At 53.7% G+C, this 124,570-nt stretch overlaps 4 protein-coding genes, 1 long non-coding RNA gene and 2 other non-coding genes across 8 annotated transcripts; 4 read left to right on the forward strand and 3 right to left on the reverse strand.

Annotated features, from left to right (window-relative positions):
* Window positions 1-11,311: 11,311 nt before the first annotated feature.
* Window positions 11,312-31,466, forward strand: LOC132248251 (C-type lectin domain family 4 member F-like). Its single transcript, XM_059721276.1, has 8 exons — window positions 11,312-11,652; window positions 21,356-21,484; window positions 23,862-23,966; window positions 26,868-26,975; window positions 28,760-28,846; window positions 29,574-29,725; window positions 29,864-29,970; window positions 31,315-31,466. The coding sequence occupies exons 1-8, from the start codon at window positions 11,631-11,633 to the stop codon at window positions 31,463-31,465; spliced, it is 861 nt and encodes a 286-aa protein (XP_059577259.1). The 5' UTR covers window positions 11,312-11,630; the 3' UTR covers window position 31,466.
* On the forward strand, window positions 16,113-18,306 carry LOC132248260 (uncharacterized). The gene is made up of 2 exons (XR_009459451.1): window positions 16,113-16,806; window positions 18,059-18,306. It is a non-coding gene; the product is annotated as an uncharacterized LOC132248260 (long non-coding RNA).
* Window positions 31,467-51,148: 19,682 nt separating the features above from the next.
* LOC102573734 (zinc finger protein 345) lies at window positions 51,149-69,821 on the reverse strand. Of its 2 annotated transcripts, XM_059721208.1 has the most exons (7): window positions 69,636-69,821; window positions 69,382-69,556; window positions 64,493-64,665; window positions 63,882-64,008; window positions 63,529-63,645; window positions 59,135-59,319; window positions 51,149-58,642 (listed from the first exon to the last, which is right to left on the reverse strand). In XM_059721208.1, the coding sequence occupies exons 2-7, from the start codon at window positions 69,512-69,514 to the stop codon at window positions 57,029-57,031; spliced, it is 2,349 nt and encodes a 782-aa protein (XP_059577191.1). In that variant the 5' UTR covers window positions 69,515-69,556; window positions 69,636-69,821; the 3' UTR covers window positions 51,149-57,028. The 2 variants fall into 2 exon arrangements, with proteins under 2 accessions (XP_059577191.1, XP_059577190.1); XM_059721207.1 differs by having other exon boundaries at window positions 69,382-69,821.
* Window positions 69,822-72,219: 2,398 nt separating this feature from the next.
* Window positions 72,220-72,293, forward strand: TRNAT-UGU (transfer RNA threonine (anticodon UGU)). The gene has a single exon. It is a non-coding gene; the product is annotated as a tRNA-Thr (tRNA).
* Window positions 72,294-79,989: 7,696 nt separating this feature from the next.
* LOC102559537 (zinc finger protein 850) lies at window positions 79,990-120,704 on the reverse strand. Its single transcript, XM_059721285.1, is given in 7 exon segments — window positions 79,990-86,460; window positions 110,751-112,322; window positions 112,812-112,996; window positions 116,531-116,647; window positions 118,931-119,057; window positions 119,534-119,706; window positions 120,529-120,704. Coding segments are annotated over 7 exon segments (3,981 nt in total). The 5' UTR covers window positions 120,605-120,704; the 3' UTR covers window positions 79,990-84,729.
* On the reverse strand, window positions 91,807-95,252 carry LOC132248254 (zinc finger protein 671-like). Its single transcript, XM_059721284.1, has 3 exons — window positions 95,042-95,252; window positions 94,070-94,242; window positions 91,807-93,591 (listed from the first exon to the last, which is right to left on the reverse strand). The coding sequence occupies exons 1-3, from the start codon at window positions 95,082-95,084 to the stop codon at window positions 93,427-93,429; spliced, it is 381 nt and encodes a 126-aa protein (XP_059577267.1). The 5' UTR covers window positions 95,085-95,252; the 3' UTR covers window positions 91,807-93,426.
* A 1,451-nt stretch (window positions 120,705-122,155) lies between the features above and the next one.
* On the forward strand, window positions 122,156-122,229 carry TRNAT-UGU (transfer RNA threonine (anticodon UGU)). The gene has a single exon. It is a non-coding gene; the product is annotated as a tRNA-Thr (tRNA).
* The last annotated feature ends 2,341 nt before the right edge of the window (window positions 122,230-124,570 follow it).

The following is a 124,570-nucleotide window of genomic DNA, read 5'->3' on the forward strand; positions in this document are numbered from 1 at the left end:
TAGCCGTATAAGAGGCTTGAGCGGTTTCTGCCCAAGTTGGAGAACTCCAAGGAGAACCCCGCAAGGGAGGACTCCACAACCATCTGGAGGAGAAGGAGGACTTCATGTCTCATGAAGAACTGTAAGAGCTGCGGAGCCCATCGAACCCAGCGTGTACCTTAAGAAGGCTATAGGGGTCTGATCAACCTCTGGCCTCTCCCCGTCGCCGAACGATCCCTCGCCGAACCCCTTCCCTGCGCGCAAGTTCCACGGAGCCTAGCAAACTTCGTGTGAGTGTATCCAGAGCTCTTCTCTGAGTTGTTTTCTTCGGTTGACACGACGGGCTCGTGTTTTTAGAGCCTTCAGCCGGATTGGGCTAGAGTTTGCGAGTTTAGAACTCTTGTCCGCTCTTCTTTCCTGTCTGTAACTGCAACTCAAGCAAGTTTTCCTGCCTGCACCGCGACCATCTTCGGTGTAAGTAAAATAATCTTTAATCAACCGCTAAGCGTCCGTGCCTAATTCTAGTCCACCGGCCTGCATTCCCCGACCCGTGTGCCAGGGCTGCTGGCCACAGCCTGCAGGGTGTGCCCCCGAGGGCCTCGGACCGCTCCCGGCCCGCACACAAGGCAGTAGGTATGCTGGACATTTTTCCTCCCTAGGTGCAGCACTTTGCATTTCTCCTTGTTGAACTGCATCCTGTTGTTTTCTGCCCACTTGTCCAACCTGTCCAGGTCTGCTCGTAGCTGTTCCCTGCCCTCTGGCGTGTCCACTTCTCCCCACAGTTTTGTGTCATCCCCAAACTTGGACAGAGTACACTTCACTCCCTCGTCCAAGTCGCTGATGAAGACGTTGAAGAGTATCGGTCCAAGGACCGAGCCCTGCGGGACCCCACTGCCCACACCCTTCCAGGTCGATACCAACCCATCCACTATGACACTCTGGGTGCGACCCTCCAGCCAATTCGCCACCCACCGGACTGTGTAGTCATCCAAGTCACAGCCTCTTAACTTGTTCACCAGTATGGGGTGGGATACCGTATCGAAGGCCTTCCTGAAGTCTAAGTATATGACGTCAACCCCTACTCCTCAGACCAGGCTGAGTTTTGACGTTCTGAGATCAGGCTGTGTTTTGTGATCAGAGGGACATTTTTTCTTCTTCTTCTTTTCTCTCTATTACAGCTGAAGTTAGTTAAGATGGCTACATTGGGGCATATAGAAGAATTTGATGTGGGCCAGTCTGCTTCTTGGGACTCATGCTGAGAGGCTATCCTATTACCTGGAAGCCAACAAAGTGGAAAACCCAGCACAGAAGTGTGCGATCCTCCTGACAGTCCATGGTGCCAAAACATTTGCCATTGCTTGTTCCCTCACAGCACCTGCCTTACCAAACACTAAGTCTTATGCTGAACTAATTGCCCTACTCAAGGCACAGTTTTGCTCAAGGCCATCTCTTACCCTGCAGAGATGTCATTTTTTAAAATGGGACCAAAAGGCCACCGAAGGCATAGCGGATTACCTGGCTGAGCTCCATCACCCTGCTGAATTTGGTGAGTTCAGTGATCTTCTGGATGGCCTGTTTCACATCCATCTTATCTGTGGGGTTTGAGATGAAGCAATCCAACATTGCCTTCTCTCTGAACCAAATTTGACCTTGTCTACTGCACAACAAGAAGCCTTGGCAGCTGAAGCAGCATCCCAAAATGTGAGAGAAATTCACCAGGCATTCTCCAGCAATGTCCACTTACTCCAAAGAGATCAAGAATCAGATCGTCACCAGCAAATTCAGCAGATTACACCCTCACCAACAGCACCACATAAGCCAATTAATCCACAGGCATGTTTTGAGTTGTGGTGGCCAACACAGATGAAGGGAGTGCAGGGTTAGGAGTGGGGAGTGTCATGCCTGCAAGAAGAAGGGCCACGTAGAGAGGGTTTGCCACTCAAAGGCCAGTTCTGGGAGACAAAAAAACTGCGGCAAATGTATTCAGTCCCAAACCACTCACAGCTTAGAGTCCTCCCCAGAATGGGAGGTACAAAAACTATATTTGATTTAAAATGTTGGTGTTGTTGAAACTCATGGTTCTGAGATGATTGCAACTGCAGTAATCAATGGAAAGAAGTGCAAAATGGAAGTGGACTCGGGCTCAGGAGTATCCCTCATAGATGAAAGCACATTCTTCCAGTTGTTTCGGCACCCTCTCCCCACGTTAGTGAAACCTGAGTGTTGCCTGCGTGACTACAATGGACAGTGTGGAAACTTTGGGTAGCTGCAGTATCGATGTCCAGTATGGATCTGTTAGACAGCATCTACCCCTCATTGTCACTGAGGCTTCCCGCAAAAGTCTTCTGGGAAGAAATCTGTTCTCACCATTGGGAAGCGGTATTCAAGGCGTACACAGTCTCTGCACAGAAAGTCTGGAAAGGCTTGAAAGGGAGTTATCCCAGGTATTCTCCGAGAAGTCAGGAACTTACTCTGGTCCACCTGTGCTGTTCCAAATGGATCAACCAGTTCCTGTCTGTTCTTGCAGGAGGGAAGGTTTTTGCCAAACTTGACCTTGCTCAAGCCTATCAGCAATTGATAGTGGATGACAAGGCTGCTGAGGCCCAAACAATAATTACGCACCGGGGAGCGCTCCATGTCAAGCACCTCCAGTTTGGGATTTCTGTGGCACCAGGAATTTTCCAGCGGTTCATGGAGAAAATGCTAGCAGGAATTCCCAGGGTTGTTCCATACTTTGATGGTGTGTTGATCATAGGGCCATCTAGAGAGAAACTCACTGAGAGACTCAGAGAAGTTTTACAGAGATTTGATAAAGCAGGTATCAGAGTAAAAAGAGAAAAATGGCAACTGGGAGTTCGCAGTATCAACTTTCTGGGATATCAAATTGATCCTTCTGGCATTCACCCAGTTGAAGACAAGGTACAAGCAATACATGATGCCCCTCTACCAAAATGCAGACAGGATCTTCAAGCATTCTTAAGACTAATCGACTTTTATCACATCTTCTTGAAAGACAAAGCCACCGTAGCAAAGCCCCTTCATCACTTACAACAGAGGAGCGCAGTGGAAGTGGACTTGCCGGCACAATGAAGCCTTCCAGGGTGTCAAGAAGCTGCTGATATCAGACTCCGTCCTTGTTCACTATGATGAGCAGAAGCCACTGTCCATTACGTGTGATGCCTTGCTGTTTGGTATTGGCACTGTCCTCACTCACCCATTGCCTGATGGTGCGGATGCATCCATCGCTTTTTACTCAATAACAATAACTTCAATCAAGAGCAACTACACACAGATTGATAAAGAAGCACTGGCAATCACTGCAGGAGTTAAAACAAAATCACAATTACGTTTATGACCACAAATTCAAAATACGTATGGACCACAAACCCCATCTTGGAATTTTTATTATGGACAAACCAACTCCTCCTATTTTGTCTCCCCGTATGCAATGCTGGAGTGTCATGCTAAATGCATATGACTATACACTCGTGTACAAACCTGGGAAAACGACTGCAAGTGCATCGAGCTGCCTACCACTACAAATACCTGATTGTGCTACTCCCCCTGCCAGCGGAAGTCCTCACGCTGGAATCCCTGCCAGGAACCCCTCTGCAGGCTGATCAGCAGGGATCCGGGTTTCCCTTTTCCCACAGAAAAATGGAGAAAACCACTGATTCCCTATTTTTATCAGAGAAAATGCAGATTTCTCTTTTTAGCAGAGAAATCCGCAGATTCTCCGCTTTTGCAGAGAGCTCTTGCAGGCCGGCACGGCACGGCACGGCACGGCACGGCACGGCACGGCACGGCTCCAGCCTGCAAGAGCTGATTTGCAAAAAGGGTGGGAAGCCCCCAGCCCTGGCCGGAGAGGGGGATGGCGGGGCTTGAGCCTCTGAGGCAGCCAAGGCCAGGCTCAGGCTCAGACTCACACTTGCCCTTTGCCCCCGGAGCATGGAGGTAAGTGGGGCTTAGGGCAGGGCTGGGGAAGATGGTTGGGGCTGAGGGAGCGGGGGTGCTGCCGGCCCCAGGCGGCACATCGCCGCTGGGAGCAGGGCCAGGGGGTGAGGGCAGGGGTGCCCCTCTGCGGGGGGCTTTGCGGGCAAGTGATGCTGGGTGCAGTGTGGTGGTGCCCGGCCGGCTGCCCGGGGGGAGGCTGGCATCAGCCGGAGCATAGCTCCGAGCACGGCTCTGCGGCCGCAGCGGGAGGTTGTGGAGGCAGTGGCCGTTAGCACCATCACGGCCCTCCAGGTAAGTGACAGCTCTAAGGACCCACTAAAAACATCCAGCAGTTGACAGCTGACCGCTGCCAGGGACAGGACGGGACCATTGGTCTGTTCAGCTACAGCTGTTTCCGAGTTCTTGGAGTCACGAGATAAGCAGTTACAACTGGAGCCATAGCATTAACATGTGACTGTAAAACTACCTACTGGGTAATTATATGGTAATGAATGTCTCGTGCACCAAACGGTGGAACTTGTGTAGCAGCAAGGAGTCCTGAGGGGACAGCGAGGCCTCTCCCCGGTTGCTAGTGTCTGTAACGACTGTGCTCTCCCTCTGCGAGGGGCAATGGCCTGCAGATCTGTGTCCCTTTTAAATCCACGTTCCAGGATCGAACACTGCAGTGACACTTGTGCGGTTGCACCGATGCTGGCTATCTGGCATTCTTCCAGCTGCCCTTCCACACTGCCTCGTTCCCTGTCTGGCCTGGCCTGTGCATGTCCTCTGTTGCTCTGGGGTCACTAGGATGTCTCCTCCTTTTGGCCTCCCTCCAGGTTCAGTCCACTTACACGTTATGCTCCAGGCATCCACACACCTGGCAGTTTGTTCTAGCCCTGTGCTCCTCCCCCATATCATGCATACACCCATGCATCCTTGCCAAGGGCCAAGTTCAAAGACACCACCTTTACTTACATGTTTTCTGCAGTTCTGCTCTTCTAAAATCTTTGCGTGCTAGGGTATTCCCTTCACCTCGCCAGCTCCACGAACCAGGAATGGCATCGCCCCATGACAAGCACAGTGACTCCAAGGGGACCTCATTAACTCCCTGCCCTGCCCAGCTAGCACCACTCCACAGCCCAAGATGCCACGATGTGTATATGTACCAGTCCACACAGGCCGTCACAGGAATTTTCCAGCTGAATGGTTTTTCACTGGAGAATATCAGTTTGTTAAGAGAAACAGCAAACTGAAGAAGGAGCTTGTCTCCCGAGTCCCTGTCTGGTTCCCCAAGCCCGTTCCTCATCCCTTCTCTCCATGGGTAAGTTTAAAAGAACTCTGACCCTATGGGTATTTTTTCACCCTTTTTAATTAGAGATGAGCCCACACCACATTATTTTTTCTCTTCAAAAAATAATTTTGCTGCTGGAAGCAACGTTCCTGCCGTGGGATGGCTGGAGGTGGGGAAGGGAGCCAAGCAGAGCCCTTTTCCAATCTAGTACAGAAAATGATTGGAGAATTAAAATGAAAACATCCCAAATGACTGGATAGCAGGAAAAAAAATGTCCGTCGGCAACACCCCCCGCTCCTTCGCCCCCCCAACCATCTTCCCCAGCTGTGCCCCACAACCCCCAAGCCCCACTTACCTCTGGGATCCAGGGGTGAAGGGCATGGCTCTGCAGTGGGGGTGCTTGCCTGCAAAGCCCCCACGACCTGCATGCAGCTGCTTCCACCCTGCGCTTCCGCGGAGCCGTGCAGCTGGTTGCAGGGCATGCCGCTGCATGCAAGCAACCCGTTTCATGCCCCCGGCCGGGCGGCACATATGTGGCCTGCACACGGTGGCTGCCACTGCTCTGCTGCTGCCACGCCCTGCGCCACTTGCCCACAAAGCCGTGCAGGTGGCCGTGGGATGGTAGCGCAGGGCACAGTGGCAGAGTTGCGGTGGCGGCCTCCGTGTGCGAACCTCCTGTCAGGCTGGCCAGCATGTATGTGGCCCGCAGAGTGGCACCGCTGCCCTCACCCCCCAGCCCTGCTCCTGGGAGTGGGCACAGGGGCACACTCCCCCCCTTCTTGATCTACCCCCCAGCACCTTCCCTTTCCCCTGCCCTGCCCCACCTCTTCCCCCCACACACACTTACTTGCTGGGGTGGGTGTCAGTGTCTGTGGGTCTGGGGGGCTGTTGCAAGGAGCATCAGGAGGGCTGTTGAGACTGGGGGGGGGAGGGGGAGGGCAGGGCACCAGTAGCACTGGGAGGAGCTGTAGGGGGCCTTTAATTTTTATCATGGATTTTGGGTTTTTAACCAGAGAATTTGCAATTTTTAATCAGAGAAAACCAGGATCCCTGCTGATCAGATAGCAAGGATGACTGCAAAAGACCCTATCCTTGCCCCTGTCCTCAACTGGGTGTGGAGGGGCTGGCCTGCAGACAAATTGCCTGAGCAATTCAAGCCATTTTCATCATGTCATCATGAGCTGTGCGCCCACAAGTTTTGCCTCTTGTGGGGAAATCGTATCGTAATTCCAGAAGCAGGATGCCAAATTGTACTGACAATGCTGCACGCAGCACACCCAGGCATTGCGAGGATGAAAGCACTGGCTAGAAGTGACGTGTGCTGGCCAGGTATGGACAATGAGATAGAAAGGGTTGTAAGGGAGTGCAGCATTTGTCACGCAACCCATCATAACCCACTGACGGCACCAGTATTCGCATAGGAAATGACAAAGAAACCCTGGCCATGCATCCACATTGATTTTGATGGCCCTTTTCAAGGTAAGAACTTCTTAATTGTTATTGACTCAGACGCAAGATGGCTTGAAGTGATTACTGTCTCAACTCTTACATCAACTACCACTATAACAGCTCTCTGTCAGCTGTTTGCAACCCATGGCGTGTCCGACACTATCATTTCTGATAATGGCAGTGCATTCTCCTCGGCAGATCTCCAAGACTTTGCAGCTGCAACCTCATTCGAGCTGTTACCATTGCACCTCGCAGGCCACAGGCCAATGGGCAAGCTGAGCGAATGGTGCAGACTACAAAAGATGCACTGAAAAGGATTGTTGTAGGAGACTGGCTGACCAGACTGGCCAGATTTCTGTTTGCTCAACATGTACTTCCTTGCCCTACAACAGGGTCCAGCCCAGCAGAGCTTCTTATGGGTCATTGTCTCAAGACATGCCTTGACCGTGTTAACCCAGACCTTGTGAGAGACATGCAGCTGCGGAAAGAAAAGGAGTTGGACTCCGCATTGGCATCTGGTTCCTTATGTAGCAGGCTTGTGTCGTGGAAACACAGGCAGCACACTTTTGGGTCAGGTCAGCAGAAGCTTTTATTTAAATGAAACTACAGCTGTAGGGGGGACTCCAAAGTGACATGGATTGCTCAAGCACTTGGAAGGGGTTCCCCCCCAAGAGCAAAATCAGGAGGCTTATATATTTTTTAACAGTCACTACAACTTACATGATCATATAGTGGAGTTTGCTAGAAAAAAGCAGCTACAAACACTAGTTCATACTGCTTTGCTGTTATCAGGATGGGAACTATGAGGGAGACAAAACGAGAACTAACACCCCCTTCTTGCACCTGGAAATCAGAGTTGTACATACTTTTTTTCGGCTATCTTCAAGGCCGCGATGAACGAAGCAGTTGCAGAGGAGTTACAAAGAACAAACACTTTCCCTTATCTTCTCTACTATGCAGAGCCAGCAATTTCCCACAAAGCGGTTATGTCATTTTATAACTTGTATGATCAAAGTTTAAGGCATTTATTTTTTTTCTGATTCCACAGTCCCCCTTTTGAGACTATTTAGTCTCACTTTAGCCTTAAACTTTTATTTTCATGAGTATTTCTATTTCATTATGCAGCCTTTTATGTTTTCTTTTAATTTGCTCACACTTTTGTAACACCATTATTTTAGACTCTGCCGTGTGTTTTCTTGCCTTGCTAAAGCTTTTCCTGCTGGCTTTCACGCAGCAGAGGATCAGTTGCACTAAGACATAAAACATTGTTAGAACTATTAAGACAAACAATATTCTATATTGGATTTTTTTGTCAAGGGCCTCGAAATCTGGGAGCCAGGAGGTTAACCAAGACTACATTTTTTTAGACCCTAGTTGGTATTTTTTGAGGCTACTTGATGTAGGATCTTTAACTGATTTTGAATTTTGCGAATGTTGGTTTTTATTTGCATGTTCTGATTGACATAGACACAACAGGTGGAGTTTACTAAGGCACATATTTTTCCTTGGGATATTAATAGATAATTTAGGGCTATGCGGTTTTGTATAGTTACTTGTGAAATCTGGGAGATTTCTTTTTGCAGAGCCTGAATTGCATCCGCAGTGGCATTTCCCATAGCTTCCATTGTGGCTGAAATGTTAATTATGGCTAGTTCGAATTTTCTTACTTTAAGCCACGGTATGAAGGTTCTCACAAATCGATGGAACCCTGTGTTTCTGGTAGCTAAGGGGTTAACCGCCCTTTTCATGTGATGGTTGAAATTTTTTACTTGTTCCAGATATATTGCATTACGCATTTCGAAACCAGGGATAACACATGTAAGAGTGTATGCCCCCACTCAATTCTAGGGCAAGATTTTATGAGCCTTGTTTTTGCAGAGCCAGTAAAGGCTTGGGGCAGAAAGGGTACTCAAATCTGGACAGGTGTTTTGCCTTATCTGGCACTTTTGGTTGACATGCATCATATAGGACGGACCATGTTTGGCTGCTATTCTGCTGGACCGAGATATATTACAAGAAGTAAAATTGGAGTGAATGTAAAATTTCGATCTGTTTGCAATGAGAGCAACATGAGGTTTACTAGAGAAGTTGTAGACCATGAATCCTGTACAATTGAGAGAGGGTACGTTACCCAACAGGATTTTACTTGTGCTATTAGGGCTATAATCTAGAGTAGTTAGGCAATGAGGGTAGTGTCCTACAGGTGTGGCTTTATTATAAGCTTTGGTGTTGTTGGATCTGTAACAGAAAGGCGCCTCTACTCTTGGGGAGATTATTCAGTTAGTAGGGGCGGCCCTCCATTCCTTAGGAGCGGACTGATGGGCAGCTAATGAGTAGGGTTTAACGAAGCCGCTGTTTATTTTTTTTCATTGCTGGAGGGATATTGGTACTCTGATCATTGGGATTTCTTGGTGCAGGTGTGCTGGGCTGTGGGGGTATATCCAGCAGTTACTTTTATTTTTAGCTTGAGCTACCATAAGGGAGATTTGCAAGAACAATTTTTTTTTTTCACTTCCCTTGGGTGATACTGAGATACCCAAGTGTGATATATAAGGATATTAGTGCCATTTTAGAGACAGGAGGGACAAAAAATGTCAACAACAAACATAACCAGCACCAGTAAGAAAAAGAACACTACCAGCCAAACCCAGGATGGCAGCCAAAGTCTTTCTTCGTCCTCTGGGCTCAGGTTACCTAAAGGACTGATAACGTCGGCTCTTGGTCTTGATCGAGGTGGTGATCTTCTGAATGGGAGCATTCACTTTCTTCTAGGCCGAAGATGATATCTTCATTCTTCAACTGATGAATCTGGCTGGGCTGAGGTGTTGGGTGCAGGGAAGAGGTTACTAGCACTTGCACTCTGATGCTTCTCACTTGCCTGAGTGAGGTCCTGAGGGTCTTTGTCCTTGGCCTCAGGGAAAGATCCCAACCTTGGTTGGAATTCAGCTGCTTCGGGGTCCAATGGAGGTGATACTGTTTTGCAGTGCGAGGCGTGAGTCTACATTTGGTGACTTTGGCAACGAACAGCAGAATTAGTGGTCAGAAGTACCTGGAAAGGTCCTTTCCATCTGGGTTGAAGTGCATTTTTCCGTTGATAGACCTTTACGTAGATCCAATCCCCTGGTTCGAGGTTGTGACAGGGAACATCTGGTGGTTGAGGTAAGGCTTCTTGGACCTGTGAATGAACAGACCTGGCATACTTCATTAATGCCTTGCAATAATTTAGTACAGTTTCATCAGTTAATTGTAGGTCTGTTTGGTGAGGGGCAACAGGTGGTGTAGCTGGCATCCTCATGGGTCGTGCCATGAGTATTTCATAAGGGGTTAGGCCATGTTTTCTGTTAACAGTGTTTCTAATGTGCATAAGAGCAATGGGCAGTGCATCAGGCCATTTGAGGCCTGTTTCAGCACAAATTGTTGAAATGCGCATTTTCAAATCAGAGTTTTTATGTTCTGCAGCACCACTCGATTGTGGATGATAACTACAGTGTAGGTATTGCTGTATGTTGAGTGCTTGGCAGATGTTTTTTACTATCTGTCCTGTGAAATGGGTGCCTCTATCGCTATCTATTGTGAGGGGCAATCCAAATCTAGGGATGAATTCTTTGAGCAATTTCAGTGAATGTGGTGATGGAATCAGCACGTACGCATGGGTAGGCTTCCACCCATCCAGAGAACACATCAATAATAACAAGCATGTACTCATAAGAACAGCACTTAGGTAGCTGCACGAAATTAATTTGCAGATTCACAAATGGTCCCCATGGAGGGGGATGGGCTGCGGGTGTCGTTTTTACCCGTTGCCCAATGTTGTGAGCTAAGCAGATGGGACAGGAGCTACAGTACTGTTGTGCCATGGAAGAAAAATTTGGGGCAAACCAATCTCTTTATACTGTAGCAACCATGCCCCCCTTGCTCGTATGGGCCACAGAGTGGGTTAAACGAGCAAGATAGGGCAAAAGCTCTCTAGACGCCACCAGGCGGTCGTCTGGGGAGTGCCAGAGAGAGTTGAGGTGCAGTGCACACCCTGCACGCAGCCAGTCAGCCTTTTCCTTTTTTGGGGCCTGATTTTGAAGAAGGGCCAGACTTGAAAGGCTAGCCAAAGGAGACTGGTCTGCTGAAAAACAAACAAGAACAGAGTCAGGAGCCTGTGGGCCAGAAAGGGCCGCGTTTCTGGCAGAACGGTCTGCCAGATTATTTTTTTGTGTGACGTTATTAAAAGGTTTTCATGAGTTTTACATTTAACAATAGTAATGGTAGAAGGCAGTTGAACAGCTTCTAAAAGCTCATTAACATAACAACTATGACTGATTTGGGTCCCTGATGAAGTGAGGAACCCTCTTTGTTTCCAGATTTGTTCAAAATCATGAACAACACCAAAAGCATACTTAGAGTCAGTATAAATGGTTCTGGTTTGATTTTTCGCAAGAATGCAGGCACGTGTTAAAGCAATGAGTTCAGCAACTTGAGCAGAGTGAGCTTGGGGTAAAGAATAGGCTTCCAAAACAGCATACTGAGTGCATACTGCATATCCCGCAACTAATTTGCCTGCATCATTTCTAAGACAGGAACCATCAACAAACAAAACAAGGTCAGAGTTCGGGATAGGAATGTCCTTGAGATCAGTTTGAGGGGTTAAGAATTGAGCTGTGATAGACAGGCAATCATGAGGCTCACCATCAGAGGCGATTGGCAGAAGTGACGCAGGATTCAGAATTGAACAGCGATTTAAGGTTACATTTGCAGCTGACAGTAGAAGTTTTTTATATTTCATAAGACGGGAATTGGAAATGTGCTGAGTTTTGCCCATGAGGAGAAGGGCCATCACAGCATGTGGAACTGCAACGGTTAAAGAGTGTCTCAAAACTAGAGAATCTGCCTTTTCAGCCAACAAGGCAGCAGCTGCAACTGAACGGAGGCAAGGAGGAAGTCCCGCAGCTATGGGATCAAGGGCAGAGCTGTAATACGCAATTGGGCGATGCTTTTCACCATGCAGCTGAGTGAGTACTCCTAAAACGATTCCTTCCCATTCATGACAAAACAAGGTAAAGGGTTTTTTATAGTTAGGGAGTTCAAGAGCGGGAGCAAGAGTGAGGGCTTGCTTAAGGGCCACAAATGCTTGTTTGGCTTCAGGAGTCCAAGGGAGGGGTTCCGGGGTGGTATCATGAATGAATGCTTGCAAGGGTTTTGCAAAAGCAGCATAACCCAGGATCCACTGTCTACAATAACCCGTTGCACCCAAGAATCCCCATATCTGTTTTCTAGTCATAGGTTTGGGAATGTTGAGGATAGCTTCAACTCTACTAGGGGAAAGGTGTCGTTTTTCTGCCGAGATATTACGCCCTAAATAGTGTACCTTAGACTTGCAGAGCTGCAATTTAGATTTTGAGGCCTTGTGGCCTTTCTGAGCTAAAGCTGTGAGGAGTGTTAAAGTATCTTGCTTACAGGTTTTTAAAGTGGGTGAGGCTAACAACAGATTATTAGTATACTGAGCAAGGGTGGACCCCCCTTTGAATGTGATAGGATTCAAATTTTTCTTCAGGATCTGGGAAAACAGGGTGGGGGACTCTGTGTATCCCTGAGGGAGTCTTGTCCAGGTATATTGAAATCCCTGATAAGTAAATGCAAACAGATACTGGCTATCCTTATGGATGGGGATAGAGAAAAAAGCAGAACAAAGATCCACTACTGTGAAATATGTAGCATCTGAAGGGATACAGGAAAGAATAGTGGAGGGGTTAGGGACCACGGGGAAAGCGGGTAAAACAGCAGCATTTACAGCTCAAAGGTCTTGTACAAAGTGATAAGTATCTTTACCAGGTTTCTTGACAGGTAGGATAGGTGTGTTACAAGGGGAGTATGCTGGGACAATGATCCCTTGTTCAAGGAGTGAGGAAATGACAGGCTTGATCCCTTCCTCAGCTTCCTTTGAGATGGGGTACTGTGGGACATGAGGAAGTGGCTTGGAAGGGTTCAGGATGATACGCACTGGTTCAGCACTCAGCATGTGCCCCACTTCATTCGCATGGGTGGACCACAGTTGTGGAGGTACTCGTGCCAACAGTTCCTCTTGCAAGTAGGAAGTGTCAGGATCAGAGTACTCCTGGGTTAGCAAAGCCACAAGCTCGGTTTCCCTCTGTTCCGGTACCTCAAGGTAAACACCATCTGGGCTACAATAAATCACACATCCCAGTTTACACAGCAAATCCTTTCCAAGAAGGTTGACAGGTGCACAGGGGCTAAGAAGAAAGGCATGATTTTCAGACAAAGGGCCAATAGAGATGGAGACAGGTTCAGAGACGGGATGTGGGATAGGTTGTCTGCCTATACCGACAGCATTTACAGTTTCAGGACAATGAGGTAGGAAAGGAAATTCAGTAGCCTTTAGCGTGGAGCGGGAAGCTTCGGTATTAACAAGACAGGAGACAGGTTTATCAGAAATAAGGCATTCAACAAACGGACCAGATTGGTCAGTAGCAAGCAAAGGAGCGATGATGTCACTGTCCCTTAGGCTGTCCTATTCAACACTGGGGATATTGACAGGAAGAGGAGGTGGGGGTTGGGGGTTGGGTCTTTGGCCGGGGCGGTTGGGGCATTCTGATTTCCAATGTCCTTCTTGCTTGCAATAATGACATTGGTTCCCATAGCCTGGGCTTTGTGGGCCCGAGGATCTATCTCTTCCCCTGAATCTACCCGGTCCTCCCCTTCCCCATCCTTGTCCCCTTCCTCTACCTGGACCCTGCAACTGAGAAATCTGTAAGGCCATTAACTTAAACTCGGCATTGTCTTTGGACCATTCCAATTTGTTATGAAAATGGTTGGCTGCAGCAAGGACTACAGTCAAATCTTTAGTTTCCCAGCCAATAATTACTGTTTGAATTTTCTCAGCAATTTTAGGGTTAAGTCCCTGGACGAATGCTGCCGCTATTGCTTGTTTAGCATTTCTGACCGGGTCATCCATTCCTGAATATCATTCAAATGCCTATTTGAGGCGTTCCAAATAGTCACTGGGGTGTTCATTTTTGTTTTGTTTACAGGTATTTATTTTGGTCCAGTCTGCCTTTTTCGGGTAAATTGTGAGAACTGCCCGAACCAAAGCATTTCTCTTGTCAACAAAGTCGTGGCCAATCCCTGGGTTTTGATCTGGCCAAGTACAGGCAGTGTACAGACGCAGCATAGTTTCCTTGGGCAAAATGGATTACATGAGCTGATTAATGTCAGCCCATGTTGGATTATAACAATTTATAACAGTCTGCAATTTTTTCTGAAATTTTTTTGGGTCTTCCCTGATCTTTGGGAATTTTTGAGTTAAATTGTAGCGATCATCTAGAGTCCAGGGTGCATGCACGGTTACTATATTTTGTCCATTGGTGCCAATGCCCAGCATTTGTCTTAGAGGGTAAACTTGTGCAGCTCGGAATCTAAGATTGATGGAAGATATTTCCGTGCCTATTTCCATTCTTCTAAATACACCTGTGGTGGGTTGTGACCCAGGGGTAAATTGCCACACTGGTGATGATTGAGTGGCAGGGATGGTGCATGAGTCTGGACTATTAAGCTCTGTGGATGGATTTACTGAAGGAGCTTCAGCTAATGGGTCTCCAGCCTGGGCTGCAGCCTGTTGCTGAACCGGTTGTTGTTGATGTGGGAGTCCCAGGAAAGCAGGGTTTGAATGAAAGTCAAGGATATCCTCTGCTGGCTCTGGCAGTGGGGGCACCCTAGGCAATGCTGGATACATTGGAGCGGTGGCTGGTGTGTAATTTGGGGGAGCAGCCAATTTCTCCCGAACAGCTTTTAACTGCTGTTTTAATTTTTCTTGAGAGTCTTTTAGACTTCTAGTTTGAGATTCTGTCCGCCTTTTGGACATCTTATTATACCAATAAAAGAATGCATCCCACTGGTTTTGTGGTGTTTTGGATCCACGGGACTCTAAAGCCCCTCTTAAGTGCACTATTTTATCCTGATCAAATGTTCCTTCCTGTGGAAATTGCTTCATGGGATCATCCCTAGTATACCAGTTCCACTTATCCAGGTACTTGCAAGCCTCGGGAGAATAGTGTGTGTACATATTCCAGAGTTCCCTTAGGGGGGACTGGAATTTGTTTTGACAGACCTGTTCCCTGTTTTCAGTCACACGGGGAGACGTAGGATAGGCTTATTTAGGATGTCCAGGCCACTCAGTGCCTTGCCCTGCGGTTTTTTCACTGCCCAGACAAAAGGCTTCTGACCTGACACTGGCTCATAAAATGGAAATGGGGAGGGAAACACAAAAGGGATCCTTTCACTTCTGTTTTGGCAGAAGCTACTGGGACAAGGGGTTTGGAAAAGACAAAATCACTCTAAAGCCCTGTCCACTGGGTCACGAGGTTCCAGTTGGGCCCCCTTGCTTTCAAAACTGCCCTGTCAGGCAGAATTGGGGCGGCTGAACCCAACCGTAGTCCGAGACCTGGTCTGTGGCTCATATTTCTAAATACACACACACACACATGCATTCAGTCAGCCAGACTCCCTCCCACATTGCCTCAGTTAACTAACTGCAAGCCCAATGTGCTGTTGGATGGAGGTGATTCAGACAGATTCTCCCTGAACAGAACGGACGTTACCAGACAGGATTACCAGACAGAAAATTTTAGCCGGCAGTAAGGTTCAGAATGACCTTTTTTAACAAGGTTCAGATCCAGTTATCACGGCCAAGTTGGAAGCCTATGGGCAGTCCTCCTCCGAAACCCCAATAGAGATTTTGAATTAGGTCTCTTACCTCTCAAGTTTGACGCCTCGGGGTTCGGGGGGCAGAGGGGGAAGGCAGTCCGCGGTCCTCCTTCCTCAACACATGTTCTGGATCCGAGTCACGGCGCCAGGAATTGTCGTGGAAAGACACACAGCATACTTTTGGGTCAGGTCAGCAGAAGCTTTTATTCAAATGAAACTACAGCTGTAGGGGGGACTCCAAAGTGACATGGATTTCTCAAGCACTTGGAAGGAGTTCCCCCCCAAGAGCAAAATCAGGAGGCTTATATACTTTTTAACAGTCACTACAACTCATGTGATCATATAGTGAGTGGAGTTTGCTAGAAAAAAGCAGCTACAAACACTACCTCATACTGCCTTGCTGTTATCAGGATGGGAACTATGGGGGAGACAAAACGAGAACTAACACCCCCTTCTTGAACCTGGAACTCAGAGTTGTACATACTTTTTTTTCTGCTATCTTCAAGGCCGTGGTGAGCGAAGCAGTTGCAGAGGAGTTACAAAGAACAAACACTTTCCCTTATCTGTTCTACTGTACAGAGCCAGCAATTCTCCACAAAGCAGTTATGTCATCTTATAACTCGTATGATCAAAGTTTAAGGCATTTTTTTTTTTTTCTGATTCCACACTTGGTTTTTGGAGCTTGGGTTGAGTCCCAGGCTTGAAATCTTGCTGTTTTGATTGGTGGAGTTCATCCCCCAATCAGGAGGCAGCAAGAGGAGTTCAGTCACGCCCCTTTCCTGAGGGGAGGGGGAGGAGTTCCCCCCCCCCCTCCAGACCTGATTGAAGACTGCAACACTCAGGTCGGGAAGACTTCATGGATGGAGCCCAGGAGAGTATAAAAGGAGCTGCGTGCCCATCATGAGGGAACACCTCTGGGACAGAGAAGAGCAGTGGCTTAGAAGAGTAGAGGAGAGCTGCTCAGCAGGGCGAAGCAGTAGCCCAGAAGTGCCCCTGAAGACTTCTATCAGCGGAGAACAGCAGACAGCTCCAGCAGCTCGGCTCTTGGTGTGCAGCATGGCGCATGGCGTCCAGACCCTGGGAGCTGCGTGAGGCAGCTCAGGTCTGCAACCTCTGGTGTGCGGCCAGAGACACAGTGCACAGGCCGGTGCATGGAGTAGGACCTTTGGAGCACTTGGGCAGCTCAGGTCCTCAACCTCTGGAATGAGGCTGGGAGCTCGGTGCAGGATGTGCTGCACGGAGGGTCCAGGAGTGAACCGAGCCTGGTGCTGCATGAGGCAGCGCAGGCCTCCGACCCATAGCAAAAGGTTGAGTCCAGAGAGCCAGATGGTGATCGGGCTACTGAGCCAGCCGACAGGGCCGAGCCAGAGGCCCCAGAAGCCCTGCATAGAGGAGCCCTGTTCCAGGGGACAGCGACCCCCCCCACCCCCTGAAGCCCACTGCAGGTGAGAGAGCAGCCTGGCACAGAGGATGAGGGCCACTCTCCAGGCCTGGAAGCTGTGAGTTGCAGGGGAAGGAGGATTCCCACAGGGGAGGGGAGTCCCCCCCGGTTAGTAAAGGGCTCCTGAAAGGGGAGGTCCCACAGAGAGGGCCCCCCTGAAGTTACCAGCTTCTTTGTAGGGCTTGGGAAAAGCCCAAGGGCATTGGGGTTTCCCCTCAGGATTGAGTTTATCTTTGGGGTTTATCTGTTTCAGATCAGATACTTACCTATGACTTACCTATATTTGGAGCACTGGTATAAGGTTTTATGTCATTTACCCAGAGGGTATATTTATGTTATTTGTTTAGATATCCTCTCTCTATCTTTCTATCTCTGTCTCTCTGTCTCTGTCTCTCTCTTTTTCTGTGTCTCTCTGTCTGTCTGTCTGTCTGTCTATCTGTCTGTCTGCCTGTGTGTCTCTCTCTCTGTGTCTGTCTGTCTGTCTCTGTCTCTCTCTGTCTGTGTCTCTGTCTGTCTGTCTGTCGGTCTGTCTGTCTGTCTCTGTCTGTCTCCTGTCTCTGTCTGTCTGTCACATATGTTTATATCCATGTTTCTTTTCCTTGTGAAAAGTTAATGTGAATAAATTAGTATATAGTTCAGCCCCTGACTGTCCTGGCCTGGTTCTATAGGGGCAGAGGGAAACTGAGCCGTCTGCAGTTCCCACCCCACAGCACACCTGCCAGCTAACAATCCCCTTCAATTGGAGAAGGGGAGTATATTCCCAAGTTACCTGGGCTACACTTACATCTTTTTGTTCCACAAGAGTCTGTGTTTGCTCGGAGCTACAGGACAGACCCACAGTGGGTTCAATCTAAAATTGTAAGCGCCACAGGACCCATATCATATACAGTCCAGACTGATGATGGACAGGTTTGGAGACGTCATGTGGACCAACTGCATGGGTGTTCTCCTACTGATAACCCTACAGCTGAGCAATCTCCAAGCACCAATCCACCACCGACAGACATGGAGTCATTGGGGAAGTGCCTATCTGTTCCCACCCATGCAAACCCTTTGCCATCGCTGTCAGAAGGAAGCGTCGCTGTTGAGTCTCCAGATAGGCTGACAGACCGTCATCTGCTGAACCCCTCACTGAGTCCGGTTCTGTGGGAAGACCTCAGCAGAAGCAGGGTCCTCCCAAATGGTTGTCTGGCTATTCTGTCTAAGAGTAAGGGGTGTTGTGTCTTACTGTGTTTTCCTTTCACTGTCCCTTGAAGGCCAAATCCTCCTGTTCAGCACTGCAGGGTTCAGTTGCTGGTGGCAGTTTCGCAGCTCTGGGGACTCCGTGTTCTCTGCCACGAGGAGCCAGGGGCATCCGTGGTTCCTCTCCCTGCACAGGACTGGATGGAGTCAGGTCAGAGGCAGAGCAGGTTTAAGCTCTGCATACATATACTGAGGGCAATGGTTAAGATCCACCGTGGATACAATTCCGGAGAGTTATAATAATAAATGACTGATAGTTCAACACAGCAGTGTCCAGAGTTTTGTTGCTGAACTCACAATTTATCAAAAGGAAAGCCAAATTGAAATAGAAGGAGCCGCATCCCACACCTGGAGCCAGGGATGGAGGGGAACAAGGCTGGGTCAAGAGATTTGCTTTTCTGTTGCCTTTTCTGCACAGAGGCTCAGTGCCCGGAGAAGAGGGCGCCCGGCACTGCACCAGGGACCAGCTCACATTGTCCAAGGCCGATCTGCAAGTGCTGCAGCCATGGCCATCCCTGCCCGCAGGGAGTGCACAGCATCTGCCCTGCATGCTGCCCCTGCACTGGGCCAGACCGCTGCAGCCAGCACCACTCGCATGCGCCCGTGTCTCCCCCTGCCTCGTGCGCGTTTGGGCCGAATCCTGGGGCCGACCGCACACCCGACACAAAGGCACGTCCGCCCTGGCTGGCCAGCGCCTTTCACTCCTGCAGAGCCTGGAAAAATTCATGCTCCCATGACAGCTGTTCCCAGATGGCAGGACATGCAACCGTGAGTTTGAAATGCAGCAGAACAGATTGCGATGAAATCTCAGGGCAAAAGCCTTTTTTAATATCAGAGCAGCAGGGTAACGGGACCAGCTGCTCCAGGGAGCTACAGACCCTGTGTCCCTGGAGGTTTGCAAGCAGAGGCTGGACGGGGTCTGTGTGCGGTGGGTTAGGAAGAGTGTCCTGCTGCCTCCATGCAGGGGCCTGGATTTGATGCTTTACGTCTCTCCAACCCAGTAATGTCACAGTGTGGTGGATAACAGTGCCACCTGCCGAGTCCTGCTGCAACATGCAGGAGAACCCAGGACTTTTTTGTAATCCCTTTTCTTGAGCCAGCTGGTAGTTGGTTGGGACAGGAAGCAAGCTCTTGGGCACAAAGACCTGCGCTCTTAGCCTGAGAACCCAGCTAACCCAGTGCAGTTGTTGCAGGCAAAGTCAACAGACTCCAGGGTTGTCTGGACAGGAAAGTCCCTGCCAAGGGCAGGGCGGTGGTTCTCTTGCTCCATCCTGCACTGGAGACTGCCCAGGTCTGCGCCCCACACTGCCAGGAGGACGTGGACAGATTGGGAAGAGCCCAGTGCAGAGCAACCAAAATGATCAGGGCCTGGGAGGCAAGATTCATAGATTCATAGATTCATAGATGCTAGGGTCGGAAGGGACCTCAATAGATCATCGAGTCCGACCCCCTGCATAAGCAGGAAAGAGTGCTGGGTCTTGATGACCCCAGCTAGATACTCATCTAACCTCCTCTTGAAGACCCCCAGGGTAGGGGAGAGCACCACCTCCCTTGGGAGCCCGTTCCAGACCTTGGCCACTCGAACTGTGAAGAAGTTCCTCCTAATGTCCAATCTAAATCTGCTCTCTGCTAGCTTGTGGCCATTGTTTCTTGTAACCCCCGGGGGCGCCTTGCTGAATAAATACTCACCAATTCCCTTCTGCCCCCGTGATGAACTTATAGGCAGCCAGGTTGTCACCTCTCAACCTTCTCTTGCGGAGGCTGAAGAGGTCCAGGTGCCCCAGTCTCTCCTCGTAGGGCTTGGTCTGCAGGCCCTTAACCATACGAGTGGCCCTTCTCTGGACCCTCTCCAGGTTATCCGCATCCCTCTTGAAGTGCGGCGCCCAGAATTGCACGCAGTACTCCAACTGCGGTCTGACCAACGCCCTATAGAGGGGAAGTATCACCTCCTTGGTACTGTTCGTCATGCATCTGCTGATGCACGATAAAGTGCCATTGGCTTTTCTGATGGCTTCGTCACACTGCCGGCTCATGTTCATCTTGGAGTCCACTAGGACTCCAAGATGAACACCTTGGAGTCCACTCCAAGACTGCTGAGCACAGATGGAAGAGCTGGGGGGATTGAGTCTAGAGAGGAGAAAACGGAGTGGGTATTTGACCAGTCTGCAGATCCCTGCAGGGCGATGCAGAGAGGCTGGAGATGGGCTGTTCTCTGTGGGCACAGGGGACCGGACGGGAGCAATGGTCCCGAGCTGCAGCACGGCAAGCGGAGGCTGGAGCAGAGCAGGAACACTGTGACGCCGAGCAGGGCCAAGCACGGGAACAGGCCCCAATAGACGTGGGGAGGATCCATCCCTGGCAGGTCCCAGGAGCAGGTCGCACAGACGTGGCTGGGGTGGTGTAGCGAGGGCTGGTCCCGCCTGGAGCTGGGGCTGGGCTAGATGACCATGTGAGGGCCCTTCCAGTCTGACTTTCCAATAGTCCTTTGACCCTGAGTACCTGGGTGGTCTCTCAGTCCCCGATTAACCAGCATGTGCAGATGAGGGAGCACAGCACCAGGAGGAGATGACAATCTAGTCTGGTCTCCATCCCAGCGGGGCTGGGAAAGGTCACCTTGGCTTCTGGCATGGAGGCCAGGGCTATATGAAGTGGACATCGAGACACTGCCCTGCACCGGTGTGGAGAACATCCATCTGTAGCACCTAGCACCAGCCCCATCGCACTTGTCCAGCTCTGCCCACGATGCTGCCTCGGCCGTGTCCTGCCCCAGATCCATCCTGGTTCCTGTGCCCTTCCCCGGCTCAGACTCCCTGCCCTGTGGGGCTCCAGCCATGCGGGGCTGCAGCAAGGGGGGAGCCGGGTCATCGGGCATGTCTGCCCCATGGCCTGGGCTGCCCTCTCTCCCTTTCCCACGGCCTCTCCCCTCCAGGCTCAGCCTGCCCTTCCTCTCCTGGGGCTGGGCAGAAACCCCTGATCTCCATCCAGCCTGGGCCACTCGCAACCAGACCCCACATCCCTTCCCCCGGCGACACAGGCTGAGCTGAGCATTGCCTGCAGCTGCCCCAGCCCCCTGAAGGGAACCGCCACCCTGTGAGGCGATAACACCTCCATCCGACTCGTGTCACAGGCAGTGAGTGTGGTTAACACTTAATGTTGGTGCTGTCGGGGGAGTGCAGCTGGGTGTGGTGTGGGGCTTGTTTTCTCTGTCTCACTTGACGGATGTAGCATTTTTTACTTGGTGGTCAGAGGCCTTTGGTTTCACTTGGTCAGAGGATTTGCAGTGCTTAGTCCCTACATTTTTGTGCGTGAAGGATACTCTCACCGAGCAGTTGGGAGGAGACGGCGGCTGGGTTCTCCGTGCACGATGAAAGCAGCAGCAGAAGAGCCTGTGTATGAGACCATGGTCATGTCAGACGTTCCTCGCCAGTCTTGTGGGAAGGGTAAGACTCTCCTGTTCTCTGCTTTGTGCCTTCTTCTTCCTAAAAGGCTTCTTGCTTGTGAGCAGCAGTGTCCTGGGGACAGGGCACAACGCCGCTGTGCAACACACACAAACAATGCGGGCTCCCACGCCCCTCACCTGGTCTCCCATGGGACCATGGGGGCTTAAACCAGTTTAAGAATGAAAAGGCTCCCTCAGACTGGGGCCGGGGGGTGTGTGCTTACTGTGCCCGACCCCTTTAGCCTTTTGCTGCTGGTTGCAAATGATGCTAGAAACCAAATGTTGCCGGTTGCAGATGGTGCTAGGACCGCAAAGGGAGGCGTCCAGCACTGCGTACTTCCATTCATCCTGGCAGACCCGGTCCCAGGAGTGCCACGGTCCCTCCCCATGTGCGTTTCCAGTGGGGTCCTGGGAGGGGGCATAAAGGGCGAGCCTTGTGCTCACTGTTTCCCATGGGTTAGCTGTAGGCATGTGTCTGCTCAGTGCCTGGGCACTTCACCCTCCCTGCCAAACCACCAAACAGGAAATGATTTTGCTTCTGAGAATGATCTCTATCTGGCCCTAGGCACCATCTGGGGAAGAGAGATGTGCTGAGAGCAGGGATTTGGGTCCAGCAGAGAAAGGCCCAGTGACTGGGTGCTGAAAGCTGGAGAATGAGGATCACAGAATCACAGACAACGAGGGCTGGAAGGGACCTCAGCAGGTCACATCTAGTCCAACCCCCTGCTCCAACCAGAACCAGCCCCAACTACATCATCCCAGCCAAGGCTTTGTCTAGCTGGGTCTTGAAAAACCTCCAAGGATGGAGATTGCACCGCCTCTCTGGGGAGCCTGTTCCAGTGGCTTACTAGCCTTTTAGTGAGAAAATTCTTCCTAATTTCTAACTAAACTTCCCTTGCTGCAACTTGAAATTCAGAGCAGCAAGAAGGTCCAATGTGTAAGAGTCCAGGCAAGAACCCTTAGCACAGCTTACCGAGGCCGAAAGGGGGATGCTCCCTTACTGGAAATAGTTTCATAGTTTCATAGCTGGTAGGGTCAGAAGGGACCTGAGCAGATTATCAAGTCTGACCCCCTGCCATGGCAGGAAAAAGTGCTGGGGTCAAAGAACCCCAGCGAGGTGTTCATCCAGCCTCCTCTTAAAGACCCCCAAGGTAGGAGCCAGCACCACTTCTCTTGGAGGTTGGTTCCAGATCCTAGCCGCCCCGACAGTGAAGTAGTGCCTCCTGATGTCTATCCTAAATCTATGCTCTGATGTCTAGTCTGAATCTACCCTCCTCAGCTTGTGACTGTTATTTCTAGTCACTCCCGGGAGTGCTCGGGGGAACAGGGACTCCCCCAATGCCTGTTGGTCCCTTCTGACTAGTTTGCAAATGGCCACCAAGTTCCTTCTTGGCCTTCTCTTGTGGAGGCTGAACAAGTTCAGGTCCTGTAGCCTCTCCTCATAGGGCCTGCCCTGCTGCCCCCGATCATGCGAGTGGCCTCCTCTGGACCCTCTCCATGCTGTCCACATCCCTCCTGAAGTGCGGCGCCCAGAACTGGACGCAGTACTCCAGCTGTGGCCTGACCAGTGTCGCATAGAGGGGAAGGATCACCTCCTTGGACCTGCTCATGATGCATCTGTGGATGCACGACAAGGTGCGGTTGGCCTTACTGTCCGTGTCCTGACATTGGCGGCCCATGTTCATCTTGGAATCAATAATGACTCCAAGATCCTTTTCTGCCTCTGCGCTGACGAGAAGGGAGTTCCCCAGCCTGTAGGTCTGCTGCTGGTTCTTCCTCCCTAGGTGCAGCACCTTGCACTTGTCAGTGTTGAAACCCATCCTGTTTTCATCCGCCCACCCCTGTAACCCATCTTGGTCTGATTGCAGCCTGTTCATTCCTACTAGTGTACCCACTTCCCCCCATATCTTAGTGTCGTCTGTGAATTTGAACAGGGTGCTTTTCACCCCCTCGTCCAAGTTGCTGATGAAGATGTTGAACAGTGCAGGCCCAAGGACCGAGCCCTGCAGAACCACACTGCCCACATCCCTCCAGGTCAAAAATGTCTGTATCTAGATTAGAAACACACCCACAGCATTTGTGGAAGCAGAACCTCAGCTGTCATCTTCAAACCAGGTGAAGCAGTAATTGTCACAGCCCGCATTATGCAGGGGTTCAGTCTAGATTGTGATGGAGGTCGTGTCTCTTGTACTGGATGTGTGGGAATGTCTTACTCCCACCAGTTCCCCCAGGTGGGTTGAGTGATGTGTGGGCACACGCGTGTGCTGCCTTCTGAGGGCCTGACTTGTTGCAGCAGTGTGGACAGGAACTACAACTGCAGACCGTGCGGGGGACACTGATTGTGTGATTCTCCCTGGAGATGTTTCTTCTTGTTCCAGGAAACCTTCCTGAGTCCTCCCCAGAGAGATCCCGCATCCTCCACGCTCTCCTCCTGCTGCTGAGCCTTCTCCTCGCGGCTTCTCTTGGTGGAGTCACAGCCATGTGTAAGTCCAGCACCAGTCTCAAACACAACTTTGATGTGAACTTTTGTGACTCAAAACTGGTTCACTGGATGTCAGTAAATGTAGAAAAACTAGTGTGGTGGGGCACTGTTGGTGCCTGCCACTTTAAGACTGAAGCTAAGCAGCCAGCAGGTGCTTGATTAAGGCAGCCATTTTAGCTCCCTGGCTGCCTATATAAAGAGGTCAGTTCCCTGCTGGTTGGGAATGCAGCAACATTGTCTGGCTGTGAGAGTTTGTGTATCATCCTGGAGGTAAGGGAGGAGCTGTAGTGGATGGATTGGAGGCTCCTGGTCCTGGGCATGACCTAAAACTGGACCCTGCCCGGAGTGGGTGGCCTAGTGGGGCTCTCAGTGGTGCAGGAGCCCCCAGGAAATGCCAGGCCAGTGACCCACCCAGTGAAAGGTGGGTTGTGGCACCTTAACTCTAGCCTCCACCTTTGGGTGGGTTGTGTGACACCGGAGGCAGTTGGTGCCAGGCATGGCTGTGGCCACCTGAGCCTTGTGAAGGTGCAAGACCCTGCGAGGGAAAGTTGGGGGCCAGGCATGGCTAAGGCCACCAGAGCCCTGTGGGGTGTGAGATCCTGAGGAGGGAGATTGGGGGCCAGGCACAGCGGTAGCCACCTGAACCCACCAGGGAGTGAAGCCCCATGGCCCTCAAGTGAAGGGGGAGGCGTGGAGCCCCAAGTGAAGGGAAGTAGGCCCAGGTAGGTCTTTGGATGCCTGAGGCTGAAGTTTGGGCCACAGGCCTGGTAGATGGGGCTCAGCCCATGAGAGAGGGGCGATTTCTGGCCCCAGTAAGTCCTCCACTGCTGGGAGGCCGAGCATGGGTCAAAAGTAAAATCCTAAGTAGCACCACAACCTGCTGCTCCTGTGAGACCCTGGAGCACAAGTTGTGGTGTGAAGTACCCCAGCTCCCACATCCAGAAAGGGGGACCTGAGAGAGAGAGAGTGGGGCTGGTGAGAGAGGCTGGAGGTAGAGTACCCCCTCGACTGGTCCATACTGGGGCCAGGACCAGGAAGGTCAAAAGGGCCAGGGGACCACCGTGAGCGACGTCCGGAGCAGAAGGCCTGGGGTCCCGCCTGGCCTTGGAGGTGAGGCCAGGGCCTGTGTGGCCAAAAGTTCTGGGGGGACCATGCCCGAGAGGGGAGATAGCTACAGGGAGCTCGGCAGCCTGAATGATGGCAGAGTAGGCCGCCTGAGGGGAGGGATTAAAGTGGGGTCCTGATAGGAGGATTCTGGAGCCCAGTGTGGGGCTGGTGTGACTAACAGCTGGATGCCATCTGCAAGGCATGGGCTGCAGTGTAGGGAAGGTTTGGAGCCACAGATAGTGGCCCCTTGCATTGGGGCATAAAATAGGCAGCCTCCTGCCTTAATTAACATCTTGATTAATTAAGAACAAGGCATGGCAGGCGAGTCAGGTGGGAGGCGTGCCCAAAGGCAAATGGAGAACCTAGCACTGTGGCTAGGCAGGAAGCCCCACTTTGCCACACCTAGATATATAAAAAGAGCAACTGGGCACAAGCTGAAGCAATCAACCCTCAGGGAACACCCAAATTACCACTGCCCGACCCCGCTGTGCTCTGCTGCTTTGCCTTGTCAGTGCAAATGGAATTGGGCCAAAAATGAGGTGTAGATCCAAAGATTTCAGGCCAGATAGGGACTTTCCCCAGCGTTCACAGTCAAGGGAAAATGTCCCTTGGAAGGGAGCGCCCCAGAACCAGAACCATTGCGCTCATCAGATATCACTATGAAAACCCCAGTTCCAGTATGTGCAGGACATTTAGCAGGGGGTGGTCCATGCTGCCGGCAGCACCAGCACAGTGCGGGGAAACTGTTCTGGCTTTGTTACCTGAGGTGCATTCAGTGGGTCTTTTCTGGTCATAATCGCTGGGCATCTCACCCTGCTCCATCTCCTCCAGTGTCCTCCATAACTTAACACTTCCCCCCATCCTGAACAGACATGATCGCTGCAGTGTCTGGTGATGCCTTTGTGGGCTCCATAAATATTGTGAATGGAAATGTTCTTGGTCCTAGGAGATGTCTGGTTTGGAGAAGAAAGACACAGAGGATAGAAAAGGCTTCTGCTCATTCTGTGCTCCCAGCATCCTAGTCTAGCCGTGCAGTCAAAGCTAAGGTCCTCACTGTGGAGGAATCCTGTCCCAGCCTCCTCCTCTGCCGGGGGCAGTCTGTCCCTCCCCTTTCTCGCTCATGTGTCTATGACTCCAGTTGCTAAGCAACCCACTCGTCCTAGGTGCCTGAGGACAGGTAAGGGGGCGGGAACTCAACCCCTCCCTTGTTTTAAGCACTGACCTCATGGCATGGAGGTAGGGGCTTGAGCCATGTCCCTGCTGTAGGGGACCAGTGATGCTTTTCAAACTGGTTGGTCGGCCTCAAACAACACCTGCCCTACTCGTTCTTTTGCAAAGCAGCCATGTGGCCCAGTGGAACAGAGACTTCTTCAAAGCCTCTGCTCCTCTGTATTCGGGACATAAACTGTTCCACGTCCCCCTGTCCCTGAAGAAGTTGGCCCTGCAGCACCCTGTAGATGTAGCTGCAAATGGGTGAAGCTGTATGGATGCACTGGCTCTGTGAGCACGCAGCTGTTGTAGATGGTCCTGGACTGTGTGGGTTGTAGGTGTGTTGTTGTGGGGCCCCTGGCAACCAATTAATGGGGATTCAGGAGGAAACGGTCTTCCCAGCCTCTAAGCCAGTTCAACTGACTCATGTGTAGACAAGGCCGCATGAGCACTGGCTCTACAGCCCATTGCTGTACACAGCCTCACTGATGCTCTCACTAGGCAGGCACGGGCTCTTCGTTCTCCTCTGGACAAATGACAACTCTTCCCCTCTCCCTAACTGAGCCTGCTCTGACGTCCTCCCTAGATTTCCAGGAGTGGCGGGAGAAGCACCGAGTAGCCGAAGTGGTTCAGAGAATCCGAGACTTCTGGAAGGAAAACAGCACTGTGAACATGTCTGTCCTGGAGCAGACGGGTGAGCAGCAGCACGGGACAGACTGGGTCAGACCAACGGTCCCTCTTCCTGTATCCTGTTGCCAACAGCGGCAGGGGTGGATGCTGCAGAGGGAGAGTACTGAAAATGCTCCATCCCCTCTTCAACACCCTCCCTGATGCCCCCCAGCACTGGGTGAGACACGCCAGACGAAACGTCTCCACCCATTCTGTGCCACAGCCACGAGCAGATCCATCCTCCAGCCATGTGTCCAGCCCCTTCCTGCCCCTGGCTCTGCTCTCTGCCCCCACCCCTCCTGGGGCAAACAACTATACACAACTACAGCATGTTGCGTCAAAAAGTCCCATCTCTTGCTAGTTTTAAAACCGACACCTACTCATTTCAGTGTGCCCCCCCCGGTTCTGGGAGTTGGTGAACACCAGGCCCCTCTTCCCTTCATTCACACTCATCAGTATTTTATAGACCTCGATCTTATCCCACCTCAGCCTTCTCCTTCCCAGTTGAAGAGTCCTGGCTGTTAGACCCCGACTCCATGTGGCGCCCAACGACTAGGGAGACGACGATCCAATTGCTCATGGATCCTGTTACTCATTAGCCAGAGCAAGCAGGGTGCAAACGCTACTTGCACACATTGCTCACAACAGCTTTATTCAGAATGGAGACAGCTTTGGGCCAGGTCCCCAAAAACAAAAAAAAAGGGGACCTGCACTGAACATCAGTTCTTTTTACACTTTATACACCTTGGTTCATACATATCAATATTTGTTCCCCCTCTGTCCCTCCTTCTGTTCCACCCATTTCTCCTCTCCTCTCAAGCTCTGCCTCTGTTTACTGTTTACTTCATTAGCATGGAATTGCTTATGCATTACCTTCATTTACATGCCTCTCTGCTTAGAGCGCATGCATAAGACCATGACCCTGGCTTCTTTCAGTCACTTGCTGGTTCTTTCTGGTTTCTTGCTGACTCCTCCTTCATCTCCAAGGTCTTGCTTCCGCTTTATTTCCTGATGATAGCCGGTGGGCTGCACCTTGTTCTTCTTACACAATGGCTCTAACACTACGACTTTGTTTAGAAAACTGCTTGCCTAACCATTTGCAAGGTTGGTTATTTCTAATATATCATCCTGCCTTGTGACCAGCAGCTTTTGCTGGGACACAGATACAAGCCTTTATGCAGCTGCAAATCCAGTGCTCCCCAAAATCCAAAAATTGTTACCCTAACAACGGCCTTTTCAGTCTTTAATTTGTTTTACCCCTGCCTGCTGTCGGCCACTGCCCTCCCACTTACTCACAAGAAGAAGCATCTTATGCTGCTGGTGGCAGTAGGGTTGGAGCATTTGCTCAGCCATGATGGTCAGGAGGAGAGGTACATGATGGTCATGTACAGGAGGCAGGGATCTGGCGTGAGCCCTGTTCTTCGACCCACTGATTAGCTGGAACAAGTGTTGAGCCAGGTTTGAGCATCGTGTGCCTTCTTTGGGTCTCCTTTCTACTCTGGGAAGAAGCAGCCACTACCTGAGGCTGAGGAAGGGCAGGTGATGCTTGTCCAACCCGCCTTCCAACTATTCGGTGGGCCCAATACGAGAGGCTGCTCCCAGCCCTTGCCTCTCGTTGGCAGTGTTGGCATTCAGTGTGGTGGGGTGGGTGGGTAGAGACCCTGCTGGGAGGCACAGTGGGGTCAGATGGCAGGGCCAGGAACACCATCTGTCACACACGTCCTGTCCTGGTTCGGGCATCACCTCGTGTGACCTGCTCGGGCTCACACCATGGGGCTGCCTCCTGTGAAGCCTTTCCATCCTTTCCAGGCCAGCAGCTGGTGGGTGAAATTCAGCCATTACGGGGCCTGTGGGAGGAGATCGTCTCGCCCTGCGCTGTGCTCCAGGAGCAATACCGTGAGTACCAGAGGCAAGCGCTGCACTCAGGTCTGCTAGGGCAAGGGTTGAAGTGAGGGGGAAGAGATCCCCCACCCCTGAGCCAGGCCCACGGTGAAGAGATCGAGCTCAGCAAAGTTCCCAGGACTGTCCTACACTGAGTGGGGCTTAAGCCCCAGCAGAGCCCCTGACGCAGGACATTTGTCCAAAACTGGGAAGAATTCATCCTCTTTGGGCAAACTGCCAAACGTCCCATTGGCCCCGGGCTGTGGCCACAGGAGCAGGATGTGGCTTGGGGAGCATCAGCCGCTGGGGCTTCCTCCTAAAGTGGAAGCACTGGCACATTCACATAATGCTCTGCCCTGCCTAATTACCTCCAGCCTCTCCACAGAGCTAATTAGCCTGCCAGCATCACCACACACAGGCAGATCCCTTTACCAGTTATCCCAGTCCTTGTCCCCGCAGGGTTACACAAGTGCAAGGGGTGTCACCTTGGGACCCATCAACCTGCAGGCAGGGCCCTGCCACTCTGCAGGCTCCGATTGTCCAACCCTGCTTCCAACTATTCAGTGGGCCCAATACAAGAGGCTGATCCCAGCCCTTGCCTCTTGTTGGCAGTCTTGGCATTCAGGGTGGTGGGGTGGGAGGATAGAGCCCCTGCCTGGAGGCTCACAGCAAGCTGCATCCAGGGTTCAGGTGGAAATCCGGCGGTTGCTGTTCACCTCATGCTCCTGACCTGAATCTGTAGGCACTCTCCTGACCAGGGTTTCCCAAGGCTGGAGACATCACGGAGGGAACCTCTACTACTTCTCAGAGAAGAAAAGTTCCTGGGAGGAGGCCGAGCAGTTTTGCGTGTCCCAGAACTCGCACCTGAGCTCCGTCCTCTCCCGGGAAGAGCAGGTGAGTGCAGGGATGTCTCAGGGACTTCCCCGACCGCAGCACAACAGCCTCCCTGCCAAGCCCTTCTCCCCCATGGCAGTGAGGACATTGCTGCCCTGTAGCCAGGGTCACACTAATGCTGCTATTTGTGTCTGGTAGGAGTATCTTGCCACGGAACTCAGAGGCGCATATCACTGGATCGGGCTGAGCGACCGTGAGGCAGAAGGCTCCTGGCGCTGGGTGGATGGCTCCAAGTACACGGAGGGGTAACGGCACTGGGACACTCTGGCCTGGGTGGAGCCTCTTGGAAATTTCTGCTCGCTTCAGAGCATAATCTTGGGCTGGGAGAGCCCTCAGGAGACCTCTAGTTCATGTCCTTGCTCCAGGCAGGGCCTCCCAGTCTGCACCGCCCCACACAAGGGTTTGTCTGACCGACTTCCCCAGACAGAGATTTCCCCCCTCTCCAAGGACCTGCTTTTGTGCTGAACACCCTCAGAGCTGGAAAGGTCTCCCTAAGCTCCCACCCAGTTCTGCCAGCCTTTCCTTGCAGGTCAGGTTTTCTAGACCTCTGATCCCTTTGGTTGTTCTGCTGGCGTCCCTCCGTGGCGTCTTTGTGTTTCTTGAAGTGTTCCCCATCGCAGGCTTCCAGGACCTCTGCGCTTCTCTAGAGATCAGTTTTGCAAAGATGAGTGGGCTCCAGCGTGACATGGCCCTAGCTCCTCACTCAGTAATGGTTGGAGCTGGAGGACAGGGGATTAGAGGTTGTGCATGTAGGCCTTGAGATGGTGGAGGTGTGGACAAGGAGAAGTGAGGCCCAGGACTCCCCTGGCAATGGGGAAAGGGAAAGGTCCTGGTTGGGGAGGTTTGTGCCCCTGCGGGATGGGGGAAGGAGGAGAGGAGGAGCACACGGGGTGCGTCTGCAGCATGGCAGCACAGCACTCAGCCTTGCTGATGAGGAAATGAGCCCTGGCTACCCACTCCCACCCCTTGGGCATCCACACCACAATGCAAAGGGGGCACCTGGGGCTTTCCAAGCCAGGCTCTGGGGTGCAGGTGTGAAGGAGAGTGCTAGGGTGACACCCCACCTGCATTGTCTCCTGGCTGATGTGGGTGGACAGAGCTTATGGTACCAGGATGCAGAGAAGCCCTAGTGACCGTGGTAAGGAGGAGGCAGCAGAGGAGGCTCTCAGAGCTGCAGGCACAGGGGAGTGGGGGGCATCATAGGCTGCCCCTGACATAGCTGGGGAGGAAGGGCACCGGGTGCCACATCCTATTCTACCTCTTGGGTGTGCAAGTGGGCTTGGGCACCCAGGTACCGTTTCCTTCTCCCGTTTCAATCCCTGGAAAACCGGTAATGCAAACGGTGGGTGGGTCCTGTTACTCCTCACTGCTTTTTGGTGACTGAAGGGTGACATGGTCTTACATACTAGATGCACTCAGGGGTTTTCAGGACATGAACAGGGTGGCACAGAAGCACACCTAAAATGGGAAACAGAAGCTGGCCCTAGGAGTCTGCAGCGGCCTTTGCCTATAGAAGAACAGAGCCTAATAACCCCTGGTCAAGGGTGCCTACACTGGCCAGTCAGCAGGAAATGTCCTTTTTTCCCTAGGTTTTGGACAGAAAGCCAGCCGGACAACTGGGATCAGGGAGTTGGAGGGACAGAAGACTGTGTTCACCTGAGCAAACCACGTTATGAAACATGGAATGATGCCCACTGTGCCCTGCAGCACCGGTGGATCTGTAAGGCGGCCCTGGGGTAGGCCACTGTTCTCCCAGGGAAGCCACGCAGTAGTCTGGGACCATAGAGTAAGCATCTGTAAAGCAAGCTCACACATAATAGGTTAAGACAAGTTCAAATAAGTGCTTTTTGGGAAGCAGTAATAGCAGTTAAGAGTAACAGCCAGTTTTCTGCTTTGCGATAAGAGCCAAATTGCATGTAGTCAGCTAGCAGCCTAGGATCCCCAAACCGCGGGCACGCAGCTCCAGAAAGCCTGACCCCCCCGCCGCTGGCCGAATAGGTCCTGATCTAAGACAGGCTGGGGTCTGGTCTCCATTGTCGTGACCTGGCAGGTGTGAGCGTGGCACAGCCCAGGAGACACCAAGGGAAACCCGCAAGACCCAAACCTGGCGGGCAGCCGAGGCAGAGCCGAGCTCTCTCCTCTCGTGGCTGATCCCCAGTCCTGCAGACTGCACTTTGATTTCCAGCCCCTGCAGGCTGCGGGTCAGCTGTCCCGGGCCATCATGAAGGGGACTGGCCCTAGTAGCAGGGATCACCCCCTTCCCGACCCAGGACAGGACACCAGTGCCATGTCTGCCGGGTTGGCCAAGCTCATGCATTCCAGACCCATCCGTCGGACTTCGCAAGATCGTGGGACTGGCTGCAAACCTTGGCATGTGCCCTAAAGCAAAGAGACCTGTGGGGCATTTTATGCAGGGGGCTGGCAGCCATGGGACTCCTCTCCCCAGCACCTTACCGGACCTCTGCTGCTACACTCTGCCCCTGCCCTTATAGTTTCATACTTTCATAGTAGTTTGGGGTTAGAAGGGACCTGAATAGATCATCTAGTCTGACCCCGCACCACTTTCCAGAGCACATGCTGGGATCACAGGACCCCAGACAGGTGTTCATCCAACCTCTTTTTGAATTTACCTAAGGTAGGATCGAGGACCACTTCACTAGGAAGTTGGTTCCAGATCCTAGCTACCATGACAGTGAAATAGTGCCTCCTAATCTCTAACCTGAAGACCCTGGGGGTCTTCAAGAGGAGGTTAGATGAGTATCTAGCTGGGGTCATCTAGACCCAGCACTCTTTCCTGCCTATGCAGGGGGTCGGACTTGATGATCTATTGAGGTCCCTTCCGACCCTAACATCTATGAATCTATTCTCCAGCAGCTTCTGGCCATTGTTCCTCGTCACCCCAGGTGCTGCTGGGGGGAATAGGACCCTTCCTATTTGCTACTGATCTCCCCTAATGAATTTGTAGGCAGCCACCAAGTCCCCCATCAGCCTCCTCTTGCCGAGGCTGAACAGGTTCAGGTCCCTCAGCCTCCCCTTGTAGGGCCTGCCCTGCTGCCCTCCAACCTTCATGGGGCTGCTCTGCTGTCGCTCACACCCACCCCCACAGCCATGTCGCCAGGACTAGGCTTCAAGTGCCCCAGGAGGTGGTAGCCATCTTTAGTGAGGGCAGGCCCCTGCTGCACGGTGGCACTCTTGGGGAAAGGGCGAGCATCTTGCTGGCATCACCCCCTTGGCTAAGCATGGAGGAGGGGGTTCCTGGCCCCACGCTGCCCTGGCACCGCATCAGAAACCAGCTCACGTGGCCCAAGGCCAACCTGCAAGTGCTGCAGCAATGGTCCCTTCTTTGCCCTCATGGAGCTTGCATCATCTGTGTCTGCATGCTGTCCCTGCATCATCCAGACCGCTGCAGCCAGCACTGCTCGCATGCACCCGCATCTTCCCTTGACTTGTGTGCATTGGGGCTGAACCCAGGGGCCGACTGCACACACGACAAAGGCAGCACAGCCCTTCAGCCCTGGCCGGCCAGCGCCATTCACTGATAGAGCCCATGTGAATGGATCTGGGAGAGACCCTGGAAATCTTTGTGCTTCCGTGATGGCTGTTCCCAGATGGCAGGACATGCAACCGTGGGTATGAAGTGCAGCAGAATAGATTGCAAGGAAATCTCAGGGGGAAAACCTTTCTTAATGTCAAAGCAGCAGAGCAATGGGACCAGCTGCCCAGGGAGCTAACGACCCTGCTTCTCTGGAGGTTTGCAAGCAAAGGTTGGAGGCAGTCTGTGTGCAGTGGGCTAGGAACAGTCTCTTGCTGCCTCCATGCAGGGGCCTGGATTGGATGCTTGAGGTCTCTCCAACCCAGTATCTTCACAGTGCGGTGGGCAACAGTGCCACCTGCCGAGTCCTGCCTCAATATGCAGGAGAGCCCAGGATTTGTTTGTGATCCCTTTTCTGGAGCCAGCTGGTAGTTGGCAGGAACAGGAAGCAAGCTTTTGGGCACAAAGAACTCCACTTTTCACCTGAGGACCCAGCTAACCCAGTGTCAACAGCCTCCAGGGTTGTCTGGACAGGAAAATCCCCGTCCAAGTGCAGGGCAGTGGTTCACCTGCTCCATCCAGCACAGGAGACTGCCAAGGTCTGGGTCCCACACTGCCAGGAGGACGTGGGTGGATTGGGAAGAGCCCAGTGCAGAGTAACCAAAATGATCAGGGCTTGGGAGGCAGGAGCACAGGTTGGAAGAGCTGGGGGGACTGAGTCTGAACATGGCTGGGATGGTTTAGCGAGGGCTGGTCCTGCCTTGAGCAGGGGGCTGGACTAGATGACCATGTGAGGGCCCTTCCAGCCTGACTTTCAATAGTCCTTTGATCCTGAGCACCTGGGTGGTCTCACAGTCCCCGATAACCAGTCTTACGTCTATCCCTGGGAAAATGCTAGAGAAAATACTCAAAGAACACATTTGTGCAGGCCAAGCAGGGGAAACGATGCTGAGGGGAAACCAACACGGGTTTGTCACAGGTAGATCCTGCCTGACAAACCTTGTAGCCTTCTATGACCAGGTCACGCACTGCCTGGACGTGGGAGCCGAGGCTGATGTCATCTTCCTGGACTTTAGGAAGGCCTTCAACACAGTTTTGCACCCTATCCTCATTGGGAGGCTAGCAGATTGCAGAGTGGACACCTACACGGCCAGGTGGGTGGCCAACTGGCTTAGGGACCGCACCCAGAGAGTGGTGGTGGATGGTTCCTTCTTGGCCTGGCGGGAGGTGGGCAGTGGGGTCCCACAGGGTTCGGTCCTCGGACCAATATTATTCCATATCTTCATCAGCGATTTGGATGAGGGCGTGGAGAGCACCCTCTCCAAGTTCGCTGATGATACCAAGTTATGGGGCAAAGTTAGTACACCGGAGGGCAGGGAACAGATTCAAGCTGAGCTGGACAGGTTGGATCAATGGGCAGAGAGAAATAGGATGCAATTTAATAAAGATAAATGTAAGGTACTCCACCTGGGAAGGAGGAACCCCCAGCACACCTATAGGTTGGGGAGTGTCCTTCTCAGCAGCTCGGAGGCAGAGAGGGATCTTGGAGTCATAATTGACTCCAAGATGAACGTGAGCCGGCAGTGTAACGAGGCCATCAACAAGGCCAATCGTACCTTGTCGTGCATTAGCAGGTGCATGACTAATAGGACAAAGGAGGTGATGCTCCCCCTCTATGCAGCACAGGTCAGGCCACAGTTGGAGTGCTGTGTCCAGTTTTGGGCGCCGCGCTTCAAGAGGGACGCGGGGAATCTGGAGAGGGTCCAGAGGAGGGCCACTCGCATGATTAGTGGCCTTTGTGATAGACCCTACGGGGGGAGGTTGATAGAGCTGAATCTCTTCAGCCTTCACAAGAGACGGCTGAGGGGAGATCTTGTGGCCACCTATAGATTTATTAGGGGAGGTCAACAAGGAATAGGGGAAGCGCTGTTTACCAGGGCACCCCAGGGAGTGACTAGGAATAACGGGTGTAAACTAGTTGAGAGTGGATTTAGGTTAGACATTAGGAAGAAATTTTTCACAGTAAGGGTGGCCAGGATCTGGAATGGGCTTCCAAGAGAGATAGTGCTATCACCTAGCTTGGAGGTCTTCAAGAGGAGGATAGATAGTCACCTGGCTGGGGTCATCTGACCTCAGTCCTCTTTCCTGCCAGGGGCAGGGGGTCGGACACGATGATCCATTGTGGTCCCTTCTGACTCGACAATCGATGAATCTATGAACCAGCACTCGCAGATGACGGGGACAGAGCACCGGGAGGAGATGATGATCTAGTCTGGTCTCCAGCACAGCAGGTCTGGGGAAGGCCATGTCAGCTTCCTGCTTGGAGGCCAGGGCTGCTGGCAGAGCTGTGACCTCTTATACAAGAGTAATCTGAAGCGTCATGAAGTTACAGGTTGGGTGTGAGAGGCCACAACCAGCTGGCTGATTTACGCATCAGAGGCTCATCAGCCAGACCACTAAAGATCTGGAGACCGGGTTTCATAGATTCATATTCAGCCAGAAGGGACTTTGGACGATCATTGGGTCCAGCCCCCTGCACCAAGCAGGAAAGACAACTGGGGTCAGGCGACTCTAGCAAGGTGACCATCCAGTCAGATTTCCAGGTTCGGCGATTGCACCACCGTTGGAGGGAGCTTCTTTCACAGTCTGGACACCCTGCCTGTGAAGGAGTTTTTCCTAATGTTGCGCCTGAAATGGTCTTCCAGGATTTTCACACCATTGCTCCCAGTTTTCCCCTTGGGTGCCCTGGTGAACAGTTACTCACGAGCCCTTGATGTACTCCCCTAGTGTAGCGGTAAGCTGTTACCAGGTCCCTGCTCGGCCTTCTTTTCTTCAGGCTGAAGAGTCCCAGATCCCTCAGGCTTTCCTCATATGGCTTGCCATGTGAGACTCTGATCCTTTGGTTGGCTCTTCTCTCAACTCTCTCAAGCTTGTCCCTGTCCTTGTTCAAGTGCGGTGCCCAGAACTGGATGCAGTACTCCAGCTGTGGTCTCGCCAGTGCTGAGTACAGTGGGAGAACCACCTCCTTGGTTTTGCTGGAGATTCATCAATTGATGTATGCCAGAGTATTGTTTGCCCTGCCGGCTACAGCATTGCACTGCCGGCTCACGTTCATACTGTGGACTGTTCATAGAATCATAGAAGTCGGGTCGGAAGGGACCTTGTAGATCTTGAAGTAGTTCCTACGGATGTCTAATCTAAACCTACTCTCCAACAACTTGTGGCCGTTATTCCTTGTTATCCTAGGGGGTGCTAGAGGAAACAAGGTCTCCCCCAAACCCTTCTGGTCCCCCCTAGTGAGTTTATAGACGGTCACCAGACATCTGCTGGGAGATGCAGACGGCAAAGTCCCACTGTTCATGCAGGTTTCTAACCTGTGTACAGGACCTCCACCTGACACAGGAGGTACACGGTCCCACTAGGGGGAATGCCATACTGGATCTGGTATTGGCAACGGGGGATGACATGATAGGGGACCTACAGATCGGTAGCCATCTGGGGGACAGTGATCACCTAATAATAGAATTCACCATAAGACGGCGAGTGGGTAAGGTAACTAGTAGGGTGAAAGTGCTAGACTTTCGGAAAGCTGATCTCATTGCACTCAGGCGATTAGTCAAGGAAGCACTGCAGAGTAGGAGTTTTGAAGTAATGGGAGCCCAAGAAGGGTGGCTGTGCCTTAAGGAAACGATCCTTCAGGCACAAAGCAAGACAATCCCGATGCGGGGAAAAAGAGGGAAAGGAGCCAGGAGGCTTCCTTGGCTGACCACAGAAATCCAGGGCAGCCTGCAGATTAAAAGGGGAGCACATAAAAAGTGGAAACAGGGTGAGATCACTAAAGATGAATATACCTCCTCTGCTCGTGCTTGTAGGGAGGCAGTTAGACAGGCCAAAGCTACCATGGAGCTGAGGATGGCATCCCAAGTAAAGGACAACAAGAAATTGTTTTTTAGATATAAAGGGAGTAAAAGGAAGGCCCAGGGAGGAATAGGACCCCTGCTAAATGGGCAGAAACAATTGGTGACAGACAGGGGGGACAAGGCTGAACTCCTCAACGAGGTCTTTGCCTCAGTGTTCCTAAGTGAGGGGCACGACAAGTCTCTCACTGGGGTTGTAGAGAGGCAGCAGCAAGGTGCCAGACTGCCATGCGTAGATCCTGAGGTGGTGCAGAGTCACTTGGAAGAACTGGATGCCTTTAAGTCGGCAGGCCCGGATGGGCTCCATCCGAGGGTGCTGAAGGCACTGGCCGACATCATTGCACAGCCACTGGCGGGAATATTTGAACGCTCGTGGTGCACGGGCCAAGTCCCAGAGGACTGGAAAAGGGCCAATGTGGTCCCCGTTTTCAAGAAGGGGAGGAAGGAGGACCCGGGCAACTAGAGGCCAGTCAGTCTCACCTCCATCCTTGTAAAGTCTTTGAAAAAATTATCAAGGCTCACATTTGTGAGAGCCCGGCAGGGCAAATAATGCTGAGGGGAAACCAGCATGGGTTCGTGGCAGGCAGATCGTGCCTGACCAATCTAGTCTCTTTTTATGGCCAGGTTACAAAACGCCTGGACACAGGAGTAGGGGTGGATGTCGTATACTTAGACTTCAGGAAGGCCTTCGATGCGGTATCCCACCCCATACTGGTGAACAAGTTAAGAGGCTGTGACTTGGATGACTGCACAGTCCGGTGGGTGGCGAATTGGCTAGAGGGTCGCACCCAGAGAATCGTGGTGGATGGGTCGGTATCGACCTGGAAGGGTGTGGGCAGTGGGGTCCCACAGGGCTCGGTCCTTGGACCGATACTCTTTAATGTCTTCATCAGTGACTTGGACGAGGGAGTCAAATGTACTCTGTCCAAGTTTGCAGATGACACAAAGCTATGGCGAGATGTGGACAAGCCGGAGGGCAGGGAACAGCTGCAGGCAGACCTAGACAGGTTGGACAAGTGGGCAGAAAACAACAGGATGCAGTTCAACAAGGAGAAATGCAAAGTGCTGCACCTAGGGAGGAAAAATGTCCAGCATACCTACAGCCTAGGGAATGACCTGCTGGGTGGCACAGAGGTGGAAAGGGATCCTGGAGTCCTAGTGAACTCCAAGATGAACATGAGTCGGCAGTGTGACGAAGCCATCAGAAAAGCCAATGGCACTTTATCGTGCATCAGCAGATGCATGACGAATAGGTCCAAGGAGGTGATACTTCCCCTCTATCGGGCGCTGGTCAGACTGCAGTTGGAGTACTGCGTGCAATTCTGGGCACCGCACTTCAAGAGGGATGTGGATAACCTGGAGAGGGTACAGCGAAGGGCAACTCGTATGGTTAAGGGCTTGGTCTGCAAGCCCCACAAGGAGAGACTGGAGAACCTGGACCTCTTCAGCCTCCGTAAGAGAAGGTTGAGAGGCGACCTTGTGGCTGCCTATAAGTTCATCATGGGGGTGCAGAAGGGAATTGGTGAGGATTTATTCACCAAGGCGCCCCCGGGGGTTACAAGAAATAATGGCCACAAGCTAGCAGAGAGCAGATTTAGACTGGACATTAGGAAGAACTTCTTCACAGTTCGAGTGGCCAAGGTCTGGAACGGGCTCCCAAGGGAGGTGGTGCTCTCCCCTACCTGTCTCTAGTGGGTTATGGAATAGAGAAAATCCCACACAATTTGCTGATTCGTTTTGATGCACTGGCTGGGGGAGTAGTTAACTGATTGCACGATTTCACAATGATTACACACTTAATTTATACAACACAATTTTATTTTAAAACTCTTTGCTACGTATATAACACTGCTTAGCTTTAAGAAACACCACAAACATTAAAAACACAATAACTACATATATCAGAAACAATGCTCCGAATGCACTTCCTTCCCAGACAATACTATAAGAATTAGTGTTACAAAAACAACTACAATTACAACTAAAAGTTAAATTTGAATCAATACTATTATTTTTCATAATATACTTACAATCCTAGAATTCCAAGAAGCCAGATACCAAAATATGGTTTCATTCCTCAGTAGTACGATTCAATGGGTTGGCCTCAGTAGTACGGTTCAATGAAATGGGCTCAGCAATACAATTCAATAGGCTGGCCTCAGCAGTGATAGGACTAAGTCCCCTTCCTTCAGTCCTTTTCAGGTGCTCCACGGCTTCAGCATGAACTAAGAGATTTGTGTTCACGGAGAGGGTGGTTTCAGGTGATCAGTCTGAACCGGGCTATACTTGCGATTCTTCCTTCGTTGTTCTACAAGTATAGTCACCTCCAAATTGGGACAGCAAGTTACCGTTTTTATTGAGCGAGTTGCCGTCAGAGGGCTCCTCCTACTCAATATATGGTTGCTTCCAAATTTGGGCTCGGATCTTACTCAACAGATTCTTTTGCCTTTGTTGAGCATTTTAAATTACCTTTGGGAAACTTCCATATCACTGCAAATGCCCTTTTCTTACCAACCTGGTCAAAAGGCCTCAGGGTTTGATCTCTTGGAATTCAGGATATTTGCTCTCTTTGTAAAAGATTTCTAAAAGATGAAATTTAAATTAAGACTTTAAGCAAAGTCAGGACCTTTTGCACGTATTCCCAAAACAATGAACTAGATAAGGAGATAAATCTTATCTTCTTCCTGAAACTGGCTAATGGGCAACCTTTAGAAACATTCAAACTCTTTCATTCAATATGACACTACCCTGGGGGTCTTCAAGAGGAGCTTAGATGAGCATCTAGCTGGGGTCATCTAGACCCAGCACTCTTTCCTGCCTATGCAGGGGGTCGGACTCGATGATCTATTGAGGTCCCTTCTGACCCTAACATCTATGAATCTATGAAACCAGGTGCCCCCCTCAGCCTTCTCTTGTGAAGGCTGAACAGGTTCAGGTCCCGTAGCCTCTCATTGTAGGGTCTGCCCTGCTGTCCCCAGATCATGCAGGTGACCCTCCTCTGGACCTTCTCCATGCTGTCCAAATCCCTCTTGAAGTTCGGTGCCCAGAACTGGACACAGTACTCCAGCTGCAGACTGACCAGTGTCGCGTAGAGGGGGAGGATCACCTCGTTGGCCCTACTCGAGATGCACTTGTGGATACACGATAAGGTCCGGTTAGCCCTGCTGACCGTGACCTTGCATTGTCAGCCCATGTTCATCTTGGAATCAATGATGACTCCAGGATCTCTTTCTCCCTCCGGCTCTCAAGAAGGGAGTTTCCCATCTTATAAATGTGCTGCCGGTTACTACTGCCCAAGTGGAGCCCCCTGCACTTGTCAGTATTGAAACGCATCCTGTTTTTGTTAGCCCAGCTCTGCAACCTATCCAGGTCTTTCTGCAGTCTTTCCCTCCCTGCTAACGTGCCCACCTCACCCCAAATTTTGATATCATCAGCAAATTTGAAGAGGTTGCTTTGCACCCCATCGTCCAAATCGCTAATAAAGAAATTGAACAGCACGGGCCCAAGGACCGAGCCCTGGGGCACTCCGCTTCCCAGTTCCCCCCAGGTCGAATATGACCCATCCACCACCACCCTCTGAGTACGACCCTTCAGCCAATTCACAATCCATCTGACCGTGTAGGCATCGATGCCACAGTTGCCTAGTTTTTTAATGATGGGGTGGTCGACAGTTTTATTACCCCCAGGTCTCTTTCATTCGTAGTGCTGGTCAGAGTGGTGTTGCTAAGGCTGTGTGTGTGTTGGGGGTTGTTTGTCCCGAGGTGGAGCACTTTACATTTCTTGATGTTGAACTTCATCTGGTTCCAATCCACCCAATTTCCCAGCCTGTCTAGATCTGCCTGTATTTGTAGCCTATCTTTTTGCATGACCATGCTTCCCTATAACTTGGTGTCGTCCGTGAACTTGGCAAGTGTGCTCTTCATCCCCACATCCAAATCGTTGATACAGATGTTAAAAAGCACTGGACCAAGTGCAGACCCTTGAGGGACACCGCAGGCCACTTCTTGCCAAGATGACACAGATCCATTCAGCAGAACTCTCTGGGTCCTCCCCACAGCCGTCTTGCTACCCACCCCACTGTCTTGCAGTTAAGTCCACAATCCTCCAGTTTTCCCATGAGAACATCATGGGATCCAAGCTCAGAAAGTTTTGGAAGTCAAGGTTTGTAATATCAACCTCCTCTCTCTTATCCAGGTGGGGAGTTACCCAACTGTAAAAGGAGATGAGGTTGGTAACATGAGACCTGCCCGCGATGAAGCCACGCTGGCTGTTGTTCAGAATCCTACCTTCTGCAAGCTCATCGCACATAGACTACTTAACATATTTTTCCAAGATTTTCCCTGGGATAGAAGTTAGGCTAATTAGCCTATAGTTGTCTGGGTCCTCCCTCATCCCCTTCTTGACAATGGGCACAACGTTGGCCCTCTTCCAGTCCTCAGGGACCTCTCTGGAGCACCACGTGTTTTGGAAGAGCTTCACCGGGGGCTCCATGATGACTTCGGCCAGCTCCTCCAGCACCCTGAGATGAAGTTCATCCAGGCCTGCTGATTTATATATGTCTCACTTTTTTTAATTGGTCACACATCAGTTCTATGGCAATAGTAGGAAGGCAGTCATTCCTACCCTGTTCGTTCTATACCCTATCTGGCATGTTTTTCCTCTTGGCCCTGCCTGTGAAACACCAAAGCAAAGTAGTCATTCAGGGGTTCAGTTTTCTCTTGAGTGCCAGTAACCTGCTGTCCGAAGTTGTTGAGCAATGGCCCCAAACTACCATTTGTTTTCCTCCTGTTCCCTACATACCCAAAGAAGAACTTCTCTTGTGTCCTTGATCCCCGTTGCTAATTTCAGTTCAGTTGCTTCCTTATGTGACGGCCAGAACCAAAGAAATTAATTAGCAATAAATATGTGTTTCTTGGAGGCATTTGGAATTTTTGTCTAATGTAAAGCTTGTAAGTTTGTAGCCCGCGAATGTAACTTGCCTGACTGTGACAGGTATGCACTCTGGGCCGCCCTTAATGTGGCCCGCCCACCTGTCTCTGGGGCAACCGCCCGTCTACTTTCCTGCCACGCCTTGTTCTTAATTAATTAGTCAGTGATAATTAGCGGGAGGCTGCTCTTGTCCTGCCCCGCTGCTAGGGGGCAATATCTGCAGCTCCGTTTCCTTCCCTACACCGCAGTCCACACCTCGCCGATGTTAATTCAGGTCTATCCCTATCTTGGCCCCTTCCTATTCTCCTTGGGCCTTTCTTCTCCGTGCCCACCCTTGGGCATCCTAATAATGCTGCCCCCTATCTGGGGCTCGCTGTGCCCAACTTGGGCTTCCTAATAATACTGCCCCCTATCTGGGGCTTGTCGTGCCCACACTTGGGCTTCCTAATAATGTTGCCCCCTTTCTGAGGCTTGCCGTGCCCAACTTGGGCTTCCTAATTATGCTGCCCTCCTATCTGGGGCTCGCCATGCCCACACTTGGGCTTCCTAATAATGCTGCCCCCTTTCTGAGGCTTGCCATGCCCAACTTGGACTTCCCAATTATGCTGCCCCCTATCTGGGGCTCACCGTGCCCCCACTTGGGCTCAATAATGTTGCTCCCTATCTGAGGCTCACGGTGCCCACACTTGGGCTCCTCAATAATGTTGCCCCCTTTTCTGGGGCTCACCGTGTCCAACTTGGACTCCTCAATCACGCTGCCCTCTCCTGGGGCTCGCAGTGGTGCCCCCCCTCTCTGGGAGCTGGGGTCTATGTACCCTCTATGCTGCCCCCTCACTGGTGCCGGGGTCCCCACGCTACTGTGGGTCCCCTATGAGGCCTCCTCCAACCCCTAATAGCCTCACCCAAACCACCGGTCTTTAACTAACAGCAATACAAACTCGAGCCTCCTGGCTATAACTTAAACCTAAGCCACCTGGCTGTAACAACATTGCTCAACTCAGGTCAAGCTGTACCTGCAGTTAGGCTTCTCCTCGCATCGTGGCATAGGGAGTGCCTGCCTCTCTGGCTGCTGGCAGGGAACTGCCTCTGGCCTCAGCTCCTGTGCTTTATAAGGGCCAGGCCCTGCCCCTTCTGGTCAGCTGACCTTCTTTGCTTGCCCTGGCAACCCACAGCTGGGCTCCTTCTTTCTTGCTAGGGCTCTTCCCCTGGCAGTTTTCCCCTCTCTAGGAACAGGGCACCTCAGTGATCTGTGACACTGACATAAATTTAACCAAAATGATAAAACTAACTTTTTGTGGAGCTGCCTAAGCTTTAAAGACAAAGCTATAGCTGTAAGATTAGCTGACCTAATGGTTTTTGCTCAGAGTTCAGCCTTGATGATAAAAACTGGATTCAACCGCCTGGCATACCCAGCACATTCCAGGAAAGCACATCTCAAGGAAGCATAGTCAGAGAAATCTAAAGGGATTGGATTTAGGCAGAGTACTGTTAATTTCAAACCTAAAGGTGCTGCATTGTATTTTGCTTATTGGATAAACCCGAGTCTGGGTAGTAACCTTTTATAATAATGTTTAACACCTTTTAATCCCATAGAGTAACTGCTATAGGGCAAGATTGTGAGTGCCTCTAAAGCCAGCAGATTAGCATAAGACTAGGTACAAAAAGTGTGTGTGTCAGGTGGCCAGCAGGAAGGAGGGAACAGGACGGTAATTGCTTTTCCAAGCCCAGACCCAAACTCCCAGTGTGAGTGAGGATAGGATCCTGATCAAGGGAATTTCCCTGGTAATCCCTCTGACAGCATCGATCAGGGATGCCTGACTTCGCTGGAATCACTTGGCATGCACCTGGCATAGAGGGACTATCGATAAGTTGCCAACCCATGTCTGTCTATTTGTTGTTTTAAACAGCCCAGTGGCTGATACCCTCGCAGTGCCCAGTTCGCCTGTAACAGACTGATCTATTTATCTGTTGTCATTATCTGTTGTTATTATTTACTATTAGCTCTTTAATACTGCATTATCTGCTTATTGCATTTCTCTTTCTGTTAACTGTTGTGTGTGTAAGCTATAATAAATTTGCCATTGCTTCACTCCCAACTCTGCCTCCTCGCTCCCAAACCAAAGGGCCCAGTGGTCGATACAGTTGCAGCACCCAGTCAGCCTGCAACTAAATTGATACACTCCCAGTGCCCAGCTGGCCCCTGACAGCCTTAGCCCTTCTTATCTGTTCCCATCCCTCACACCCATAATCTAAACCCACCTAATGCACATTTAGTTAATGTGCATTAAATTTAGGCACACTTAAATGCACGTGTAGATGTGCCCCATAAGTCTATCTTCAACCCTGATACAACACAGCCTTGACACTGTAACCTGCCACAGGCAAATCAGGGCAAACATAGCAGCCAATTTCCTCCTCCTATACAATTCTGTCTGGATATGCTGAAGAGGTCCCAGGCAGATGGCCGAGCCCCCTGCTCCATAGGAAGGCAAAACCCCCGCAGTCCATACCAAACTGGTCATAGTGTAATATTCCTTCCTGACCCTGGCTGGGGTCATTTGAGCCCAGTTTTCTTCCTGCCCAGGCAGGGGGTCAGACCTGAAGATCTGCAAGGTCCCTTCCCACCCGACTTCTCTGATTCTATGATTCTGTAACCCCCAATATGGCAATCGGTCTGACCCCGAGTAAAGGGGCAATACTCTCTATCCAGCAACTTCCAGCTTTGCTTCTAACAGAAGAATTGGCATATCCCAGCTGAAGTCCCCAGCCCTAGCTGTAGCCAATATCCTTTGACTTTGGGGAGGCGTAACCACAACCCCCCACCCTGACCCCTGTCTAACACATATAACAGAAAAAAGGTTGGGGGCAGCAAATAGCAGATCCTAGAATCCAGGACAATACGCATGGTAGAAAATAGGCATCGCTGAGCCTAGATCATCCCCAACCAGTGGATATCCAACCTCTTCTTCAAAACCTCCAGGGATGGAGAGTCCACAACTTCCCTGGGCACCTACTCCACTGCCACACTATTCTCACACTGATGAAGGTTTCCAGATATCCAGTCTAAACGCACGTGGTCTGCATCATCCGCTGAGCACTACGAGAGAAAAGATACTTTCCCTCTTCAATATCGTAGCCCCTCCAGTATTTGCAGACTGTTACAAAGTCCCTCATTAAAACACCTTTTCCACAACATGAGCATTGAATCATACAAAATTACGGTTGAAAGCAGGACCAGTCCCAGCTAGGCCATTCCAGCTAGGGCTTTGTAGAGCTGGGCCTTAAAAACCACCAAGGATGGAGTCTCCACCTCTCTCGGTAACCCGTTCCAGTGCGCCACCATCCTCTTAGCAAGAAAATATTTCCTAATATCCAACCTCAACTTCCCTTGCTGAAGCTTGAGCCCATTGCTGCTTGTCCTGTCATCTGCCACCACTGAGAACAGCCCAGCTCCATCCTCTTTGCAACCTTCCTGCAGGTAGCTAAAGGCTGCTATCAAATCTCCCCTCAGGCTTCTTTCTCCAGGCTATATAAGTCCAGTTCCCTCAGCCTCTCCTCCCAAGTCATGTCCCTCAGCCACCTCCACACATTCATTGCCCTCTGCTGGCTATTTCCAACTTGCCCACATCCTTTTTGTACTGGGGGCCCCACAACTGGGCCCAGTACTCCAGATGTGTACTCACCAGTGGAGAACAGAGAGGAATAATTACTTCCATCAATTTGCTGGCAATGCTTCTACCAATGCAGCCCAGGATGCCGTTAGCCTTCCTGGCAACATGGGCACACTGCTGGCTCCTATCTAGCTTCTTGTCTACTGTAACCCCAGGTCATTTTCTGCAGAGCTGCTCTTTAGTCAGTTGGTCCCAAGCCTATAGTGGTGCCTGGGGTTATTCCATCCTAAGTACGGGACTTTGCACTTGTTCTTGTTGGACCTCATGCAATTTCTTTTGGCCCAAACCTCCAATTTGTGTAGTTCACTCTGAATCCTAGCCTCACCCCCTCAAGTAGCTATTACCCCTGCAGTTTGGTGTCATCCATGAACTTGCTTAGGGTGGACTGCATCCCTTATTCCAGATTGTAAATGAAGATACTGAACAAAACCTGCCTCAGAACCAACCCATGGGCCACTCCACTTGATACTGGCTGCCAACTAAACCTTGAACCATTGATTGCTACCTGCTGAGTCTGATCCAGCCAGCTTTCTGTGCACCTAACAGTCCGTTCATCGGACCCAGACTTCCTTATCTTGTTTGCAAGAATGCTGTGGGAGACTGTATCAAAAGCCTTGCTAAAATCAACGGATATGTTGTCCACTGCTTTTCCTGCATCCACAGAGTCAGTCATCTTATTATAGAAAGCAGCCAGGTTGGTTAGGCATGACTTGCCCTTGGCTAATCCATGCTGACTGCTCCTAATCATATTCTTCTCCTGCAAGTTCTTCACAATGGATTCCTTGAAGACCTGCTCCATGATTTTTCCAGGGACTGAGGTGAGGCTGACTGGTCTGTAGTTCCCTGGATCTTCCTTCTGCTTTAATTAAGCATGGGTGCTAGATTTGCCCTTTTCTGATCATCCAGGACCTCCCACAGTTGCCATGATTTTTCAAGGAGAATGTCCAGTGGCTCTGCAGTCACATCAGCCAGTTCTCTCAGCACCCTGCGCTGCATTGCATCTGACCCCATGGACTTGCACATGTCCAGATTTTCAAAATAGTCTCTAATCTGTTCTTTCACCACTAAGGCATGCTCCCCTTCTTCCCAAATGGTGCTGCCTGGTGCAGTAGTCTGGGAGCTGACCTTGCCTGTGAAGATTGTGGTAAAACAGACATTGAGCACTTCAGCCTTTTCCTCGTCATCTGTCACTAGGTTGCCTCCCCATTGAGTAAGAGACCCACACTTTCCACAAGCTTCCTCCTCTTCCTGACATACTTGTAGAAACCCTTCTTGTTCCCCTTCACATCCCTTGCTAGCTGCTACTCCAATAATGCTTTGGGTTTCCTGATTTCATCTTGGCATGCCCAAGCAATATTCACATACTCCTGCCTACTAATGTGTCCAATCTTCCACTTCTTGTAAACTTCCTTTTTGTGTTTAATCTCACTGAAGAGTCTTCTGCTAATCCAAGCTGGCCACCTGCCATACTTGATAGTCATCCTGCCTATTGGGATGGGTTGTTCCTGCATCCTCAGTAAGGTTTCTTTAAAATACAATCAGCTCTTCTGGACTCCTTTCCCCTTCAGACTGGCTTCCCACAGGATCCTACTCTTCATTACCCAGAGGGAGTGAAAAGCTGCTTTTCTGTCACAGTCCATACTCTGCTTATCTCTTTCCTTCCTTTTGTCAGGATCCTGAACTGAAGCAGCTTGTGGTCACTGCTGCCCAACCTGCTATCCACTTCTACATCCCCCACCAACTCTTCCAAGTTTTTCAGCAGTAGGTCAAGAGCAGTCTTCCTAGTTGCTCTCTGCAACACTTACACCAAGAAGTTGTCTCCAACACTGTCCAAAAACCTCCTGGATTGCCTGGACATTGCTGTATTGCCCTCCCAGCAGATGTCAGGGGGATTGAAGTCCCCCATGAGAACCAGGACCTGTGATCTGGATGTTTCTGCTAATTGTCTGAAGAAAGCCTCATCTACCTCATCCTCCAGGTCTGGTGGTCTATAATAGACACCCAGCATGACATTAGCCTTCTTGCTCCCCACTTTAACCTTAACCCAGAGACTGTTGAAATACTGGTTTCACAGTGAAGCTCTTAGCAATCATACAGCTCTTTTACATATAGCACAAATCCTGTGGGGTAATTTCCTTTTCCCCACCAATCAGGCCCTGGAAAAGGAGAAGGCTTGCCCCCCTCACCCAGGGTCCAGGTAGGGAAACCGGACCTGAGAGCTGGCCAGTGGGGTGGAGTGGCTGCCTCTGAAGAGCCCTGGAGCCCAGGAGCCGCAGGAGGCAGTTCAGCTGAGGATTGGTGCTGCAGGCGGTGGCTCGGGCTCCAGCTGCTTGGCTCTCAGGCAGTGCACAGTGGATCCCCTGCTGGGCCCAAAGCCCCGAGCCATGGGCGGCAGCTCAGACATTTAACCCTGGCAGGGATACCGGGAGCTGGGTGCACCGGTGGCATGTGCTGGTGACCCAAGTCCTGAGCTGCAGGCAGTGGCTCAGGCATCCGACCCCCCGGCAAAGAAACCAGGAGCTCAGAGCACAGGCAGTACACAGCAGGATCAAAGCCCTGAGCCTGCACGCAGCAGCTCGGGTTTTCCAATCAACAACATGAGGCTGGGCAGCTTGGTATGCAGACAGCATGTGGAGGATCCTGGAGGGACTAGAGCCTGGGGCCACAGACAGCAGGCCAGGCATTGATAGCTCAGTGGTAGAGTTGTTGTGGATTGCCTCTGCTAGATGTACATGTGTACCTAACAGTTACTGAATCCCCTCTTGCTCTCCTGCACCCAGTGCCCTCCCCACTGTGTCGTATCTTAACACGGTTCTTTTCCTATTAAACCAGTATATGGTTATGTTCCAACTGGTCTCTGCTCTACTCTACAGGGGATAGGAGGGGAGTGACTGCCCCTCCCACAGCACACTAGCACTTGCTAAATCCCTTCAATTGCACAGGGGGGTATCTTGTCTGAGTACCACCCGGGTTACATGATCAATAGACTGACCTATTTAGGAACTAAAGGACTCACATTTGTAGAAATTTAAATGATTCTCATTTGGAGAAAGATTAAAGCATATTCTTAAGACCATATCAATCCTGTTTGCTTGCTCTCTGTTTGGGAGGAGCAGCACTTTCCATCTTGCTCTTAAGGCAAAGTGACACTCCAAAACACCAAAGACAAAGGATCAGACAGGGCCCCAGGGCTGGACAGACCTGGCAGCACTGAGGGCCACTGAAAAGCTCCTGGAGGGGAGGTCACTGCAGAGGAGGCAGATGGCAAGTTCACTTCTCAAGTCACCACCACCGTCACCATCTCTAGATTGCTATCCGGATGTCACCTGCCTTTCATTCCTCCACTGACTCTTGTGATGCATTTTTCTACTCAGCTAATAAAATCCCTCGAGTATGGAGTATTTCCTCCCTGTGAAGGCACCGGCAGCCTCTCATCCTTCTTCTGAACAAACTGGGCTGCCTGGGCAAACTGGGCTGCCTGGGCATCTCCCTGGAAGGCAATTTCTGCAGTCCATGTATCATCCGGTGATCCTTCTCTGCCCTGTCCCATCTTCATCCTCCTTTAACACTGCTAGCAGTTTACCCATGTTCCAGGCATGGTTTTGATGCCACTGCACTCACCAGCTCACCTCAAGTGAGACAGGCCCACTGCTCATCTCCTCGCAGGACACTCCCAGTACAGAAACTCCTAACAGTGACTCCAGACAGATGCAGAAACCTGAGTTTTGTCTGAGTGTGATGTCGGTTGCCTTATGATTGGTACCGCTTGTCGGTAAGGTAGCCCCTCCCCTCAACTCGCCTGCCACGACTTTGCTGTTAAATTCTCACAAGAGGGTTTCAGTGGAGATCTTCCTAGAGGGGCTCCCTGACACGGTGGTACTTACAGTTGTTAGGCGCGATGTTCCACGGGGCTCCGCCTCCCCTACACCCCGTCCACTCGCCAACTGGATGGATGTCAGTATAATGGTGATTTCAGCCCTGAGGGGTTGCCTGCAGCTAGCTTCAGGTGGGAGGCCCACGTCTGAGTGGACTCAGTTGGCTCTCATCCCTCTGGCCTCAAAGCACGGCCTGTCTTTTGTAATCTTGTTGATTTTCCTTTTTCCCGAGGGTTTTTTTTCCTTCAGAAGAAATATTCCCCTGAGGAGGAGAGGGCTGTGCAGCTACCTCCTTTACTCCAGCCTCCTCCAGGGGGCTCAAATGCCTCCTCTGCCCTGGTCCCTACAGAGAGCTTAAATGCTTCCCTTGGCTTGCCTTCAGTGGGGAGCTGGATGATTTCCCCTGCTCTGCCTCCTGCAGGAGGCTCAAAGGTTTCCCCTGCGCTGCCTGTGGGTGCCGTGCAGGCTGTGCCGCTCCTCTCTCTCGTCGGAGCCTCAGCACACCTAGCATGCTGCTCACCAGCGCGTTCTCTCTCCTGCTCCCCCTCCCCGTGGGTCCTGTCGGGACTTTTAAATGTTTTCAGCGGCCCTGCTGGCTGCCAGGATTGGGCCGGCTGCTTTCCACACGGGGAACAGCTGTTTAAATAGCCAGCGTAATGCCAGCTCACGCAGCTGCATCTGTGGCTATGGCTCCCGCCGCAGTCCCGGCTCCTGTACCACTGAGTCTGCCAGAGGTAAGTTCTCCTCTCGGGGGGTCTGTTCCTGGGCTTTGCGTGCCCTGCAGTTTTCCCCCACCTCCTCTCTAGCCCGTGATGGCATGTTGCCACCACACTGAGAAACTTACTGCTCCAAAAAGGAAACGACTCCATCCCTGCAACTTGAAATTCACCTTCTGGTCCCACTTGCATGGAGGTGCGATCCACTGAACCAGCATCCCCCAAGCACAGCCCTACCACCTGTCTACATGCACCACAGGCTGGCCTGTGCACCTCTTAACTTGGGCAAGGACATGTTGGCACCAGCCCCAGCCCTACAAGCAGCCCCAAGGAAGTGCAGGATCCCCTGAGCATTTGTCCAGCCACAATTAATTCAGTGCAGCCAGAAGTGCACAGGTCCTGGTGGCTCATGCTGGAGGCTTTAGGTGTAATTGTGTGATCAAACACAGGAAACGCATGGAACACATTGTGAAAGATGCTGGAATGGCTGGTCTCATAATGGAAGCAAGTATTACTCAGGATGCAAGAAGGGAAGAAGAAATAGGGATGGGTGGGAGCTGCCTATTCCACGAAGCTTCCAGATATCAAAAACAATGGCTGAAAGGGAGCAAATTATTTCAGGCAAAATGCAACAAAATGGGAACAGTGCCCTTCAGCCCCCTTCCCCAAACAACACAAAGTTTGAGGGCTCAGGGGAGGCCTAGTGACCCCCAGAGTCCTCCTGGGCACCAAAAAAAGGGTTGAAGAGCTGATTCCCACCAAAATGACTCACAAACCCCCATGTAACTTCATTCACCTAGCAAGTTTAATAACGAAATACAGAGGAGAGCTCAATGATGATATAGTACAGCATATCCAACAAGTGATGACGATGTATGGAACATAGACAAGGTTCTCTGGGTAAACGCGAGATATTTTATTAGGTCAACTAAATCGTTGGAATAATTGTTTCAGTTTAATAGTTGGTCGGGTCGGAAGGGACCTGAGCAGATCATCAAGTCCGACCCCCTGCCATGGCAGGAAAGAGTACTGGGGTCAAATGATCACGGCTAGGTGTTCATCCAACCTCCTCTTAAAGACCCCCAAGGTAGGAGCCAGCACCACTTCTCTTGGAAGTTGGTTCCAGATCCTAGCCGCCCTGTGAAGTAGCGCCTCCTGATGTCTAGTCTGAATCTACCCTCTGCCAGCTTGTGACCATTATTTCTTGTCATTCCTGGTAGTGCTCGGGGGGACAGGGACTCCCCCAATGCCTGTTGGTCCCCTCTGACCAGTTTGTAAACGGCCACTAGATCCCCGCTCTGCTTTCTCTTGTGGAGGCTGAACAGGTTCAGGTCCTATAGCCTCTCCTCAGAGGATCTGCCCTGCTGTCCCCTGATCATGCGATGGCCCTCCTCTGGACCCTCTCCATGCTGTCCACATCCCTCCTGAAGTGCGGCGCCCAGAACTGGACGCAGTACTCCACCTGTGGCCTGACCAGTGTTGCATAGAGGGGGAGGATCACCTCCTTGGACCTGCTCATGATTCATCTATGGATGCATGACAAGGTGTGGTTGGCCTTCCTGACCGCGTCCCCACACTGTTGGCCCATGTTCATTTTGGCATCAATGACTCTAAGATCCTTTTCTGCCTCTGTGCTGACGAGAAGGGAGTTCCCTAGCCCGTAGGTCAGCTGCTGGTTCTTCCTCCCCAGGTGCAGCACCTTGCACTTGTCAGCGTTGAAACCTATCCTGTTCTCATCTGCCCACCCCTGTAACCTGTCTAGGTCTGATTGCAGCCTATTCCTCCCTTCTAGCGTGCCCACTTCTCCCCACATCTTGGTGTCGTCTGTAAGTTTGAATAGGGTGCTTTTTACACCCCCCCCCACTCCCCCGGTCCTAGTCGCTGATCAAGATGTTGAACAGTGCTGGCCTGAGGACTGAGCCCTGGAGGACCCCACTGCCCACATCCCTCCAGGTCGAAAATGACCTGCTACCACCACTCTCCGGGTGTGGCCCTCCAGCCAGTTAGTGACCCTTTTGATTGTGTAGGTGTCAACGCCACAGTCCCCTAATTTTTTAATGAGAATGGGGTGAGAGACAGTGCCGAAGGCCTTCTTAAAGTCCAGAAAGACTATGTCCACTGCTATCCCTGCATCCAAGGATTTTGTGACCTGGTCATAGAAGGCCACCAGGTTGGTCTGACAGGACCTGCCTCTAATGAACCCATGTTGGTTGCCCCTGAGCATAACCTCCCCTGCTGGCCCCTTGCGGACATGCGCTATGATAATTCTCTCAAAAAGCTTATCCAGGATTGAGGTAAGACTAACTGGCCTATAGTTCCCTGGGTCCTCCTTCCTCCTTTTTGAAAATGGGAACCACATTGGCCCTTTCCAGTCCTTTACACCACGAGTGCTCGTAAAGCCATGCCAGGGGTCCTGCAATGACCTCTGCTAATTCCCTCAGCATTCTGGGGGTGGAGGTCGTCAGGACCAGCTGATTTAAATACGTCCAGTCCCTCCAGAAGTTCCCTGACTAGGTCCTCACTGACCCTTGGTCTGGGTGTGCCTCCTCTGAGGCCTACGGAGGTCCCGGTGGGGGGTGACCCGGTACCTGCTCAGGAAAATGGAGGCAAAGAACTTGTTAAATAGGTTAGCTTTGTCATCTGGTGTGACGACCAGATTTCCTAGCGTGTCTTGCAGAGGCCCCACATTACCTGGAACCTTCTTTTTACCCACTATGTATTTAAAAAAGGATTTTTGTTGTCTTTGAGCTGGGTAGCTTGTTCTTTACAAGCTTTCGGGAACAAACTTCTTCAGTCAGAATGATTATGCTGGTGTTTGTGGGTTCTCCTGAGTGGAATAGGAACAAGCCAATATGCAAAATGCAGGTCTGTGAAAATGCAAATGTATGGCAGGAAAGACCAAGAGTGCTAGAACCAATACTCCCAAATGTATAGAACAGGCATTCCTCTAAAGACTCATGGAAAATGAGGGTTGGAAGGGATCTCAGGAGCTCATCTAGTCCAACCCCCTGCTTAAAGAAGGATCATCCCCAAATAGATCATCCCAGCCAAACCTTTGCCTAGCTGGGTTTTGAAAACCTCCAAGGATGAAGCTTTCACCACCTCTCTGGGGAGCCTGTGTAGCAGAATACCACCTCTGTCTCTCCCTAAACTCAGGTATCTGACAGTTTGGTTCCCATGGTCACTGCAGAGGGCAGATTCCTCTGGCCCCATCAGCTTCAGGTAACCCTGAGTTGTAACCTGAGCTGGATACATTCCTGAGGGAGCGGGAAACCTGCTCCCTCTGTCTATGTGACTGGCCTCACACACCTGGGTGGGGGCTTAAGCTCCCTATTGTTCTAAGCAATGCCAACATTACTGGGAGGAGGCTAGAGACTCTGCCAGTCTGCTTAGCAACCAGTGATGCATTTCAAATTGGTTGGCTGGCAGTCAACAGTTGCTGGCCTTCATTGGATCAGGTAAATGAGGTCACAGGGGCTACATAGATTAAGGACTGCCCAGGAGGAGGAGCAACAGCCATGATGAGAACTCTTAGAGAAGCTGGACCATCTGAAACTCGCTCTCTCCTTTGAAACTCACGATCAATGAACTGTTTGTCTCTAGAGGGAATCTCCACTTGCCTCTGGATGATACTTGTAAGTTATTTGAGAGCTAACTAGATATATAGCTTGCAGTAACTCAGATGCATGATCAAAGCTACCATGCCACTGTTTGCTCTAAAGTATTTCTCTGATATCGCTCTACCCTGTATCCTATTCCAAACCTACTCCTCGTAACCAATAAACTTCACCTTTGCACCTAGTGCAGGAGAATTACTGGGAGAGGGTCTAGATTATTTCATAGACATTAGGGCTGGAAGAGACCTTGGGAGACCATCGAGTCCAGCCTCCTGCCCCCGGGGCAGGAAATCAAGTAGGGTCAAAGGATCCCAGCAAGATTCATAGATGTTAGGGTCGGAAGGGACCTCGATAGATCATCAAGTCCAACCCCCTGCATAGGCAGAAAAGAGTGCTGGGTTTAGATGACCCCAGCTAGATGCTTATTTAACCTCCTCTTGAAGACCCCCAGGGTAGGGGAGAGCACCACCTCCCTTGGGAGCCCGTTCCAGACCTTGGCCACTCGAACTGTGAAGAAGTTCTCCCTAATGTCCAGTCTAAATCTGCTCTCTGCTAGCTTGTGGCCATTATTTCTTGTAACCCCCGGGGGCGCCTTGGTGAGTAAAGCCTCACCAATTCCCTTCTGTGCCCCCGTGATGAACTTATAGGCAGTCACAAGGTCGCCTCTCAACCTTCTCTTGCGGAGGCTGAAAAAGTCCAGGTTATTTAGTCTCTCCTCGTAGGGCTTGGCCTGCAAGCCCTTAACCATACGAGTGGCCCTTCTCTGGACCCTCTCCAGGTTATCCACATCACTCTTGAAGTGCGGCACCCAGAATAGCACACAGTACTCCAACTGCGGTCTGACCAGCACCCGATAGAGGGGAAGTATAACCTCCTCGGATCTATTCGTCATGCATCTGCTGATGTATGATAAAGTGCCATTGGCTTTTCTGATGGCTTCGTCACACTGACAACTCATGTTCATCTTGGAGTCCACTAGGACTCCAAGATCCTTTTCCACTTCCGGGCCACTTCCATGCCACCAAGCAGGCCATTTCCTAGGCAGTAGGTATGCTGGACATTTTTTTACAAGATATAGACGTCCAAATGTTTTTTAAAAGAGTCCAGAGAAGGTGTTTGCACCACCTCTGGAAGGAGTCTATTCCAGGCCTTGGGGGGCTCAGACAGTAAAGAAGTTCTTCTTCGTGTCCACCCTAAAACTGTCTTGGAGGAGTTTGTGACCGTTTTACCTTGTCATCCCTTGGGGCGCTCTGGTGAACAGGCGTTCCCCCAGATAGCACCTGAGTCTGAGCTTTTCCAGGCTGAAGAGTCCCATGGCTCTCAGCCTTTCTTCAAAAGGCCTGTTCTCTGATCATGTGCGTGGCTTTTCTGTGGACTCTCTCAAGCTTCACCACATCCTTCCTGAATTAAGGAGCCCAGAATTGGACTCAGTACTCTAGCTGCGGCCTCACCAAGGCCGAGTACAGCAGGAGGATGACATCCTGGGATTAATTTAGAAAGCATCTATGGATGCAAGCCAAAGATTGGTTTGCTTTACCAGCTGCAACATAGCATTGGTGGCTCACATTCATCTTGTGGTCAATCATGACCCCCAAGTCTCTTTTGGTCATGGTGCTAGTGAGCATAGCACTGCCAAGCCTATAAGTGTGCTGCAGGTTTTTTTCCCCACCACCTAAGTTGGAGCACCTTGCATTTGTCAGTACTGAATGTCATCAGGTTTGTATCTGCCCACTCTTTAAGGCTATCCAAGTCAGCCTGAATCATCAGTGTATCCTCAGGTGTGGACGCTCTACCCCAAAGTTTAGTGTCTTTGGCAAAGTTGCCCAGTCCACTTCTGATACCAGTTATCCACATTATTGATAAATGTGTTAAAGAGAACAGGTCCAAGGATGGAGCCTTGGGGGACCCCACTGGTCACAGAGCACCATGATGATTCACTTCCATTGACTACCACTCTCTGGGTCCGGCATCGGAGCCAATTCCCCAGTCATTGGACTGTTATGCCTTGGGGTTGCCTTGGTTCGGCTAAGGCAGGCCACTATTTGTGCTTCAGACTGCAGGAAGCACCCCAAGTTCTTGTAGTGGGTCAAGTACCCTCAAGGACTACTAGGCCTGTGTTTCCCATAGGGCACAGGTCCAAGAACAGTCCAGACTCTGGGTGGTGGTGGCATTACCCCCAGGCTTGCGGGCATGCTCCAGGAAAGGGGTCGGCCGGACATGAGGCACTCCAAGGGAGGCACTCAGAGCCTGGAAGGTGGTCTGGCTCAGTGAGGTGGGTGGCTCAATGCAGGAGAACCCCCTACTGGCCTGGCACAGCCTTTTCCAGAGTTTTACTACTCTCCTAGGGAGAAAATACTTGCTAATATTTAACCTAAACTTCTCTTGCTGCAACTTGCGACCATTGCTCCTTGTTCTGGCATCTGCCACCACTGAGAACAGTCCAACTCCATCCAATCTTGAACCCTCCTGCAGGTAGTTGAAGGCTGCTATAATATCCCCCACAGACTTCCCTTCTCTAGACTAAACAGGCCCAGTTCCCTCAGCCTAGCCTCATAAGTCATGTTCCCCAGCCCCACAACCACTTTTGTTGCCCTCTGATGGACTACCCAATTTGTCCACACCCCTTTTGTATTGTGGGGCTCACAAATGGACATAGCACTGTGGAGGCCACATCTGGAGTCCTGAATAGAGGGGAAGAATCACTGCCCTCGATCTCCAGGCAATGCTCCTACCAATGCAGCCCGGATGCCCTTCATCTTCTTTGCAACAAGGGCACACCGCTGGCTCCTGTTCAGCTTCTTGTTCCCCATCACCCCCAGGTCCTTTTCTGCAGGATGGGTTATTAACCTTTTGGAGTAGCTCTGACAGGACTTGCATGGAGCCAAATGGCTTTGGCACAATGAGGAGGAAGAGAAGCCTCAATATTCCCAATGGGAGATTACAGCATGCTGCAGTCCACCGGCATGAGACTGCTTCCCTGGATGCACACACTGGTGGGTGCTGAGCAGGTATACACCCCCAAACCCTTCCTGTATTGCTAGCAGAATTATGGACACTCCCGGATAGGGATGCACTGGTGCTGGGCCAGTTCGGAGGAGTGGAGGAAGCACTTTCCGAACTCTGAGCATGGATGTGGTTTCTTCTCTGTGTGGATGAGCCGGTGCTGGGACAGGTGGGAGGACTGGGTGAAGCTCTTCCCACACTCTGAGCACTGATATAGCTTCTCCTTTGTGTGAATAACCTGGTGCCGAGCCCTGCTGGAGGAGTGAGTGAAGCTCTTCCCACACTCTGAGCACTGATGTGGCTTCGCTCCTGTGTGGGTAAGCTGGTGCTGAGCTAGGTTGGAGGAGTAAGTGAAGCTCTTCCCACACTCTGAGCACTGATGTGGCTTCTCCCCTGTGTGGATCAGCTGGTGCTGGGCCAGGTTGGAGGATAGGTTGAAGCTTTTCCCACACTCTGAGCACCAGTATGGTTTCTCCCCTGTGTGGATGAGGTGGTGTTTGATCAGGTCAGAGTACTGAGTGAAGCTCTTTGCACACACCAAGCAGTGATGTGGTCTCTCCCCTCTGTGGATACGCTGGTGCTGAGCCAGGCCTGAGGACTGAGTGAAGCTTTTCCCACACTCTAAGCACTGATGTGCCTTCTCCCCTGTGTGGATGAGCTGGTGCTGAGCCAGGTTGTAGAGTTGGGTGAAGCTCTTCCCACACTCTGAGCACTTATATGGCTTCTCCCCTGTGTGGATAAGCTGGTGCTGAGCCAGGTTGGAGAACTGGGTGAAGCTCTTGCCACACTCTAAGCACTGATGTGGCTTCTCCCCTGTGTGGATCAGCTGGTGCTGAGCCAGGCTGGAGTACTGAGTGAAGCTCTTCCCACACTCTGAGCATTGATATGGCTTCTCCCCTGTGTGGATACGCTGGTGCTGGGCAAGGCTGGAGGACTGAGTGAAGCTCTTCCCACACTCGGAGCACTGATGTGGCTTCTCCCCCGTGTGGATACGCTGGTGCTGAGCCAGGCTGGAAGAGTTAGCAAAGCTCTTCCCACACTCTGAGCATTGATGTGGCTTCTCCCCTGTGTGGATACGCTGGTGCCGAGTCAGTCTAGAGGAGTGAGTGAAGCTCTTCCCACACTCTGAGCACTGATGTAGCTTCTCCCCTGTGTGGATACGCTGGTGCTGAGCAAGGCTGGAGGACTGAGTGAAGCTCTTCCCACACTCGGAGCACTGATGTGGCTTCTCCCCAGTGTGTGTACGCTGGTGTTGAGTCAGGCTGGAGGACTGAGTGAAGCTCTTCCCGCACTCAGAGCACTGATGTGGCTTCTCCCCTGTGTGGATACGCTGGTGCTGAACCAGGCTGGAGGACTGAGTGAAGCTCTTCCCGCACTCAGAGCACTGATATGGCTTCTCCCCTGTGTGGATACGCTGGTGCCGAGCCAGGCTGGAGGAGAGAGTGAAGCTCTTCCCACACTCTGAGCACTGATGTGGCTTCTCCCTTGTGTGCATGCACCAGTGACTTGCCAGGTCGGAGAGCTGCCTGAATGTCCTCCCACACTTGGTGCAGTGGTGCCGCACACACTCGTGCTGGGACAGGTCTTGCAAGCAGATGAAGTTCTTCCTGCACTCAGTGCAGTGGTGCATCGTCCTCCCTAGCTGGATGCACCAGTCCTGAGACAAGGAGAAAAAATGGGTGAATCTCTTGCCACTCGTGACACAGCTGTGCCTGATGCTTCCCCGTCTGCAAAAGTAGGTGCTTGACCAGGTCTGTGGGGCATGCAAAGCTCTTTTCCCATTTGGTGAAGCTGTAGGTAACTCTCTGGAATGGATCTGGCAGTGAGCAACCAGGGCAGAGGCAGGTGAAGCTCTTCCCACACTTGGTCTATACATGGGACTTCCCCCCAGTCTACCTTATCTTGTGCACAGACAGGAGTGATGGGCACGTAAACGTTTTCCTGACCTTCAAGTAGGGCTGAGCTCTGCCCCTGTGCTTGCAAGTGAGCTCTGGCTAACCTCTGAGGCCCTCCCCACTGCCTTTGCTTGCATGCAGTACATCTTTCCAGTGGGTCTTAAGGTCTCTCAGCTCCATAAATTCTTCCCTGCACCCAGGGCTCTTTCTGGGTTCTGGCCTTCTCCACCCTCACACCCAACTGGAGATGGTACCTGGTGCATTGCTAGAGTCTCCTTCTGTGTTTGGGGCCTCCCCTGACTCTCGTGCCATGGCTCCTTCTCAGGTCTCAGGAAGTCCATCTCACCCAAACTCCCTGGGGAAGTCTGCACTGGCTCCAGGTCTGCAGACCCTTCCCCAGGAGGCTGCTCCTCAGCTCTGCTCAGTGGCCAGGCACCTCCTGCGTGGGGAACAGAAGCTCCAGATTAGTCCCTTCCCTACTGGCAAAGGGCAAACACTGCTACTCCTTCTGTTGGGATGGGCCTCAGAGCAGGCCTGGACCTTGGCATTGTGTTCCCTCAAGAAAACAAGGTCTTCCTGCCAAAACCCAAAGTGCTGGGGGTGAGGGTGGGGCAAGTCCCTGTGCTGGGCTACTGTTCTCAACTCAGTGCAGATCAGACCCAGACTCTCAGAGTTTTGGCCCGAGCTGTCCATACCATCACCTCAGGCCCTGCTGAGACAAGCACACGTGGGACATGCATTAGGACAGTGTCTGAATAGCTTCATGCTCTAATGGGCTGAGGACGAAGGGAGGACGTAAAGCTGTGGCACTCTATTCTGAGCTGAACAGGGCTGTGCTTCCTGCCCCTTTCCAGGGAAAGCTCTTGTGCAGGGCATGCACCCATGGAGCTTTCCTCTGTTGACCAGTCCCGGATGGCATCAACATCACAGGACTCTTCATAGGGTCTAAGGCCTTGGCATGAACCAGAACCAGGACTCTGTGCTGAGTCTCAGGCTTTGTGACACTCAAAGCCCCAGAGAGAAAACAGGAAGGGGGCAATTCTGGTGGAAAGCATGGGGGATTCACTTCCCCCCACAACCTGAAATCTTTTGAATCCCACCCGTGCCATGGAGGCATTTAATGCAGCCTGAGACTAGGATGAAACTCTTCCTGGGTTGCATGTCAACCTGACAAGAGGCAACAAGGGACAGCCTCAGGATCTTTCTTGACTAACAGAAATGGCTACGAAGAACCTCTGTATCCCATGCTGATTTCAATAGGGGATTACAAATCCCATCATACCCCGGGAGAGGGTGGTTACCTTGGGCAGTAGGATTAACTCTTACACTGCTGAGTGAAGATGGAAAGTTAAGATTGTGGCAGCCCATGGAAACTAGGTCTGGACTGAAAATCAAGACAGTAAACCTGATTGTCCTCTAACTTCTGTCATTAGAAGAAGGGGGGAACAGTTTCTTGTTTCCAAATTGTTCAATTTCAGAGAGTGGGAACAACACCTGCCTGGATACATTACAGCAGGGGTGGGCAAAATATGGTCGGTGGGCCGCATTCGGCCCATGGAGGGGCTTTGTCCAGCAGGTACCAGTGAGTGCATCCCTGACCCTGTGCCAGCTCCAGGCTCACCTGTCCAGGCTGAGCAGTAGCAGTGCAGGAGAGAAACTGCTGCTCAGTGCGGGGCAAAAATGGCCCTTCCTAACACCAGCGCTTCCAGGTATAGCGGGGCTGCCCTGAGTCTCCACTGTGTTACCGCTGTCTCCAAGCTGCCCAGCGGGGCAGAGGTGGCAGTGCAAAGCAGACGCAAGCAGCCCTGCATGGGCTCCAGGTAGATGCACCAGCAGTGGGAGGGGACACTTTTACTCCACAGTAAGCAGCAGTTTCTGTCCTGTGCCGCTGCTGCTGAGCATGGCCCCAGCAACGGCTCTGGGCCCGCCCCTCCAGGCTGAGCAGCAGCAGCAGTAGTAGCTGCGCCAGGAAGAAACTGGTGCTCTTTGTGGGGGAAAACTGGCTCCAGCACCTCACCTCCACTGGGCAGCAATTGGTGCGTCCTGTGTGGTAGGGGTCACCATGCAGAGAAGCCACAGGGCAGCCCAGAGGCGGTGGTGACTGAATCGCAGGGGAGCCTGGTATGGTGTGGGCAGCCACACAAAAAATTGCCTGGTAGTGGCAAGGGGGAGGGGACACTTCCCCCACCACAACAAGCAACAGTTTCTGCCTGGCTGCTGCTGCTCAGCCTGGAGGGGTGAGCCCAGAGCTGGCACATGGTTCACGGGGGGGCTGCAAGCTCTGGTCCCTGCTGCTACTGTGGGGCTGGGGGCAGTGGTGGTGGCAGCCAGAAGGAGCTGCTGTAGCCATGCTGCATGCCCAGGGGCAGTTGAACGCGCCAAGGCTGGGAGGAGCGGGAGCTGGCCACACTAGGGTTGTACGCTGTTGGCAGTGGCGGGGGAGGCGCTGTGGGGCATGTGGGATCTGGGATGTTGCAGGGCGGGGCAGGGGCTGACCGGCTCAGTTGGGCTCATGCAGGGGCTCCCATGCACACTGGACATATCCTCAAAATACCCTCACAAACCCCATAACCACACCATTCCCCACAAACCCCACACCTACCCACACTCTCCCTTACTGATGCTGCTCAGCCTCAAGGGGCGAGCCCAGACCTGGCAAGTGGTGTTCCCCGCTGTTACCATGGAGCTGGGGGCAGCGGCGGGGGCAGCGAGAAGGAGCTGTCCTAGCCATGCTGCACATCCAGGGTCGGTTAAACACCCCAAGTCTGGGAGGAGCAGGCACGGGCCATGCTGGGGCTGTGCGCTGTTGGCTGTGGCAGGGGACGAACCACAGGTATACAGGCTCTGGGCTGTTGCAGGGCTGGGGTGGGGACAGGGGCTCCCACGCACACCCCACATACCCTCAAACCCTCCAACAGAGATGCACAGATACACCATCCCCCACACAATCATACACCCTTCACAGTCCCCTATAGTCCCCCCACACTTACACCCGCAAGCCTCAGGGGGAAGCCCCATTCACTGCTACAGGAACGCACCACACCCACACACACCAACCCCCATCCCCCTCCACACACCCAACAGCCTCCCACACATCCCCACAAACCAGCCATACCCACTCACACACATTTACACATATCCACACACCTTATACACACACACCCACACATGCACAGCTCCTGACAAACCCCATGCCCACCCACCCATACTCCTTAGGGGTGCACCAATAGAGATTTGGGGGCCGATACTGCTCCCAATTTTTAAGGAGGCATATCAGCCAATACCAATCTGATTTACAATAGAGTTTTATCCAGCTGGTAAATCTGTTGTGATGGAAGGGGAGGGAAGGGGTGTGCACAGGTAGATCAACGCCCTCCACATGAGGGATGGAGTGGGATGGGGCAGGTGGGCACAGGACGGTGCTGTGGCTTGTCTGCAGCGGGGAGGGCAGCTTCCACTGCTGCGCGCACTCCAGGAGGGTATGGGGGGCGTGTGCCCCCAGACCTGTGCAGGGTGGGTGGGCTGCAGCTGCAGGCTGGGTCCAGAGCTGAAGCGGGCTTTTCTTGGGCTTGGCCGGGATGCGTCTGGGGCAGGCAGCAGCAGTGCTGGGAAAGGGCTATCGGGGGAGGGGGCTGCAGTCACCCCAAACTTTGCCACAGTCCCCCATAACCGCCCTCCCAGCACCACTGCTGCCCGGCCCCGAGCGCAGCATGGCCCACCCCTCCCACATGCCAAGAAGAAACTGGGGGAGCCCTGGCACCTGCCTGTGGCTGCAGTGCCCCCGCCCCCCTCCCTGTGCAAATCTAGGGGCACACCCCTCCCCTGTGCCCTCCCTGCCTTGGCTGTGCAGCACCTGCCCCAGCCCCTGCCCCACTCCCCCCCTCACAATGGGGGGCATTGATCTGTCCCCCTCATACCCCTTCCCTCCCCCCTGCCCGCCCTTCCATCACAGCAGACTTATCAGCTGCACGCCGCTTTCCAAGCTGCCTGGCTGTGCTCCTTGTTGTGGCTGCACGCACACACGGACACTGATCAGCCAGCTTATTGTCCACATCCCATTTCTGATACTCTCAATTTCCCTTATATCAGTACTGTTCTGATATTGGACCGATGTATCGGTGCACCTCTAATACTTCTCCAGATCCCACCACAATATACAGGAGTAAGACTTCATTTTAGCCTATTACGCAATGATTTCTATACATACAACACAAACGCACATAAATCAGGACAAAAATATATTTTTAAAAATAAAATTAAAATATATTATTAAGGATGTCTGATTTTTAGTATATAATGTGTTTTTTTCCCGGTTCCACGATGGTAAATCCCCTTCCCAAAAGGAATACTTCTGGGGGCAAGGGGAAGGTGGCAAAGGTCAGAGGTTAAGACAGGATGTCTGGTCCCAAGATGGGAACCTAGGGACGGGTGCACCCTGGCAACCCTTGACAGCTCACCAAAACTTGTTAAGCAGCTCTCCAGATGAAATAACTGCCCGCCCCTGCATTACAGCATAATATACTGTGTCTGAGGTCAGCACCCTGGAAGGGCAGCACAGGGCAGGCCTGCAGTTTCCAGGTCTCACTGGGACTCAGGCCATGAAGCTTTACTGAGCAGTCGGGTCGAGAGAGGAACACCCACAACTCACCTGGCAGCAGGTCCTCCCATCTTGAGATTTCCCCACGGTCCTCATCATCACAGACCCACAGCTCCACCTGTCCTCGCTGGATGCTGCAGATTAAGTCAGGTGTGGGACCTCGAAATCCTGTGTGGGCAGTGGTTAAAGAGCGTTTGTGACTGGGTACTGGATGCAGAATCCAACTGGGATTTGGGGAATAGATCTAGTGAAATCAAAGTCTCTACTAGGGCCTTGATGGACAAAGAAGGATGGGCATTTAAGAAGAGAAGGCACTGCAGGGAGAAGCCTTCAAGAGATAACAGTCCTTGTCACCCAGGAGATGAGGAGTGGTCACAGGGGGGAAGCAAGACCCAGAGCTTTACCCAGGGAAACGAGGACTTGGTAATTCTTCAGCATCTGGTCCCGGTAAAGCACCTTGTCTTCATTGTCCAGCAGCTCCCACTCCTTCCGCGTGAAATACACAGCCACGTCCTCAAACACCTCCCGGAGCTGCAGGCACAAGCGTTGCACCATCAGTGTCTCCTGCGCCAGCTGCCCCCGGCCCCACAGCCCTGTCTGCAATCACTGGTACTACCACGAATTGCAATCTTAGCCATGACAGGTAAGGGGACACAACTCCCCAGTCTTCAGCTGACATGTGACGTGGATGCAGCTGTGGACACAGGAGCTCAAGTGCTGACCTTAGCCCAGCTCATCATGATCTATTTGCTCGGTCCTTTGGGACAGGCTGGGCAGCACATTGACAGGCAGAGAGCCCCGGCTCCACGCACTGTAACCCAGCCTGCCCGCGCCAGCACCCCTGGTATCTGCACTCGGGAGGGAGCTCCTGCTAATGCAGCTTGGAGTGTTTGTAGACTCCATCACTGCAAGGTTCATGCTCTTCAGGTCTTTCTGCTCCCCAAGCTCCTTAAAGCACTTCTGGCTCCTCCTGCACTGTACTCCCCACCACAAGTGAACCGGGTGCCCTGCTCACCTCCGAGCTCTCCTCCTGATTTGGAGGTCTGCCCTGCCCCTTCTGCACTTGGCCTGGCTCAGGGGTCAGGGAGCTCCTCTCCTCCAGGCTCCCTGCGCACGTCCTCTGCAGCTCCAGGATCACCGGCCCCTCCTCAGCAGGCTGCTGCTCAGCTCTCTGCAGGGTCCCAGCACCTGTGCGTGGGAAGGGAGGGCACACGTGAGCCCTGGGACTGGGGAGACGGAGGCTTCAGTGTGTGGAAGAGGGGGGAGAAGGAAGACTCAGAATCCCGCAGCTCTTGCTAACACACCTCCACAGGCATGAGGCTGGAGATGAGCCCCGGTAACTTTGTCCCAGTGTGGGGAGGTGATCACAGCACCACGACAGAGCCTGCAGGGACATCGCTCCCGGGGAAAGCAGCTCGAGCGATGCTGGGGCCGTGTCAGATCCACATGCTAAGGGCAGGGGAGGGGAAACGCAAGGTCGGTCTGCTCCTGGGCCGTGAAACGATTGCAGGGGCACCAGAACAAGCAGCGCTGATCTGTGGAGCACTGACCCCACCACCATGTTGTGGAAGGGAGATTTCTGCACTGAGGGACGGTGCTCACGCTGCTGGAGAGTGGAGACCCACCGCCCCCTCCCTGCCCCTGGGATCGAATCTCGTCTGGGCCAGCAGCCTGAGCAGCTTTCGTCTGCTGACAGCTCCCACGTCTTTGCTCCGGTTCAGGGGAGTCTGCAGCAGCAGCACACAGGCCTGGGTTAGCTGTACCTTCATCAGTCAGGGGCTGCTGGGGATTGTAATTTCCCCATCACCTGCACCAGCCCCTTCTCGGGCACAGAGGGCTCACGGGGACATGAAGAAAGGGCAGTGAACACTGACTGCTGGGATGTGAAGTTATTGTGGCAGCACGACAAGCCCCAAGCAAGGTAAAGCCTCTCTGTGCAGGGAGGAAGATCAGGGTCTCAGCCCGGAAGCTGCCCACCCTGTTACCTGTCAGCTCTGTGTTCCTGAGGGAGCCCTGGCACCCAGCTTGATGGACTTACACAGGAATTTTTCTCCCCTCTCCCTCCCACCTCATCTAACCAAAACTAAGCAGAAGGAAAGTTTAATAGGCATCTCGGGCCGTACATTCCCCGGTCCCACTATGGGAGGTCTATTTAAACTTGATTCAGTAAAACTCGGTTGCTGGTTGGGGAATGCGGAGGAAAGAGACTCAGTCAGAGCGGGTACGGGCGACACTTGAACAATGGTTCAGGGTTCATCACAGCGTCCAGCCCAGTGGAGGCCTGACCACAAATGCTGTCATACTTTTCCTGGCATAGATTCATAGATTCATAGATGTTAGGGTCGGAAGGGACCTCAATAGATCATCGAGTCCGACCCGCTGCATAAGCAGGAAAGAGTGCCAGGTCTAGATGACCCCAGCTAGATACTCGTCTAACCTCCTCTTGAAGACCCCCAGGGTAGGGGAGAGCACCACCTCCCTTGGGAGCCCGTTCCAGACCTTGGCCACTCGAACTGTGAAGAAGTTCTTCCTAATGTCCAGTCTAAATCTGCTCTCTGCTAGCTTGTGGCCATTGTTTCTTGTGACCCCCGGGGGCGCCTTGGTGAATAAATACTCACCAATTCCCTTCTGTGCCCCCGTGATGAACTTATAGGCATGACTGGTGGAAGTCCTCCCCACAATGTTTATGAACACTTCAAGTAATCAATCCCTTTAAGTCTGTTCAAAGACGACAGTAAGATCTGAAAGTCATGCTGAGCTGAGGCTTGTTCACAAGAGGTAAAACACACAACACCGATGCTGACTTCACAGTGCAAGCATAGCTAGGCCATCTGAGAAGCCCTCCCAGTATATCTTCTATATTCATAATAATTTCAAGCTGGCTCCTAGGTGTCCAGTTACTCCTTAAAACTTGATGATATTCCTGGTTGTGAATCAGTTTCTTAAGATGTTCCAAACCAGATAACCCCCTGTCACTGAAAAAGTAATTCATTTAAATGGAAACTGTTTCTATAACAGGATTTCCCTGTCAATTATGGCTTGAGACCCTCTTGATTTACATGATTGAAAGAATGCTTTGAAGACGGTGGACTAAGGGTATAAGAAAGCACCCGGATCTGAAGCTGGATCGGATTGCTGCCGACTCGCACAGGCCTGTTGTTTTCCCTTGCATGCCTATTACTACTAGCACCATTATAAATTTCATATCCTTACCAATAAATAACTTTTCTGGTCAAACTGCTGATAACCGGGTAATTTTTTCCTTCTCTACTTCCCCTTCCCCACTTGCTCTGCAGCAACGCTTCTGTTACCTGAGCCAAAGATCCCGGCAAAGCCCAAAATACTGTGGGGTCCCCTCATCACTACTAGGACAATTAGGGCAATAGACTGTGATGTGCTGAGTTTGAGACACATAATGGATCAGTGTGTACAGGCTGATTGACCCCGTTTGGCTCAGACGTGCCCTGATGAACTGGATGCTGGCCCACGAGGGTGTCAGGTGCACACCCAGCCGGATTCAGAGGTCTTCTGTTCACCTGTGTGCTTGTGTCCGACTGCCGTTCGTTGTAACCTTAATGAACCGATTCCTGGCATATGAGGGCGTCAGCCTATCCAGGCTGATCGACCCGGCTGGGTCAAGCGTGTGCGCGCGTACGCATGTGTACGTGTGCATGCGCATTTGACTGATTTGGTGGCTGGAGGAACCCAGCCGCATTAAAACTCAGTCCTGCAAGACCGCTCCAGTGGGGGTGAGGACTCTGGGGGTGAGCTCCACTGGGGGTGGTGCTCGGGCCAGGTGCCAGATGACTGGAAGAAGGCTAACGTGGTTCCCATCTTCAAAAAAAGGGAAGAGGGAGGACCCGGGCAACTACAGGCCCCTCAGTCTTACTTCAATCCTGGGGAAACTCTTTGAGAAAATCATTAAGGGTCTGCAGACCAAGCCCTACGAGGAGAGACTAGAAAAACTGGACCTTTTCAGCCTCCGCAAGAGAAGGTTGAGAGGCGACCTTGTGGCTGCCTATAAGTTCATCACGGGGGCACAGAAGGGAATTGGTGAGTATTTATTCACCAAGGCGCCCCCGGGGGTTACAAGAAACAATGGCCACAAGCTAGCAGAGAGCAGATTTAGATTGGACATTAGGAGGAACTTCTTCACAGTTCGAGTGGCCAAGGTCTGGAACGGGCTCCCAAGGGAGGTGGTGCTCTCCCCTACCCTGGGGGTCTTCAAGAGGAGGTTAGACGAGTGTCTAGCTGGGGTCATCTAGACCCAGCACTCTTTCCTGCCTATGCAGGGGGTCGGACTCGATGATCTATTGAGGTCCCTTCCGACCCTAGCATCTATGAATCTATGAATCTATTAAGGAGCACATCTGTGATGGGCCAGCAGCAGGGATGATGCTCAAGGGCAACCAGCACGGTTTCATTAGGGGCAGGTCATGTCAGACCAATCTGACTGCCTTTTACGATCAGGTCACGATAGCATTGGATGCAGGTGTCGCCGTGGATGTAGTCTTTCTGGACTTCAGCAAGGCCTTTGACACCGTCTCTCACCCCATGCTCATCAAAAAACTACGTGACTGTGGTGTCGATGCCTACACAGTCAGATGGGTCACAAATTGGCTGAAGGGTCATACTCAGAGGGTGGTGGTGGATGGGTCTTTGTCAACCTGGAGGGAAGTGGGCAGTGGAGTCCCCCAGGGCTCGGTCCTTAGGCCTGCACTGTTCAGTGTCTTTATTAGTGACTTGGACGACGGGGTAAAAAACAGTCTGTTTAAATTTGCTGATGATACCAAGATTTGGGGTGAGGTGGGCATGCTAGTATGGAAGGGCAGATTACAGCAGGACCTGGGCATATTACGGGGGTGGGCTAATGAAAATAGGATGGGTTTCAATACTGACAAGTGCAGGGCGTTGCACTTGGGGAGTGGGAACCAGCAGCACACTTATAAGATGGGAAACTCCCTTCTCCAGCGCACAGTGGCAGAAAGAGATCTTGGAGTCATTACTGACTCCAAGATGAACATGGGCTGACAATGCGAGGTCGTGGTCGGCAGGGCTAACCGGACCCTATCGTGCATCCACAGGTGCATCTCGAGCAGGGCCAAGGAGGTGATCCTCCCCCTCTATGCGACACTGGTCAGGCCGCAGTTGGAGTACTGCGTCCAGTTCTGGGTGCCGCACTTCAGGAGGGATGTGGGCGGCATGGAGAGGGTCCAGAGGAGGCCACTCGCTTGGTCAGGGGCAGCAGGGCAGGCCCTGCGAGGAGAGGCGACGGGACCTGAACCTGCTCAGCTTTTGCAAGAGAAGGCAGAGGGGGGATCTGGTGACCGTCTATAAACTCACTAGGGGGGACCAGAAGGGTTTGGGGGAGACCCTGTTCCCCGGAGCATCCCCCTGGGGTAACAAGGAACAACGCCCACAAGTTGTTGGAGAGCAGGTTTAGATTAGACATCCGTAGGAACTACTTCACTGTCAGGACAGCTAGGATCTGGAACAGACTTCCACGGGAAGTGGTGCTGGCTCCTACCCTGGGGGTCTTTAAGAAGCAGCTTGATGTCTACCTGGCTGGGGTATTTGAGCCCAGTTTCCCTCCTGCCCAGGCAGGGGTCGGACCTGAAGATCCGCAAGGTCCCTTCCCACCTGACTTCTCTGATTCTATGACTTGCAGAAGGGAGAGATACCGCTCCGTATGGGAACACCAGTAACACAAGCAGCGCAGTGACAGAGTTGCAGAGACCCCAGAAACGTGCCCCTAATCCAGGAGAACTCCCCAAAGTGGCGGGCAAGTCTGGTGACAACCCAGCCAGGTAGCGACTCCCTCGCGGGCAGGGCAGACACGCAAGCCTCGCAGCACAGAGACTCGGGCCCCCGCACCCACGCGGAGGGCACCATCCTCCGTCTCACCTGGTTGCTGGGGGGGCAGGGGCTCGTCTCTGGGGCCGGGAGGTGGCTGGTCCAGAGGCCTGTCCGCACCACGGGTGCTGGGCTGCTCCCGCCGGGGATCACCAGGGTCCTGCAGGGCCCCCGGGGGCTGCATCTTGTCGGAGGGCCCCTCCTCGCCCTTCACCCTCACCGCGACCTGGGGACGAGATCCGCGCGTCACCGTGGAGCCGGATGTGGGTGAGATGGGGTGGGGGGGCGAGGACAGCAGCACCCACGAGCCGAGCGGAGCCGTGGCCGGGAGCGTGCCGTGGTGCTGCAGCCCCGTACACCCCCGCGCCGGGGGGGGGCTCCTCCCCGCGCGCCTGCTCCCGGGTGGACGACACGAGGCCGTGCCCCGCCACACTGCGGCCGCGAGGGGAAGGAGGGGCCGCGGCACAGACCGCTCACCCGGCCCGCAGCGCCCGCCCCCGCGGCCCCGCCCCTCGCGTCACACGGCGCGTCACCGCGCGTCCGCGGCGCGTCACGCCTGGGGCTCCCCGCCGGCACCTTAACCCTTTGGTGCCGGGCGGGGCTGGAGAAGGCGTGGTCGCGCGGGGGCGGGGGCGGGGCAGACCGTCTCGCCCAGTGCGGGTTTCCGTGCAGGGGCCGGGACCCGCAGCCGAGCGTGGGGCCGCACTGGGGGGGCCGGGCGGCAGCGTGGTCCCCCCGGTCTTCAACAAAGGGCGGCGCGAGGGCCCGGGAGCCCCGCGGTGCGGAGCGCCTGCACCCGCCGACTGCAGCGCGCGGCCCCCCCAGGTGTCCGACCCGGTGCCGCCCAGCCGTCCGTCGGTCTGGAGGCGCTGCGCCGAGCCCTCTGCGGCGCGCGCGCTCCCGGGGCGGGGGCGGGGGGCAGCAGACTGCAAACCCCCTGGTTTCAGGTAGCAGGCTGTTATAGTTCGAGTCCTGTCTGGGTTGAAATTGTTTCACGAGTATAAAAAAGAAACATTAGCCACCCTTCGTTGATTGAAACCTGAGCGTGGACTTGGAGCAGAAGTAGCGGCGTGTCTAAGTGCATCCGTGGTCTTGTCAAAAGAGAAGGGAATTAGACACCTGGCTGTGCCAGGGTTTGCCTTCCCCCTCGGGAGCAGAGAGGTTGCTCGCAGGAGCGCAGGAGCGGGGAGGGCCGTTGTGGGGCTGGGCTTGTTTCCCTGCAGCCCCGACGCGCGCAGGAGCTGGGCTGTGGGGAGCCAGGAGAGGATCCAGTCAGGCAACTGCTGCGGCCCGTATCCTGGCAGGAGAGACAACAAACCTGAAGTCACCTCCAGCCGTCACACCTAGTCCAAGCCCCCTTCCCACGCACGTAGTCCCCCGGAGTGTTACCCACAGACACCAACAGCGCCCGCCCCGGCACCAGTCACGCAGGGGAGGAGCGCGGTCGTGTCTCTGCTGCTGCCCGGGCTCGTGAAAGACACTGCACAGACCAAAGGAGCACAGCCATGCCTCCCGCTACAGAGAACGGCGACCACCGGTGCTTCATACCCATCTGACCGTGGGCTTCAATCCCTTCCTCATCCCTAATTAGCTTGAAATGACAGCAGGGCCAAAACCCTTGAGCCAGGAACCTTCCCTTTTTGTTGCCTGCAAGGCCATTGGCACGTGTGCAGGTGCCTCCTTTGCACCAACTGCTGCGCTTTCCGGGATGCAACCGGCCCTTCTCCTGGCGCTACCCCTCTGGAGACACCGCCAGTGAAACAGATCCCACCGGTTCCCCGGGCAGCTTGTTCCCTGGCCCTGCTGTTACACCAGGGAGGGAGTCTTTCTCAGCTACCGTCTACATCTGCTGGGTGCAGCGGAAGCCAAGTGCCGATGGCAGCCTCTGCAGTGCGGGAGAGCACTTCTCCTTCCTCCTCTCTATGGCAAGCTTTCAAAACTCAGTGACTGCCATCACGAGCCCCCAGAACCTCCTTCCTCCAAGACGATCTTGCCTGGATCTGCCAGCCCTTCCTCGGATCGCTGCAGTCCACCCGCTTGATGCTCGACACTTGCCTCCGGCCCAGGTTTCACAGACAGGGCACTCCCCTCGGTGATGGTGCGACCGTGTGACTAGATGAGCAGCTCAGGTCAGGGCAGGGTAACACGCTGGAGAGTAACTCCTGCAGGGAGGCATAGGCTTTTCTCTGCAACGGCCCATTTCATCAGAAGCTGTGACCATATTGATCACAGAAACCATTGTCTGAAGAATGGCTGGGGAAGAAGAGCTAGGAAGCATTGTGTGGTCCCCGCAAGCTGCTGACTGGAAATAGCAGCCTGCAGTGGCTTGCTTGAGTGAGGGCTCCTCAGTGACCAGATTGCAACCGTCAACGCTGAACCAGGCACAGCATTTTATAAAACTATCAAATCATGCACTGGCACTCCCAGGACCTTTTGTGATGACACACTCCTGTGAAGTTGGAGCCAGTGCGTGGTCCTCCACACGTCACGGGACCGTGCCCCCCGGACTGATGCCAGACACGGTGGCAGCAGCGGGAGCCTGCGCGGACTCCTGCAAACGCTGCCCCGGCTTTGGCGCATGGACCGGGGCCGCGTGTCTTGTGCCGGGGCCGGTGGGGACAGACCTGCCGGCGGCAGAGCAGACAGCGGGGACCTGGCGGGAGCGGGGGTGCAGCTGCAGGTCGGACTGACGGTCACGTTGGCTCCCTGGGGCGGGAGACAGGGATGTGAGCCCCGGGCCCTGGGTCCCGGTCACGGCGGTGAAGACCGTGCCTCGACCCCCACCTGCCTGCGCCCACCGCCAAGCCTTTGAGAAACGCTGCTCTCTCCGTTTGCAACGCAAGGCAGTGCCCTGCCCCGGAGTGGGGGGGGGGAAAGCCCTTCAGTGTGGGCACTGTGGCTTAGCTGGTTAAAGCACCTGTCTTGTAAACAGGGGGTCCTGGGTTCGAATCCTAGTAGTGCCTACTTTTTTTCACCACAGTGCAGAGTGGTGACTGGGCCAAAAGACATCTTGAGGTTCAACAAGGACAAAATCCTGCACTTAGCACAGAGCGGTGTGTGAAGACCTTGTCTTGACACCCACCTGCCTACACCCACCGCCAGCTTGCTTAGTCTTTGAGAAACACTTCTGACTCATTTCACAAAGCAAAGAAGTGCCCTTCACAGGAGTGAGGTGCAGGGGTAAGCTTTGCCATGCAGGCACCACGGCTTAGTTGGCTTAAGCACTTCAGTTGTAAACAGGGCATCCTGAGTTCAAGTCCCAACAGCACATGCTTTTGTTGTTTTCACCTTTCACTACAATGCAGAGTTGTGATTGGGCTTAAAGAAATCGCACGAGGTTCAACAAGGACAAGTACCAAGTCCTGCGCTTAGGACAGAGCAATCCCATGCACCAGTGCAGGGTGGGGGTGTGGCGGGCCAGTAGGGGGCGCTCCTGCGTTGAGCTGCCCACCTCCCCACGTCCGACCACCGTCCAGGCTCCGAGTGCCTCCCTGGGGTGCCTCCCGACCGGCCGACCCCTTCCCTGGAGCACACCCGCTAGCCTGGGGGTCCCGCTGCCACCATCCAAGGCTCTGGACTCACTTCTGGCTCTGCGCGCCTTGGAAAACACAGGCCTGATCGTCCAATGGGTGCTAGACCCAATACTGGCACTTGGGGCACTTCCCCAAGTCAGGGGCTTATTAGGAAAGTCTCCCTTAGTCCACAGACCTAAGGGGCCTCCTCGGCATAATTTAGACCCACCCCTCAATAAGTCTCCCACACCGGTCACAAGGAGAACTTTATTGATTACAGGGGGTAGGGTGAAAACAGGGTAAAAGGTAGAGCAGTATCATAGAAATCTTACAGCAATATCAGAGGAATCCCATAGAGCAAACCAGGGTGGCTGAGGTAGCCGTTTAAACACTCATCTGAGTTACTGAAGCTAAATATCTAATTGGATCTCGAGTAGCTTACTCACTCGCATCGTCCAGAGGTGGTTGGAGTTTCCTCTGGAGGCAGGGCACTCTGAGCATGCGGTGATGAGGAGAGAGCCAGGTTCAGATTCACCTGGATGACCGCATGGCTAATGGCTACCTTCTTCCTGGCCCGGGCCCTTAAATAACCTCTCTGACCCCAGCAGCCCGGTCCAATCGAAGCTGCCAATACTGGCCACAAGCCGACCAATCTCCCCCGCATCCCTGGCTACCTGGGCCCGCGCAGGGCCGGGTCTTTCCCCCCTGCCCAGGTGACCAGAGCATTCAGGCGCCAGGCTTTTGTCATGCAGACAGGGAGGGAGATCCCCGCCCTGAGGGATTCAACACCAGCCTCTCAGGCTGGCAGAGACAGGTCTCTGGAGAGGGGCACCCACGGTGGCATTTCTGCCACACTTCCCCCCCCTCCTTTAGAAGCTCGGACACGGGGCCTCTCAGGGCCGTGGGTCTGGGCGTGTCAGGTCAGGGAGTTCCCACGGGATGCCAGAAGAAGAGGAAAAAAAAAAACCTGAAACATGAAACGAGTTATAACAATAACACACAGAAACAATAAAGCCCGATGGGCAGTCTTACACTAGTGATCTCTTCACTAGTTATAGCACCCCCTCCTTTCCCAAATGGGTGGTTTTCCCGAATCTGGGGCCGCCTTGCGCTCTGCAGGAGGTGGCCCTCTTTCCCCTTTTTGACCTGGACCTCCCTTCCCCCCTCTTTGGACCCCTTTTTGCTCCTTCCCAGAGTAGGGAGGCCTCTCACGGTTTAGCAACATTCGGTCTGCAATTTCAGCTGCCTCAAAAGCATCTTTGGGGTCCCTGTCCCTGACCAGGGTCTTAATCTCTCTCGGACACCAAAAATAGAATTGTTCCAGCACCAGGAGCTGGCGTGACTTATCTAAGGTGTCAACCTTGGCTTCGGTTAACCATTTAATGTATGTGTCCTCCAACAGGGCCACATAATCAGTCAATGACTTCCTGGGTTGTGGGCGCGTATTCCGGAATTTCTTCCGAAAATAGTCCGGTCCTAACTTGAATGTTTTAGACACGGCAGCTTTGAAGGCATTATAGTCATCAGCTGCGTCTGAGGGCAGGCTGCTCAGGACCACCGCCATGTCACCCTCTACCAGAGCCGACAAGTACATCATGAGCTTTTCCTCCGGCACCTTGCACCGCTGGGCTTGTCTTTCGAAGTTGCTTAGGAACATCGCAGGATCGTCTCCCTCTCGGTAGCGAGCGAAGGCGGAGACATCCAGCTTGGGGGGTTCCCTGGATGCTTGCAGTGTGCTCGCATTTCCTCCGTTGCTCTGCAGACGGAGCTGAGCCTCCAGCTTTTTCTCCTCCAGCTCCAGCCTTTTTGCCTCCAGCTCCATCTCCATCCTTTTCACTTCTAGCTGTCGTTGTTCCCTCTCACGCTGGGCCTCCAGCTCCAGCTTTTTTGCCTCCAGCTCCAGCCTTTTTAACTCCATCCTCTTCAGCTCCAGCTCATGGAGTATCTGCCGCTCCCCCTCGGAGGGTGATCTCTCGGCGGCCTCCAGACTTGACGAGCGGGAGTGTGTTTCTGGGTCGGACTCGGCTGTCGAGCGTGAAGCTGACGCTTGTCCTGACTCGCTGGTGCACAAGGGTTTAACCAGCTCTTCCTTCTTTAGCCCTTTCTTCACGTGAAGGCCTCTCTCTTTTGCCAGTTCTTTCAGCTCAGGCACGGTCATCCGGACATACTCGTCCTCCATCCTGAGTATCTACACTATCCAGTCGACCCGATGCCAAATTAGAAATTGTTTGCTCAAGGGAGTTCAGTGACTCTATTCCTTTTCCCAAATTATGCCTCAAATACAGCAGGGTATTTGGATCCCACTGTTGCCACCACGTGTGACGGGCCAGTAGGGGGCGCTCCTGCGTTGAGCCGCCCACCTCCCTGCGCCGCCCACTGTCCAGGGGAGTGCCTCCCTGGGGTGCCTCCCATCCGGCCGACCCCTTCCCTGGAGCACACCCGCTAGCCTGGGTTCCCGCTGCCACCATCCACGGCTCTGGACTCACTTCTGGCTCTGCGCACCTTGGAGAACGCAGGCCTGATCGTCCAATGGGTCCTAGACCCAATACAGGCACTTGGGGCACTTCCCCAAGTCAGGGGCTGATTAGGAAAGTCTCCCTTAGTCCACAGATCTAAGGGGCCTCCTTGGCATAATTTAGACCCACCCCTCAATAAGTCTCCCACACCGGTCACAAGGAGAACTTTATTGATTACGGGGGTAGGGCGGAAACAGGGTAAAAGGTAGAGCAGTATCATAGAAATATCACAGGAATATCAAAGGAATCTTAAAGGAATCCCATAGAGCAAACCAGGGTGGCTGAGGTAGCCGTTTAAACACGCATCTGAGTTACTGAAGCTAAATATCTCGCCTGATCTCGATTAGCTTACTCACTCGCATCATCTGGAGGTTGGAGTTTCCTCTGGAGGCAGGGCACTCTGAGCATGCGGTGATGAGGAGAGAGCCAGGTTCAGATTCACCTGGATGACCGCATGGCTAATGGCTGAAGGGCACCTTCTTCCTGGCCCGGGCCTTTTTATCCCCTCTCTGACCTCAGCAGCCCGGTCCAATCGAAGCTGCCAATACTGGCCACAAGCCGACCAATCTCCCAAGCATCCCTGGCTACCTGGGCCTGCGCAGGGCCGGGCTTTCCCCCCTGCCCAGGTGACCAGAGCATCGCCTCCCAGGCGCCAGGCTTTTGTCATGCAGACCAGGGAGGGAGATCCCTGTCCAGAGGGATTCAACACCAGCCTCTCAGGCTGGCAGAGACAGATCTCTGGAGAGGGGCACCCACGGTGGCATTTCTGCCACAGGGGGTGACTGGCTTGGCAGCAGCTCTGCACAAAACTTGCCCAATCCTCCAGTTTCTCTAGGTCACTCTGACTCCCAGCCCTACCCTTCAGCATATCTGCTACTTCCCCAGATTGGTGTCATCTGCAAACTTGCTGAGGGATCACTCTATGCCATCTTCCAGGACATGGATGAAGATATGAGGGAAAATGGCACAAAGACCGACCCCTGGGGCACTCCAGGTGATACCAGCTGCCAACTAGACATCAATCCATTGATGATTACGACCCTCTGAGCCTGGTGCTCCAGCCAGCTTTCTATCCAACTTACAGGCCATTTGTCCAGCCGCTACTTCCTTAGTTTGCCTGCACAAATGTTGTGGGAGACCATATCAAAAGCCTTGCTAAAATCAAGCTACCCCACATCCTTTGGCCTCCCCACATCCACAGAGTCAGTCATCTCCCTGTACAAGGCAATCGGGTTGGTCAGGCATGGCTGTCACTTGGTGAATCCACGCTGACTGATCCTGATCACCTTCTTCTCCAAGAGCTTAGAAATGGATTCCCAGAGGATCTGCTCCATGATTTTTTCTAGGGACTGAGGTGAGGCCGACCCATCTGTAGTTCCCTGGATTCTGCTTTTTCCCTTTCTTAAATATGGGCATTGTGTTTGCCCTCTTCCAGTTATCCGGGTTCTCTCCTGATCCCCATGAGTTTTCAAAGATGATGGTCAGTGGTTCTACCATCGTATCAGCAAACTCCTTCGGCACCTTCGGGTGCATCCTGTCCAGCCCCATGGACTTGTAGATGTCCAGCTTTTCTAAATAGTCCTTAAGGGTCTACTTACATGCCACGATATTTGCCCTTTCAGGCACTGCAACTGTGTGACTCTTTGCACGAGTGGGAGTTCCTGACTGTCGCCGCCGAGAACCGCGGCGCGGGGTTCGGGGCTTTAGGAGCCCTAGTCGGCGGGCGGGTACTTGTGACGCCTGGAGCAGAATCAGGCACTCAAGCGTATTGATTTAACAAAATAGATTGCTTTACTTACACTGCTCGTACAGTGCAGGTCAGAAGCTTGCTTCGGTTACAGTTGCAAAAAGGTACAGGAGTTGGGCAGAAATTACAGAGTTTCTTTGGTCGGTCTGCAAATGTGTCGGGGTGTTCGGGCCGGCAGTCGTCTTATGTCTCGGGTGGGGGTGTGCTAGGCCCCCCTGGGTTGGAGACGGGGAGTCCTTAGTGGTTGATCAGGCTGCTAAGTTCTTCTCTAAGACACACGCAAGTTTGCTAGGCTCCACGGCGTGCTCAGAGCTCTCCATGAGGTGTGTGTGGAGCTCTCCAACTTGGGCGGAAACTGCTTCAACCTCTTATACGGCTAGCAAGCCAATCGCTAGTCGCCACGTGTGAATAATTTAGAACTGGCCAATTGCGGGACTCAGATTATAATACGAATGGCGGGAACTCTTTGCAACGAGCACTTCTCCTCTGCAGCAGAGAAATGCACCCTGCAAGGAAAGCTACAAATTTGGCAGGAATTCTCCTTTGCACCGGGGCTCTCCTCTGCAGCAGAAAACTCCACCGTGCAAAGAAGCTGCAATTTGGCGGGAACTTTTTCTAGGTGATTCACTGGGCTCTGGGATTCTTCGCCCGTGACCTACTTACAAAATGATTGACAGACTATGCCTTCTGTATCAAAGTATAGAATTCTCCACTGTACTATAGGCATATGAACAACGGGTTCTGACACTGACGTCATCAAAGTCTTCTCAGCATGCTAAAGTAAAACTGCTCGGATGCAGTGTAGTTTGGCTCGTTGCGAGCTAACGCGTCGGGTCCATGGATTCGCTGCGTGCAAACACACTGCGCTCAGAGATGTGTAATTACCCCCTTTCCCCACCAGGGGGCGCTGCGCTGGGGCTGTAGTTCAGGCCTTTGCCCACTAGAGGCAGCTTTCAATCACAGCTGCTTTTTCTGGGTTTTTTGGCTCTGCTCATCCCACCCGTCCTGCACCTCGGCCCCACTCCCCTGCTGGCACAGCTCTTATGCATATTATGGGGGTCCTGGCTGGGCAGTAGGCGGAGCAGCTCATCCCGTTGTCCTGCACCGCAGGCAGAGCACATGCCCGTAGTACTCAGAAAGAACAAACGGAGCGAGCCAATACCGCCCAATGCACACTGTCGTGTACTACCCTGTGGTAGCAGTTGTGAACATACCACCACCACCAGCACCGGTCCTGTATGTGCTCCCTCCCCCACTGCCACACACACCTCGGTCACAACTGCAGAGCACAGCAGTGTCAGCAGCAGCAAATGGTAAGGTTGCAACTGAGGGACGGTGGCACCTCTTCTTAGCACTTTAATATTTCGGGGTAACGTTCCTATTCCTTATCGTTGCCATTCCAGAAACATGATGAATAGTGCAGACCGATGCTGCATGCCAGAAGTGCCCTCCCCCTGCTTCCCCTCCAAGATATGCAGCATCCTGGACAATTCATAGATGTTAGGGTGGGAAGGGACCTCAGTAGGTCATCGAGTCCAAGCCCCTGTCCCGGGCAGGAAAGAGCGCTGGGGTCAGATGACCGCAGCCAGGTGCTTGTCCAGTCTTCTCTTGAAGACCCCCAGGGTAGGGGAGAGCACCACCCCCCCAGGAAGCCTGTTCCAGATTCTGGCAACCCTGACTGTGAACAAGTTCTTTCTGATGTCCAACCTAAATCCGCTGGGCAGATATATACATCAGAAATATCCCACCGACTTTGTAGCCTCTAGCAGGAGATGGAGGTGGTGTTTGGACTGTGGGCTGGAAGAACTGGGGGGACTGAGCCTGGAGAAGAGAAAACTGAGTGAGGGTTTGATCATCAGTCTGCAAAGCCCTGCAGGGCGATGGCAGAGAGGCTGGAGACGGGCTTTTCTCCATGGGCACAGGGGACAGAACTAGGAGCAATGGTCTCGAGCTGCCGCAGGGGAAACAGTGGTGGAGAGGAGGAGGAACGCGGTGACTCTGAGCAGGGCCAAGGGCAGGAACAGGTCCCGAGAGACATGGGGAAGTCTCCATCCCTGGCAGGTCCCAGGAGCAGGTTGCACAGATGTTTTCTTGTCCTCAAATCCCTCTACAGATCAGATGCCCATCACTGTGACAAAAATTGGGTTAGGTATGGGGCCTAGTGAAAACCAGTTTTCATTTCCAGAGGATCTCTAGTACAAGGGCTTGTTCTGGCTTGTGTGCAGGGTTGAGGTCCTTATGTTTCAAGAGGTCAGTTTGCTTTTCTCATCCTTTCTTTTTCCTCTATTCCTCCTAGAGAATGTGCTTAGGGAAGTGCTCACATGCTTTCTGTAGCTAAAGGAAGTCCATGCAGACCATTTCTACACTAGGGGATCTCACATGCTCTGAAATGTCTTTCTGCCTACTTTTAGCATTTTAGAATCATAGAAATGAAGGGCTGGAAGGGACCTCGAAACATCCTCGGGTCCAACCACCCTGCTCTGGGCACGATTACTGCTGAGATCAAGTGATCCCAGCAAGGTGTCTGTCCAGTCTCCTCTTGAAGACTTCCAAGGTTGGGGACTGCGCCTCCTCCCTGGGAAATCTGTTCCTGATTGTGGTCATCCTTACTGTGAAGAAATTATTCCTTACACCCAACCTGAAACCATCCTGTAACACAGGCGTGGGCAATGATTTCCGCTGGAGGACTGCTTAATGAGGTTTGGTGAGCTTTTGAGGGATGCAAAGGTCCCCCCCCCCCCGCCCCCATCTTCAGATCAGCAGTCCTGCCCCTGACCTCTGTCACTGGAAGTCCCTTCTCTTACCCCTAAAAGTACTCTTTTTGGAAGGGGGTTTGCCATCTTGGAACCAGAAGAGTAAGAAATTATATACTAAAACCCAGCAATCATAATAGTATTTTTTAATTTTTGTCCTGCTTTGTGTACCTTTGAGGTATATATATAAATTCACAGAAGTTTAGGGCTGGAAGGGACCTCATGAGATCACTGGGTCCAGCCCTACTCTAGGCAGGAAAGTCTGCTGGGGTCAAATAATCCCAGACAGGTGTGCGTCCAGTCTCCTTTTGAAGAGCCCCAGGTAGGTTTCCGCACCACCGGTGCTGGGGGTCTGCTCACACAACTGTAAAGTTTTTCCCGATATCTGGTCTGAAACCTGCTTCTAGGAGTTTATGACCGTTGTTCCTGGTTTTCCCCTGGGGCACTTTGGTGAACAGTTGTTCGCCTAGCCCCTGATGCTCTCCCCGATGTATTTGTAAGCTGCCACCAAATCCCCCTGAAGTCGTCTCTTTTGTAGGATGAACAGCTCCATTTCTGTCAACCTTTCCTCCTATGGCTTGCTCTTCCGGTCTCTAATCATAGGAGTGGCTCTTCTATGGACGTTCTCAAGCTTCTCCACATCCTCCTTGAAGTGTGGCACCCAGAACTGGACGCAGCACTCCACCTGTGGCTATGGTGCTGCCTTAGTTGGGGGGGGACAAGTTCCCCCCCAGCAACTGAAGAGTTCCCCCCACAGCCAATCCTGCTGAGCAAGGGGTCCCCCCTTGGCTGATCGCACCAACTGGGGGGGGTCCCCCCTTCAACCAATCATGAGATGCTTAATTGCAAGACAGCTGTGGCCACTTCTGGGAGCGCTATGGTGTGCCACTGCCTGCCCCGCGCTTGCAGGAGGGGCACCAGCGCTCCTGCCTGTCACCTAAGCGGCAAGCGTGGCCAGTCGGGGGCTGCATCGGCACTCGCAAGGTGTGCACCCCAAGTAAACAATGTCGACCTCCTCTCCCTTATCCAGGTGGTGAGTAACCTGGGTGTAGAGGGAGATGAGGTTAGTCAGGCATGACCTACCCGTGAGAAAACTGTCCTGGCTGTCATGCAGAACCTTGCCTCCTATTAGCTTATCACATATGGGCTCCTTGAGACATTTTTCAGGGATTTTTCCTGGGATTGAGGTCAGCCTGATCTGTCCGTAGATCCCTGGATCCTCTCTGAAGTGATTCCATAATAGCTCAAAATGAGGAATGGCTGAGGGACCTGGGACTCTTCAGCCTGAAAAAGGGAAGGCTGAGAGGGGACTTGGTAGCAGCTCGGTGCTACATCAAGGGCTCGGTGAATAACTGTTCACCAGAGCACCCTTGGGGGAAACCAGGAGTAACGGCCACAGACTCCTGGAAGACCATTTCAGGCTCAACGTTAGGAAAAACTTCTTCACTCAGGGCATCCACACTGTGGAATAGGCTCCCTCCAGAGGTGGTGCAATCGCCGACCCTGGAAATCTTCAAGGAGACTGGATGGTCACCTTGTTGGGGGTCACTTAACCCCCAGGTGTCTTTCCTGCTTGGTGGAAGGGCTGGACCCGATGATCTTCCAAGGTCCTGTCCAGCCTGACAACCTGAGTCTTTGGAATGACCCTTATGGTAACTAAAGGCTGCTATCAAATCCCCCCCACCCAAGTCTTCTTTCTCCAGGCTATATACACCCAGTTCCCTCAGGCCCCTCCGCACATTCATTGGTCCGGCATGACTTGCGCTTGGTGAATCCACGCTGACTGTTCCTAATCACATTCTTATCCTGCAAGTTCTTCACAATTGATTCCTTGAAGACCTGCTCCATGATTTTTCCAGGGACTGAGGTGAGGCTGACTGGTCTGTAGTTCCCTGGATCCTCCTCTTTTTCTTAAGGATGGGCACTAGATTTGCCCTTGCCCAATCATGCAGGACCTCCCCCAATTGCAAGGTACATAAAAATCAATTATTTTTTGTCATATTTTAAAAAAATCATCAATAAAATCAATTTCTCTCTCATTTAAAAAATGTTACAATTAAATCTCATCACAAACATGCTCAAAATGGCTCAATCTGTCTGTCCAGCCTAACGACCAGCTCTTGCTTCTTGAAAGTTGTGGGCTTTCAGTTTCTGTTTCTCAGCGGACTGAATTCACACGTGCAAAGACCCAGGCTGGATAGGATAGTTGTTCTGTGCTTATGTGGTGGTGGAGCTGGGCCAAGCAAGGCAGAAGAGTTAGTTAAGACACTGTCTTAAAGACAGAGAGACAGTATAGGAAAGGAGGGAGGCACAGCAGAAAAGAGCAGTGGAGTGGACTGAAAAAGGGGAGACATTATTCAGTAGTACACACACAGCTTCCTATATTCCCCCACACTTTTGCCACAGAAAAACTGTCATGGCTTCTGGGCATAAGAGAGACCCCATCTGGGAATATTTTGAAGAAATTCCTTCCCTGGGTAAAAAAGGAAAATCTGTCATGTGCAAGAAGGAGATGCAGGGTCCAGCTGCAAGAAGGAAACATCTTAATGAATACTGCTTATTGGGAGAAAACGAAGTGGATGGAGATGTGGATATGTCCGAAGAACAATGTGGAGCAACTGGTTAGTAAATTAAATAACTCACTTTGCAATGCATCGTTCTTCAAGACTCTCTCTATGCCTTTAATATAAGTGTGATTTAACAAGTAAATTCCCTAGCTGTTTGCTATGTCCGATGTTGCTAGAAAAAAAGTTTAGCTTAGCTAATCCTTATGGCTTGTTTAATTAGTTAACTAGGTTTAGAATCCATCACCCAAGTTTACGGTACAGAAAACTGCAGTAAGAGAAATCTAGAGTTGCCAGCTGCCACTGGGTGTCCTTTTCTTATTTTATATTACATAATACAAGGGCAAGTAAAATACAGCCACGGGCTGGATGCGGCCTGCCAGGCCATTTTATCCAGCCCGCAGAGCCCCTAAAAAAATGTAGTAAATTAGTATTTATTCCCCCTGGCTACCTGTCAAGACTGGCCAGAGTCAGGGGCAGTAGGACCCAGAGGGAGCCCTCAGCAGGTTTACAGGCTTGAGCAGCCCAGCCCTGCCCACCCCCAGCCAGTTCCCTGCTTTCCTGCTCCAGCACCATGTGGCTCCTAGATGCATCCCCCAACCACAGAGCATGGGACCACCCTGGTAGGGGTGTGTGTGTGTGCGCGTGCATGAGTCGGCAGGCCCAGGGGCAGTGTGTGTGTGTATGTGTGCACGCATGCATGCAGGCACAGGGGTAGTGTGTGTGACCTACTAGCAACACTCCTACCAATGCATCCCAGTATGCCATTAGCCTTAGATTCACAGACTGTAGAGTTGGGAGGGACCACGAAGGATCATTGTGTCAGACCCCCTGCCCCAGGCAGGAAAGAGGACCGAGGTCAGATGACCCCAGCCAGGTGCCTATCAAGCCTCCTCTTGAAGACCTCCAAGTTAGGTGACAGCACCACCTCCCTTGGCAACCCATTCCAGATTCTGACCACCCTTACTGTGAAAAATGTCTTCCTAATGTCTAACCTGAATCTACTCTCCACTAGTTTGTATCCATTATTCCTAGCTACTCCTAGGAGTGCTCTGGTAAATAGTGCATCTCCAATTCTCTGTTGTCGTCCCTTGATAAAGTTACAGGTGGCTACAAGGTCATCCCTCAGCTGTCTCTTGTGAAGGCTGAAGAGACCCAGATCCCTCAACCTCCCTTCGTAGGGTCTTGTACAAAGGCCACTAATCATACGAGTGACCCTCCTCTGAACCCGCATCCCTCTTGAAGTGCCTTTTTGGCAACAAGGGTACACTGCTGGCTCATAGTCACCTTACTGTCCACTTTAACCCCCAGGCCCTTTTCTGCAGGATGGGTTATTAACCTCTTGGAGTGGCTCTTACAGGACACCCATGGAGCAAAATGGCTTTTGCACAAGGAGGAAAGCCTCAATATGCCCAAAGGGAGATTAAAACTTGATGCATTTCACCCAGAGGATCCCTTCATTCTTTCCCTACCCTTCCACAGAAGAGCCAGGACATGTCACAGGCTGCATCTCCTTTACATCTACAATTGCATTTCACAGCTCTTGAGATGACAGAGACCAGCCACAGGGGTATCATCTTCAGTTGTGGGGCTTGATAACCAAGGAACCTGCTACAGAGAATATCATGGTGGAAAGGAGGGCAGGGGTGCAGCTGGCACCTGGTGGTACTAAGTTCTGATAAGGGGCTGAGCAGCAAAACCTGCAAAACTGGGCCCACGGGGTGGCAGTAGTAGTTTCTTGCAGACCACGATGGCCACGTGCAGGCCTGGGAGAAGGGTGATGCGGTGGGGAGCAAAGGTTTGGTCACAGTGGAAAGCAGGGAATCCTTCCCCAGGAATATATGTTCTCCTTCCTGCAACTCTACAGCCTCAGCACAAGAACCCTGGGGCCAGCAGGGACGTCAGAGTGGGAGTCTGCCAAACACAGTCCCTGGGTGTCATACGGAGCCAGCTGTCTTGGGGAAGGCACCTATGGTGAAGACGCTTCTTCTCCCTCTGGGAGCACTGGCTGTTTTAGAAAATGATGGGGATGGCACAGGCTCCAAGGCTGATGCAAGGATCATCTCACAGATCCCCCAGGATCCAGGCTGGCCTCTGCCTGAGGTGTTTCCTTATAACCCTTCACCTGCATCAAGTCTGGGAGGCCAGCCTCTCTGTCCGTTCGGTTATTCTGCTGGCCTAGAAGGGCTGAATTAAGGGTGAACTGTTGCTGTAGTCCACCAGCATGAGACTGCTTCCTTGGATGCAAACACTGTTGAGTGCTGAGCAGGTATACATCCCCAGACCCTTCCTGTATTGCTGCCAGAATTATGGACACCCCTGGATAGGGATGCACTGGTGCTGAACCAGTTCCAAGGAGTGGAGGAAGCACTTCCTGCACTCCGAGCATGGATATGGTTTCTACTCTGTGTGGATGAGCTGGTGTCGGGACAGGTGGGAGGACTGGGTGAAGCTCTTCCCACACTCTGAGCACTGATACGGCTTCTCCCCTGTGTGGATACGCTGGTGCTGAGCAAGGTGGGAGGAGTGAGTGAAGCTCTTCCCACACTCTGAGCACTGATGTGGCTTCTCTCCCGTGTGGATACGCTGGTGATGAGCCAGGGTGGAGGAGTGAGCGAAGCTCTTCCCACACTCTGAGCACTGATGTGGCTTCTCCCCCGTGTGGATACGCTGGTGCTCAGCCAGTTTGGAGGAGTAAGTGAAGCGCTTCCCACACACTGAGCACTGATGTGTCTTCTCCCCTGTGTGGATATGCTGGTGCTGAGCCAGGCTGGAGGAGTAAGTGAAGCGCTTCCCACACACTGAGCAATGATGGGGCTTCTCCCCTGTGTGGATATGCTGGTGTTCAGCCAGGGTGGAGGACTGAATGAAGCTCTTCCCACACTCTAAGCACTGATATGGCTTCTCCCCTGTGTGGAGACGTTGGTGGTGAGCCAGGCCAGAGGGGTAAGTGAAGCTTTTCCCACACACTGAGCACTGATATGGCTTCTCCCCCGTGTGGATACGCTGGTGCTGAGCCAGGCCGGAGGAGTAAGTGAAGCTCTTCCCACACTCTGAGCACTGATGGGGCTTCTCCCCTGTGTGGATACGCTGGTGCAGAGTCAGGGTGGACGACAGAATGAAGCTCTTTCCGCACTCTAAACACTGATATGGCTTCTCACCTGTATGGATACGCTGGTGATAGGCCAGGCCGTAGGACTGAGTGAAGTTCTTCCCACACTCTGAGCACTGATGTGGCTTCTCCCCTGTGTGGATACGCTGGTGCTGAGCCAGGTTGGAGGAGTGAGTGAAGCACTTCCCACACTCCAAGCACTGATGTGGCTTCTCCCCTGTGTGGATACGCTGATGCTGAGCCAGCTTGGAGGACTGAGTGAAGCTCTTCCCACACTCTGAGCACTGATGTGGCTTCTCCCCTGTGTGGATACGCTGGTGCAGAGTCAGGGTGGAGGAGTGACTGAAGCTCTTCCCACACTCCAGGCAGTGATGTGGCTTCTCCCCCGTGTGGATACGCTGGTGACGAACCAGCATGGATGAGTTAATGAAGCACTTCCCACACTCTGAGCACTGATGTGGCTTCTCCCCTGTGTGGATACGCTGGTGCTGAGCCAGGTTGGAGGAGTGATTGAAGCTCTTCCCACACTCTGAGCACTGATATGGCTTCTCCCCTGTGTGGATACGCTGGTGCTGAGCCAGCCTAAAGGAGTTAGGAAAGCTCTTCCCACACTCTGAGCACTGATACGGCTTCTCCCCCATGTGGATACGCTGGTGCTCAGCCAGCCTAAAGGAGTGAACAAAGCTCTTCCCACACTCTGAGCACTGATGGGGTTTCTCCCCTGCGTGGATTCGCTGGTGCTGACCCAGGCTGGAGGAGTAAGTGAAGCTCCTTCCACATTCTGAGCAGTGAAATGGCTTCTCCCCTGTGTGGCTACGCTGGTGCTGAGCCAGGTGGGAGGAGTAAGTGAAGCTCTTCCCACACTCTGAGCACTGATGTGGCTTCTCCCTTGTGTGCATGCACAGGTGCCTTGCAAGGTCGGAGAGCTGCCTGAATCTCTTCCCACACTTGGTGCAGTGCTGCCGCACACACTCATGCTGGGACAGGTCTTGCAAGCAGATGAAGTTCTTCCTGCACTCAGTGCAGTGGTGCGTCTTCCTCCCTAGCTGGATGCGCTGGTCCTGAGACAGGGAGAAAAAAAATGGGTGAAGCTCTTGCCACTCTTGACTCAGCTGTGCCTAATGCTTCTCCCTCTGCACATGTAGGTGCCTGACCAGGTCTGTGAGGTGCAGAAAGCTCTTCCCCCATATGGTGAACCGGTAGGGTAGCTCTCCAAAATGGGTCTGGCAATGAGCAACCAGGGCAGAGGCAGGTGAAGCTCTTCCCACGCTTGCTGCATACATGGGACTTCTCCCCAGTATACCTTATTTTGTGCACAGCCGTGAGTGATGGGCACTTAAAGGTTTTCCTGACCTTCAGGTAGGGCTGAGCTCTGCCCTTGTCCTTGGAAGTTAGCTCCTGCTTCGTTCTGAGGCCCTCCCCACTGCCTTCATTTGAATGCAGTGCATTGTTCTAGTGGGTCTTTAGGTCTCTCAGCTATTCTCTGCACCCAGGGAACTCTGCACCTCTTCCCTGAACCACAACTTCATATCTGCACCCAGGGCTCTTTCTAGGTTCTGCCCATTCTCCACCCTCATGCCCAAGGGGAGATGGTACCTGGTTCATTGCTACAGTCTCCTTCTGCTTTTGGGGCCTCCCCTGACTCTTGTGCCATGGCTCCTTCTCATGTCTCAGGAAGTCCATCTCACCCAAACTCCCTGGGGAAGCCTGTGCTGGCTCCATGTCTGCAGACCCTTCCACAGGAGGCTGCTCCTCAGCTCTGCTCAGCAGGCAGGCACCTCCTGCGTGGGGAAGAGGAACGCCAGATTAGTCCCTACCCTGCTGGCAAAGGGCAAACACTGCTATTACTTCAATCGGGATGGGCCTCAGAGTAGGCCTGGACCTTGTCATTGTGTACCCTCACAAAAAACAAGATTTTCCTGCCAAAACCCCAAGTGCTGGGGGTGAGGGAGCGGCAGGCTTCTTGGCTCAGCTAATGTTCCCTACTTGGTGCAGTTCAGAGCCTGACTCTCAGGAACTTCTGGCCCACCTGTCCTTACCATCACCTCAGGCCCTGCTGGGACAAGAACAAGTGGAACATGTGCATTAGGGCAGTGTCTGAAGAGTTTCATGCTCTAAGGGGCTGAGGACGAGGGGAGGACGTAGAGCTGTGGCGCTGTCTTCTGAGAGAATCAGGGTTGTGCTTTCTGCTTGGTTCCATGGAAAACTTTTGTGCAGGGAATGCACCCATGGAGCTTTCCTCTGCTAATGGGTCCCAGGTGGTCTCCAGGTCACAAAAGTCTTCAAAGGGTCTAAGGCCTTGGCATGAACCAGAACCAGGACTCTGTGCTGAGTCTCAGGTTTTGTGACACTCAAGGCCCCAGAGAGGAAACATGAAGGGGGCAATTCTGGTGCAAGCCATGGGTAATTCAGTTCGTGGCAGAACTTAAAATCTTGTGAATCCCACCCGTGCCATGGCACCATTTCATGCAGCCTGAGACCAGGATGAAACTCTTCCTGGGTTCCAGGTCAACCTGACCAGAAGCAGCTAGCAATAGTCTCAGGCTCTTTCTTGTCTAGAAGGAGAGGCTACAAAGAACCTGTGTATAACATGCTGATTTCAATGGGGGACTACAGATCCCATCATACCCTGGGAGAGGGTGGCTACCTTGGGCTGCCGAATGAACTCTTACATTGGTGAGTGAAGACGGCAACTTAAGTTCGTGGCAGCGCATGCAAGCTAGAGCTGGGCTGAAAATCAAGACAACAAACCTGACTGTCCCCTAACCTGTGTCATTAGAAGAAGAAGGGAACAGCTGCTTGTTTCCACACTGTTCAATTTGAGAGAGTGGGAACAACGCCTGCCTGCACACATTACAGCAGGGGTGGGCAAATATGGTCTATGGGCCGCACCCAGCCCATGCAGGGGGTTGTTCAGCAGGGACCTGTGTGTGTAGCCCTGACCCCGTGCCAGCTCCATGCTCGCCTGTCCAGGTTGCGCAGTAGCAGCACGGGAGGGAAACTGCTGCTCGGCACAGGGTAAAAATGGCCCCTCCTGTTACCAGCTCTTCCAGGTCTAGCGGGGCTGCCCCGAGTCTGCACCACGTCATTGCTGCCTCCGAGTTGCCCGGTGGGGCAGAGGCAGCAGCACAAAACAGACGCAGAACAGCCATGTGCAGGTTCTGGGCGGACGCCCCAGGAAGCGCTGGCAGTGGAAGGGGCTGCGTTTATTTCTCACTGAGCAGCAGTTCCTCCCCTGTGCCTCCACTGCTGAGCCTGGGTCCCAGCACTGGCTCTGGGCTTGCCTCTCCAAGCTGAGCAGTAGCAGCAGTGGCTGCGCCAAGAAGAAACTGCTGCTTTTCGCGGGGGAAAATCGGCTCCTGTCCCTCACTGCTGCCGGGCAGTTTTTGGTGCATCCTGTGTGGCAGAGGTGACAGTGCAGAGCAGCTGCAGGGCAGCCCAGAGGCAGTGGGGACCAATTGTGGCAGCCCACGGAAACTAGATCTGGGACAACAATCAAGACAGCAAACCTGACTATCTCCCAATATTTGGCATTACAAGGAGAAGAAGGGAACAGCAGTTGCTTGTTTCAGCATTGTTCAGTTTTAGAGAGTGGGAACAACACCTGCCTGCACACATTGCATCAGGGGTGAGCAATATACAGCCTGTGGGTGGCATCCCACCCACGGAGGGGCTTTGTCCAGCCTGCGGCGGGTTCCTTGACATGGCTCCACAGCAGGGATGCCTTCCCAGGTAGTCCGGGTGGTGGCAGCTTCTTCCGGCTGCCGCCATCCGAGCCATCGTGGCAGGTACCAGTGCGCGCAGCCCTGATCCCATGTGCTCTACGCCAGCTCCGGGCTCGCCTCTCTGAGCTGAGCAGTGACCATGTGGGAGAGAAACTGCTTCTCAGTGTGGGACAAAAGCAACCTCTCCTGCTGCCAGCGCTTCCAGGTATAGCCACCCAGAACCCATGCAGGGCTGCCCTGAGTCTCCACCGTGTCACTGCCATCTCTAACCTCCTCGGTGGGGTAGAAGTGGCAGCGCGGAGCAGACCCACGACAGCCGTGCATGGACTCTGGGAGGATGCACCAGGAAGCACTGGCAGTGGGAGGGGAAGGGACCGCTGTTACTCCACGCTGAGCAGCAGTTTCTCTCCTGTGCCACTGCTGCTAGGCCTGGGCCCCAGCACCAGCTCTAGGCTCACCCCTCGAGGCTGAGCAGCACCAACGGCGGCTGTGCCAGGAAGAAACTGTCACTTGTTGCAGGGAAAAATTGACTCTTCTTCCTTTCTGACAGCGGACAGTTTTTGGTGCAGCCGCCTGGAGCTACGCCGGGCTGCCCTGCGGGTCTGTCACTGCCGCCTCTGGGCTGACCTACGCGGCAGCAGTGACGGTGCAAAGCAGTCGCAGGGCACCCCGGAGGCGGCGGTGACCAAGCTGCAGGCAGCTGCACCAAAGACTGCCTGGCAGTGATGAGGGGGAGGGTCCGCTTCCCACCCCCCACCCTGCAACGAGCAAGTTTCTGCCTGGCTGCTGCTGCTGCTCATCCTGGAGGAGTGAGCCTGGAACTTGCACAGGGTGCATGGGCTTGGGATGGCAAGTGCTGCTCTCTGCTGCTACTGTGGGGTTGGGGCAGCAGTGGTGGCAGCTGGAAGGGGCTGCCTTACCCATGCTGCATGCCCAGGAGCGGATGAATGCATCAAGGCTGGGCAGACCTGGCACAGGCTGTGCTGGGGCTGTGTGCTGTTGACAGTGGCGGGGGAGGCGCTGCAGGGCGTACAGGCTGTCCTGTTGTAGGGTGGGGGCAGGGGCTGACTGGCTCATTTGGGCACATGAAGTGGCTCCCAGACACCACACACATCCTCAAACCCTCCCACGGAAACCCCATACCCACACCACCCCCCCCACAACCATAAACTCCACAAACCCTACACCTACCCATACCCTTCTCTACAACTCCCCACACTCACAACCACAAGCCTCTGCACGAAGCCCCGTTCACTGATACATGCACACACCACATGCACGCACCCCACAGCCCGCCGCAAACCCTATGGGTCTATACTTTTTAACGTCTTCGTCAATTGGTGTCAGAAGCGGAATGGCCAAATTTGCCAATGACACCAAACTCTGGGGTAAAGCACCCATACCTGAGGACAGGAGAGTGATCCAGGCAGATCTTGACAGGCTCATGCAATGGGCGGATAAGAACCTGATGGGGTTAACCACCGAAAAATGCAAGGTTCTCCACCTTGGGAGGAAAAACCTTCAGCTTGCTTATAGGCTCAGCAGCACTACAGATGAAAGGGACTTGGGGGTCATGATTGACCACAAGATGAACACGAGCCTTCAGTGTGATGCTGCGGCTAGTGAAGCAAGCAAAACACAGAGGCGTGGCTTGTCCAGGTGGTATCGGGGGGGGGGGGGGGGGGGCAGCTCCTGCGCACACCTCAGGAGAGTATGGGGGGGGGCAAGTTCCTCTAGAGTCACGGTCAGCACCCTGCAATGGCAGCACAGGGCAGGCCTGTGGCTTCCAGGTCCTGCACGCACTCTGGCTATGGAGCTGTACTGACAGCAGCGTTGGGTGTGTGTGGGAACAGCCATAACTCACGTGGCAGCAGGTCCTCCCATCTTGAGATTTCCCCACGGTCCTCATTATCACAGACCCAGAGCTCCACCTGTCCTCGCTGGATGCTGCAGATTAAGTCAGGTGTGGGACCTCGATATCCTGTGTGGGCAGTGGTTAAAGAGTGTTTGTGACTGCGTACAGGACACAGAATCCAACCGGGATTTGGGGAATGAATTCAGTGAACTCAAGGTGTCTACTAGGGCCTTGATGAATGAGGGAGGATGGGCATTTATGATGAAAGACAGGGCACTGCAGGAAGAAGCCTTCAAGAGAGGACAGTCTTTATGGCCCAGGTGGATGAGGAATGGTCACAGGAAACAAAGCACCAACCATTGCTGATTTAGAAAGAGCATTAAACTGGGAGAGTCACCAGGGTCAGGTGTAGAGATGCAGTGATCTACGATGCACGGGGAACAGAAACAAAACTTTCACTGTTTTCAAGGTACCAGAAAGAAGAGATATTGGACACACTTATGGATGGTCACACTTATCAGTGTAATTCCAGGAAAAGAAGTGAAAATGAGCTTAGTGAAGGGACTCGTGGCAGTGAAAAGTGTTAGACCCCGACTCCATGCTGCGCCCAACGACTCGGGAGACGACGATCCAATTGCTCATGGATCCAGTCACTCATTAGCCAGAGCAAGCAGGGCGCAAACACCAGCACACGCTGCTCACAACAGCTTTATGCAGAACGGAGACAGCTTCCGACAAGGGTCCAACAAACTATTATCACAGTGATGGGCATCCGATCAGCAGAGGGATTTTAGGAAGAGCACAAGAAAACTTCTGAGAGGGGCAGAGGGAGCTTGAGAATCTCTGGTCTACGAGATTAAGATATTAGGAAGGGATACGGACAGGAACCTCCAGGGACCCCTCGGCAAACAAACCTGGGTTACATCTCATGTACACATGTCGCTAGAGGAGCAGTTGAGGAAACGCCTCATCTCGTTGTAGCAGCTGAGGCTGATAAGACTTTCTATTAACTTCTGTTGGGCCATAATGGCAGGAGAAACAGGACGAAGATATCACAGAACAGAGCATGCTAGGATAGTTAAGTATGTAGGCCAGACAGGGAAAAAGTCAGAATCCTCCTCCACGGAACAGCTCTTACTGCATTCGTGTACAACGACCTGGAGATGACGTGAACGTGCTGAGAAGAACATTTGCTGTTTACAAACTAGTCGGGGGGACCAGAAGGCATTGGGGCAGTCCCTGTTCCCCTGAGCACCACCGGGAGTGACTAGAAATACCGGTCAAAAGCTGGCAGAGGGTAGATTCAGACTAGACATCAGGAGGCGCTGCTTCACTGTCAGGGCAGCTAGGATCTGGAACCAACTTCCAAGTGAAGTGGTGCTAGCTCCTACCCTGGGGGTATCATAGTAGCGAGGGTCAGGAGGGACCTGACCAGATCATCTCGCCTGACCCCCTGCCACAGGCAGGAATGGATGCTGGTTCACAAGACCCCAGACAGGTGAGCATCCAACCTTCTCTTGAATTTGCCCACGGTAGGGGCGAGGACCACTTCCCTGGGAAGTTGGTTCCAGACTTTGGCCACCCTAACTGCAAAATATTGCCTTCTGATCTCTAACCTAAACCTATTCTCGATCAGCTTATGACCGTTGTTCCTCGTCACCCCAGGTGGTGCTGGGGAGAAAAGGGCTCTGCCTATTTGCTATTGATCTCCCCTGATGAGCTTGAAGGCAGCCACCAGCTCCGCCCTCAGCCTCCTCTTGCTGAGGCTGAACAGGTTCAGGTCCTTCAGTCTCTCCTCATACGGCCTGTCCTGCTGCCCTCTCACCAAGCGAGTGGCCTCCTCTGGACCCTCTCCAGGCTGGCCACATCCCTCCTGAAGTGCAGTGCCCAGTACTGGACGCAGTACTCCAACTGTGGCCTGACCAGAGGGGGAGGATCACCTCTCTGGACCGGCTTGAGATGCAGTCTTTAAGAGGAGGCTAGATGAACATCTTGCCAAGGTCATTTGACCCCAGTACTTTTTCCTGCCACGGCAGGGGGTCGGACTTGATGATCTGTCCCTTCCAGCCCTACCTACTATGAAACTATGAAAGGCAAAGGGAGATCATGTTGCCAAGAAACTGTTGCATATGGAAGAACCAGGAGTCACAAGAACTGGGAAGGCACAAGTGAAGGAGGAGATCTCAGTCTAAAATGTGAGGGAGGCCTCATCACTGACAGGGCAGCGGGGAGGAAGGGGATTTAAACCTACGGCCAAAAGTTCATGAGGATGAGACTGCTGAAACATGGGAGTGACTATAAAACTGCAGAGTTCACAAATCTCCGGGGGAAGCAAGACCCAGAGCTTTACCCAGGGAAATGAGAGCTTGGTAATTCTTCAGCATCTGGTCCTGGTAAAGCACCTTGTCTTCATCGTCCAGCAGCTCCCACTCCTTCCGCGTGAAATACACAGCCACGTCCTCGAACACCTCCCGGAGCTGCAGGCACAAGCGTTGCACCATCAGTGTCTCCTGCGCCAGCTGCTCCCCACCCCCACAGCCCTGTCTGCAATCACTGGGTACTACCACGAATTGCAATGTTACCCATGACAGGTAAGGGGACACAACTCCCCAGTCTCCAGCTGACATGTGATGTGGATGCAGCCACGGATACAGGAGTTCAGGTGCTGGCTTTAGGCCAGTTCATCTTGCGCTATTTGCTTGGTCCTTTGAGGCAGCCTGGGCAGCACGTTCTCAGGCAGGGAGCCCCAGCTCCACGCACTGTAACCCGGCCTGCCCATGCCAGCACCCCTGGTATCTGCACTTGGGAGGCAGCTCCTGCTAATGTAGTTAGGGATGCAGCCTTCGTGCTCTTCAGGTCTCTCTACTCCCCAAATTCATTACAGCACCCCGGGCTCCTCCTGCGCTCTGCCCCACCTGTACTCCCCACCACAAGTGAACCGGGTGCCCTGCTCACCTCCGAGCTCTCCTCCTGCTTTGGAGGCCTGCCCTGCCCCTTCTGCACTTGGCCTGGCTCAGGGGTCAGGGAGCTCCTCTCCTCCAGGCTCCCTGCGCACGTCCTCTGCAGCTCCAGGATCACCGGCCCCTCCTCAGCAGGCTGCTGCTCAGCTCTCGGCAGGGTCCCAGCACCTGCACGTGGGAAGGGAGTGCACACGTGAGCCCTGGGACTGAGGAGACGGGGGCTTCAGTGCGTGGAAGAGGGGGAGAAGGAAGACACAGAATCCCACAGCTGTTGCTAACACACCTCCACAGGCATGAGGCTGGAGATGAGCCCTGGTAACTCTGTCCCAGCGTGGGGAGGTGATTGCTGCACCACAACAGAGCCTGCAGGGACATCGCTCCTGGGGAAAGCAGCTCGAGCGATGCTGGGGCCGTGTCAGATCCACATGCTAAGGGCAGGGGAGGGGAACGCAAGGTCGGTCTGCTCCTGGGCCGTGAAACGATTGCAGGGGCACCAGAACAAGCAGCGCTGATCCGTGGAGCACTGACCCACCACCATGCTGTGGAAGGGAGATTTCTGCACCGAGGGACGGTGCTCACGCTGCTGGAGAGTGGAGACCCACCGCCCTGCCCTGCCCTGCCCCGGGGATCGAGCCTCGCCTGGGCCACCAGCCTGAGCAGCTTTCGTCTGCGGACAGCTGCCAGGTCTGCTCCGGGTCAGGGGAGTCTGCAGCAGCACACAGGCCTGGGCGAGCTGCGCCTCCATCAGCGAGAGGCGGGCGGGAGTCCCGTTGCCGTGGCACCGGCACCGGCCCAAACCAGACACCGCTGTGCCGGGCGCAGGGAGAGAGAGAGAGAGAGAGCTAGGGTCTCGGCCAGGCGCTGCCCGCCCAGGGGTCCCGTCTGTCCCGGCCCCGCGCCGCCCCGCGCCGCGCGCACGAAGCCGGCGGACAGGCGGACCCCGCGGCGGCTCCGCGCTGCCCCTCACCTGGGCGCCGGGCTGTGGCCGCAGGCCCCGGCGGCGTTTCCATGGCTCCGCGCTGCTGCCCAGGCCGGTGCGCGCGGCGGGATCAGCAGGCCCGCAGCGGCCCCGGCACCCACGTCACAGGAAGCGCGTCGTGCTGCGCGCGCGCGCCCGGCTCTGCACCCCGGTGCTGCGCCGGGCCCAAGCGGCACCCACATCTTCCACTTCCGGCTTCGCGGCCCCGCCCCTCGCGTCGCACGGGACGTCACCACGCCCGCAACTCCTCCCCCCACATTAACCCTCTGCTGCCGGGCTGGAGCCGCGGGCGGAGGCGCTCGGGCACCGCGCAAAATCCTGCGCTTAGCGCAGGGCCCGTCGCAGCAGCGGGGCGCGGGGCGGTACTCTGCCGTGTGGGCACTCCGGCTTAGCTGCTTAAAGCACCTGCTTTACAAGCAGGGGGGCCTGGGTTCCAGTCCCAGCAGCGCCTGCTTTGCTACCACAGTGCAGAGGTGTGACTGAGCGGGAAGAAATGTCCTGAGGCTGGACGAGGCCAAAGGCCTGCCCTTAGGACGCAGCAATCTCTGAAGGACTTGTCTCAACACCCACTTGTAGGTGTCCCGCTGCCCTAAACAGCTCCTCAGGGGACACGTACACACCACGACACTTCCCCTTGCCTGCCTGCACGAGGCGGATTTCCTGACGTAATCACGGGCTCCTCAGCACACCCACGCACGCTGCTCGGACCCGTGTAGTTTGGCTCGTTGCGAGTGGAAGCGTCGTGCCCGCAGCAAGGCGCTCGCCGCTGTGTGACGCCGCCTTCCCCCACCAGGGGGCGCTGCGCTGGGGCTGTAGTTCAGGCCTTTGCCCACTAGAGGCAGCTGCTTTTTGGGGGGTTTCGGCTCTGCTCATCCCACCCCGTCCTGCACCCCTCCGCTCCCACAGCTGCATGCTGGCAGGGCACATTGTGGGGTCCTCGGCCGGGCATCTCATCCCATTTTCCAGCGCTGCAAGCAGGGCACATGCCTGTAGTACATGGAGCAAGCCAAAACCTGCCCAGCACACAGTCGTGGACTACACCGTGGTAGTGGTGGTGAACATACCACCACCACCACCACTCCTGTATGTGCTCCCTCCCCCACTGCCACACACACACCCTGCGCCCAGCACCTCGGTCCGAACGGCGGAGCACAGCAGTGTCAGCAGCAGCAAATGGTAAGGTTGCAACTGAGGGACGGTGGCACCTCTTCTTAGCGCTTTGATATTTCGGGGTAACGTTCCTATTTCTTATCGTTGCCGTTCCAGAAACATGATGAATAGTGCAGACCGATGTTGCATGCCAGACCTGCCCCTCCAAGATACGCAGCATCTCGAGTGATTCATAGATATTAGGGTCGGAAGGGACCTCAGTAGATCATCGAGTCCAACCCCCTGTCTCAGGCAGGAAAGAGCGCCGGGGTCAGATGACCCCAACCAAGTGCTTGTCCAGGCTCCTCCTGAAGACCCCCAGGGTAGGGGAGAGCACCACCTCCCTTGGGAGCCCGTTCCAGATTCTGGCAACCCTCACTGTGAAGTTTCATAGATTCATAGATGTTAGGGTCGGAAGGGACCCCAATAGATCATCGAGTCCGACCCCCTGCATAGGCAGGAAAGAGTGCTGGGTCTAGATGACCCCAGCTAGATGCATATCCAACCTCCTCTTGAAGACCCCCAGGGTAGGGGAGAGCACCACCTCCCTTGGGAGCCCGTTCCAGACCTTGGCCACTCGAACTGTGAAGAAGTTCTTCCTAATGTCCAGTCTAAATCTGCTCTCTGCTAGCTTGTGGCCATTGTTTCTTGTAACCCCCGGGGGCGCCTTGGTGAATAAATACTCACCAATTCCCTTCTGTGCCCCCGTGATGAACTTATAGACGGCCACAAGGTCGCCTCTCAACCTTCTCTTGCGGAGGCTGAAAAGGTCCAGGTGCCCCAGTCTCTCCTCGTAGGGTTTGGTCTGCAAGCCCTTCACCATACGAGTGGCCCGTCTCTGGACTCTTTCCAGGTTATCCGCATTCCCCTTGAAGTGCGGCGCCCAGAATTGCACGCTGTACTCCAACTGCGGTCTGACCAGCGCCCGATAGAGGGGAAGTATCACCTCCTTGGATCTGTTTGTCATGCATCTGCCGTTAGCTTTGCTGATGGCTTCATTGCACTGACGACTCATGTTCATCTTCATCACACCGGGACTCCAAGATCCCTTTCTGAGCAGGTCATTCCCTAGGCTGTAGGTGTGCTGGACATTTTTCCTCCCTAGGTGCAGCACTTTGCATTTCTCCTTGTTGAACTGCATCCTGTTGTTTTCTGCCCACTTGTCCAACCTGTCCAGGTCTGCTTGCAGCTGTTCCCTGCCCTTTGGCATGTCCACTTCTCCCCATAGCTTTGTGTCATCTGCAAACTTGGACAGGGTACACTTCACTCCCTCGTCCAAGTCACTGATGAAGACATTGAAGAGTATTGGTCCAAGGACCAAGCCCTGCGGGATCCCACTGCCCACACCCTTCCAGGTCGAGACCGACCCATCCACCACCATTCTCTAGGTTCGACCCTCTAGCCAATTTGCCACCCACCGGACTGTGTAAGTGCTTCCTAATGTCTAACCTAAATCTGCCAGACAGATATATAGATGTCAGAAATATCCCACCGACTTTGTAGCCTCTAGCAGGGAGGTGAAGGAGGTGGTGTTTGGACTGTGGGCTGGAAGACCTGGGGGCATTGAGTCTGGAGAGGAGAAAACTGAGTGGGGATTTGATCACAATCTGTAAATCCCTCCAGGGTGGTGGGAGAGAGGCTGGAGATGGGCTGTTATCTGTGGCCGTAGGGGACAGGCCTAGGAGCAATGGTTTTGAGCTGCAGGAGGGAAAACAGAGGCTGGGGAGGAGGAGGAACGCTGTGACTCTGAGTGGGGCTGAGCACTAGAACAGGCCCTAGAGATGTGGGGGAGTCTCCATCCCTGGCAGGTCCCAGGAGCAGGTTGCACAGAGGTGTCTGGGATGTTGAAGTGAGGGCTGGTCCCGCCTTGAGCAGGGGGCTGGACTAGATGACCAGGTGAGGACCCTTCCGGCCTGACTTTCCAATAGTCCGTTGATCCTAAGCACCTGGGTAGATTCTCACACAGATCCTGATATGACCCAGCAGAAGTTAATGGAAGTCTTGTGAGCCTCTGCTGCTACAACACAGGGACGATGCACTTCCTTAACTCTGCCTCTAGTGACATATGCACACGTGATGTAACCCAGATACCTCTACCAGGGTAGGTGGAAGCTGCTGTCCACATTCCTTCCTAACATCTTCTTCTCCAAAGACCAGATACTTTGGCTGCTTTGCTCTATTAACATTAAGACCTGGGCTCTTCGGCTCACTCTGCCATTCTCACAAGTTTTCTTGTCCTCCTCAAATCCCTCTGCAGATCAGACGCCCATCACTGTGACAAAAATTGGGTTAGGTACGGGGGGTAGTGAAAACCAGTTTTCATTTCCAGAGGATCTTGAGCTTGTTCTGGCTTGTGCACAGGGTTGAGGTCCTTATATTTCAAGAGGTAAGTTTGCTTTTCTCATGCTTTCTTTTTCCTCTATTCCCCCTAGAGAATTTCCTTAGGGAAGTGCTCAAATGCTTTCTGTAGCAAAACGAAGACCAAATAGACCATTTCTACCCTAGGGAATTTCTTACTCCTTTCTTATTCCTTACATCCAACCTGAAACCATCCTGTAACAGAGGTGTAGGCAGTTATTTCAGCTGGAGGGCTGCTTAACAAGTTTAAGTGAACTTTTGAGGGATGCAAGGGTGGTCGCGCCCCTTGACAAGTGCACCCCCAACTAGTTGCCATCTTGGGATCAGCAGTCCTGCCCCTGACCTTTGCCACTGGAAGTCCCTCCTCTTACCCCTAAAAGTACTCCTTTGGGAAGGGGGTTTCCCATCTTGGAACCAGAAAAACAAGAAATTATATATTAAAAATCGACAATCATAACAACATATTTAATTTTTGTCCTGATTGTGTGTGTTTGAGATGTATATATAGGTGCACAGATTCACAGAAGTTTAGGGTTGGAAGGGACTTCATGAGATCACTGGGTCCAGCCCCCTACTCTGGGCAGAAAAGACTGCTGGGGTCAAATAACCCCAGCCAGGTGTGCATCCACTCTCCTTCTGAAGATCCCCAGGGTCAGTGTCTGCACCACCCATGCTGGGAGTCTGGTCCCACAGGGACACAGGTGGTCTTCTCATCTGTCCTTCCAGTGAGCAGATGTGGACAACACCATGAGACCTGCATCAGGGAAGGCAATGTGCAGCTTCGGAAATGGTGTCTTGAGGCAAGCGTCGGCTTTTTGGACCACGACCCATACTTCAGGACACAAGACATGCTCGGGTGGGGTGGGCTCCACCTCTCCCCAAAGGTAAGCGTGTGTTCTCTTTCAGGTTGGCTGATCTCCTCCGGCAGGCTTTAAACTAGGCTCATCGGGGAAGGGGAAGATGAGGGTGGAGGGAGCCACGGAACACTGAACCAAGAGCCACCCACAAGAATAGCCCACCCAAGACAGGCAACAAGCACAAGAAACACCCAAGTAAGAGACAGGGGCCGAGATTGTCCTGGGATTAGTGGGGCAGCGCATACACCTCCAGGAGGCCTTAAATGCCTCTACACTAATGCTTGTAGTATGGGGAACAAGCAGGAGGAACTTGCTCTTCTGCTAGCACAAACCCAGACATAGTGGGGCTCACTGAAACTTGGTGGGACCCTACACATGACTGGGCAGTAAACATCAAGGGCTATAGGCTGTACAGGAGAGCTAGAAAAGGGAGGAAAGGTGGGGGAGTGGCGCTCTATGTCAAGGAGCAATACACATCCTCAGCAAACAGCACTGGGTCAGAGGAGGGGCCGACTGAGGTGCTCTGGGTCCAAATACAAGGGGGCCGGGGGGGGAAGGGACTTAACAGTGGAGGTTTACTACAGGCCACCCAACCAAGGAGAAGAGCTGGACCGGGAGTTCTCAGGTCAGCTCACAGAGGCAGTTAAGTCAAGGGACGTGGTCATCATGGGTGACCTAAACTACCCAGACATCTGCTGGGAAAAGCAGTCAGCCAGGTCTGACTGCTCACATAGGTTCCTAGCTGGGATGCAGGACCTCCACCTAATCCAGGAGGTGCACAGCCCCACCAGGGGAGACGACTTGTTGGACCTGGTCCTGGCCACAGGTGACGACCTGGTGAGAGGTCTGCAGGTTCTCGACCATCTGGGCGATAGCGATCATCGCCTGCTGGGATTCACCATCCAGCGCAAGGTGGCAAAAGCCTGCAGCAAAGCAGCAGCCCTGGCCTTCAGGAGGGCCAATTTCAATGAGGTAAGAAAAACAGTTGGGCAAGTACTGAGGTCCTGGAGGGGAGGGGAGTCGGGTGTCCAAGAAGAGTGGTCAATCCTGAAGGAGACGATCCTCCAAGCCCAAAGGGCAACAATCCCAATCCAGATCAAAGGGGGCAAGAGAGCTCAAAAGCCCCCATAAGCTCACCAAAAGAATCCACGAATGTCTCAAAGCTAAAAGGGAGGCGTACACCCAACGGAAGGGAGGCGCCATCACCACAGAGGATTATACCTCCTTGGCTCGAGATTGTAGAGGGCGGTCAGGAAGGCCAAGACGGACACAGAATTGGGACTAGCAACCTGGATCAAAGATAACAAGAAGTCCTTTTTTAAATACATATGGGGTAAAAAGGTGGTACTGGGTAACATAGGGCCTATGCAGGACACGCTAGGAAATCTGGTGGTTACATCAGATGACAAAGCTAACCTCTTTAACAATTTCTTTGCCTCCATTTTTTTGAGCAGGGACCAGGGGCATTCCCCCACCGAGATCCCCGACAGACCCAGGGGAGGCGCAGCCAGGCCCAGGGTCAGTGAGGACCTAGTCAGGGAACTTCTGGAGAGACTAGATGTGTTTAAATCAGCAGGTCCCGATGATCTCCACCCCAGAGTGCTGAGGGAATTGGCAGAGGTCATTGCAGGACCCCTCGAACAGCTTTACAAGCACTCGTGGTGCTCTGGTGTGGTGCCAGAGGACTGGAAAAGGGCCAGTGTGGTCCCCATTTTCAAAAAAGGGAGGAAGGAGGATCCAGGAAACTATAAGCCTGTTAGTCTTACCTCGGTCCTGGGGAAGCTCTTGGAGAGAATTATCCAGGAGCACATCTGCGAGGGGCCAGCAGGGGAGGTTATGCTCGGGGGCAACCAACATGAGTTCATTCGAGGCCGGTCCTGTCAGACCAACCTGGGGCCTTCTACGACCAGGTCACAAAATCCTTAGACACAGGGGTAGCAGTGGATGTAGTCTTCCTGGACTTCAGGAAGGCCTTCGACACTGTCTCTCACCCCATCCTCATTAAGAAATTAAGTGACAGTGGTGTTGATGCCTACACGGTCAGATGGGTCGCAAACTGGCTCCATGGCTGCACCCAGAGAGTGGTGGTGGACAGGGCATTTTCGCCCTGGAGGGATGTGGGCAGTGGGGTCCCCCAGGGCTCGGTCCTTGGGCCTGCACCGTTCAACATCTTCATCAGCAACTTGGACAAGGGGGTGAAAAGCACCTTGTTCAAATTCATAGATGACAATAAGATGTGGGGGAAATGGGCATGCTGGATGAGAGGGACAGGCTGCAAGTGGATCTGGACAGGTTACAGGGGTGGGCAGATGAGAACATGATGGGAGTCAACACTGACAAGTGCAAGGTGCTGCACCCGGGGAGGAAGACCCAGCAGCAGACCTACAGGCTGGGGAACTCCCTTCTCGTCAGTGCAGAGGCAGAAAAGGATCTGGGAGTCATCATTGATTCCAAGATGAACATGGGCTGACAGCGTGGGGACGCGGTCAGGAAGGCCGACCGCACCTTGTCGTGCATCCACAGATGCATCTCGAGCAGGTCCAAGGAGGTGATCCTGCCCCTCTATGCGATGCTGGTCAGGCCGCAGTTGCAGTACTGCGTCCAGGTCTGGGTGCTGCACTTCAGGAGGGATGTGGCCAGCATGGAGAGGGTCCAGAGGAGGCCACCCACATGGTCGGGGGCAGCAGGGCAGATCCTATGAGCGGAGGCTACGGGACCTGAACCTGTTCATGCCCCACAAGAGAAGGCGAAGCGGGGATCCATGAGAAAACTGTGCTAGCTGTCATGCAGAACTTTGCCTCCTATTAGCTTACCACATATAGGCTCCTTAAGACATTTTTCAAGGATTTTTCCTGGGATTGAGGTCAGGTCAATTGGCCTGCAGTTCCCTGAGTCCTCTCTCTGAAGTGATTCCATAATTGCTCAAATGAGGAATGGCTGACTCTTCAGCCTACAGAAGAGAAGGCTGAGAGGGGACTTGGTAGCAGCTCACCGATACATCAGGGGTGTACAGCAAGGGCTTGGTGAACAACTGTTCACCAGGGCACCCTCGGGGAGAACCAGGATAATGGCCACTAACTCCTGGAAGACCATTTCAGGCTCAACATTAGGAAAAACTTCTCCAAGGTCAGGGTGTCCAGACTGTGGAATAGGCTCCCTCCAGAGGTGGTGCAACCGCCGACCCTGCAAATCTTCGAGACTGGAAGGTCAACTTGCTGGGGTCACCTGACCCCCAGTTGTCTTTCCTTTCTGGTGCAGGGGGCTGGACTTTTCCAGACCCTGACAACCTATTGGTCTTTGGAACAACCCTTAAGGTAACTAGAAGCTGCTATCAAATCCCGCCCCCTGCCCCCAAGTCTTCTTTTCTCCAAGCTATAGAAGCCGTTCCCTCAGCCTCTCCTCCCAAGTCATGTCCCCCAGCCCCCTCAGCACTTCCATTGCCCTCTGCTGGCTATCTCCAACTTGTCCACATCCTTTCTGTATTGGGGGCCCCAAAACTGGACCCAGTACTTCAGATGTGTACTCACCAGTGAAGAATAGAGGGAAATAATTACTTCCGTCGATTTGCTGGCAACGCTCCTACCAATGCAGCCCAGGATGCCAACAGCCTTCCTGGCAACAAGGGCACACTGCTGTCTCCTATCCAACTTATTGTCCACTGTAACCATAGTGTTTACCCTTGTCCATTGGGTTCAGGGATGGGGTACTCACTCAGGCCTCCATGCCCCTGGGGTTGTCCTCGAGTCAGCATTCAGCAGAGACCAGTGGGACGATAAACAGCATTTACTGTATTAGGAAACAGGACTCAGCAGCGCGCGCACGCGCGCACACACACACACACACATTCACAGCTTGCAGGGAGAACCACACACAGCAAGCCACATCTACAGGGCATCAGAGGGAAAACTGAACCATTACACCACAGGTCCCTTAAAGGTATATTCCATATAGCAGAGCAACCCCAGGTCGTTTTCTGCAGAGCTGCTCTTTAGCCAGTTGGTCCCAAGCCTGTAGCGGTGCCTGGGGTTGTTGCATGCTAAGTATGGGACTTTGCATGTGTTCTTGTTGGACCTCATACGATGTCTTTTGGCCCAATTCTCCCATTTGTCTCGTTCACTCTGAATCCAAGCCTCAACCCCATCGTGTAGCTATTACTTCCCCCAGCTTGGTGTCATCCATGAACTTGCTTAGGGTGGACTGCATCCCTTCTTCCAGATTGTTAAGGAAGACACTGGACAAAACCAGGCCCAGAACCAACCCCTGGGGCACTCCACTTGATACCAGCTGCCAACTAGACCTCGAGCCTTTGATCACTACCTGTTGAGTCTGATGATCCAGCCAGCTTTCTGTCTGCCTTACGCTCCGTTCATCCAACCCAGACTTCCTTAGCTTGCTTGCAAGAATGCTGTGGGAGACTGTATCAAAAGCCTTGCTAAATATCAAGGGTTATACCGTCCACTGCTTCCCCTGCATCCACAAAGCCAGCTATCTTGTCATAGAAGGCAATCAGATTGGTCCGGCATGACTTGCGCTTGGACCAATCTGATTGCCTTCTATTCAATCCTTGAATCCACGCTGACTGTTGCTAATCACATTCTTATCCTCCAAGTTCTTCACAATGGATTCCTTGAAGACCTGCTCCATGATTTTTCCAGGGACTGAGGTGAGGCTGACTGGTCTGTAGTTCCCTGGATCCTCCCCTTTTTCTTAAGGATGGGCACTAGATTTGCCCTTGTCCAATCATGCAGGATCTCCCCCAATTCCAAGGAACATAAAAATCAATTATTTTTTATTTAAATCAGATTTTTAAAAAATCATCAATAAAATCAATTTCTCTCTCATTTAAAAAATAACAGTTAAAATTAAATCTCATCACAAACATGCTAAACCTACACTTACCATCTCATAAAAATGAATGAATGGCTCTGTCACACACACACATGGAGTTACCTACCAATCAAACATGGGCATTCATTTCAGTTTTTCATCTTGTGAAAACAGCTCCAGTCTGTCTGTCCAGCCTAACAACCAGCTCTTGCTTCTTGAAAGTTGTGGGCTTTCAGTTTCTGTTTCTCAGCAGACTGAAGTCACACGTGCAAAGACCCAGGCTGGATAGGACAGTTGTTCTGTGCTTATGTGGTGGTGGAGCTGGGCCAAGCAAGGCAGAGGAGGAGTTAGTTAAGACACTGTCTTAAAGACAGAGAAATGGTACAGGAAAGGAGGGAGGCAGAGTAGAAAGGAGCAGTGGAGTGGACTGAAAAAGGGGAGACATTATTCAGTAGTACACACACAGCTTCCTATATTCCCCCACACTTTTGCCACAGAAAAACTGTCATGGCTTCTGGGCATAAGAGAGACCCCATCTGGGAATATTTTGAAGAAATTCCTTCCCTGGGTAAAAAAGGAAAATCTGTCATGTGCAAGAAGGAGATGCAGGGCCCAGCTGCAAGAAGGAAACATCATAATGAATACTGCTTATTGGGAGAAAATGAAGTGGATGGAGATGTGGATATGTCCGAAGAACAATGTGGAGCAACTGGTTAGTAAATTAAATAACTCGCTTTGCAATGCATCGTTCTTCAAGACTCTCTCTATGCCTTTAATAGAAGTGTGATTTAACAAGTAAATTCCCAAGCTGTTTGCTATGTCGGATGTTGCTAGAAAAAAAGTTTAGCTTAGCTAATCCTTCTGGCTTGTTTAATTAGTTAACTAGGTTTAGAATCCATCACCCAAGTTTACGGTACAGAAAACTGCAGTAAGAGAAATCTAGAGTTGCCAGCTGCCACTGGGTGTCCTTTTCTTATTTTATATTACGTAATATAGGGGCAGGCAAAATACGGCCCGTGGGCCGGATGTGGCCCACCCGGCCATTTTATCCAGCTTACAGAGCCCCTAAAAAATTTAGTAAATTAATATTTATTCCCCCTGGCTACCTGGTCAACGCTAGCTGGAGCCAGGGGCAGTAGGACCCAGAGGGAGCCCTCAGCAGGCTTATAGGCTTGAGCAGCCCAGCCCTGCCCACCCCCAGCCAGTTCCCTGCTTTCCTGCTCCAGCACCATGTGGCTCCTAGATGCATCCCCCAACCACAGAGCATGGGACCACCCTGGTAGAGATGTGTATGTATGTATGCACACGTGCGAGTTGGTAGGCAAAGGGGCAGAGTGTGTGTGCGTGTGTGCACGTTCGCACGTGCACCTGCAGGCACACGGACAGTGTGCATATATGTATGTAGGCACAAGGGTAGCATGCGCGTGTGAGCAGGCACAGGGGCAATGTGTGTGTGTGTGTGTGTGTGTGTGTGCGCGTGAACATGCTCGCACAGGCACAGGGGCAGTGTGTGTGTGCACTACTGGGAGTAACAAGGAATAACAGCCATAAATTGACTGAGAGTAGATTCAGGCAAGACATCAGGAAGCACTACTTCACAGTCACGGCAGCTAGGAGCTGGAACCAACTTCCAAGGGCATTGGTGCATGCTCCTAGCCTGGGGGGTCTTCAGAAGGAGGCTAGATAGACACCTTGCTGGGGTCGTTTGACCCCAGTACTCTTTCCTGCCATGGCAGGGGGTCGGACTTGATGATCTGATTAGGTCCCTTCCAACCCTACCTACTAGGAAACGATGTGTGTGTGCATGTGCAGGCACAGGGGCAGTGTGTGTCTGTGTTTGTATCTGCAGGCACAGGGGCAGAGTGCGTGTGTGGGGGGGGGGGAGGGACCACGAAGGATCATTGCGTCAGACCCCCTACCCCTGCCAAGTGTCTATTTAGACTCCTCTTGAAGACCTCCAAGTTAGATAAGAGTACAACCTCTCTTGGCAGCCCATTCCAGATCCTGGCCACCTTTACCGTGAAACATTTCTTCCTAATATCTAACCTAAATCCACTCTCCACTAGTTGGTACCCGTTATTCCTAGGAGTCCCTGGTAAATAGCGCATCTCCAATTCTCTGTTGTCCTCCCTTGATAAACTTATAGGCGGCTTCAAGGTCACCTCTCAGCTGCCTCTCGTGAAGGCTGAAGTGATCCAGATCCCTCAACCTCCCCCGGTAGGGTCTTTTACGGAGGCCACTAATCATATGAGTAGCCCTCCTCTGAACCCTCTCCAGATTCTCCGCATCCCTCTTGAAGTGCCTTCTTGGCAACAAGGCCACACTGCTGGCTTACAGTCACCTTACTGTCCACTTTAACCCCGAGGGCCTTCTCTGCAGGATGGGTTATTAACCTCTTGGAGTGGGTCCTACAGGACACCCATGGAGCCAAATGGCTTTCACACAAGGAGGGAAGCCTCAGTATGCCCAATGGGAGATTACAACTTATGCATTTCACCCAGAGGATCCCTTCATTCTTTCCCAACTCTTTGACAGAAGGGCCTTGGGCTCCTAGATAATGACCCATGTTTTCGGGCGGGGGACTTGCTGGGGTGGGATGGGCTTCACCTCTCTCCTAAAGGCAAGCGTGTCTTTTTTTCCAGGTTGGCTGACCTTATACGGTGAGCTTTAAACTAGCCTCGCCGGGGGAGGGGGCTGCAGGAAGATGTGGAGACACCACCTGAGCAAGACAGGTGACACATGCAAGGAGTGCCCAGGTAAGAAACGGAGGTCCAGATAGTCTTCCAAATCGGGGCGTGGCACACGCATTTATGCAAGGCCTTAAATGCCTGTATACCAATGCTCATAGTATGGGGAACAAACAGGAGGAACTCACCCTCAGAATAGCCAGTTCAAACCCAGACATAGTAGGGATCACAGAAACGTGGTGGGATTCATCCCACGACTGGGCAGTGAGCATTAGGGGCTATAGGCTCTACAGGCGGGATAGAGAAGGAAGGATGGGAGGGGGTGTGGCGTTCTATGTCAAAGAGCAATACACATCCTCTGCCAGCAAAATGGGGTCGGAGGAGGGGCAAGCTGAAGTGCTCTGGGTCAAGATACAAGGGGACCGTGGGGAGAGGAATTTAACGGTGGGGGTCTACTACAGACCCCCCAACCAAGGGGAGGAGCTGGACCAGGCATTTTCGGGCCAGCTTGCAGAGGCACTTAAGGCAAGGGATGTAGTTGTCATGGGTGATCTAAATTACCCGGACACCTGCTGGGAGGAGCAGTCAGCCAGGTCGGACTGATCCAGGAGGTTCCTGGCCAAGATACAGGACCTCCACTTAACCCAGGAGGTGCACAGTCCCACCAGAGGAAATGCCCTGTTGGCCCTGGTCCTGCCCACAGGCGATGATCTGGTGAGGGGGCTCCAGGTCCTGGAACACCTGGGTGATAGCGATCATCGCTTGCTGGAATTCATCCAGTGCAGGGTGTCAAGGGCCTGCAGCAAGGCAGCAACCCTGGACTTCAAGAGGGCCAACTTCAAAGAGTTGAGAAGATTGGTGGGAGAGGCGCTGGGGTTCTCGAGGGCAGGGGAACTCAGTGCCCAAGATGAGTGGTCGTTCTTTAAGGAGATGATACTCAGGGCCCAAGGGGTGATGATCCTAACAGGAAGCAAGGGGGACAAGAGTGCCTGAAAGCCTCCCTGGCTCACCAAGGATGTCCGAGAATGCCTGGTTGCCAAAAAGGTGGCGTACACCCGGTGGAAGGTGGGGACTATCTCCAAAGAGGAATACACCTCCACTGCTCGGGCCTGTAGGGGGGCTGTTAGGAAAGCTAAGGCAGACATAGAGCTAGGACTAGCATCCAAGATCAAAGATAATAAAAAGCCCTTTTTCACATATGTAGAGAGGATGAAGAAGGCACTGGGAAATGTGAGGCCCCTGCAAGATATGCTGGGCAATCTGGTGGCTGCGCCAGAGAAGGCAGGCCTCTTTAACAAATTCTTCACCTCCATTTTCTTGGGCAGGGACCGGGATTCCCTCACCATGATTCAAGACAGACTCGAGGGGAATGCCTCCAGGCCTAAGGTTGAGGAGGACCAGGTTAGAGTGCTTCTGGAGGGGCTGGACATGTTCAAATCAGCAGGTCCAGATGCTCTCCACCCCAGGGTGTTGAGGGAGCTAGCAGGGGTTATTGCTGGGCACTTGGCATGGCTTTACGAGCACTCGTGGTGCTCGGGCCAGGTGCCAGATGATTGGAAGATAGCCAATGTGGTCCCCATCTTTAAGAAAGGGAGGAAGGAGGACCCGGGCAACTATAGGCCCGTCATTCTTATGTCAATCCTGGGGAAACTCTTTGAGATCATCAAAGAGCCCATCTGTGATGGGCCGGCATCAGGGAAGATGCTCAAGGACAACCAGCACAGTTTCATTAGGGGCAGGTCATGTAAGACCAACCTGATTGCCTTTTATGATCAGGTCACAAAAGCATTGGATGCAGGTGTGGCCGTGGACGTAGTCTTTCTGGACTTCAGCAAGGACTTTAACAATGTCGACCACCCCAACCTCATTAAAAAACTAGGCGACTGTGGCATCGATGCCTACACGGTCAGGTGGATTGCAAATTGGCTGAAGGGTCATACTCAGAGAGTGGTGGTGGATGGGTCATATTCGACCTGGGGGGGAAGTGGGCAGCGGAGTCCCCCAGGGCTCGGTCCTTGGGCCCGCACTGTTCAATTTCTTTATCAGCGATTTGGACGACAGGATGAAAAGCAACCTGTTCAAATTTGCTGATGATACCAAAATTTGGGGTGAGGTGGGCACGTTAGCATGGAGGGAAAGACTGCAGAAAGACCTGATAGGTTGCAGGGGTGGGCTAACAAAAACAGGATGCGTTTCAGTACGGACAAGTGCAGGGTGCTGCACGTGGGCAGTAGTAACCGGCAACGCACTTATAAGATGGGAAACTCCCTTCTTGAGAGCACGGAGGCAGAAAGGGATCTTGGAGTCATCACTGATTCCAAGATGAAAATGGGCCGACAGCGTGAGGTCATGGTCGGCAGGGCTAACCGGACCCTATCGTGCATCCACAGGTGCATCTCAAGTAGGGCCAAGGAGGTGATCCTCCCCCTCTACGCGACACTGGTCAGGCCACAGCTGGAGTACTGTGTCCAGTTCTGGGCACCCCACTTCAAGACGGATGTGGACAGCATGGAGAGGGTCCAGAGGAGGCCACCCACATGACCTGGGGACAGCAGGGCAGACCCTACAATGAGAGGCTATGGGACCTGAACCTGTTCAGCCTTCACAAGAGAAGGCTGAGGGGGGACCTGGTGACCGTCTATAAACTCACTAGGGGGCACCAGAAGGGTTTGGGGGGGACCTTGTTTCCCCTAGCACCCCCCGGCATAACAAGGAATAACGGCCACAAGTTGTTGGAGAGTAGGTTTAGATTAGACATCCGCAGGAACTACTTCACAGTCAGGGCAGCTAGGATCTGGAACCGACTTCCACGGGAAGTGGTGCTGGCTCCTACCCTGGGGGTCTTTAAGAGGAAGCTCAATGCCTACCTGGCTGGGGTCATTTGAGCCGTTTTCTTCCTGCCCAGGCAGGGGGTCGGACCTGACGATCTGCAAGGTCCCTTCCGACCCGACTTTTGTGATTCTAGGATCTGCAGGGTACACCTCCTTTACCCTTATAATTGCATTTCACAGCTCTTGAGAGGAAACAGAGACCAACCACAGGGGTATCATGTTAAGTTGTGGGGCTTGATAACCAAGGAACCTGCTACAGAGAATATCGTGGTGGAAAGGAGGGCAGGGGTGCAGCTGGCACCTGGTGGTGCTAAGTTCTGATGAGGGGCTGAGCAGCAGAACCGGCTGAACTGGGCCCATGGGGTGGCAGTAGTAGTTTCTTGCAGACCACGATGGCCACGTGCAGGCCTGGGAGAGGGGTGATGCGGTGGGGAGCAAAGGTTTGGTCAGAGTGGAAAGCAGGGAATCCTTCCCCAGGAATATATGTTCTCCTTCCTGCAACTCTACAGCCTCAGCACAAGAACCCTGGGGCCAGCAGGGACGTCAGAGTGGGAGTCTGCCAAACACAGTCCCTGGGTGTCATACGGAGCCAGCTGTCTTGGGGAAGGCACCTATGGTGAAGACGCTTCTTCTCCCTCTGGGAGCACTGGCTGTTTTAGAAAATGATGGGGATGGCACAGGCTCCAAGGCTGATGCAAGGATCATCTCACAGATCCCCCAGGATCCGTCCTGGCCTCCGCCTGAGGTGTTTCCTTATAACCCTTCACCTGCATCAAGCCTGGGAGACCAGCCTTTGTGTCCATTTGGTTTTCTAGCGGCCTAGAAAGGCTGAATGAAGGGTGAACTGTTGGTGCTGCCCACCAGCATGAGACTGCTTCCTTGTATGAAAACACCAGTGGGTGCAGAGCCCGGTATATAGACCCAAACCCTTCCTGTATTGCTGGCAGAATCATGGACGCCCCTGGATAGGGATGCACTGGTGCTGAACCAGTTGGAAGGAGTGGAGAAAGCACTTCCCGCACTCCGAGCATAGATGTGGTTTCTTCCCTGTGTGGATGAGCTGGTGTCGGGACAGGTGGGAGGACTGGGTGAAGCTCTTCCCACACTCTGAGCAGTGATGTGGCTTCTCTCCTGTGTGTATCTGCTGGTGGTGGACCAAGGCGGAAGATACGGTCAAGCTCTTCCCAAATTTGGAGCACAGATATGGCTTTTGCCTCATGTGGATAAGTTGGTGATGAGTCCGGCTGGAGGAGTGAGTGAAGCTCTTCCCACACTCTGAGCACTGATATGGCTTCTCCCCTGTGTGGATACGCTGGTGCTGAGCCAGGTTGAAGGAGTAAGTGAAGCTCTTGGCACATACTGAGCACTGATGTGGCTTCTCCCCTGTGTGGACAAGCTGGTGCTGAGCCAAGGTGGAGGACTGAGTGAAACTCTTCCCACACTCTGAGCACTGATGGGGCTTCTCCCCTGTGTGGATACGCTGGTGCTGGGCCAGGCTGGAGGACTGAGAGAAGCTCTTCCCACACTCTGAGCACTGATGTGGCTTCTGCCCTGTGTGGATTCGCTGGTGCCGGGCTAGGCTGTAGGACTGAGTGAAGTTCTTCCCACACTCTGAGCACTGATGCAGCTTCTGCGTGTGGATTCGCTGGTGCTGATCTAGGCTGCGGGAGTTTGCAAAGCTCTTTCCACGCTCCGAGCACTGATGTGGCTTCTCCCCTGTGTGGATACGCTGGTGCCTCGCTAGGCTGCAGGACTGAGTGAAGCTCTTTCCACACTTTGAGCACTGATGGGGCTTCTCCCCTGTGTGGATACGCTGATGCTGGGCCAGGTGGGAGGACTGAGTGAAGCTCTTTCCACACTTTGAGCACTGATGTGGCTTCTCCCCGGTGTGGATTCGCTGGTGTTGAGCCAGGTTGAAGTAGTAAGTGAAGCTCTTCCCACACTCCGAGCAGTGATGTGGCTTCTCCCCTGTGTGGATACGCTGGTGCTGAGCCAGACTAGAGGACTGACTGAATGTCTTCCCACACTGCAAACATTGATGTGGCTTCTCCCCTGTGTGGATACGCTGGTGTTGAGCCAGGCTGGAGGAGAGTGTGAAGCTCTTTCCACACTTTGAGCACTGATGTGGCTTTTCCCCTGTGTGTATTCGCTGGTGTTGAGCCAGGCTGGAGGAGTAAGTGAAGCTCTTCCCGCACTCTGAGCAGTGATATGGCTTCTCCCCCGTGTGGATTCGGTGGTGCTGAGCCAGGCCTGAGGAGTTAGCAAAGCTCTTCCCACACTCCAAGCACTGATGGGGCTTCTCCCCTGTGTGGATACGCTGGTGCCGAGCCAGCTGGGAGAAGTAAGTGAAGCTCTTCCCACACTCTGAGCACTGAAGTGGCTTCTCTCTTGTGTGCATGCACTGGTGACTCGCCAGGTTGAATAGCTGCCTGAATCTCTTCCCACACTTGGTGCAGTGGTGCCGCACACACTCATGCTGGGACAGGTCTTGCAAGCAGATGAAGTCCTTCCTGCACTCAGTGCAGTGGTGTGTCTTCCTCCCTCGGGGGATGCACCGGTCCTGAGACAGGGAGAAAAAATGGGTGAAGCTCTTGCCACTCGTGACACAGCTGTGCCTGATGCTTTGCCCTCTGCACATGTAGGTGCTTCATGAGGTCTGTGGTGCACACAAAGCTCTTCCCGCATTTGGTGAAGCAGTGGGGTAGCTTTCCAGAATGGGTCTTGCAATGAGCAACCTGGGCAGAGGCAGGTGAAGGTCTTCCTACACTTGGTGCATACATGGGACTTCTCCCCAGATGGACAGCTAAAGGTTTTCCTGACTTTTAGGCAGGGGTGAGTTCTGCCCCTGTGCTGGGCAGTGAGCTCCTGCTTCCCTCTGTTGGCCTCCCCACTGCCTTCGCTTGAATGCAGTGCATATTTCCAATGGCTCTTTAGGTCTCTCAGCTCTTCCCTGAACCCAGGGAACCTGCACCACAATTTCTTCCCCACGTCCAGGGCTCTTTCTAGGTTCTGCCCCTTCTCCACCCTCACACCCAACTGGAGATGGTACCTGGTTCATCGCTACATTCTCCTTCTGCTTTTGGGGCCTCCCCTGACTCTCGTGCCATGGCTCCTTCTCAGGTCTCAGGAAGTCCTTCTCAACCAAACTCCTTGGGGATGTCTGTGCTGGCTCCAGGTCTACAGACCCTTCCACAGGAGGCTGCTCCTCAGCTCTGCTCAGCAGGCAGGCACCTCCTGCGTGGGGAAGAGAAACTCCGGATTAGTCCCTACACTGCTGGCAAAGGGTAAACACTGCTATTCCTTCTACTAGGATGGGCCTCAGAGCAGGCGTGGACCTTGGCATTGTGTTCCTTTAGGAAAACAAGATTTTCCTGCCAAAACCCCAAGTGCTGGGGGTGAGGGAGCAGCAGGCCCTTTGGCTCGGCTAATATTCCCTACTTGGTGTAGTTCAGACCCCGACTCTGAAGAGTTTCTGGCCCACCTGTCCTTACCATCACCTCAGGCCCTGCTGGGACAAAAACAAGTGGAACTTGTGCCTTAGGGCACATGCTCTAAGGTGCTGAATCTCAGGCTTTGTGACACTCAAGGCCTCAGAGAGGAAACATGAAGGGGGCAATTCTGGTGCAAGCCATGGGGGATTCACTTCCTGCCACAACCTGAAATCTTGTGACTCCCACCCATGCCATGGCGCCATTTCATGCAGCCTGAGACCAGAATGAAACTCTTCCTGGGTTCCAGGTCAACCTGACCAGAAGCAGCCAGGGACAGCCTCAGCTTCTTTCTTGTGCAGCAGGAATGGCTACAAAGAACTTCTGTATACCATGCTGATTTCAATGGGGGACTACAGATCCCATCAGACCCTGGGAGAGGGTGGCTAGCTTGGGCTGCTGAATGAACTCTTATATTGCTTTGTGACGATGGCAACTTAAGTTTGTGGTTGCACACATAAACTAGATCTGGGCTGAAAATCAAGACAACAAACCTGACTGTCCCCTAACATGTGTCGTTAGAAGGAGAAGAAGGGAACAGTTGCTTGTTTCCACACTGTTCAATCTGAGAGAGTGGGAACAACACCTGCCTGCACACATTACAGCAGGCGTGCGCAAAATATGGTCCGTGGGCCGCATATGGCCCATGAAGGGGGTTGTCCAGCAAGCACCAGTGCATGCAGCCCTGACCCCATGCCAACTCCAGGCTCGTCTGTCCGGGCTGAGCAGTAGCAGCATGGGAGGAAAACTACTGCTCAGCACGGGGCAAAAGTGGCTCCTACGGTCACCAGTGCTTCCAGGTCTAGCAGCACTTCCCTAAGTCTCCACCACATCACTGCCACCTCTGAGCTGCCCACAGGGGCAGCAGTGGCAGCACAAGGCAGACAGGACAGCCTTGCACAGGCTCTGGGCGGATGCACCAGGAAGCACTGGCAGCAGGACGGGCCATTTTTACTCCATGCTGAGCAGCAGTTTCTCTCCTGTGCCGCCACTGCTGAGCCTGGGACCCAGCACCGGCTCCAGGCTTGCCCCTCCAGGCTAAGCAGTAGCTGTGCAAGAAGAAACTGCTGCTCTTGGGGGGAGGGGGTGGGGGGGTAAATTAGCTCCTGTCCCTCGCCGCTGCCAGGCAGTTTTTGGTGCATCCTGTGTGGCAGGGGTGACAGTGCAGAGCAGCTGCACGGCAGCCCAGAGGCAGTGGGGACCAATTGTGGCAGCCCATGGAAGCTAGATGCGAGACAACCACCAAGACAGCAAACCTGTCTGTCTCCTAATATGTGCCATTAGAAGAAGAAGGGAACAGCAGTTGCTTGTTTCAGCATTGTTCAACTTCAGAGAGTGGGAACAACACCTGCCTGCACACATTGCATCGCGGTGAGCAATATACAGCCTGTGGGTGGCATCCCACCCACGGAGGGGCTTTGTCCAGCCTGCGGCGGGTTCCTTGGCATGGCTCCACAGCAGGGATGCCTTCCCAGGTAGTCCGGGTGGTGGCAGCTTCTTCTGGCTGCCGCCAGCTGAGCCACCGTGGCAGGTACCAGTGCGCGCAGCCCTGATCCCATGTGCTCTACGCCAGCTCCGGGCTCGCCTCTCTGAGCTGAGCAGTGACCATGTGGGAGAGAAACTGCTTCTCAGTGTGGGACAAAAGCAACCTCTCCTGCTGCCAGCGCTTCCAGGTATAGCCACCCAGAACCCATGCAGGGCTGCCCTGAGTCTCCACCGTGTCACTGCCATCTCTAACCTCCTCGGTGGGGTAGAAGTGGCAGCCCTGCATGGACTCTGGGAGGATGCACCAGGAAGCACTGGCAGTGGGAGGGGAAGGGACCGCTGTTACTCCACGCTGAGCAGCAGTTTCTCTCCCCTGCCACCACTGCTAGGCCTGGGGCCCAGCACCAGCTCTAGGCTCACCCCTCCAGGTGGAGCAGCTTCAGCACCAGCGGCAGCAGCTGCGCCAGGAAGAAGCTGTCACTTGTTGCAGAGAAAAATTGACTCCTCCTCCTCGCTGACACACCAGGCAGTTTTTAGTGCGGCTGCCCGGAGCCTGCGCTGCCCTGCGGGTCTGTCACTGCCGCCTGTGGGCTGACCTGCGCAGCAGCAGTGACGGTGCAAAGCAGCTGCAGGGCACCCCAGAGCTGGCAGTGACAAAGTTGCAGGCAGCTGCACCAAAGACTGCCTGGCAGTGATGAGGGGAAGGGGCCGCTTCCCACCCCCCACCCTGCAACGAGCAAGTTTCTGCCTGGCTGCTGCTGAGGCTGGAGGAGTGAGCCTGGAACTGGCACAGGGTGCATGGGGCTGGGACTGCAAAGCACTGCTCTCCACTGCTACTGTGGGGCTGGGGGCAGCAGGGGCGGCAGCTGGAAGGGGCTGCTTTACCCATGCTGCATACCCAGAGGGAGTTGAATGCATCAAGGCTAGGCAGAGCTGGCACAGGCCGCGCTGGGGCTGTGCACTGTTGACAGTGGCGGGGGGAGGCGCTGCAGGGCATATGGGCTCTGGGCTGTTGTGGGGTGGGGGTAGGGGCTGACCAGCTCATTTGGGCACATGAGGGGGCTCCCATGCACACCCCACATATCCTCAAACCCCTCCACACCATCCCCCTCGCAATCATACACACCAAAAACGCCACACCTTCCCACACCCTTCTCTACAATCCCCCACACTCACAACCACAAGCCCCTTTGGGAAGCCCCGTTCACTGCTACATGCACACACACACACACCCCACAGGCCACCACAAACCCCATACCTACCCACACATCCCCACAAACCACCCATACCACCCCACACATCCACACACACCCCATACCCACCCACCCATACTTTCTAGGGGTGCACTGATAGACATTTTGTGGGCTGATACCGATAGATGCTTTTTAAGGAGACATATCAGCCAATACCGATCTGATTTCATATACAGCTGCATCGAGCTGGTAAGTCTGTTGTGGTGGAAAGGAAGCAGGAGGGAAGTGGTGTGGGGGTGTGATCAACACCCCCTGCATGGTGAGGGCAGGAGTGGGGCTGGGGCATGCACTGCCCACCCAGCTGGGGTGGGGGACACAGCCTTGGCTTGTCCGGCGGATATAGTGGGGAAAGGGCAGCTCCCGCCACTGCGCACACCCCAGGAGGGCATGCAGGGGGCGGGGCATGACCCCTGGAATCACGGTCAGCACCCTGCAATGGCAGCACAGGGCAGGCCTGCGGCTTCCAGGTCCTGCACGCACTCTGGCTATGGAGCTGTACTGACAGTAGCATTGGGTGTGTGTGGGAAACACCCACAACTCACCTGGCAGCAGGTCCTCCCATCTTGAGATTTCCCCACGGTCCTCATCATCACAGACCCAGAGCTCCACCTGTCCTCGCTGGATGCTGCAGATTAAGTCAGGTGTGGGACCTCGATATCCTGTGTGGGCAGTGGTTAAAGAGCGTTTGTGACTGTGTATGGGACAGAATCCAACTGGGATTTGAGGAATGGATCCAGTGAACTCAAGGTGTCTACTAGGGCCTTGATGGACAAGAGAGGATGGGCATTTAAGATGAAAGAGAGGGCACTGCAGAGAGAAGCCTTCAAGAGATGACAGTCCTTATGGCCCAGGTGGATGAGGAATGGTCATAGGAAACAAAGCACCAACCACTCCTCACTCCAGGATTAAACTGGGAGTCGCCAGGGGCAGGTGTAGAGATGCAGTGATCTATGATGCACGGGGAACAGAAACAAAGCTTTCACTGTTTTCAAGGTACCAGAAAGAAGAGATATTGGACACACTTATGGATGGTCCCGCTCATCTTATCAGTGTAATTCCAGGAAAAGAAGTGAAAATGAGCTTAGTGAAGGGACTCGTGGCAGTGAAAAGTGTTAGACCCCGACTCCATGCTGCGCCCAACGACTCGGGAGACGACGATCCAATAGCTCACGGATCCAGTCGCTCATTAGCCAGAGCAAGCAGGGCGCAAACACCAGCACGCGCTGCTCACAACAGCTTTATTCAAAATGGAGACAGCTTCGGACAAGGGTCCAACAAACCGGGGACCTGCCCCAAACATCAGTTCTTACCACGTTTATACACCTTGGTTCATGCTCATTAAAATTCACTCCACCTCTGTCCCTCCCTTTGTCCCTCCCATATCGGCTCGCATCTCAAGCTCCGCCTCTGTTTACTGTTTACTTCATTAGCATGGAATCGCCTCTGCATTTAATTCATTTACATGCCTTTTCGCTCTAAGCGCACGTGTAAGGCCTTGAACTCGGCTTCTCCCAGTCACTTGTGGTTTCCTTGCTGATTTCGGCACTATCCCCAAGATCTTACATCTGCTTTATCTCCGAACAACAGCCGTTGGTCTGCATCCGGTTTCCTTTTACACAATACATCATATGCCCTGCACGCTATCCCAGTGTTAGAAAATTGCTTGCTTAAGCATTTGCAAAGTTACATTTAATATATCATTCTGCCTTGTGACCAACAGCTTTTGCTGAGACACAGATAAAATCTTTTATTCAGCTGCAAATCCAGTGCTCCCCAAGATTCAAATATTGTCACCCTAACAAAAAGCATCCATGACAAGTGGGTAAATATGAGACTTTTTTCTAGGAGAGAGAGTGATTTGTCATCACCAGGGACAGGAAAGGATGATCTCATAATAACTGTAGCTGCAACTGAGCAATCATCCCGTCCACTGGGAGGATCACCCCAGGAGGGGTGAGGAGCGCAGAGGTTGGCAAGTACTGCAGGCTTGAACACCAAGTTGCTGGGAGCTGAGGATATGGACAAAAGAAGGCAGAAAGAGACACGTTTCACAGCATGTGAAAGGCCGTGATCTAGAAATGGTCCATATGGTCTTTGCTGAGCTAGAGAAAACACTGAAGCACTTCCTTAAGGAGATCCTCTGGGGGAAGGGAGGGGAAAGAAAGCATCAGAAAAGCAAACTGACCTCTTAAAGGCTCAGTACCTCAACCCTGCGCACAAGCCAGTACAAGCCCCTGTATTAGAGATCCTCTGGGAATGAAAACTGGTTCTCACTAGGTCCTGCAGCTAGCCCACTTCTTGTCGTCACAATGATGGGCATCCGATCAGCAGAGGGATTTTAGGAAGAGCACAAGAAAACTTCTGAGAGGGGCAGAGGGAGCTTGAGAATCTCTGACCTACGGAGATGAAGATGTTAGAAGGGATGTGGACGGGAGCTTCCAGCGACCCCTTGGCAGACAAACCTGGCTTACATCTGTGTACACATGTCGCTAGAGGAGCAGTTGAGGAAATGCCTCTTCCCGTTGTAGCAGCAGAGGCTGATAGGACTTTCTGTTAACTTCTGCTGTGTCTGGAGAGAACACGCTAGGCCAGACAGGGAGGAAATCAGAATCCTCCCCCAGGGAACAGCTCTTAGTGCACAATGACCTGGAGATGGTGTGAACGTGCTGAGACAGCAAAAGGAGATCATGTTGCCAAGAAACTGCTGCATATGAAGAACCAGGAGTCACAAGAACGGGGAAGGCACAAGTGAAAGCAGCTGGATCAAATGAAGGAGATCTCAGTCTGAAATGTGAGGGAGACCTGATCACTGACAGGGCAGTGGGGAGGAAGGGGGTTTAAACCTCCAGCCAAAAGTTCATGAGGATGAGACTGTTGGAACAGGGAGGTGACTACAAAACCGTTCACATATCTCTAGGGGGAAGCAAGACCCAGAGCTTTACCCAGGGAAACGAGGGCTTGGTAATTCTTCAGCATCTGGTCCTGGTAAAGCACCTTGTCTTCATCGTCCAGCAGCTCCCACTCCTTCCGTGTGAAATACACCGCCACGTCCTCGAACACCTCCCGGAGCTGCAGGCACAAGCGTTGCACCATCAGTGTCTCCTGCGCCAGCTGCTCCCGGACCCCACAGCCCTGCCTGCAATCACGGGGTACTACCATGAATTGCAATCTTAGCCACGACAGGTAAGGGGACACAACTCCCCAGTCTTCAGCAGGCATGGGACGTGGATGCAGCCACGGATACAGGAGTTCAGGTGCTGGCTTTAGCCCAGATCATCGCAATCTATTTGCTCGGTTCTTTGAGGCAGCCTGGGCAGCACGTTTAGAGGACGGGAGCCCCAGATCCACACACTGTAACCCGGCCTGCCCGCGCCAGCACCCCTGGCATCTGCACGCGTGAGGGAGCTCCTGCTAATGTAGCTAGGGCTGCAGCCTTCGTGCTCTTCAGGTCTCTGCTCCCCAAATTCCTTACAGCACCCCGGGCTCCTCCTGCGCTCTGCCCCACCTGTACTCCCCACCACAAGTGAACCGGGTGCCCTGCTCACCTCCGAGCTCTCCTCCTGATTTGGAGGTCTGCCCTGCCCCTTCTGCACTTGGCCTGGCTCAGGGGTCAGGGAGCTCCTCTCCTCCAGGCTCCCTGCGCACGTCCTCTGCAGCTCCAGGATCACCGGCCCCTCCTCAGCAGGCTGCTGCTCAGCTCTCTGCAGGGCCCCAGCACCTGCACGTGGGAAGGGAGGGCACACGTGAGCCCTGGTGCTGCTGGCACGGGGAAAGCCCTGCGAGTCTCCTGCGCTGGCCTGGGACTGAGGAGACCGAGGCTTCAGTGCGTGGAAGAGGGGGAGAAGGAAGACTCAGAATCCTGCAGCTGTTGCTAATACACCTCCACAGGCATGAGGCTGGAGATGAGCCCTGGTAACTCTGTCCCAGCGTGGGGAGGTGATCGCAGCACCACGACAGAGCCTGCAGGGACATCGCTCCCGGGGAAAGCAGCTCGAGCAATGCTGGGGCCGTATCAGATCCACATGCTAAGGGCAGGGGCGGGGAAACGCAAGGTCGGTCTGCTCCTGGGCCATGAAACGATTGCAGGGGCACCAGGAGAACAAGCAGCGCTGATCCGTGGAGCACTGACCCCACCACCATGCTGTGGAAGGGAGATTTCTGCACCGAGGGACGGTGCTCACGCTGCTGGAGAGTGGAGACCCACCGCCCCTGCCCTGCCCCGGGGATCGAGCCTCGCCTGGGCCACCAGCCTGAGCAGCTTTCGTCTGCGGACAGCTGCCAGGTCTGCTCCGGGTCAGGGGAGTCTGCAGCAGCACACAGGCCTGGGCGAGCTGCGCCTCCATCAGCGAGAGGCGGCCGGGAGTCCCGTTGCCGTGGCACCGGCACCGGCCCAAACCAGACAGAGACGGGTCCGGGCCCGGGCGCTGCCCGCCCAGGTCCCGTCCGTCCCGGCCCCGCCCGCGCACGAAGCCCGCAGGCCGCGGGGCAGGATCGTGCCCCCCCCGCGCGGCGCGGACACGCGGCCCCCGCTGCACCTCACCTGGGCGCGGGGGGGGCGGGGGCCGCTGGCGGGGGGCGCGGGGGGGCCGGCCCGCGGGCCCCGGCGCCGTTTCCATGGCTCCGCACTGCTGCCCAGCCCGGGCGCGGGGCGGGCTGCTCCCGCCGGGGATGGCCGGGCCCGCGGCGCCCCGCGGCCGCGCGTGGGAGCCCCCCCCGCCCTGGGCCGAGACCAGCGGCGCCGCGGAGCCGGGTCTGGACACCGCCCCGCCCCGCGCTCAGCTGGGCCCGCAGCTCCCGCTTCCTGGCCGCTCGCCCCGCGTCACACGGGACGTCACCGCACGTCACGCCTGCCAGTCCTGCCGCCTGGCGCGTTAACCCCTTGCTGCCGGGCGGGAGCGTGCGGGGCTCCCCGCGTGTCCGCTGTGCAGGGGCAGGACACGTCCCCCCGCCGCGCCCCGCACGCGTGTCAGCCCTGCTGCGGCTCCGCGTCCCCGCCCGCGCTCGCCCCGCCACACACCGGCTCCCTCCGACACGGACCGCCCACACGCGCGGACACGGGTGGCGGGTGCGTGCGCAGGCACGGGCACGTGCGTGCGTGTGGGGTGGGGGGGGGGGGTCCGTGGTGCCAACTGCGGCACTTCCCCGCGCGCTGCAGGCACGGCGACTCCTAGCCCCCCCGCCGGGCCCGGCCTTCCCCGCGTGTCTGAACCCCGCCGAGGACGCGTGGAGCAGTGCGCACTGCCTGCCTGCTCCCACACGGACCGGTGACCATGTGAAGACACTGCTGTGTCCGCCGCTCCCCAGCGCCTCCCCGCAGCCGGCTGCGCTCTTCCTCGCGGGGGCACGCTGCCGACACTGCGAGCGCTTCTCTTCCCGCCGGGCCTGGAGGCTCGGGAGGGCTCCCCGCTCCGCGCCGCACCGCACCGCACCGCACCGCACCGCGCCGAGCCGAACGGCCGGGCGAGCACCGCCCTCCACACACGTCCGACCACCCCGAGCTGCGTGCAGCCTCCGCACGGGACTCGAACCGCCGTCGCTGGCGCAGGGCTCGGACGCGGCCCCCGCTGGGCTGGCCGGAGGCAGGGCAGCGGCAAACGGCCCTTTCCCCGCTCCACGCAGCTGTCTCTGCAAAGCCGTGGGTCGCTGCAGTCCACTCGCTTTGTGCCCCGCACTTGTCTGGGACCCAGGTTTCACAGACCGACACTTGTGTGATGATGACGACACGCTCCTGTGAAGCTGGAGCCAGTGCGTGGTCCTCCACACGTCACGGGACCGTGCCCCCCGGACTGATGCCAGACACGGTGGCAGCAGCGGGAGCCTGCGCGGACTCCTGCAAACGCTGCCCCGGCTTTGGCGCATGGACCGGGGCCGCGTGTCTTGTGCCGGGGCCGGTGGGGACAGACCTGCCGGCGGCAGAGCAGACAGCGGGGACCTGGCGGGAGCGGGGGTGCAGCTGCAGGTCGGACTGACGGTCACGTTGGCTCCCTGGGGCGGGAGACAGGGATGTGAGCCCCGGGCCCTGGGTCCCGGTCACGGCGGTGAAGACCGTGCCTCGACCCCCACCTGCCTGCGCCCACCGCCAAGCCTTTGAGAAACGCTGCTCTCTCCGTTTGCAACGCAAGGCAGTGCCCTGCCCCGGGGGGGGGGAGGGGAAACCCTTCAGTGTGGGCACTGTGGCTTAGCTGGTTAAAGCACCTGTCTTGTAAACAGGGGGTCCTGGGTTCAAATCCTAGCAGTGCCTGCTTTTTCACCACAGTGCAGGGTGGTGACTGGGCCAAAAGACATCTCAAAGTTCAACGAGGGCAAAATCATCCTGCACTTAGCTCAGGAGCAACCGGGACAGGCTCAGGGCTGCCCGATCCTCCAGTTTTTCTAGTTCACTCTGACTCCTAGCCCTACGCTTCAGCATATCTCCTACTCCCCCCACCCCCATCTTGGTGTCATCTCCCAGCGTGCTGAGGATTCACTCTGTGTCATCTTCCAGGACAGCGATGAAGACTCACAGGTTGTAGGGACACCGTGCCTGTGAAGGAGTTTTCCTGATGTTGAGCCTGAATCGGTCTTCCAGGTGTTAGTGGCCATTGTCCTGGCTTTCCCCTCGGGTGCCCTGGTGAACAGTTGCCCGGATGTACCCCGCTAGTGTAGCGGTAGGCTGCTACCAGGTGCCCGCTCGGCCTTCCTTTCCTCCAGCTGAAGAGTCCCAGGTCCCTCAGCCTTTCATCGTATGGCTTGCCGTGTAAGACGCTGATCCTTTGGGTGGCTTTTCTCTCGACTCTCTCAAGCTCGTCCCTGTCCTCGTTCAAGTGCGGTGCCCAGAACTGCATGTCCTCTTGCAACTCCACATCCCAAAGCAGCCCTCGTCCTGCACTCGACCGCTGCACTGCACCCGACTCCAGCGTGCCCCCTTCTCAAACGCTGCATCCTCCTTCCCGTGCCCCGGGGCAGCTCTCTCCGCTGGGTTGAGTCCTTCTGCCTCTGGGGTGCGTCCGCTCCCATCCGCATCAAGCCGCTCTCATCAATACAGTGTACGTGCACCCCGACAACTGCTCCCACGGTTTATAGGCCTTGAGCGGGGCAGAAAAAGCCCCCTGCCCACCTTGTTTCGGTGTAAACATTACTCCACACATGCTGGTGCCAGGCTGGAAAAGAGCGCCAAAACCCTGTCCAAAAAGAGCACTGCAATAGTGCACAAAAACGGCACCAAAAGACTTGTCGGGGGCAGCCCCTTTGGGTGGCTTTGCAAGGTGCTTGTGGGATTGGGGGGATGGGAGGTGCAATGCCTGGGGTACCCCCATGCCAGCTCCCAGGGATCCCGGCAAGCCAGACTTGTGAGGGGCAGGCACCCCTTTGGGTAGCTTTGCCAGGAAAAATGCACCCCAAAAACTGAGCACCCAATCCAACACCCCCACCCCCGGCAAAAGCAGCAATACTGCGCCCAGGGTAGGCGGGGTGGGGGAAGGTTTTCCATTTGAAAGACGGCAATTGGGAACTGCTCAAGCCCAGCTCCCCCTCTTTGTTCCCCCCAAAGCAAAGGCCCTTTCCTTGTAAAAACTTTATTCACCCTCCCAACACCACCCTTGCACTTGGTCTCTGCCCACACTTGGGGTTTGATTTGTGCATCCTGCACCCCGCTCCCTCTGCCCTCACCCCACCGCACACCACCCCGCACCGTGGGGAGCCACACAAGTAGGGAGCCACACAAAGGAAGACTGATTTGGGACGAACTGGGCATAAATCTGCCGAGGAGGTCCTGACCGGAGCTGGGCGGCGGCTGGTCTCTGTGGCTGTGACCTGGCAGCGTGAGCGCAGCACAGCCCAGGTGGCACCACGGGAAACCCGCCAGAGCCGAACCCGGCAGGAGGCCGAGGCCGAGCCCAGCTGCCTCCTCTCGTGGCTGACCCCGTCCCGCAGGCGCCTGGTGCTGATTTCCAGCCCTGCAGGCTGCGGGTCGGCCATCCTGGGCCTTCAGGAAGGGCACCGGCCCCACAAGCGGGGTCGCCCCCATCCTCAACCGGGGCTGCACACCGGTGCCACGGCCGCCGGCAGCCATCGCGCCGTGCCTGCGAGGGGAGGGCAGCCGTTTTGAACACGGGAGCACCGCTGAGGCGGCACCCCTGTGGGTGTGTGCACAGACAGACAAACCCCCAAACTCCCCTCAGGCTGTCGGCTTTTCTTCCCGGTGCCGGTCCAAAGTCGGACACGGTTATTTGTGCCTCCCTTCTCTCCCCCGCCGTGCGCCTCTTTGGTCCACGGGAGGTGATTTTTTCCCTCAGGTCCAGCTCTGCTGCCTCCTCTGCCTCAGTTTCCCTCCCTCCAGCTCTTCTCTGGCTCCCAGCTCTGCCCTGTGCGGAGCAGACTCGGGCTCCTGGTCCCGTCGCCAGCGTGCCCCCTCCACAGCTGAAAGGAAAGGCCAAGCAGAAATATTTGGAGCTTCCTCCACCACCAGAGCCAGGGACAGGGGGAGCACGGTGGGGGACAGAGACTTGGTTTCTGTCGTCTTTCCTGCACGGAGGCTCAGGGCACGGAGAAGAGGGTGCCCGACCCCGCACTGCCCTGGCACCGCACCAGGGACCAGCCACGCT

Source organism: Alligator mississippiensis, chromosome 2, assembly GCF_030867095.1.
Source record: "Alligator mississippiensis isolate rAllMis1 chromosome 2, rAllMis1, whole genome shotgun sequence".
In the NCBI taxonomy this organism is placed as follows: domain Eukaryota; kingdom Metazoa; phylum Chordata; order Crocodylia; family Alligatoridae; genus Alligator; species Alligator mississippiensis.

What these genes read in the sequence shown, in the direction of transcription:
- LOC132248251 (XM_059721276.1), top strand. Translation starts at nt 11,631, where the DNA reads ATGCTTTTCACCATGCAGCTGA. An exon ending in TGGTGGAGTCACAGCCATGT is followed by an intron (nt 23,967 to 26,867) that starts GTAAGTCCAGCA and finishes CGTCCTCCCTAG; the next exon opens with ATTTCCAGGAGTGGCGGGAG. An exon ending in GGCTCCAAGTACACGGAGGG is followed by an intron (nt 29,971 to 31,314) that starts GTAACGGCACTG and finishes TTTTTTCCCTAG; the next exon opens with GTTTTGGACAGAAAGCCAGC.
- LOC102573734 (XM_059721208.1), bottom strand. Translation starts at nt 69,514, where the DNA reads ATGCAGCCCCCGGGGGCCCTGCAGGACCCTGGTGATCCCCGGCGGGAG. An exon ending in CCTGCCCCCCCAGCAACCAG is followed by an intron (nt 64,666 to 69,381) that starts GTGAGACGGAGG and finishes TCCCACGCACAG; the next exon opens with GTGCTGGGACCCTGCAGAGA. An exon ending in AGACTCTAGCAATGCACCAG is followed by an intron (nt 58,643 to 59,134) that starts GTACCATCTCCA and finishes TCCTTGTCTCAG; the next exon opens with GACTGGTGCATCCAGCTAGG.
- LOC132248254 (XM_059721284.1), bottom strand. Translation starts at nt 95,084, where the DNA reads ATGGAAACGCCGCCGGGGCCTGCGGCCACAGCCCGGCGCCCAG. An exon ending in GGCCACAGCCCGGCGCCCAG is followed by an intron (nt 94,243 to 95,041) that starts GTGAGGGGCAGC and finishes TCCCACGTGCAG; the next exon opens with GTGCTGGGACCCTGCCGAGA. An exon ending in AGCAGGAGGAGAGCTCGGAG is followed by an intron (nt 93,592 to 94,069) that starts GTGAGCAGGGCA and finishes TTGTGCCTGCAG; the next exon opens with CTCCGGGAGGTGTTCGAGGA.